Source organism: Onychomys torridus, chromosome 11 (assembly GCF_903995425.1).
Source record: "Onychomys torridus chromosome 11, mOncTor1.1, whole genome shotgun sequence".
NCBI classification, from domain to species: domain Eukaryota; kingdom Metazoa; phylum Chordata; class Mammalia; order Rodentia; family Cricetidae; genus Onychomys; species Onychomys torridus.
In genome coordinates, this window is record NC_050453.1 from 14,690,869 (window position 1) to 14,832,992 (window position 142,124).

Consider the following 142,124-nt stretch of genomic DNA (forward strand, 5'->3'; position numbering starts at 1 on the left):
ATGTAATATAATATAACAATATTCTCTCTGTCTCTGTCTCTCTCTCTCCTGTGTCATGTTTTACAGGCTGGGTTCAAACTCACTGTATAGCCAAGGATGACTTCGAACTTCTCACCTTCCTGCTTCTGCCCTCCAAACACGCATGTTTTATGAGGTGGTGGGGATGGGACTCGGGGCCTCAGGCATGCTTAGGCAAGTGCTCTACCAGCTAAGCTCCTTCCCAGTCCCTTGCCAATGACATGCCTCCTGCATGCTAGGTGAGGTCCGTCCTTTCTATTGCTGGTTCAATAGCTCTTATCTCCAGATTACTGCTAAGTAATGATAGTGGATATCACTGTCTTGCTCCTGATTTTGATAGGACTCCTTTACTGTTTCCCCCACTAAGTATCAACTTTACAGCTGAGATAAATGCATTCTCGGGTTAAGGAAATAGCCATAGTAGTTTTTAAAGTGATGTGTGTGTGTGTGTGTGTGTGTGTCTGTGTGTGTGTGTGTATGTGTCTGTGTCTCTCTGTGTGTGTGTTGTTTTGTTATTTATTAGTTTGGGTTTGGGGGACCGAACCAAGACCCCAATTGGGTATGCTAAGAATGTGCTCTATCACTGAGATACAGTGTCAGCTCAATAAGAATTTGTGGAAGGAAAAAAAAAAGAGTCAAGAATGGATACTGAATTGTAGCAATTTCCTGAATACTTGGACCTATGAGAACTCTTATGTTGTAGAAAAGTCGAAACTGCAGAGAATACCTGGGCAGTTCATTCTACAGCAGAAGAAACTACATTATTCTAAGATCCAGCAGTTGCACTCAGTCTGATATAATCATATTAATTATACATAATTAATACTCATGGTGATTATTAGACTGGTGTTGTACATGAGTCTAAACAGGTTGGCCGTGGCTCAGCAGGCTTTCCAGGCACGCAAGAGAGCCTGGGTTCCGTTCAAACACCAAAAACCCCACAAACTGAATAAACTGAAGCAACCACCAGAAATACCTTGCAGCAGTGTAAAGGAAAAATAAAATGCAGTAAGGTCTTTGCATGGAATATTCTGTGACAGGGAAGACAAACCAGAGCTGTGCAGTGTAGGCTGCTGCAAGAGCAGAACAGAGACCAGAACCCGGATACAAACAGCATGGAGTTCAAAACCAGGCACAATGAGGCTACACCGTTTAGAGACGCATTCCTCTGCAGGAGGTCAGGGAATCAATTGCTAATAACCATTTTCTCCTTTTTCTGATATTTATGCTCTTGAGGTTTCTTTTTCTACATTTACTCACTTTGGGGATTTGCAATCATTGAGCACAATTTTTTAGGCAATAAATTCAGGCTTTAGCATGACTAAGGTGGAAATTACAAAGTCACCAATGTCACTCATAATCAAGATCCACCAGGGTCCCAAGAAGGCTGCATTCTATGCCTGCCCTGCCCTGCCCTGCCCTACACACTGCTCTCCGAGTCCAAAGCCTTGTCCTTATCACCATATACTTCCTGCCTAAGGATATTCCAGCCCTGTCCAGGGCTGCTGATAACCGAGCACATGGCTCTAGAGAACCCGGCTTCTTTTATTTGAGGGAGGGGGGGGAAGGGCAGCATGTTTCAAGACAGGGTTTCTCTCTGTACCTCTGGCTGTCCTGGAACTTGCTTTACAAACCAGGCTGGCCTTGAACTCACAGAGATCCACCTGCCTCTGCCTCCCAAGTGCTGGGATTAAAGGTGTACACCACCACCACCACCACCACCACCACCACCACCACCACCACCCGGCTGCACCAACTTCTTAAACTGTAGCTTGCAACCCCACACGGGACTGAATGATTTAATGTGGGGCACAGGCCTGGGGAAACTTTGGCAACCATTAAAAAACAGAAGTGGTGATGGCGGACAAAAGCGCGGCATGTGAGGATGAACAGGCTCTGAAACTGTAGATAATAGAGCCTTCTTTCTCTACTTGGATGTTTGGGGTGGATTCTGCAGGTAGTTTATAGAACTATTGGTGTTTCTAAAAAAAAAAAAAAAATCAGAATTAACATCTAGATCTTGACTTTGAGAAAAGAGAAGTCAGAAATAAGTCAGCTAGGAGGTCTTATGGTAGTTGAGGATTCCATACTGACAGTGGGAAAGGAAAGTTAACAGGGTTGTTGTCTGAAGACATGTGCACCAGCTGAGAAAGAGACCAGTAGACTCTTCATCTTACAACAACCGAATCCATAATGAAATTCAGGAAGACAACGAGAAATGCATCTGAAGAGATGCATTGAAGAGAGAAACGGGGCTAGCAACTGCAGGTTAAAGGTCGGTGGCATCACCAGCATCCAGTGATCCAAATCAAAGATTTTTCACCTCCACTTCTGTATCCAATCAACTCTAGTCTTATTACCTACGTGTGTTTTAAGTTCATCCTCTTTGTCGCCATCGACCCTCACCTGGCTCGGGCTCCTGGGGTCGTGTTTGTATTGTAAAGGAGTTTGCATCCTCCAAGTCCCGCTCTACCCAGCTAATGACTGATCGCTAAAAGACACATTTGCCTGTGTTTCGGACTATCGACTCTCCTCCAGTAGCAGGGTCTGATGAGTTCCTCGACTCCTCTTCTCCTTCATGTCTGCAGCTGCAGAGTGAGACACCAGGATGTGGTTTTTGCCTTTAAAAGCCCCTTGGCTATGCACACCCAATCCCACCCCACCCCACCCCCCACCCACCCCCCGCCCACCCCTGCCCCGAAGCACCCTATGGATCCGTTGGTACTCAGGGTTGTAAAGAACAAAGCCAGGAGCCCCCTTCCACTTCATTTTTCTAACGAACTCTTACAAAGTCTTTAAAGATCACATTTAATAAACATATCCCATATACCAAAAAAAAAGGTTTCTGGGTGTCCTATGAACAAAAATTAATTTAAAACTAAGTGCATAATGAATCTAAGGTCTTTACTCTGTCTTGTGTTATATGCCTCCTCTGCAGGCGTGGGTTCTGTACAAGGAGCGTGCACCCTACCCATGCTGTCTGTCACATCACGTGGTTCCAACACCTGCTGGAAACACCTCTGGTCTGGTTCAAGACTGTTATGAACCCCAAGTGTGTGTAACAGGAACTGAATTCATGTCCTCAGGACAGCAGGAAGCATTCTTAACCACTGAGTCGTTTCTCCAGCCAGACATTCCCAATAGTTTCTGAAATGGCCCTAAAACACTTCTGCCATTTTGTACTACATATTTCTGTGACATTGCACGCTCAGTGCTGATGATTATAAAATCAAAATATCCATCTACTCTGGAGACTGAAGATGCTCTCTGTCCTGCAGTATCAAATACCCAGGAGCTGTTCGTTTTGAGGGTGCAACGGTTTTACTTTCGCTCTGCTTTGCTCTTCTTCCTTCAAACCATTACAAAGTCAGGGAGCAGCCTGTCCCCAGACAAGGGACAGGAGTCTGGGACTCTTCTCCGGAGCCTGCTTGCAACAAGTGTGAACAGCATATGACAGTTCACTCATCTAACACACATTACATGTGTGTACCAATGAAGTGAATTAAAATAAGCACCTTAAGCCGGGCAGTGGTGGTGCTTGCTTTTAATCCCAGCACTCGGAAGGCAGAGCCAGGCGGATCTCTGTGAGTTCGAGGCCAGCCTGGTCTACAGGGCAAGCTCCTGGACAGGCAGCAAAGCTACACAAAGAAACCCTGTCTTGAAAAACCAAACAACAAAAAAGCATCTGTCTTTATGATTACTATCAACAAATGTTCAATTTGTGCACCTAATTTATATCCCGATATGCCTGGGGTCACATAAAAATGTCTTAGGCCCAAGGGGTCACAGGTAGAAAATGTCTAGGAAGCCCTGCCCTAGCAGAGCAGAGGGGTACTCTTGGCTTCTCAAACCCCTGGATTCATGCCCTCAAGTGTTGGGGAGCTTCCCCATGAGTGTGCTGAGATCTCCAGTGCCAGGGTCCCCGACCCAAGCACACAGAGGTATGGAGATCCGCATCAGATTATGTGAAAACACTCATGAACAAAGGACACATAGGTGCAGTGAGCAGCCACCACACGGGTTCCAGGGCCCCATGCCCTCCATTAAGGCCACACAGGCTGAGGAGCAGCAGGAGGCAGGTGGCTGTGCCATAGAAGGACACCCAGGTTGGGGCACCAGGAGCTCCTTCATAGCTTGGGTTTTCCCAGTTCACTGTGTGGTCATGCCATGATTTTGCTGTTTCATTTTCCCCCATTTGATTGGTTGATGTTTTGTTTTTTTATTTTTGTTTGCTTGGTTTGGGGGGTTTGGTTCATTTGTTTTGTTTTGTTATGTTGGAGACAGGGTCTGACTCTAAAGTTCACATAAGCCTGGAAATCACTGTGTCTCACTGTGTAGCCCAGGCTGGCCTCCAACCTAAACTGATTTTCTGGCTCAGTTTCTCAAGTGCTGAGATTACAGGAATGCACTGCCATGCCTGACTTTTTCTGTTTTAAAGGTATACTTTAAGAGGGTTTTCTTTTTCACTTCTTTCTTTCCTCCGTTACTTTCCTCCTTCTTCTAAGGCTGGTCTGGTACTTGCTATGTAGCTAAAGTAGCCTTGAACTCAATGCAATCCTCTTGACCCAACCTTCCAAGTGCTGAAGTGCTGCCAACATGAACATGCACCACCATGCCTGGCCCTGCTCTTGGCTTTTCATTGTGATAGACTTCACTGGGGAAGCTCTGTTAAACACATGCAAAAGTAACCCAAACATATTATTTTAGATCTTTAAAAAGAAATCTAGATGAGCAGGGCGGTGGTGGTGCACGCCTTTAATCCCAGCACTTGGGAGGCAGAGGCAGGCGGATCTCTGTGAGTTCGAAGCCATCCTGGTCTACAGAGCAAGATCCAGGACAGCCAAGGCTACACAGAGAAACCCTGTCTCAAAAAAAAAAACAAAAACAAAAAAAACAAAAAAACCTAGATGAAAAGGAGACATTGCCCACCTCCTCAACCCCCACCATATTACATATGCAAAAAGATGAAATTTCAGGGCTTAGAAGAGACTGCAGCAAAATGAAATAAATACAGCTCAATACCAACATCATCCTTGGGCAACAAGGATACTGTTGGGAAACCATCGAAATGAGGCTTGAGCTATGGCCCAGTTGGTAGAGTGCTTCAGAGAAACCCTGGGTTCAGTCCCCCAGATGGCATAAACTGGGTATGGTAATCCCAGCACTCTGGATCCACTATAAAGCAAGTTCAAAGCCAGCCTGAACTACAGGAAACCCCTGCACAGGTTGTTGAGAAGTCATTTTATTTTACATATTTACCAAACACACCGGGGGAGCTAAAGCCAGGAATCATGCACACACCCTGGTTTCATTGTGATTGTTTGCTCTCTCTATGGGGTTTCAGTCACACCTCAGATGCACCTGCAGGCAAACCACTTCCCATTAGAGGAAACCCTCAGGGGAGGGGGGGGGGCGGGGCGCAGAGGCGTGCGGGAGCATGCTACACTGCTCGAAGCTGTATCACAGCCACCAAAGTCTGTGCAGGAGTCAAAATGACTCATAGAGAGGCAGACCCCTTCCTCCTTCAACACTGCAAGCTACAGACTCCATCTTCTCTGGGGTCCACACAGAGTGGGGGGGGCGCGGCGCGGGGTTGTTCTCAGATGTCCAAATTCCACCTGTTTTCACAGAGGACTGGTGGGGCGGCAAGTAAGGATATTACAGGGGTTGGGATGTAGCTTTGTGGTGAAGAGCACTTGCCTAGAATGCCCAAGGTGCTGGTTCCATCCCCTGTACACTCGTTATTATTATTATCATTATTATTATTATTATTATCATCATCATCATCATCATCATCTTTTTATCTTCCTAACCTACCCCACACAACTAAAAGGTATTAAGGGAGGAAAAGACCACTGAAGGTGGTTTCTTTCTCTGCAGAAAAACCTGGAAGCCTTGGTCTTCACAAACTTCTCTTCCTGCTCCCCTTTCTTTTTAATCAATTAAGCAAACATTTCTTAATGATTGTGAACTTTTTGAAGCAACTGGCACCACAGGGATCCAGGTGCCTGGGTTGATGAGGTGACCGCGGCAGTGACCTTACCTCCAATCTCCTTTACTCTCTCCTCACCCCAATGACATTTCACTGAGGGCCAGTTCTACCTAGGGGACCACAGCAGCCTGTGCCTCAGTTTCCTTCTCTGTGAGACAGGGGCCTTCATGGCATCTCTGAGCTTCCTTCTGGTCCTTTCTGCAGAACCCTAACTCTCTTTGCCTAACCTGACAAAGAGGAGAGAGGTCCCAAGGCTCCTCCCAGGTCACACACATCTAGGACTAAATCCAGGATTCACACCTATCAGAAAGAGGAAGGGGCCACATGGCCTGAAACATGTCCCCCATTCCTACCTAGTCACCTCCCTCCTTGGCCCAATGAGACTCAAATAAGCTGAGCTGCTCTGGGAAAGCAGTGAGCCCACCCAAGGTGGATCTGGAGACCCCACAAGGCTCTGGGCTAGGGTTAAGAGTTCCATGGTATGAAGCTAGGGCTGGAACTTTCCAAAGCGCTTGGGCTGGCCTTAGTGTATTTGTCCAAAAGGGACGAAGGGTCTGACCCTGCCCAGGAAGGGAGCCCCATTTGCTGGGCTCTAACCTAGAAGGAGTGCACTCCTGAACCTTAGTTTGCCTGGCCTCAGAACCCCCTTTGGATCTGAGTCTTGTCTTGTTGACCCCTACCCCCGAAGGAGCCCCAGTGAACTCTGACCCCATATTGTGCCCTGACACTCATTTGGCAGCCTAACCTATTATTGGGGTCCAAGCTCTCACCCCCTCAAGCCCAGGCCCAGGGCTGGGCCCTCAGCCAGCACTACTCAGTGCCCTCTCACACCCCATTCTCATGCTCTGCTCTGCAGGGTGGTAAATTTGGCTTCAGAATAACCTTCTCTCGTCCAGTCTGACCCCAAGACCACCAGACGTCCACCCACCCCATCCCCGGGAGCAGCAGGCCTAGCTCCTTCTACATGACAAAGGGCCATCTCCCTCCCACCTGACACCTAATCAGCCATTGTGGATAACCCCCAATCCACATTCACTTCCTTCTGGCTGATTGGCCAATTACTGTATTTCCCCAAGGACTATCGAGAATCCACATTCAGGAAAGAGATCTGTTTGCACAGGGATATTTGTCCTGTCTGCTGGCCTCACCTTCTTTAACGACGTGTCTCACCACCTTCCCAGCCCCTGGCCACACAACCTGAACTGCGATTGCCAACAGCTGGTGGTCACAGGAAGAGCCGGGGCTGAGTGAGGCTCTTCTCTACGCTGAATTTGGCTTCTCCTCTGGGCCCAGAAGCATATGCTCAAATGTTCTCTGCCCTACCCCCTTGTTTCCAACTTCAACACTCAGCTGGGCCTCCAGACCTAGAGTCTTTTTTAGGGTTCTTCCTGCCTCATATCCCCAAGTCCCTTTGGTCTCACGTCTCTCCATTTGAGACCTTCCCTCACTTACTGGGGCAACTGCCCACCTACTCCCATTCCCACCCAATATAGTTTTTTTAAAAAAAACTTCAATTATAAAATGAGCCGCACAGAAGGAAGAATGTTAAGAACATTGTCCAAAGTGAAATAATATAGCCACAAAGGGCAAGCATTATATGAAGTACCCACAGCAGGAAAATTCAGAGTCAGAAGGTAGAAGTTACTAGGGACTGAAGAAATGGGGAGTAACAGTTTAATGAGTATCATTTCTGTTCAGGATGATGGACATGTTCAGAAATGGACAAAGTTGGAGAGTATTAGGAATACACTCAATGCCACTGAATTGTACTGATATACATAAAAAAAAAGGTCGGGGCCCACAGCAACCCTGTGTGGTCAGATTGACAGTGGAGGGAAGACATGACCACCAAGGAGTAGAGGACCGGTGCCTTCACTTCCAGCTGGGAGAACCAGCCTGGTTTTCCCATGGTATGCCTCTCCATGGAGTAGTGAGCTGAATGTTAATGGGTCTATAAACTGCTGCAAGATTAAAGCCCACAGAAACTTTTGTAAAAATAAATAAATAAATAAAATGAGCCGCATTAATCAAAACTCTCCAAAAATAAACTCAAAGTGAATTGTAGAAAGCAGGGCATTGTGATACATGTTTGTAATCCCAGCACTGGGAAGGTGGACACAGGAAGACCAGGAGTTCAAGGCCATCCTTAGCTACATAGTGAATTCGAGGCCAGCCTGAGCTGGATACAATGAGACCCTGTTTCAAAAATTCAAAACAAAAGCTGGACGTGATGGTGCATGTCTTTAGTCCCAGCAGAGGCAAGCAGATCTCTGAGTTTGAGGCCAACCTGGTCTACAAAGTGAGTTCCAGGAAAGCCAAGGCTACATAGAAAAACCCTGTCTCAAAAAACCAAAAACAAACAAACAACAACAAAAAAAAATTTTCAAAACAAAGATGAGCATAGTAGCACATAGCCTTTAATTCCAGTACTCAGGAGACAAATTTTTGTGAGTCTGAAACTAGCCTGGTCTACATAAAGACTTCCAAACCAGCCAGGACTACACAGTAAGATCTTATCGTTAAAAACAAACAAACAAACAAAGACCTAAATGTATACATGTGTACCACTTATGTGCCTGGCGACTGTGGTCAGAAGAGAGTTGGATCCCCTGGAAGTGAAGTTAAGGGTGGTTGTGAGCTGCCATGGAGGTGTTGGGAACTGCACCCAGGTTCTCTGCAAGAGCAGTAAGTGCTCTCAACCACTGAGCCCTCTCTCTAGAGAAATGGCTCGGAAGTTAAGAAAGAGCACTGGCTGTTCTTCCAGAGGTCCTGAGTTCAATTCCCAGCAACCACATGGTGGCTCACAACCATCTGTAATGAGACCTGGTGCCCTCTTCTAGCATGCAGGCATACATGCAGGCAGAACACTGTATACACGATAAATAAATAATTCTTTAAAAATAATAATAATCAGGTGTAGTTGCACACTCCTTCAATCCCAGCACTTGAGAGGCAGAGGTGGGCAGTCCTGTCTACATAGTGAGTTCTAGGCCAGTCAGAGCTACATAGTAAAACTCTGTCTCATAACAAGAAAAAGAAAAGAAAGTAGAAGATATGTAAAAGGAAACACAGAAGAAAATCTACACAATTTGGGGTCTGGGGATGACTTTTCATATACAACTCCCAAATCAGGAGCAACTACAGTGTGGCAGAGCAAAGAGACAGAATGGCTGTCATGGAGAAGCCAGGGAGACACCCCTAATTTAAGCTGATCCCCTGGCCCGAGTCGGAGCTAGGAGGCTCAGGATCCGGGGCACTGGCCAGGAAAGATTGGGTACCACCCACAGAAGCAGGGATAAGGATGTACAGGAAGGTGATAGAAATGAGATGAGCCTTGGGGGCGTGTCCAGAAGACCACACCCTGGGACCTGGGGAGGTCAGCTGGGGGAGGGGCTTTGGCTACATCAGTAGCAGAGCAGGAGGGGACCCAGCGGAGCCGATGATCAGGACAGAGAACCTTCTGGAAAACAAAGCAAAACAAAACTAGTAGCTAGATCCTTGAGGGAGAAAAAACCAAAGGCTGAAGGGACAAGCAGCCAGGAGAAGAGGGAAAAGACACACCATTTTAGACAGCTGCAGGCCGGCTAGAATCAGGGCCAGGAAGGCTGGGAGGGTAGTTTATCTTTATAGTAGAAGATGAAAGTGAGCGCAGAGAAGCAGCCAGACTGTGCCTTGGGGAGTGAAGAGCTGCTCAGGCCTGGTGGTGTCAGTGCTGGAAAGGACCCGACGGCAGGCCTTAGTCCACAGTCTTGTGTCACAGCTGGGGAGATGAGGCCTACAAAGGTCATGCCACCGTTGACAGCAGACCTGGGCAGGAGGCAAGCATGGAGGTCCCACGATCTACCTCTGTCTCCCAAACCCATGCTTTTTCCAGGGCAGCGCTGGCTCCTTGCCTATGAAGTTTTCCTTCAGAAGATCAAAGAGCTAATTACAACCTAACTTATAGTAGCATATGTCTGTCATCCTAGCTCTGGGAGGCAGAGGCAGGAGGATCAGAAGTTCAGGGTCTGACTAGCCAGAGGGCTTAGCGGGTAAAGGTCCTCACCCCACATTTGATGATCCGCTTTCTGTCCTGAGATCCACACAGTGGAGGGAGAACGGATTCCTGAAAAGTGTCCTCTGCCTTCCACTCGTACTTAATGGCTCACACACCCACCTACCCATGTGTCTCAGCCTGGGAGGGTCCTCTCCCCTTGTCCTAATTAACAATGAAATAACATGTCTGGTCACAGGGGACTTGGTCCAGGGCCCACCATGGAGCCAGCATCTGAGCTTTGCTTTGTACGTTGGTCTTCAGCTTCCTATCCAGGAATCCTTCAGTGAACTACAGTCACAGGGGCTTCCATCGTGGAGCAAAGCCCCAGGCCTCATGCCAAAGAATGACCGTGCTGAGAGCCTGTTTGTGGAGGCCCGGGCTGCCTGGTGAGTTGTCCATAACCGTCCAAGGAGCTGGGCACAGCACAGGGCATCAAGATGTTTGTGTGACCCTGGGCAGCCATGGAGCCTCTCTAGCCTGTAAAGGATTTTGCTTTGCACCAGGTCTGCATCCCTCCAGTATCCCTGGCTCTGAACCAAAGCTATCTCTGTGTTAACAACCATTCCAATGGGCCTCTGCTGTTTCCACTCCCCGTTTTTACCACTGGCGTTATCCATGGAAAGACCTTACATATTTGAATCGCTCAACAATGGCAGCAGAATAAAACAGAAGCATCCTCAGGGTGGGTTACATGCATGAGTGTGAACCTGTGAGTGTGTGCACCAGCTACTGTGTGTGCATAAGTCCTGTATGTGGATGAGTTTGTATGTGCATACTTGAGAGTGTGGATCTGTTTTTGCACGTGTGTGAGGGTGACTCTGAGTATATATACATATGAGCGTGTACACATGTGAGTGTGTGTTAGTGTGTGCACAGGTTAGTGTGTGTGCATGAGTTTTGTGTTTAAGCATGTGCGAGCCTGAGTGTGCAATCCTGTAGATGTATGTTACTATGAATGTACATGTGCATGTGAGTGAGGTAGGTGTATGTGTAACTGAGTGATGTGAATTTGTGAGATGTATGGGTGGTATGTGTGCATGTGTGAGTCTGAGTGTGTCTGACTAAGGGCAGCAGGGAAGGAGAGGCTCTGGGACTGTGCATGTTCACACAGCAGGCTCACGGTCCGAGAGAATGTGGTTTTTGCTAATGTCAACAAAAGGTAATGGTCCCTCCACTTGTTAGATCCTCTTCCCTCATAGCCTGGGACTTTCGGCACCCAGACCTTTGGCATCTCACAGTCCGGGACACTGCAACAACCAGATAGGAGCAGCCAAAGGCAGATTCTGCAGGGTGGCGTGGAGAAAGAAAATATCAAGACCAGATGAGCAGAGTTGGCAGTGAGCCCCATTGGGCAGGCTGAAGCCCTGGGTCATTTGTTGGTGCTCACAACTTCCTTTGTCCCATAGGTATGTAGCCTGGTCCCAGCAGGACCCAATGCACTGAGAGGACACTGAAGGGAAGGACTCAAGTGGACGAAGGTGACTGCCTCCAGCCTGCATTTCCAGCAGGCAGGCCCACAAAGAGGTGGTTGGTACAGCAGCGCCCTCTGCAGCTCAGGAGGAGCCTTCACACCCACTGACCGTCTGAGCCACAGTTGTGGCCGCTGGGCGGACCACAGCCTCCTGAGCGACCGACCTCCGGTTTCTCTAAGTTCCAGAACCTATGCCTTTCCCCCAGTCACTTGCAGGGTCAAGCCCTGGCCTCAGCTAACCTCAGAGCCTGTGTGCCGCTCCCATCCTGACAGCTCCCCTCTGCGTTCCCAGCCTCCTTCTTCGAATCTTCATGATCATGCTTTGTCTGGCTGACTCTGGTCCACCTGAAATAGATATGTTGAAGCAATACCCCAGTACCTCAGGATGCATCTGTTTGGAGAAAAAGGCATTTAAAGAGGCAGCTACACTTAGCGAGACATTGAAGATGGCCCCTCGCCCAAGGTGGCTGGGGTCACTTTAAAAAGAAGCCAGGAGAGACATACAGAGAGGAACCCTGAGAGAAAGGGTCTCTGCAAGCTCAGGAACTACAGTCGCACTGACACTTGAATGTCAGGCTTCCAGAATGCAGGAGTGAGAAAATATGAGTCTGCTATGCAGGCTACCCAGCTGAGGTACAATATGCAGGAATAAAGCCCTAAGAAGCCGCCTTGCACAAATATTAACTGGGCACCAATTCTACTAGTCCTGGCCGATGCTCATTCTGAGACTGTCTCCATCTCCACCTGACCCAAGTAGAATCCATTCCTAAAAGTGATGATCAAAACATCCACTTGGCAGGCAAAGGACTCAGCCCTGATGCTGTTATTTTTCTCAAAGGTCTCTGTGTTCCACAGGTTAGTGTATAGTGTCACAGAGGGTCTGGGGATGTGGCTCAGTGGTAAATATTCTTAGTGTTCTCTCATAGGTGTATACACACACACACACACACACACACACACACACACACACACACACACGATGGGGGCAGAAGGAGGAGGAGGAGAAAAGAAAAAGGAGAAGGAAGGAAAGAAAAGAAAAAAGAGGAAAGGAAGACTAGGTGATCTAGGACGGAGCTAGGTTCCACAGGCCTTCACACCCACTTCCCCCCGCACCTTGCCCATCTCATGGCTCAAAATCCCCCTTTAGCACCTGCTAAGTGCCAGGCATTGTGCTCTGGCTGAGCACACAATAGGGACCTGCCGACATGGGGTGGGGTGTTACATGGTCTCTGTCTGCGGTCTTTGCATCACTTGATTAGCTTTTAAACAATCAATCGCTGTGAGCACTGCTGGGGACGCCAAGGACGCTTGGGTTTTGTTAATTACTCTTCTCCTGGCCCCATCCTTTATCGCCCAGATGGCGGCAGGGCCCCAGTTACAGGTTCTCAACAGAGTTTTCTCCACCATCCCCCCATTTAAAGTTTTATTTATTTATTTGTTTGTTTGTTTATATTTTATTGGTTTTTGAGATAGGGTCACACTATGTAGCTCTGGCTGGCCTTGAACTCACAGCAATCCATCTGCCTCTGCCTCCCACATGCTGGGATTAAAGGTGTGCACCACCATGCCCTGCACTAAAAAATTTAATTTTTACAAAGCATACAAAGCAATGGGTTTCATGATGGCATTTTCATGCATATATATCATTATATTTTGTTTGTCTTTCTTTCTCGTGTGTTTATGTGTCTGCACATGCTTATGTGAGTGCAGTGCACGTGTGCGCCTGTGCCTGTGTGCACATGCTTGTGTGGATACATGTGCATGTGTGTGCCTGTGTGAACATGTTTGTGTGGATACATGTGCATGTGTGTGCCTGTGTGCACATGCTTGTGTGGATTCATGTGCATGTGTGTGCCTGCCTGTGCCTGTGTGCACATGCTTGTGTGGGTGCACATGTGTGGCTGTGCGTGTGAAGACCCAATGTCAAAGTCAGTCAGTCTTCTTCAGTTGTTCACCACTTCAATTTTTCCTTTTTAAAGTCATATTTATTTACGTGTGTGTGTGTGTGTGTGTGTGTGTGTGTGTGTGTGTGTGTGTGTGATTGTGTGATGTGTGTTCATGTGCATGTGTGTGGGTACATTTGTGGAGGTCAGGAGATAACGTTGGCTGTTAGTCCTTGCCTCCACCTTGACTGAGGCAGGTTCTCTGTGTGCTGTTGCATACCATGCTAGCGGGCCCACAGACTGCTGGGATTCCCGTCTTGGTCTCCCATCTCACCACAGGATATGACCACGGCCTCTGGGGGTCAAACACAGTCCTCACATTTGTGTAGCTTTACCCACTGAACTCTCTCTCCAGCCCCCACTTTATGTTTTGAGACGGGGTCTCTGGATTCACTGGAGCTCACTGATCCAGCTAGACATGCCGGCCATGAAGTCCAGAGACCCTCCTGTCTCCACCTGCCTCCCCAGCAGTGAGATGGAGGGCACACACTGCCAGGCCCAGTTCTTTCACATGGGCTCTAGGCCTGGAGCTCGGCTCCTCCCCACTAGCGCCATCCTGAGCCACTCGGTTTTCTTTTTTTGGCAAAGATGAATGGTGCTTCCTCCCTGTTCAATCTGCCTGTGAATGCGCCTGTCTTCCAGGGGCGGCCTCCTCGCTCCTGGTCACCCCACACCCAGCACACATACTCTCTTCATGTCACTCCTGGTCACCCCACACCCAGCACACATACAGACTTCACGACTCTCACCTGGTCACCCCCACACCCAGCACACATACACTCTTCATGTCTCTCTCCTGGTCACCCCACACCCAGCACACATACTCTCTTCATGTCACTCCTGGTCACCCCACACCCAGCACACATACACTCTTCACGCCTCTGTCCTGGTCACCCCACACCCAGCACACATACACTCTTCACGCCTCTGTCCTGGTCACCCCACACCCAGCACACATACACCCTTCATGCCTTGCTCCCCTACTTTACCCACATTGGGTCCCACAGGTAGGTCACATTCTGGGACCATGCCTTAGCCACCCTGACCTGTACCACCTTTTGTCTAGCTAAAAACGCCTCTTATCTCTGCTTGCCTGCATCTGACCACAGCCCCCACCACGCTGGCCTGTCTCTCTTCCTGGCTTGTTACACACATGTCCACTGTGCTCACTGAGCACTGAGCTGACAGCGGTTTTTCTGGATCTCCGGTTTTTTTTCCTCTCACAGATCCGGGTCTGCATTAGAGGAAGCCATCTGGTCTGGGTGTGTTTGTGAGGTCAGGCTTGGGGTACAGCAAGTATTCGGTGTTCGGAATGAACAAGTGCATGCTAGCTGGGTTACATTTTATCTTTATCCTTGCATGTAATCTTCCCAACTGGGAAGAAGGCCAGAATTACAGGAAGAAGGCCCACTTTGTCTCTGCCCCTCCCCCAGCCATCTTCCTTACCCTGAGAGAGTTGGATCTCTCATTACTCACCACTATTTCCTTTAGCTGCTCTCGAATGTCTCAGGATGTTGACATCAGAAAACCGGGGTAGGGGAGCGGGCTTGGCACATAAGTAATTTTTACATTTTTACTTTATGTATCTATAACAAGATCTGAATAGACATATACACATTGCTTATTTTGTAGGGATTTCTCCTTGGCCTTGGCCAGCTTTCTGAGAACTCTGGCTGCCAGCCCCAGTCAGCTCATTCAAGTTAATGAGGGCTTGTCAGGTTCCGAGAACAGTGTCCAGCAGTGGCTTCCACACCTGCCTGAGGATTCGACATTCCTACAGGGCTCTCGGGGACTCTGAATCCGAGTTTAGTGGGGAGTCTGCTGCACTACAGAGGCAGAGAATAGGAAGGGGAAGCCTGGTGATTGACAGCTGAGCACATTCAGGGAGCACTGTGTTGGGAGCCCTGTGTTGGGGAGCATTATGGATAGTGGACAGTAATATGGTTGGAGACAGAAGTAAGTGCTTCCTCCATGCCCTTTCATCTCTCATCATCAAAAAGGGAGGTGGGTGGCACAGGCCTATAATTCCAGCTACTCCAGAGGCAGAGGAAAAAAACTGGGGGAGTTCAAGGCTTGCCTGGGAAGCTCATTGAAACCCTGTCTCCAAAATGTGAAAACCCCATGCCTAATGAATGAGGTCCTGGGTTCCAACTCAAACCCTGCAAAAATTAAATAAAAAGGCAGAGGCCACAGCAGGGAACAGGGCCATGGGCCCAGGCAGCCCGAAGCCATGGCCCAGGTTCTGTTGCCCACTTGCCAGACTTTCTGAGCTTCGGTCTTCAAGCAGATCATAACAAAACAGCACTTTCAAGTTCTGAGGGCTCACGCCTGCCACACATCAGCTCTTTGTCTCTTTTAAACTCCAGCACCAGCGGGGAGAGCCCGTGCTCACCCTCAGGTGAGGGCATGCAGATTCAGGAACTTGGCAAGGTGACCTGGTAGGGTGTGATCTGACTCTCTGGGCCTGTCCATGCAGGACTGGTGGATATCCCTTCAGATGACCTGGAGAGGCTGGGTACAGCGAGCAATTGATAATGGCAGGATGCTCTGCCCGGGAGCCCAGAGGGGATGCTAGTTTGTGGGTCTACAGGAGAGCAGCCACCCAGCTCTACATCCCTGGCGACTGCATTGGCAGAGACTAGAAGGAAGCAGAGTAGAGACTTGGGTTTTCCTCTCCGCAGAACATTGAACTTCATAGTGGAAACAGGAAGCCACCAGCTGCTCTCCTGCCTTCCCCCTGTCCCCCAACACCCACCCCAGCCCAGGTTTGGCTCCCAGAGCTCCACAGTAGGCATCCTCTGGTGGTCAGCCCTCTTCTCTGCACCACACTAAGGGCACCTCGGATGGAGTTTCTTCTGTGACTGGGGACATCTACAGGAGTCATCAGTGCTGTCCTCCAGAGCTCTGACAGCTTGACCTTGAGTTAAGTGTGAAAATTGGGGAAAGGACTCAGATCTGCAAGATGGAATGTTGCTGCCAGCAACCCAGCTGCCCCAGATGGGGATACCCAGCCTTGGCCTGGGGATCTTACCGGAGACGAGAGGTAACAGCACCCTTGTTAATTCAAAAGTGTTGCTAAAGAGCAAAGTGTTGATTTCAAGAAAATAACAGTCCAAGATACCAAGTACCAACAAGTGACATGGGCCAGGGGGCGGAGCTGCGGTGCAAAACTGTAAGCCAGCCCAGTTAAGTGCTTTCCCTCAGAAGAGTTGTCTGGATCATGGTGTCTCTCCTCCATTCTGAATTCTGAGATAAGGAAAACCAAATTGTAATGTCTTATGTAGTATCTCTTCAGTCGATCGATGGCAGAGTGTTTTCTTCTCACCTGGTGAATTAGTAAACTGCGAGAAGAGCAAAAGCCTGGGTTCTAATCCTCACCGGCCAGGAGGCCTTGGGCAAGTCACATCTCTATTTCAGTTTCTGGTTAGGTCATAAAAATGGAAAATAAAGCAAAGTGTGGTGCTTCATTCTGTAATTCCAGCACTCGATGGGCCAAGGTGGGAAGACCAAGTTATCACAAATTTAAAGCCAGCCTGCGTTATATTTGTGGTGGTTTGAATTAGGAGGCTTACATAGGTGTGGCCCTGCGGGAAGAAGTGTGTTGGGGGAGGGGGGCTTTGAAGTTTCTCTGTTTCTCCCTCCCCTATCCTCCCTCTGCTTACAGATCAAAAACATAGCTCCCAGCTAGCTCCTTCTCCAGCACCATGCCTGAGTGCCGCCATGCTCCCTGGCACCGTGACAATGGACAGCCTCTGAAAGTGTAAGCCAGCCCAATTAAATGTTTTCTCTTAGAAGAGTTGCCTTGGTCATGGTGTCTAACAGAACAGTGACTAAGACAAAGTTCTAGGCCAGCCTGGACTACAGAACATCTTATCTCAAACATCTTTCATTTAATGAAAAAGAAAATTGGGGCATGACTCTTCCTGCTTAGTATGCAGGAAGCCCTGGGTTCCCAGCACCACACACACACATTATTACCTGGTCTTCCATGGGGCCTTTGTATACCTGAGTCACTAAGCAGCTTGTAGGAACTTAATCAGGCAACTGTGTGGCTTGGACTGACCCCTCCCTTCTATAACCACACACACAAGTTCCCTTCTCTCTTATGAAGCCCAGCCTGGGTCTGGTCAAGGAACTTTTTTTTCCCCTCTGAAAGGGTTTTTCTATGTAACAGTTCTGGCTGTCTGGGAACTCACTTTGTAGACCTGGCTGGCCTCGAACTCAGAGATCCCCCTGAGTGTTGGGATTAAAGGTGTGCACCACCACTGCCTGGTGGAAGGTACTCTTATCTGACTCTATATAGACTCCCTTAATAAATGCTCTCCTGTCAGGGACAGTACCACACATGACCTCCTTTTGGTTATGTCGGTACTAGTAAGGGAATTGAGGGCTTTTCTCCTCCTAACCACTCACTCTACCGCTGAGCCACACCCCCAGCTCTCGTTTTAATAATGATGCAGTTCCCATTTTACTGAAGCTTGGAGAAGAGAACACAGCCCTTGAGGGGAGAAGCTTGCATACAAATCTAAGTATGTATAAAATCAGATCTCTGATCTAATCAAGGGAGCCCTCCTGTGGCCCCTCTAGGAGGCAGGTTGAGGAGACTCTCCCAATATTGAAATATCTCTGTCTGCCATCCAAAAACTCTCAGGGTGTTCCAGTCCCAATGTCCATTCCCAGTCATTTTTATTTTCAAGGATGGAGCACTTATCCATGTGCCCTTTCTGGAGCTGAAAGCTGGAGAGATGGCTCAGCAGTGAAGAGCACTGGCTGCTCTTCTAGAGGACCCAGGTTCAATTCCCAGCACCTATATGGCAGCTCACAACTGTCGGTAACTCCAGTTTCAGGGGATCTGAAACTTGCACACAGACATACATGCAGGCAAAACACCAATGCACATTAAATAAATCTTTTTTAAAAAAATGGGCAGAGTAGGATTTCACACACTGAAAAGGCCAGGGTAGCACCACCCTGAAGATATGTTTGATAACACTCACTGCTTTGCCCTCGTGGTACATGCTTGTAATCCCAGCCCTTGAGAGGCTGAAGCCAGAAGGTTCCAAGTTTAAGGGCAGCCTTGGTTTAACGAAGTTCAAAGCTGGCTTGGGTCAGTATAGCAAGAAACAAAAACCTAAACAAAACAAACAAAAAACCAGCCGGGCGGTGGTGGCGGCGCACGCCTGTAATCCCAGCACTCGGGAGGCAGAGGCAGGTGGATCTCTGTGAGTTCTAGGCCAGTGTGGTCTACAGAGCTAGTCCAGGACAGGCTCCAAAGCTACAGAGAAACCCTGTCTTGAAAAACCAAAAACCAAAAAACCAAAACAAACAAACAAACCCACTCCTCACTAGCAGGTTCAAGGTCAGGCTAAAGGCTGTGAGCTAGCTATTCAGCCATAAAGCACACACTTAGCATGCTCAAGGTCCTGGGTTAGAGTGTCAGCATAGGGGGCAGAAAGGGGGCTAGAAAAAAATGCAAAGTTATCTAGTAGACCAGAGGTTTCCTTAAGCACATCAGCAAGCTGTTGGGCCTGACATTCAGAAGAGCTGCTAAGCCAGGCAGCAGGCAGTGGTGGCACACGTCTTTAATCCCATCACTCAGGAGGCAGAGACAGGCGGATCTGAGTTCAAGGCTGGCCTGGTCTACAGATTGAGTTCCAGAACAGCCAGGGGTATACAGAGAAACCTTGTCTCATAAAAAAACAAAACAAAACAAAGCAGTGTGCACTATTAGGTACCATGTTCTAGTCTAGGGCTAGGAAGATGGTCAACAGCTAACCACCTTTCCTACATATAGCTCCCAGGCCATGGGAGAGGAAGGGACATGGAAAAATGAATGGGAGTAACAGTTATCACTTGAGACATGTCATTGTCAATAGGAGCCCACGGAGCTAACTGCACAGGTGGGCTTCTTTGAGAAGAGATGGGCCCAGAGGACTTGTCTACTCACCTGTGCCAAAGATGGCATTTTCATGCCAAGAGCGCTCCTGGACACAGCTCAGACCAAAGCAGAGCAGACAGGGTATGCTCCACCTTAACCACCCAGGACTCACAAGTCCTGCAGTCCCGGCACCTGGCAGCATCCTCAGGGACTCCAAATGTACTAGGTGACTCGGATACAACTCCAGAGAAATTTTTATCTACTTAGCAACACCTAAGGTTTATGCAATGTACTTATAGCTTATAATCCCAGCATTAAAGATGCTAAGTAAGGACTGCAGTGAGTTCAAGACCAGCCTGGTCTACAGGAGGATACTGTGTCTCAAATCAAAAGCTGCCTGCTCCTGCCCCACCCCCACCTAGGTCCACCTCCTACTGGTGGGTGTACCCTTCTCACTTCCTTCCTTTTATATCACATATGATGTGTATATGCTAGGGGATGGATATGTACCCATGTGTCACATAGCACACGTGGCATCCGCTCTCTCCTTCCGCCTTTATGTGGATGCCAGGGACCAAAACTCAAGACAACAAGCTCTTTGGCACCGCTGATTGCAGCAGGGCCTTATGCACACTAAACACACTCTCCCACTCAGCCACACCCCTAACCCCACCAAACCCACTCCGATGCTCCGTCTGCTTTCCTAGTGAAAGCTTAGCACACAGCAGGCTGTAACGTGTTTGCAGACACACACAGAAGGGCCTTGCATGCCGAGGCAAAGCCAGTCCAGCCAGGCCCTTGGGCACCAGTAACTCCCCAGTGTCTCTGGAGTATTGCTTAGCAACAGTCATGTAGGGCTGCAGGGGACAGGAGAGAGTGTGTTTGTATTTCTGCACTCCATAAAAAGGAGCAGTGGGGTAGAAAAATCGAACCTGTTAAATCTTTTCCTTTTCTCCCTCATTGCTGGGGATAAAGCCAGGCTTCTGCATGCCAGGTAAGTGTTCTACCTCCAGCCCCAAAGTGTTCAGTCTTTTAACTTCCAAAATCATGCCCGCTAACTGCAAGCAACCAAGCAGAATAAAGGCAGTGAGAAGGTAAGTCAACTGCAGCCAGCTGCCCCAGAGGATCCACTGTTGGTGGCCAGGCACAGCTGCTTGCCCCGTGTCAGAAAAGCAAAACAGTGCCAGGCGTGGTGGTGGCGGCGGCGCACGCCTTGAATCCCAGCACTCGGGAGGCAGAGGCAGGCAGATCTCTGTGAGTCCGAGGCCAGCCTGGGCTACAGAGTGAGTTCCAGGAAAGGCGCAAAGCTACACAGAGAAACTCTGTCTCAGGCTGGAGAGATGGCTCAGAGGTTAAGAGCACTGACTGCTCTTCCAGAGGTCCCGAGTTCAATTCCCAGCAACTACATGGTGGCTCATAACCACCTGTAATGAGATCTGGTGCCCTCTTCTGGCCTGCAGGAATACATGCTGATACATAATAAATAAATAAATCTTAAAAAAAAAAAAAAAAAAGAAAAGAAAAGAAACTCTGTCTCGAAAAACCAAAGGGAAAAAAAAAAAAAAAAAAAAGGCAAAACAGCCGCGTAAATAGCCCTCAGAAGAGTTCACCATGTGAAGTTGGGGTCAAAGGCTACCTCAGGTCCTGTGAGGACAAGGGAGAGAGCTAGGAACAGGGTCACTTACAGTCTATGTGGACAGATGGCCTTGGCATCCTACAGTGAGGAAAAAGACATCCTTCCAACTTCAAAACCTGCCCCCACACTGACACACTTTCACCAACCAAGGCCATACTCACTCCAATGAAGGCCACCTCTTAATAGTGCCACTCCCCATTGAGATAATGGGGCCAATTACTTTTAAACTACTATATATCTGTTAAAATAGCAATAAATCAAAATGCCTGGCAATAAATGTTGGCAATGATAGAGAGGAACTGGAACTTTCATGTACTGCTGGTAAGAAAGTAAAGTGGTCCTCTCTCTCAAATAAATAAATGTAAATAATAAAGTCACAATATGACCTAGAAAAAAAAGATACCTCCTTCCACCCACAATGAGGAGGACCCCTGGGCCTGCTGTCACTGGGGCTTCTCTGCCACCAGACTTCGGCTCATCCAAGGGCATGCCTAACCCTAGGGCAGGTTACTCACTTCAGCTTTCAGGGCCTGGCTCATTACCCTTCATCCCTCCTTCCAAGCCTCGGACAATGCTGCCTTCCAGGGAGGCCCAGAACATGACAGAGGTGATGTGAATGAGATTTCCCCCACAAGTCTTGGGAATTGGATACTAGGTCCCCAGCTGGCAACTGTATGGGAAGTTGCTGGAGGAAGTCTGGCCACAGGGGTGGGTTCTGAGGCTTCGGTTAACCCTCTCTGCCTGCTGACTGTGGCTCAACACACGAGCTCTCGGCTGTTTGTCTGTTTGTGCGGCCATGCCTCTGCTCTGCCGTCATGGACTCTAGATTCCCGGAACCACATGCACAATATAAACCCTGCCTCCTCTGAGCTGCCTTGGTCATGAAGAAGTGACTAAGATAATGACTTAGAAGTAAGAAAAAGCCCAAGGTGGTGGCGCACACCTTTAGTCCCAGCACTCGGGAGGCAGAGGCAGGCAGATCTCTGTGAGTTCCAGGCTAGCCTGGTCTACAGAGTGAATTCCAGGACAGCCAGGACTATACAGAGAAACCGTCTCAAGAAGAAGAAAAAAAAAAAGGCAGAGACAAGAGGATTACCACAAGTCAGGGTCAGCCTGGGCTACACAGTGGGACTCTATCAAAAATAAATAAAATCTTTATTAAAGCAGCTAGACCTAGCAGTGAATATATCCTTGTATTGGGACATCTGTGAACCCAGAGTCAAGCAAATGCCTCGTGGAATTCCCCACACTTCCAACGGCAACAGTAAGTCACTTGCTTCTTCTACATGTTTTTAATTCAGAGGATTGGCCTTCCCTGTCGTCTCCTCTCCTCTCACCTTGAGGTCAAAGTGAACCACTCCTGGGATCTAACTAAAGTTCACAGATCTGCTGAGGGGGGTGCTAACTCAGGCCTCCCACCTCTCTCAGAGAGGCGTGAAGGACTACCTGGCGTGGGCATCAGCTGTCTCTTCAGAGCACCTTCTGCTGTGGGACAAGAGAAGGACTCAGTGCCACCAAGTAAACAGATCCACGCAGCCTTCAGCCCAGGCCTAAGCCTGCCCCTCCCTGCACTGCAGGGGACAGGGACAACCCACGGAGTACTCCTCAGTCCTTTTTGCTTCCCTGGGCGGGGCTTCTCGTGAGGAGCTTCCCTGGACTGGGCGGGGCCAGCGTGGACACTGTGGGTGACTCCAGCTTCACTCTGTCCAGGAGGGTCTTCTTAAGGGCAGCAGGGGAGACCTTTTCTTGGTCAGCCATGGACTGCAGCTCTCTGTAGACAAAGCCCCACAGGGAAGGTGGCAAACTTTGGAACCAGAGCTTTGAGCCTTCTAGTCATACAGCCCCAGACCCTCAACCTGATCCCACCCAGACTCAGAATCCCAAACCCCAGAGGCTCCAGGCTTCTCAAGAGCCATCTTTAACCAAGCAGGGGATATCACAGTCGTTCCATGTAATCCAAGCTAGACAGCATCCAGTGATATCTGGGACCACACAGGAAAGGGAGTATGGGAAGTTACAGGGTTTGAGCGCAAAGTTACAGCCAGGCAGGAGTTGAATCCCGCCTCCATCATTTGCTATCTGTTTGTCCTTAAACTTCCCCATCTACAAATCAAAGTTAATTGTAACGATCAGAACTGTGGCAAGAGCTGGGTGAAGTGAGGCCACCAATCCTTTAGCTCAAGAAAGCCAAGTGAGCTGTGATCACCAACAGAGCACAGACTCCGACATCACTCATGAGACCCAAGAGAGTGGAACCCGCCCACCACAGGGCAGGCTGGGAATGGGAGAACTCAGGCAGGGGAGAGCAGGGCATACCCACCTTGTTCGGATACAGGAGGCCTCAACCGCATTGATGAGCAGAGAGCGGAAGCCCCCGCTCTCAAGGAAGTGCAGGGCATGGATAGTGGCCCCCCCAGGGGAGCAGACGTTGTCCTTGAGCTGGCCTGGGTGGTCCTCTGAATCCAGCAGCATCTTAGCTGCTCCCTGAGGCACAAAGGGCCATGAGAATCAAAACTATACCCAAAGCCCAGTACCCCACCCCCGACTAAAACACAACCCTCGGGGCAAACATGCAAAGACACTGACCAGCAATGCCTGAGCTCCCAGTCGGACAGCCAGGCGCCGTGGCACGCCCATCTTCACCCCACCATCTGCCAGGGCGTCCAGAGCCATAAATGCCTGTGGAGATACTCTCTGAACCCAGGAAACAAGCAGCACAGACCCACTCCCCAGAGGCTGCTTTCTCTGATGACTGGAACTAACCCTCAGGATCAGCTCCTTCCACCAGGCGGCCACGCCTAAGAGACAAGCCCTCTCCTCCGCCAGCCCCTCCTGTCGCCTAGGATTCCCACAAGCCAGTGGGCAAGAGAGGACCACTCACATAGGCAGGTCCACTGCCGCTGAGCCCTGTGATGGCGTCAATGAGGTCCTCCTCCACCTCTGTGCAGAAGCCCACACTGCTCATCAGCTGCTCCAGTAGCTTCCCGTCTTCCACCAGAGCATGCGTGCCTGTGGCATACACCGTGGCCCCCTCTCGCACCACCACAGGTGTGTTGGTCATGCAGCGGATCACTTTGGGGGCTGGCTGGAATGCCATCAGCTTCTAGGGCAGGAGAGCAGGCCAACTGAGTGCCTAGGGCACAGCCCCCCAGGTCCGACCCATCAGCAGCCACCCACAGGCCACCCTCCTCTCACACAAAGGGCACTGGGGCATCAGCACCTTCTCCACAGAACTGATGGTGACACCGGCTGCACAGGAGACCACGATGTGCCTCTCCTGCACGTCGGCCCCAATCTCATCCAGGATGAAGGGGATGATGTGCGGCTTCACAGCCAGGAACAGAACGTCACTGTGCCGTACGGTGTCTTTATTGCTTCGGGTCAGATTCACACCCATCCTCTGCAGAAGAGAACCCAGTCAATAGTGCTAGGTAATCCGGAGGAGCCCATGCCTCCCTCGGAAGGGCCAACTCCCTCTGCCAGCTGCAGCCAAAACTCTTTATTCTGTCCCTTCAGGGCTCCATGATGACTCCCAAATGACAATTGTCCATTTCTGCCACTGGGCAAGAAGGTACAGACATTATGCAGGACAAGCTTCTCCGCAGTGGCCAGAAAAGAGGCTGTTCCCTCAACCCCAGCAATCTTCTGACAGCCCTTTGCCAGGTGAGAACCCCCATGGTGGGAAGAGCGTATAGAGGGGTGAAATGTCAGCACAAAGCCCACTCCCAACCTAGGAGCCAGAGTACCCAGTGTACCAGAGTACCAAGCAACCCCCGCCTCTCCCAGGACTCCCTATGAGTATCAGGGCCATACAGTGTTAGCCACATAAGCCCATACTAGGCACAAACACTGCCTCACTGGCTGCCCTGCGCCACACTGGCCAGATTTTATAAGACTTTAGGATCCTGAGCTTTATTGAAAGAAACTAATTCACCAGGTCCTTTTCCAACACAGTCATTTACTTTATAGCAAAGGGCTATAAAGAATGAGGAAACAGCCTCAGAGTTGGTTTTTGGAGACAGGGTTTCTCTGTGTAGCTTTGTGCCTTTCCTGGAACTCACTTGGTAGCCCAGGCTGGCCTCGAACTCACAGAGATTCGCCTGGCTCTGTCTCCTGAGTGCTGGGATTAAAGGTGTGCGCCAAGAAAAAATACATTTCTGGCTCACTTGGTGACTCATGTCTGTGATTCCCAACGCTTGGAAAGCTGAAGTAGCAGAACTTTCCAGACTTATATGGACTATGTAGTGAGTTCAAAGCAAAGTAGACTAGCCTACCTAAAAAGTCATTTCTATATATACCTATACTTTCCCCCCAGTATCTGGATCCGACCCAAACTTTGCCTGGGGGCTCCCACCACACAAGACTGCCCCAAAGACGGCTTGTCATGATGGCAAGCCAGCCAGACGCAGGTCCCTTCAGGTCACGCTTTTCCTGGGCCTCTACCTCTCTCCCACTCCCCTCCATCCCTCCTACCCTGAGCGCGGACACGGTGGGCAGGTCCATTTCCGGGGAGCTGGCTATTATCTTGTGAGCCGATAGGACGCCTGCAGAGAACAAGGTTTTTCAACAGGGGATCGTGGCCCAATCATGCAATCAATCCATCCAAGGAAGCCCACGGCAGCTCTAGCAGTGCCGGCCTCCGACGCTATGGCATCCAAGCAGATGGATGCAAACCTCCCATTCACTCACACTCACTCATGCACTCACTCACTCACCACTCCTCACTCACTCTGGCGAGCCGGAGGGCGGACCACGCGCTCACCTGCGGCCGTGAAGCCCCGCGCCAGCGCACAGGCCAGCTGGCCCGCGCCGATGAAACCTACACTCATGGCTGGGAATCCCCGGTTCAGGGTCCGCGCGTGGAAAAAGCCGGATCCGATGAGCTGGGTGCAGCTTCCAAGCCGGTATGCACTGCTAGCAGGCCCTGGCAAGCCTGGAGCGTCCACCGCCAACTACACAAGGCCTCGGGTAGGCCACGTGTCCCAGGCAACCAATCCGAGGCTGGGGGCTCGGGGCGGACCAATCGGTGGCGTTGCTCGGTCGTGTGCCCGCCTCCTGCTCGCTCAGAGGGTGGAACCTGTGGCTGTGCCGGAGCCCGCCAGCTGTCCCCGCGAGGGGGCCTCCCCGGGGCGCTGGGAGGTCCTGGTCCTTCGGGCGGCTGGGTTCTGACTCTGGTCCGGGAATGCAATCTCCAAAGCGCCTGCTAGAGATGAACGCCACGTGGAGACCAGGAGATGCCAGGACTCCACCTGCAATTCCCTAGTGTCAGGGGAAGCCGGCTTCGGCATGCTCCTTCGGAAGCAGAATTAGGTAGAAAAGACCAATTACTGGATGACGGTTTGTTCATTTATTTAGTAGTTCACTTAAAGCACGGCTTCTTCTGCCTAGTTGCCAAGCATGATTCCACTTGCTACCTGGAACAGGATGACCTGGAGAAGTAGCTAAAACAGTAGGTCCTTGTCTTTAACGACCTGCTGCCTGCCACGTATGCTTCCGTAAAACCTTACTTGCTTGCCCACACCGCTTGTGGTTTTAGAGTATAAAATGAGAATACACACTGGACCCAGCACTGATGCCTTTCAGGAGTGACCTCTCTGTCTTCCACGCTCATTAGTACCATAGTGCTTATTCCAGAAAGATGCCCATTACATGTCCAGACCCACAGGAGGACCCCCAAGCAGCCTTGTGTTGGGTTTGGTGTTTGGAGAGTGTCTCCTCGCCTATATAGCTCAGGCTGGCCTCAAGCTTGTGACCTCCCTGAGTGATGGAATTATGGGCACGCAGAATATGAAATTCTCTCTCTCTCTCTCTCTCTCTCTCCATCTCTCTCTCTCTCTCTCTCTCTGTGTGTGTGTGTGTGTGTGTGTGTGTGTGTAGATAAATATAGATACAGATAACTTGTTTTCATGTTCCTTGGTGTCTTGCCTGCATATATGAATGTCAGAAGCCCTGGAACTAGAGTTACAGACAGGACTGAGCTGCCATGTGGGTGCTGGGGATTGAACCTGGCCCCTATGGAGGAGCAGTCAGTGCTCCCAACTGCTGAGCCATCTCTCTAGTCCCCAAACATAAATTTCTATAGTATACAAATCATAAGCAATTTACAATGCCACCAAAAAGTTATCTTAGATAAGATTTTAAAGTGTACTTACTCCATCCATGGATGTCCCCTGCCGTTGTAACCGTTTTCCCAAAGCTGATAATGTTCATTCACTCAATAGACATCAGTAGAGCCAGGTTCTGGGGACACAGTTGTGGACGAATGTTAAGTGGAACAATTACTTTGTTAAGTGTGTGCATATGTGAAAGAACAAGAGCCGCGATGCTCCTGTGGAGGTCAGAGGACAACCCCCAGGAGACCGTTCCACCTTCTTGAACAGAGTCTCCAGTTTCTGCGTTTGTGATGCTATGTAGTTCAGGCGCGTTTCCAGATGGTTCCCTGTGGACCCCTCCAGCTTCCAGTAGGATTATAGATGTCACTACATCCAAGTTTCTACCTTGATTCTGAGGATTAAATTTATGTTCTCAGGCTTGCTAGGGCAAGTATCACATTAATTTAGGAAATCTTTATATTACTGTGATGAAATCCCAGTGTGGATCCCTAAAAGTGAGATTTCTAGGATTCCAGTTTGTCGTTTCCCCCCCCACACACACACACCCAGAGTCTTGCCTTTTTGCCCAGGCTGGTCTTAAGCTCCTACACTCAGTGGACCTTCCTGCCAGTTTTCTAAGAAGCAGAAACCACTTGTAGTCTGCTGAAGTGATGTAGATGAGGCGTCCCTACCATCCCACCCAGCCATTTGGGACACACCCTCCAGGAGGGCCCCAGCCTGAGCATGCCATCCTGCCATGGGATTGCTTCCTCCCTGGCATCTCTCTCAAGGGTGCTGCCCCCTTCCCTCCCTGTCCTCCCAGCCAGCCATCAGCTCAGCCTCCTCCATCCTGTGCTCTCCTCCCCCGCTCCCCCCAGCAGTCTGAAGGTGGACGCTTCATTTTTATCAGGGCCTCAGGGCCTTCCTCCTTCTTATCCTCCAGCAACAGGCCTGCCCCTTTCTGATAACTGGGGTGATCCAGGCTGAGCTGCCCCCACCTGGGTAGGTGGCAAGTCTCCAGCACCCAGCCCTCCCTCACCTTATTTGATTACATGGTTGTCCATGTTTATAACACAAAAATTAGAAATTAGGTTCAGTAGAAAAGCTGTCCTTCCCCCCCCCCCCCGTTTCAGTATGGGGGATGGAACTCAGGCCTTGCACAGAGCAGGCAGTGAGTGGCTCACCACTGACCTGCACCCCAGCACATCCATGTCACCACCTAAGGAGAACCAATATGACATTGTTGGAGAATAGCCCTATATTTCCATTTCCTACAAAGTGAGGCACGTCTTAAAATAGATTTTTCTAATCTTGATGTTTTTGTAAGGACAATTCAGCGAGAAGCCAGAACCGGTTGTACAGATCTTGTAACTCTCGGGTGGGTGGCCAAGGCAGGAAGATGGAGAGTTCAGGCCGGTCTGGGATATATGATGAAAGAAATCCTATCTCAAAAAATGAATTAAAATTCCAATTTACTGTTGGAGGGCTGGCGATATAGCTCAGTTGGTAGCGTGCCCAAAGGACTGGGCAGTCTCTCTCACACTGAGTAAACAAATGAGGTAGTGCAGTCTGAGCAACTCCGGCACTTGGGAGGTGGGAGCTGTAAGATCAGAAGTTCAAGGTCATCCTCGGCTTACAAACAAACAAATGTATTAGACAACACATTTCATACATAGAACAGACGAAACTAAACAACAGTTTTACAGACAAAACGGATAAGACTTTTTATCTCTGGATTTTGTTTGTTTGAGACAGGGTTTCTTTCTCTGTGGGGGACCATGCCACCCCCACTTTTCCCCAAGGTACTCTTGAGCAAGGAGCAGCAGGAAATATCACATAGAGCTAGAGAGAGACAAACAGAATACACAGGATAGCCTCAGAAAGGCCTGGATCCCAATCCATCAGCCCAGAACTTTATTCCAAAAGGCTTTTTATAACAATGCCAAGGGGAAGGGCAAAGACCTCCCTCTTGCTAGTTACAGCCAAGTGTAGACCCTTCCAAACACCTGGTATGGGGGTGGGGATTTAGCTCAGTGGTAGAGCTCTTGCCTAGCAAGCGCAAGGCCCTGCGGTTGGTCGGTCCTCAGCTCTGAAAAAAAAAAAAAGAAGAAGAAGGAGAAGACAAAATAACCAAACACCTGGTACTCAGGCCCATGGCCCAGTTGATCATCCTCTTATGCAGTCCTGCTGGGTAAAGCCACTAGGAAACCTAATGGGCTCCAATATTTCGGTAGCCTTGTCTGTCCTGGAACTACCTGTATGGACAAGAATGGTCTGGAATTCAGTATCCCTGGATTTTTTAACCATCTCATCAATTGTCTCAAACCCTGGGACAAATGACTGAGGTGCCTATTTAACATATCAAAGCAGACCTGGACACCAGGTTCTCCCTCAGTCCCTACCTGTTACAGGGTGTGGCTGGCACACCCCCTCACTCTCCCGACCTCCTATCCCCACTCCACCCCTACCCAGAACTCTCCAGCCCAGGGACTGGGCTGCCCTTCTCCCTGAGGCCCTTCTCTATATAATTAGGTCATTTTGGTTACTAGCCTCTTCTTTCACCCTTTGCCCTCTTGACTCCTGCACTTGCTTCCCTCTTCTCCTCCCCGCCCCTGCCTCCCTTCCCCTTCCCTTCTCCTCCTGTGGCTCAGGATCCTGCCCACTGAGTCTCCCAGATGTTCTGCCTCTGCCTGTGTTCTCTTTCATCTACAATACCTAGGAGCAGTCATGTCTTTTCTTTTTTATTTTTTTTTTCATTCACTATGTACAATATGGCTGAGTATATATATTAAAAAAATTACTAGGGTGAGCCGGGCGGTGGCACAGGCCTCTAGTCCCAGCACTTGGGAGGCAGAGGCAGGTGGATTTCTGAATTCAAGGCCAGCCTGGGCTACAGAGCTAGTTCCAGGACAGTCATGGCTACACAGAGAGAGAAACTCTGTCTCCAAAAATAAAAAAGTAGACTGACCTCTAACAATATGTTAAAAAAATATAATGTGCTTCTCCTTGTCCATGACCAAGTTTAGACCATGCAGGGTGCAGGTAGGGAGTTCACACGGCCCTCCCTAACTCTGCTTCCCTCCTTCCTGCTCCCACTCTTTTCTTTCTTCTAAGAGACTTTGTTTATTTGTTGTGTGAGAGCACTCCTGTGCAGAGGTCACAGGACAGCTTCAGCTTCCAGAGCTCATTCTCTCCTCCCACAACGTGTTCCAGGGATCCAACTCAGGGCCTTAGGCTTGATGGAAGCGCCTTTACCCAGTGAGCCATCGCACTGGCTGGCTTGATTTATTTTTATTTTTCTCTCATTATTATACCACCATGCCCAGCTGTTAGTTTATTGTTTGTTTACATTGTCTAGGGTTGAAACCTGGGACTTTGTGTATGCTGGACAAGTGAGCTGCCACTGAGCTACAATCCCTAGCTCAAGGTCATTTAATTCTTGCAAGTGGAAAAAACTGTAGAATCATAATGTCCAATTTCCAGCTAAGTGTGATGCCCATGCACACTTGTAATCGCAACCTCCAGGCTGAGGCAAAAGAAAAAGTCTGAGGCAGGAAGATCGAATGTTCAAGGTCAGCCTAGGCTATATAACATAGGACCCTGCCTCAAAAAAACTATACAAACAAATACAAAATTGAAAAATAAGAGTCCCACTTCTAATGGGATTTGGCTTACAGCCTGTATTTGTTTTCCTCTCTCAAGAAATAGAGTTTTGCCGGGCAGTGGTGGCGCATGCCTTGAATCCCAGCATTCAGGAGGCAGAGGCAGGCAGATCCCTGTAAGTTCGAGGCCAGCCTGGTTACAGAGCGAGATCCAGGACAAGCTCCAAAGCTACACAGAGAAACCCTGTCTTGAAAAAAAAAAAAAAAAAAAAAAAAAAAGGAAGGAAGAAAAGAAAAAGAAAGAAATAGTTTTGTGATGTTCCCTATTGAGATGTAAAAGAAATATCTGTTCATACCAAATAAGGAAATGCAGACAGATCAAAGATTCTGACAAGTTTGGCTTCACAGAAAGGGCTCAATCCTCTGCCCCCAAGACAATAGCAGAGTTCATTTGCAAACTCGAGATCAGAGCGCCACCTAGTGTTAAAGCTGTGGAGATGATTGTAGACTCCAGCCACAAAGGCAGAACAGAAGCAGATGGGAAAAGGAGATTTAATCTATAGCCTGGCCTTGCTCTTACTAAGGATTATGCTGTTCTCACTGTCCAACCGTGGGAAGAATGGCCTTATAAAAATGGCTTAACTAATGTGTATGGGTAATTTGTATGCATGTATATCTGTGTACCACATGCATGCCAAGTACCCACAGAGGCTGGAAGATGGTGACGGGTCCTGTAGAAATGTAGTTACAGTTAGTTGTGAGCTGCCGTCTGGGTGTTGGGAATCGAACCTGGATCCTCTGGAAGATCCCCAAGGATAATTTTTTCCCCTACAGTCTATCTAGTACATAAACAATAGTGTCTTAGTTACTCTAACCAGAACTCAAAGGACTAGTCTCTGTGCATTAGTTACAAGATTTTTTTTTTTTTTTTTTTTTTTTTTTGGTTTTTTGGTTTTTCGAGACAAGGTTTCTCTGGGATCTTTTTAATTTTTTTAAAAAGATTTTTTGAGACAAAAGAGGAAGTTTATATAATTGTTCAAAATAATATTTTTGAATGGGAGTTGTATGGGGAATTTAAACTTAGTACAGTCTTCAGGCTTCCAAAACCGGGAGTCTTTGATTATCCCCTTATCTTCTAACCATGTTGTTATCATCCTCCACCCTCTTCTAGTGAAGAACACTAAAAATGACACAAAGACACAGACTGAAACATCACTTTAATTTTGTCTCTTCAGATAATCTATGTTCAATTGGTTTTTGCTAAATACAAAAAAAAAAAAAACAAAGCCTCATGTTAACACACACATTGTCTCATGGTAGTTCTCTAAGATAGAGGGGAAATGCTAAACACACCCAGGTCACTGACACTACAAAAGCACACCGGCTAGGGGCTATCTGCTCCCAGGGCAGTGAAGCCACAGAGCTGCAGCCCACCACGGTTTCTAACTCATGGGCTTCTGCTTTGCCTTGAGACCCTGCTGTGGTTGGCTAAGTATTTGATTTCCTGACCAGTGTCCCAACCCATAGCTCTTCATCGCCCTCCTTAGTGATATTAGGACAAAGACTACAGTGTAGATTTTGTCGTTGTTTTGATTTTGCTGTTGTTGTTTTTGGATTTTTTGTTTTGTTGTTTGATTTGTTTTGTTGTGTGGTTTTTGGAGACAGGGTTTCTCTGTGTAGTCCTGGCTGTCCTGGAACTCTGTAGACCATGCTGGCCTCGAACTCAGAGATCTGCCTTCCCCTGCCAGGATTAAAGCTGTGCACACCACCACCGCCTGGCCACAGTGCCTTCATTTCAGCACTTGGAGGGCAGAGAGAGGTGTAGTTTTGAGTCTGAGGCCACCCTGGCTATATATTGAGACCCTGTCCCAAAAGAAGTGAAGAAAGTCTAGAGTGTACTAGTGTTGAAGAGGCTCTTTTCCAGATGTTCTCCTGTCTAGGGCTCGCTGGGGTTTCTGTTTGCTTTGTTTTGTTTGAATGAACATATAACAGAGTAAATGAGCCGATTCTCCTGTTCTCACCATAGGGTTTGATGCACAATTAGCTGAGAATTGGCCCGAAAACAGATTCAGCTGGCAATGTCCCCTGCTTAGCCATGTCCTCTGCCAAGTGCACCAGGGTGTCCTGGTGGAGTGACATTATTTACTCACATAAGTGCTTAGACTGGGTGATGGACAAGGAAGCCAAGACACGGATGACTGTGGGGCAAAGGTGAAAGGTGGCCACTGAGTCAGGACAAGGCAACTTACTAACTGTAAAACTGTGGCTACACACTACAGATCTATCCCCCTGGGTATGAGAGCCCCATCTGAGGCGCAGCTACACGTCTGCACCCTCATGTTGGGCAGGCTGACCACCTGAGGTCTGGTCCTGCCTCCCACCTTCATGCTGACCATCACTGGCAGGGAAGTCATCTCTGAGGCAATACACTGCCGTGGCCCCAGAAATGGCCACTTGATGGTCAGGGACTCCGGTGGCTGCAGGCAGCTGCCTACACATTCATAGATCAGGAATCCAGGGGGTTCCAAAACCCAGTTCTCCGCCCACTTCATCCCCTGCAGGTCAAGGTACATCTCTTGGCGACAGCATCTGGTGCCTTTGGTCACTCGGGCCTCAGGGTTACAATTGCCTTGAGCTCTGTGGAGAGGAGACATCAAAAGTCACCTGACAGATAGGGACAAGGTCAGGAACCTCTGAGAAGGAGACTTACCATCCATGTCTTAAGGCATTCAAAGAGAACCCCTGAAGGCTAAAGAGCAAAGAAACATGTCTAGAACATCAAGTCAGCTACTGCCTGCTAAGGGCTGCTCTGTGTATTATCAGCCCTGGCTGTCCTGGAATTCACTCTGTGGACCAGTGGAAATAGATTGTTAAAATAATGTGTATAATTCAATATTTGACTAATACTATTTCTAAATGCACCACTAGAAACTACTATGGGTCATCTTCTAGGGCAGCCTAGAAGCCCTTACACAGCGCACCCCTAAGCCGGCCCAAGAAACGGGGGAAGGATGACTGGGGAGTCTATTGTATCCCCAGCTGTCTAACCTCCAGCCTACCCGTAGTCCTTGAGGTCCAGCGTGTGCAGCTCCAGCTGAGGCTCACCCCGTCCCTCGCTGCTCGGCGCCCCTTGCGCAGCAAACCGGACCAACTTGTGTGCGCTCCAGGTCCCCGGGCCCAGGTGCTCCCTCTGCACCGACACCTGCAGCAGCAGAGGCTGCCTCGGCCGGCTCAGCTGCTGCCAGAAGTTCACGGCCTCGGTCACGTCGAAGGCCTTCCAGCCGCTCTCGTAGACGGACACGAGCCTGAGATACAGCTGCGAGTCAGGAGGAGTCTCCGGGTCCCGTCCTGTCCCCACCCCTCCCATCGTCTGCTGCTCCCCTCCCCCAGCAGGGCCAATCCGAGCTCCCCCACCCCCAACACACACACACACACACACACACACACACACACACACACACACACACACACATACACAGCTACAACCAATACCTAGAGTCGATGAGGGCAGTTCGGTTGGAGCCATCCTCACGGACTCTCAGCCACTCAATGGTGACCCGAGCCCGGGCACTGTGAGGGGACAGCCTTTCATGCCTCCGGAGAGCAGGTCTGGGGACTGGCTCCTGGAACAGCCGCAGCACGGCCTGCACCAGCTCGCTGTTAGGCGGCAGCCGCTGCTCCATGCCAAACACTAGCAAGTGTGTGGAGGTCTCGGACACCAGGAACCTGCCTGCCACCTCTGTGAACATGGACAGAGTCAGCCAGGCCTCTACTGGCAGCATGAGACCTCTAGGATGGCAGGACCACCGTGCTAGGAGTTAGTTAGCTGGGACAGAGCCTTCCCCATTCTGTGCCAGAGCCACTTACTTAAAAATCTCCAGGGGAAACATTGACTAGACCTCCCCACCCAAGTACATGGAGCTCTGGGACCCAGAATTCAAGGAGCTTCAAAGAGAATTCAAAGAGAATCAGGTCCTCACAGGTGCCTGGCCTTGGCTCTGGCTGTGTCTTGAGGACTGGCCCCAGCCCTTGGGGAGAGGCTATCATCTAGGTCCCTGCATCTCAGTCTCTGGCTACCTCTGTTCTCAGGATGCTCGTTTGTTTGTTTTTAATCCAAAACAGCTTCAACCAGTCACCCATTTAAGCATTCATAGTCTCTGTTTCAGATGGTCCTAAGTGGTGACCCCAGGATGTCATACTACTGCTTCCAGAAAATTGAGTCCTTGCTATCTTACCCATACCCCTAAGATTCTGCTTATCCATGCTTTCCTTCTTTTCTCTGGGTCTGGGCCTGGCCAGTTACTGCAGCCTGCTCTACCTCCTCCTGCCTCAGAGTCAGAGCCTGGAGCCTAGACCCATCCACCCTCCAAGGCCATGTTTACATCTCACTGCTCCTCAGACTGAGGCAACCCCCAAATGCACACACAGAAAGGTCTGCTGACATTACCAGAGACCAGGGGCAGCAAGAAGAGCTCACCTCTGAAGTTCTGGCTGAACCTCTTGCCTCGGGCTCGGTCACCATGGCTTCGCTGCAGCAGGGCCACATACTGGGCCCTCACATGGGCAGGGATGGCCATACCCTCCACATCCATCCTGTCCAGGATGGGAGCCTGGCTGAGCTGCAGCTGCTGGAGTAGTCTGACCAGGACCTGCTCCTCGGTCACAGCCGCCCCATGGCCAGCCAGGGGGAGCACCCAGAGTACCCAGCAGAGCCACCACCGGGACTGCATGGCGCTGCCCAGGAGGAGCTGTGGATATGTGCGTCCCGAAAGTGCCCCGAAAAGCTCTTGGGGCCTAGATGGTCTGCTGAGGACTGGTGCTGGCTTTCTTTATAGCTGGCCCTGGGGTGGGGGGCAGGGAGGAAGGACAAGAAAGGTCACACCCCTGGGACCTCCTGGGAGCTCAACACCAGACAAGCCCCTGAGCCCTGAGGAGGGGCTGTCTAGAAAGGGTATGAAGAGCTGTCTGGAAGACACATAGGCTAGGGTTTCCAGCTATGGGGCCCCTGCCTCTAACAATACTGTTCACACCCATTGGAGTTATCTAACAGTATCACAGTCCTGGAAAAAGAAGAGTTGCTTTCACCAGCTACTGAAGTCTCCTGATTTTCAATAAATGTATATATACTATGTCACTTATGTAGCCCTGGCTGGGCTGAAACTTTTGGAAACAAGCCTAGGTCAAGCTGGCCCCAAACTTAGTGACAATCCTCCTGCCTTTACCCACGCCACCCCCTCAAGACTTCAGGAGTGCATCACCATGCCCAACCTGTTTAAGTCTCTTGAAGGCTTCTCCTTGAGGTCTGTCTAGGCCTAGGTTTGTCTGTGGAGAAGGAAAGAGGGAGAAGAGTCCTGAATTCCTGCCGGATCTGGTCACTTTCACAGATATCTCAGATTCAAAGGTCACCTCATGGGTCCCCCCGGGTTTATCAGGGTCCTCTAGCCACCTCCCCCCACAACAGAGACAGACAGGTGCTGCTAACTAGAGATTTGGTAGTATAGTCTCAGGAAACGTGAAGCCTGCCCCAGGTCTTGCCCTCAGAGTACCACAGAACATGCCCCTTCAGACTGCAGTTCCTTCTGGGAGGGGTCCATCCACTAGGCTCATCCCATGAGTACTTTGGCTTTTGTCTTGCTCATGGTCACAGAATTAGGGATAGAAACCTTCAAAACAGAGGCTAAATCTGCCCAGAGGCATGCCCAGTCCTCCGCCACCATCCCAGGCAGACAGCTGCCTCCACTTCTTCCAGCTGCCAGGTTAGAACAGTTTCTTGGTGCTTTGTTTTTCTCATTTAAAGAAGCAGGTGACAGCCAGGTGGTGGTGACGCACACCTTTAATCCCAGCACTCTGGAGGCAGAAGCAGGCGGATCTCTGTGAGTTCGAGTCCAGCTTGGTCTATAGAGTGAGTTCCAAGACAGCCTCCAAAGCTACACAAAGAAACCCTGTCTCGGAAAGAAGGAGGAGGAGGAGGAGGAGGAGGAGGAGGAGGAGGAGGAGGAGGAGGAGGAGGAGAAGGTCACAGTGACAATCTATTTCACAGGTCTGGCATGAAGAATAAATGAATGGACACAGAGTCCGGAGCTTATGAAATACTAGAGAAGGGTATGCTTTTATCACCATCCCCTTGAATGGTGCATTCTCAGCACTGTGGCTTTTTGTAAGAACATCAGTAAGAACAACAAGGAGCCTGGGGATATAGCTCAATAGAGCGTTTACCTAATGCATGTGAAGCCCTAGGCTCAATACCCAGCATTGCATTTGGGAGATGGAGGCAGGAGGATCAGAAGCTCCAGGTATTCCTCAGCTACATAGCGAGTGTGAGGCCAGCCTGAGACAGACAAGACCCCGTCTCAAAGTAAATACATAATATAGATACATGCATGCATACATACACACAGCAGCAGCAGACATTGCTTGAGTGCTCACAAGTACCAGGCCCTGTTCCAAGCTGGGAGTATGGATCCACACAGCCCTTAGGAGGCAGATTTCAGCCTCAAGTGCATCTTTCAGATTCTGGTCAGATCACTACAAAGTCACCTGTCCCAGTGCTCAGTTCGTGGAGACCTTAGGACACAAATGTAGGCATCTGTCTCTCAAAGCCTTTTCTTGTTCAGAAATCTAAGTGTGTGCAAAGGGAAACCCTTCCTGTGCCCTCGATTCTCACGGGAGGTGAGCAATGACCATGGAGGAGTTAAGGGCCAAAGGACCTGGTAGGCAGGGATCCTCTCTGCCTTCCCAGTGGGGACATTGGCCCCTGGGTATGTATGCCCTGTGTCCTATTACAACTATTTCTGTCTTCCTCAGATATCCCCATTAGAAGATAAACCCTCTCAGGCTCAAGGGCAGAGCTAACTCTGAAAACAGCCCAAACTGCCACCACACACACACACACACACACACACAGCAATTCTGATAGGGCCAAGGGTATAGGTCTGTAGTAAAGCATTTGCCTAGAATTTACAAGTCCTCAGGTTTGAGCTCCACTACTTTGGAAAAAAAAGAAAAAAGAAGAAGAGAAAAAATCTGCTAATAACCATAATAGCTAATAGGGCTTATAGACCGTGTACACAGGATATACATTTGCTTCATTTTATTTTGACACGGTCTCACTAAGTAGCCCAGGCTAGCCCTGAACCCAAAGTCTTCCCTACCTCAACTTCCCTGGTGCTGAGATTATAGGCACACACTATCGTGGCTGGCATTGTTAATTCTTCATCCTGACAATAACCTGGGGGTGGGCAGGGATGCTGTCATTATAATTTCCACTTTATAGACAAGACACTGAGGCACAAAAGTGTTACTTGGCTTGCCCAACTGTGGACAATGAGTGACATGGGTTATTTCAAGGGGATGCCATGGAGTTTGGGTCACGTGATAGGCAGACTGAGATGAGAGGAAATATAAAAATCCTGACAGCTGGCCCCAGAGAGGGAGGTCTCAGAGTCACAGAACAATGACCTCAGCTGCTCCCCTGTCTCACTTCCCTCTTCTCTCCCACCTGTTTCCAAGGAAACCAGTTAATGCCCCAGAAGGAATTCAAATCTGGGGATAGCTCAGTGGTTGAGTGCTTGCCTAGCATGTGCAAGGTCCTGGGTTCCATCTCTGGCACCAGCAAAACAAAAACCCAAAACTAATGCCATCCCAGAGCTCACATCTCCTAATGAGGGTCCCCTGAAATATAAGACTCCCACCCTGCATCCGGCCCACAGGAGCCCTCAGCCCTCAGTGACTGACAAACAAGGCTGCCTTCAAAAGGAACTGGGGCTGCCTTCCTTTGCAAGTGATTAACAGGAAAGGGACGCCGGGGATGCGAACATTTGGGGCTTTAGTCAGACCAAACGGCACAGAGGTGTCACATTGATAGGCGACCAGAACCCGTGGTCCCTTCGTCCCTTGAAAGCTCTTCTGGGCTGGTGTCCCATAAATATGCAAGAGTCCACCACCCTTGCCACTGGGTGACAGGAAACCCTGTGGCTTATCGTAGCAGGGTTGGTGTCCAAGATGTAACACCTGAAGCCCTGCTGAGACCTTCTGACCCAGAGCCAAAGGACAGGCATCTGCTGCTTCCTGACTTGCAGATGCTCCCAAGGGCACTCTCCTGCCACCTTATACACACCTTAGGTCTGAGGACCTCTGGGGCAAGTGATAAGGGTACCTCCTTCTATCCTTCAGCAACAGAACAACTAAGCCAGGGAAAGGTCCATTCCCAGAGAAGACAGTAGAAGCGGGGACGCTTCTCTACTACATTCCAGCTTCCTCAGAAGTCCTTGGGTGCTTCTGCACTGGGACAAGTTGGCAACTGGGCCCTGTGTGGGGCAGGAGCTGCCCAGCCCTTGTCTCGCCTCTTTGAGAACCTGGAGTAGGGATTTTCAGCTTTCGGAGCCCTCCTCTGCCCTTGCAGAGAGTCTTTTTCTCGGTGTGTCCGCTGTATGTGTGTGTGTGTGTGTCCTCACCCCTGTAAACACCTTCTTCAACCTAAAAAGAAAAGGACCCTGAATATCTGGGAGCCTCTTTAGGGACTTAGGATTCCTGGGGTCTGGTGCTGTAAGGTCCTGGGAAGGGTGACCACTAGGAGTATACATGCATATGTGGTCCACATTGGAAACTGAGCCCCCTTCCCAATTTAGGAGAGCTTTCCTGAAATGGAGGGGCTAGGGATGTTCAGAACCAATGAAAGATTGGTCCAGACAAGGCCATCCTCTTTCCCCGGCTGATATATAGTTCCAGACATCTCAGAGCAGAAACTGACCGCCCAGACCATGCAGACATTGCAGAGAAAAAAGACTCCAAGAGGCCAGCCACATCTTCCCAGAGTCACACAGGATCTATACACAGTCAGATGCTCCAACTCAAAGGCCACAGTTCTTCCCACACCTCAAACTGTCTCTGGTGCTGGCTTCATTGGCAGAAGCCATTCATCAGCTGCTGGCCACTTGGGAACCCAGACAACTCAGAGTCGGGTCCTGATGGGGGCAGGGCAGTGTGAGAAGCAGACAGAAAACAGAGGGTCAATCTTCCAGACTCCCGAGGCTTCCCAAGACCCAGGCCAGGGCTCCTGGATGTGGATTCCCTGCAGCCCCTAAGAGTTCTGTTGGGGAAATAGAGTAATTGGGCAATTAGCCAACAGCTCAAAGAAGGATGTGGATGTGGATTCGGAAACTTTTACAACGGGCAGATTGCTCATGTCAAGGAAGGCAGCCGCTTTTGTCATGTAAAGGCCAGGCCTCCCCTCATATTGTGGATCTGAATGGGACAGAGTGTCTGGGGTGGGGTCAGGTCCGGCCGAAAAGCAGAAAGCCTGTCAAATAGCGCCTCAGGGTCCTGGAGAACAGGGAACACTGCTTTACAAAGCTCTATCCACCAAACCTCTCTCCCAAAGATGTCTAAGGTGGGGACAGTCCAGACTGTTTATGAACCTTAATTCTTTGGGATGTTGAAGATGCACCCCGCCCCCCCCCCCCCCCGCAGCCCCGCCCTTTGGAGCTTCTAAGGATGTGGATGTTCTGAGTGATGTACAAGTGCTGTGTAAAAATACAAATTCTGCACAACTCTACCTGGGGGCCTGCTCCATAGGACTGAGACACAAGCACCAATTTCTCCCGGCCCAGTTTGCTCCATTCTCTGGGCCCACAGTCCAGGCCAAGCCAAGCTCAGTGGGGCATCATGGAGCCTCCATGCAAGCTACCCCTGGGCTTCAGGGATGGCCCTGTGCCTTCCCTTTCCTCTGATCCAGACACCATTTCTGTAGCTTACAGTTGTGTCACCTGTCACTTTCCACTGGGCAGGTGTGTTGCAGGAAGAGTCACCTGAGTCTTGTGTGTGGGCTCCTGCGCCCCAGCCTGGCCCTCTGCCTGGATTTCGCCAGAGACAGGGTCCAGGAAAGGTAGAGATTCTTCTGTTGGAGAAATAGGGCAGACGGGACACTGGTGTGTCAAAGCAGGCCAGCGAGGCAAATGTCTAAGTCAGATAGAGGGTTGGTACCATTCTGCTATACATAACCCAGACCTCCCGGAGCATTGTCCCTCAGCTTCCTGTCTACCTCCTATTGATGTGAAGAAAGAAAATGATTGGGGCAGGGAGGTACCAGGCACAAAGCAACAACATTGACCTGAGATCTCTTCTAGGCTTTCTCTGAGCCACATCCTGAGTCCTGTCTGGAAATGGTAGAGAAGAACAGGCAAACAAATGGTTTTCACTCGCTTACAATTCCGAACAGCATCATATTATATGCCAAAAAAAAAAAAAAAAAAAAAAGTGCCGTAATATTCAATGGTCCAAAGTTAACAGAGACCCACCTATTGAGTTGGAATTCTCTAGGGACTGGGGTACAGCTCAATGATAGAGTGCTTGTAAAGCCCTGGGTTCAATCCCTAGAACAGAAAGAGAGGGAGGGAAGGCAAGGAGGGAGAGAGGGAGGGAGGGAACAGGGTTGGATACGTGTGAGAGCAGCCCTGATTCAAACCAGCCTTCCCCAGAAGTTAATCGACAGCACTCCTTCTCAGTGCCAGGGATGGAACCAGAGGCCACAGAGACACTACAGCAAGTGCTCTGCCCAGGAGCTGCAGCCAGCCTCACACCATGTTAAAGTTGAAGAACAGAAAACAAAACGGTAAGAAGAGCCCCTCCTACGCAGACAGCCAAGTCCTGGCCCGGAGCCCTGTTTGGCCCGCCCTTCCGTACAGTCTAACTGTGCAAGGCCAGGTGGGCGGGCAGCTTAGATACAATAACCAGGACCAGCTCTGGTTTCCCTTGGCAATAAATACTGGGCCGATTCCCTTCCTCCTTTGGGGATCTCTTTCCCCTGCCCTCACATGAGCTCTTGGCCTTTCTTCTTCTCTCTCTGTTTTGTTTTGTTAGTTTTTTGAGACAGGGTTTCTGTGTGTAGCCCTGGCTGTCTTGGAACTTGCTTTGTAAACTAAGCTGACCTCGGACTTAAGAGATCTGCCTGCCTCTACCTCTGCCTCTCTGCCTCTCTGCCTCTGCCTCTACCTCTCAAGTGCTGGGACTAAAGACATGTGCCACCGCCAACCAGCATTCTACCTGGTTCTAAATGTTTATCTATCTATCTATCTATCTATCTATCTATCAATCTATCTATCTATCGAGACAGGGTCTCACTTTATAGCTCTGACTGGCCTAAAACCCCCTATGTAGACTAAGCTGGCTTTAAACTTACAGAGATCTACCTCCCTCTGCCTCACAAGTGCTGAGATAAAAGGTGTGTGCCACCTTGCCCAGCCTGATTCTAAAATTTTAAATAACTGTCTGTATCTGTGGGGTAGCATACAAAGTTTTGATGCATATTTATGTCCTTGTATAATAAAGTCTGGTCACCTCAAACATGACTAATGCTTTGCAGTAAGAACATTCAAAATCCTTTCTAAAAATAGGCATGGTGGGTGGTTCATGTCTGTAATCTCAGAACCTGGGGAGCCTGAGACAGGAGGGTTGACATGAGTCTGAGGTTAGCCTGGGCTACGCAGGAAGACCTTGTCTTAGAAAAAAAAAAAAAAATCTTACCTCCAGCTGTTTTTGTACCACACAGTACTACCTATTGAACTCAGGGCCTCCCATTCACTAAGCAGGAATCTACCACTGAGTTCCAGCCCCTGAGACACAACGTGACCAACTATAACCCCACGTCTACATAGCAACACATCGTCTACAAAGTAACACATCAGAACCTAGTCCTCCCGTGGGGCTGGCTAGGACTTCATATCCCTTAGCAACCCTTGTCCCGTCCCACCATCTGCTCTGCTACTTCCCCGGGCTCTAGAAGCCTCTGCTGCCTCTACTTCTGAGAGATAAACTTTTTAGTTTCCACGTATGAGTCACAGTATTTGGAAGTGGAAAATTTTCTTGTTTCCCTGTTTCTCTTCCCCTCCCTTCTTTTTAAACAGACATGGCTGGCCTCTGGGGCCTGGCCTGATCTTCCAGTTGTTGGGACTATAGGTTCGTGCCGTATCAGCCTGGCTAGAGAAGAGGGCTCTCTCAGGCTTTTTAGTTATGGGTACCGAGTCTATCCGTGTACAGGATGAAGGCTGGGGAGAGGTTAGTGGAGGCTGTGGCATTGACGGAAAGGCCATTGCCCCATACTCTGTAATTCCCGGGGCTGGGGATAACACCAAGAGGGGAGATTTATATTCCTGACAACTAGAGGTAAGGTGTGCTGGGCAAACAGATCCATGACAATGAATGTGGAGTCCGCTGGGAATCACTAGGCTAAGCCGTCCTTTGGGAACAGATTCCCTCACCAGAAATGTCAGTTCACTATCGGCAGATCAGCTGCAGCTGGCGTGGGAAGGAAACAAGAGTTTGGAGAAGCCCTATCGGCTTACCGCTTCCTGTGGGCTCACTAGGGAAGGTGACATCCCAGCCACCAAGCACGTTTGCTTCCTCTGAGCTACCCTGCCAGCATTTGGCCTCCTGGAGAATGGAGAGACCCTGGTGGGAACCGTTTGGGGACGCGCCACACACAATCAAAAGCGTAGAAAAGTGTCTGCCTCCACCCTCTCCACTCTTCAAAGACGTTTCTGGTGGATTAACCCCCAAATCATAATTAGATTTTTTTTTCAGCAATGGTTTCCCGACATTCTTTGCTGTGAAAAACCAGCATTGACTTCTTTCCCTCACTCTGCACCCGTCTTTCTCCTGATTCATTTTCTTGTTGATTGAGTGACTGATTTCAGGGCTTGAACCCAGGCCTCTGCACATGCGAAGCAAGGAGTCTACCACCAAGCCACCCACTAACTGACACCATTTGAAGACAACCCCAACCCCCTGTTCCAGAGCACTCAACTCATCTCCGCTGCTCCCTGCAGTGGTAACTAACCTCTGCTAGCTCCCTGCAATGGTAACTAACCTCTGCTAGCTCCCTGCAGTGGTAACTAACCTCTGCTAGCTCCCTGCAGTGGTAACTAACCTCTGCTAGCTCCCTGCAGTGGTAACTAACCTCTGCTAGCTCCCTGCACGTTCTCCCAAGGTAACTAACCTCTGCTAGCATTTTTGTGTTATTCTTCAGACATTTTCCCCATAAATTAGCTTTTTTTTTTTTCTTTTCAGTGTTTTGAAATGGGTAGAAGTCACTATGTAACCCAGGTTGGCCACAAACTCCCAATAATCTTCTCGCCTCAGCTTTTTGGAATGCTGATAATCAGAGGCGAACACAAACATACGTATATAACATATACATATAGGGGGAGAAGAGAGTCTCTTTTCTTCATGTGCCTGACCATAGGGCTTGGCTGTGCTGCCATTTCCACGGTGCCCCACCCCCAGCCCCCAGAACTATTGCATTCTTGGGCGGTGAGGGGCAGATTCTATGTAACCCAGGCTGACCTCAAACTCAAAGTCCTCCTGCCTCCGCCTCTGGAGTACCAGGACGTTTGGTTATCACATTCTTTTTATGGCTGAGTCATGTTCTGAAGCAAGGAAGCATTCCTCGGATGAACTTGTAGGTTTTTCTCCACGCTACAAACAACAGTACAAGAAAACTCTGTGCACCTGTGCAAGGGCATTTCTGGAGGATAGGTACTGGACACTGAGTAGAAGGGCATTCAGATTTTATGGCTTGGCCAGCTTCTTGCTGATTACCCTCGTTAAAGACCCATCTAAATGCTGGTTGAGAGAGTCTTGTTCAAAGCACCTACATTCAGGGCCCTTTAGTGTGGGGTAGAATGGAGAGGAATCGACTAGCCTTGCCTTTGATTATCTATTATTACTCTGATTATCAGTGAGATCAAATAACTGTCCAATGTTCCTGACACTTAGGTCGCCCCTCCCCCTTCTCTTTCTTTCTTGACAGGATCTCGCTATGTGGCCCAGATTGGTTTTATACCTGCAATCCTGCCCAGCACGGTGTCTCAAGCCTTAGTCCCAGAATTTAGAAGGTTGAGGTACAGAGTGAGTTTTAGATCAGGCTGGGCTGGACTGCTAATTAAAAAAATAGAACAACCAGCGGCCCTCTGCCTCAATGTGGGGATTACAGATGTGCACAACTCCCAGCTCTGCTTTTCTTTTTCTGTTTTCTTTTTAAAAACAGCTTTATTTAAATGTAACCAATATACCATCCAATTGGTCCATTGACAGTGTTGTTTTATGGCTTTTCGCAAGCTCACAGATTTTTGAAACTACCCACACAATTGATTCTTTTCAAACATTTAGTCACCCTCTAAACTGTCACGCCCACCCCAGCCTCGGCAATCATCAACCTTTTCTCTATGAATTGGCTTCTTTTGGATTTCTCGGAAGAATGAACTCATAATAGAATAACTCTCTTCGACGGCCTCTTTTTTCCCTTGTGTGGAGTTTCATTTCTTCCCACTCCCACTGCGAACGGAACCAGGATCATTTACGTCATAACACATATCAGTATCATATTCCATATCTTGTTTTTAAAATAAATTTTTTTGAGGCAGAGTCGCATGTATCTCAGGCTGGTCTCAAAGTCCCCATGTAGCCAAGGATGACCCTGAATTTCTGGTCCTCTTGCTACTTTTCCCCTTTGCTGGGATTACAGGCGTGTGCCCAGCTTGTGTCCAGCTCTGCCTTTCTATCCCAAGTGTTCATTTAAGAACATTTTCAGGCTGGACTGTGGTGGTGCACGCCTTTAATCCCAGCACTTGGGAGGCAGAGCCAGATGGATCTCTGTGAGTTTGAGGCCAGCCTGGGCTACCAAGTGAGTTCCAGGAAAGGACCAAAGCTACACAGGGAAACCTTGTCTCGAAAAACAAAAACAAAAAAACAACAACAAAAAAGAACATTTTCAGCCAGGTATTGGTGGCATGTGCCTTTAATCCCAGCACTTGGGAGGCAGAGGCAGGCAGAACTCCAACTTCAAGGCCAGCCTGGTCTACAGAGTAAGTTCCAGGACAGCCAGGGCTACACGGTGAAACTCTGTCTCAAAAATTAGAATAAAATAAAAATTCAAAGACTTGTTTTCTTAATTATGTGTTTGCTTGTGTGGTTTGGGGGATGTATGTGCACATGAGTGACTGGGGGTCAAAAGAGGCCTTCAGATCCCCTGCAGCTGTGGCTCTGAATCCAGCTCCTCCAGAGGAGTGTGTGTGTGTGTGTGTGTGTGTGTGGTTGTGTGCGTGTGTGTGTGTGTGTGTGTGTATGTGTGTGTGCATGTGTATGTGTGTGTGTATGTGTGTGTATATGTGTGTATGTGTATGTGTGTGTGTATGTGTGTGTATGTGTGTGTGTGTGTGTGCGTGCGCGCGCGCGCGCGCGTGTGCGCTCCTAATCACTGAGCCTTGCCTTTCAACCATGTCTTTTACCTGTTGTTCTGCAGCTCTTTATAGACTCTGGACACAGATCCTTTCCTGATTATATGCATGGCAACTATATTCCTCCACGTCACAGCTGGAATCTTTTCTTTTATAATTACTTCTTTCCAGGTTTATAGTGTCTTTATACTTTGTCAAAGTTGAATTTATTAACCCTCTGCTTTTTGCAAAAATTCTTCAATAATTTGCAAGACAGGGCTTCTCTGTGTAGCCTTGGCTGTTCCAGAACTAGCTCTGTAGACCAGGCTGGCCTTGAACCCACAGAGATCTGCCTGGCTCTGCCTCCCAAGTGCTGGAATCGAAGGTGTGTGCCACCACCGCCAGCCCAAAGAATGCTTTCTTAACCAGATATGGTGGTGCATGTCTAAAACTTCAGCATTTGTGAAGGCTGAGACAGGACTACCAATCTAGCCTGGGTTGCACAGTAACACTTTATCTCAAAATAAAACAAATAAAGCAAAGAATAAGAATGCTTTCTTTAAAAAAATAAGGGGTGGGGTTGGGGATTTAGCTCAGTGGTAGCGCGTTTGCCTAGCAAGCACAAGGCCCTGGGTTTGATCCTCAGCTCAAAATAATAATTAATTAATTAATTGAATAATTAATTAATTAAAAAAGATGTGCGGGGGCAGTGGTGGCACACACCTTTAATCCCAGCAGAGCCAGGCAGATCTCTGTGCGTTCGAGGCCAGCCTAGTCTACAGAGCTAGATTCAGAACAGGCACCAAAACTACCCAGAGAAACCCTGTTTCAAACAAACAAAGAGGATGTTTTATTTATTTATTTTTATGTATATGTGTTTATATGTGTGTATTTATGCATATACATGTGTGTAGATTTTGTCTACATGTACTTGCATAGACTGTGTGTACGACTAGTGTCTGAGGAGGTTGGAAGAAGGTGCCAGATCTGGAACTGGAATTACAGATGGTTAACTGTGGAGCCATTCCTGCAGCCCCCAAATTGTCTCCTTTATGCCAACATCATAAACCTTCTTATCTGAAATTCAGGGTTTGTTTTTTTGTTCCTTGGTTGTTTGGTTTGGTTTTATGGGTTGGTTGGTGGATTTTTTTTTTTTTTTTTTTTTTGAGACTGTCTGACTATGTAGCCGATGCTGGCCTAAAACCTGTGAGATAACCCAGGCTGTGCTCAAACTTGAGATCCGAGCCAGGTGTGGTAATGCAAGCCTATAAACCTAACATTGTTAGAGGTAGGAGCATCAGGAGTTCAAGGTCATTCTGTGTTAGTAAGGTCCAGCCTGGGCAGCTGTCTCTGTTTCATCACTGGGCTATCCTCTACTCTGCCCCAGATGAAGAACCTCGACAGCCTGCTGCCTGAGGCTCCAGAGTGCCCCTGGTTACAGGCAAGCCCTGCTCTGAGCGTCTTAATGGTTCCTTTTTTCTTTCTTTTACTAACATCTTGTCTTGTCAGAAGTCTCTTCCCTCACCATGGTGCACGTTCTATCTAGAACTGCTGAAAACTCTGTTTCACCTTCCCTTCATCATTTCCGAGACAGTGGTTAGTATATCCTAGGCTGACGATGGCACTGAGTCCTCTCCCATTGGCTCTGTCACATGGGCCTGAAGAGTACCAGGACTGTGCATCACCACGGGCTTGTGTACATCACACAGGTCCGTGCTCAAGGGACAGCTTCTGTGCTCCCTAGGTACTGACTACAGCATGGTATGGTCCCTTCACTCTCCCTGAAGGAAGTCCCCCAGCACACAGAGCTCTGTCCGGGAGCCTATGGAAACCTCTGGGGTGTACAAATCAGCCGCCGGGACGTCTTGGATGTAGAAGCCCACATGTTACCAAAAGACTATAGGAACTTTCAAAAAGAAAAGAGTCATTGAGGTGAGGGAAGCTGCCCCCACGGGATAGTTTAGATGCTAACTGGACGCCACAAGGATTTCACTGGGGCAAGTTACTTCTTCCTTAGCGTACACACAGCATCCCAGGCCAGTCTCTCTTGTCTTCCTCATTTGAGGACCACACAGCATGGGTCCAAGGCTGGTCTCTGTGAGGAGGGACAGTGGGTTTGGGTTAGTTCAGTTGTCCTTGAATGAGGAGCCATTAGCCAGCTGAGCTCCAGTCTCCTCAGGCTAGTTGATAAGCATCAGTGCAGGATGGCAGGGAGGACCTGTGAGTTCAGTGACCAGAGAAGCTGTGACTACAGGTGCTCACCGCCCTTTCCAGCTTAAAATTTAGATCTAGTGCTCTCCGTGGATTTTGTTTGGCATTCATTTTGTTTTTATTTTATTTTTTACATTTTTCTAGTCTATTGAAGAGGGGGTGGTGGCCACATGTGAGCAATGGCCCAAATATGGAGGTCAAAGGATAGCTTGTGGAAGTTGGTGCTCTCCTTCCACCACGTGGGTCCCGGGGCATCAGTCTTGGCAGCAAGCCCCTTTACCCACTGGGCCATCTCACCTGCCCTCATTCTGAATTTTTGCTTGTTTGTTTCAAGACAGGGTTCCTCTGTGTTGTCCTGGCTGTCCTGGAACTCACTCCTTAGATAAGGCTGGCCTTGAACCCAGACCTCCTGCCGTGGACACCCTCCTGAAGCCTTAATCTCTCAGGGTCAACAATCACACAATTCCAGCACAAGGGTTGCTCTGGGCAGCTGGCTAAGCTCATAGTTCATTCATTCAGTCAACAGCTACCTAACAGCTGTGGGTCATCAAGACACCTCGGAGTTGGGGGAAATAAAGACATGGTTCTGCCCTTGAAGGGGCGTGTTTGGTAAACACTATTGTCCAACAGAACTCAGACCACAGATACAGTGGCTGGGCTGGGCCACCTGACCCTAAGGTGGAGAAATGTGGGTTCACATTGGCCTCTTCTAAGCGGCTGTTTGCTACTTTTTAAAAAAAATATATATTTATTAATTTTTTTTCATTTTACATATCAACCACAGTTCCCTGTCCCTCCCCTGTTTGCTACCTTTGAGGCGAGAGCCTTCTGTGTTGACTGGACCAGACTCACAGGCATAATCCTTTGACCTGGCGCCAAAGCAAGTGTCACCCTGGCCATCCCACAGGACAGTAAGTAGCCAGATTGCTGTTAAGCCCCAGTGGATATGACCAAGCTCACAGGGGTGTCAATGGTTCTGTACTCAGAACAAGAGATACAGGGCCTAAGTCAGGCTCTGAACCACAGTTTTGTTGTTGTTAATGTGAATTTGTGTTTTTTCCTGCATGTATGTCTGTGTGGGGGTGTCAGATTCCCTGGAACTGAGTTGCAGACAGCTGTGAGATGCAAATGGTCAGGACAGTGTGTGTGTGTGTGTGTGTGTGTGTGTGTGTGTGTGTGTGTGTGTGTCAAAGAGAAGAGTAATGGTGTTGTGGACCATGGCCATAAATGCTTTATTCATGACCCATAGAAAGAGAGCAAGTGACGTCAGAGAATTCAAGAGTTAGAGAGGTTGGGAACACAGCTCATAGGTGGGGTAACAGCTTAGTTAAGGATCTAAGTTCAATTCCCAGCACCTCAAAGTCAGAGCAAACAGCCCTGTCACCTTCAGGCCAGTTTCCCTAACCACCTGCTGCCATGGTGGGTAGTAGGGTTGACTGCCACCAGCTTTTAGGGAATCCAGTGCCCTGCCAATAGCTGTCCCATACCACTGTCCTCAGGCTCCACTGATCCTCACTTCTGGGTGTCGTGTCCCCCCACCCCCTTACCCCCGCCACCGCTTTGCTTGCAACTTAGTACACAGTGCCCTCTAGTGGCCACAGGAAGTCTTCTTACTCGACAGGTTTTCCTGTTTTTTAGTGTTTTGTCTCTATGCAGCCCTGGCTGTAAATCACTCTGTAAATCAGGCTGGCCTGGAATTCAGAGATCTGCTGGTCTCTGTGTCCTGGGTGCTGGGACTATAGGTGTGCGCCATCACACTCATCTTTGTTTAGTGTATTTGAGACAGGCCTTGTCTGGCCTCAAATTCTCAGTATCTCTGCCTAACTTCCCCCCTCCCATGCTGGGATTACAGGTGCATGCCACGCATGCCACCATGCCTGGAAGCAGTAGGGGGCATTTTCCAAGGCTAGGGGTGAGCATCTCCCTTCCTGTAGATTTGCCACGAATGCTCTGTCCTTCAGTTGGGCTGTATTTGGTAAAATGGTTCAATATCCTTCAAAGGCACACGTGCCTACGGGAGGTTTCCAAGCGAGGGTTCTGAGGGGAAGTGCTCATCTGCCCTGAAGAACATATTCAGAATTCTGTTTGTTGTTTTATAGAACACAGCACTGGAATATCACAGTACAGTAATCCAGTCAACAAATATGGTCCAGCACCTTTTATGCACAGATACTGATAAACTAGAACTCTGTACTCACGGAGCAGTCTCCATATGGAGAGAGGCCCATTTTCCTTACATAAAATAAAGATATGCATGTGGGGGGGCCCAAAACAGCTTGACTACACCGCTGCCATGACAGGCTTAGACATAGCTTCTGGCTGGCAACACCTGGACCCAGGAAAAGCCATAAGCTGACCCCACCCAGGGAGGGCCTACACTAAGAGGAAGTACCTGACATTCCTAACATTCTAACCATTAGATGAGGATAAGATGGCCAGATGGCCCTGAATCTAGCACACACCTATTTCTGTTTTACAGATACCCCTATGCAAATGTCAGCCAATTAGGGTCCTAAACCCTGGAAATGCTCTCACCCCAACCTCTGCTATGATAAAAACCCCACCCCATCTGAGCTCAGGGCTCTCTGCTCTACCAGTGTGCAGACAGACAGAGAGACCAAGCTTGGAGTTTGAAAATAAAGGCTCTTTCGGTCTCCGTGGTGGTCTTTTGGGGGTTCCCTCGAGCTGGGCATACCACAAATCAAAGAGGTAACAGTGACATCTCTGTGAACATCTGAGGAACAATGTCTGTCTCAGGCGGGACCAGTCAGAGCTGAGCTATGACAGGGGAGCATCTGGTTTGTTCAAAGAACAGCCCAGAAGTTACTGTGGCAGAGGTCAACTCTCCCGTCAGAGGCTTGAGGCCACAGCAAGTGTGGGCTGCATCCAGAGGAAGGCAGGGACAATGGCAGGGAGTATTCTGAGGAATGACACTATCTGGATGCACATTATCGAGCGTTTTTGCTGATAGTTTAGGGAGCACGGGTCCACAGAGCGAACTCCACCATAAAGCCTTTGCCAACCTTGATCCACGGCTGGAAACAGTATGGGAGCTGTCCTGAAAGATGTACTGAACTTCAAGGGCAAAGATATGACATTGCTCCTCAGACTAACCGCATTCCTATGCCGAGCCAACCGAGTGGCCAAGTGAGGCACTTGGCAAGCGTAGAAGTTTCTAGCAGAGCAATAGCCAGGATTACACTCCAGAGGAGCATCTGTCTGCACCTCTAATTACTTCGGATTTCTTCATTTCAAGCTTCATCCCTTGTTCCCCTTTCTAGGGAAATGAAACTCAAGGCCTCATACATTACATCCCTAGACACTATCACTGAGCTACAGTCCCAGCTTTTACTTCTTATTATTTGAGGCTTATTGGGTATGAGACAGGGTTTCTTTTTATAGCCCAGGCTGATTTCAAGTTTCCCATCTTCCTGCCTTGGCCTCCAAATGCTAGGACTACAGTGTGTACCACCATGCCCAAACCCTGTGAGATGTGTTAGATTTAAGTGGCCTGTAAATCATGTCAAGTTTCTGCTATCCACTGACACTCCCATTCACAAAGGGAAACTGCCGTCATGGACAGTTTTCTAAGTGAGGTCACCCAGGCCTTCTCTGGCAAGGCCAAGATCGTATCTCACAGGCTTGTACTTCTTTCTGCCCTTTTAACATAGCCTCTGTTACATCTCTGGTCTCTGGGAGAGAATCTTCCACCTTGCAGGCAGCACCTGACTGCTGCAAGACACACACCATTTAACCTCCAGAGCCTCCCTGTGGAGAGTGACAACACCCTGAGAGCCCTCTGTGGGGATCACACCCTGAGAGTCCCAGTGCTCTCAAGCTGCTTTGGCTTCTACATCTAAAAGGAACTTAGTATTAGTTCTTTGAAATTTAAGGTGGCTATACCCAATCCAAGGTGAATGGACCCACAGCAGAGGCCTATTTATACCCGACATGTACAGGGACAAGGGGCGGGAGTGTGACAGAGCTGTACAGAAGGGGCCCGCAAGCAAACCAAGCCTTCTTCCATACTGCAGGGACAATCAGGATGATGACCTCTTTACATCACCGGTAAAAGGCCCATTTGCCTGGGAGGAGCTGACCACAGGCTGCTCACACTCCCAAACTAACTAAACTCTGGCACCCTGAAGGAACAAGCAAGCCATTAGGAAAGGTCACTAGTCTGGTAACCTACTGTGACCACAGAAATTCTTCAGGTAATGCTGCCCAAGTGACCTGCTGGAGCTCGAAGAACTTTTAATCTCACAAAGCAGATTCTATAAACTCTAAAGGTCTGCACTGCTGTGGGATAGCTGGTCGCACTGTGACACCCAAGACTGTGTTAACAAAATTAACCTTGGATCGGGGGTGGAGCCAGGGACTCCACTCAATGACCAAAACTAGCCATAGAGAAGCCAGGAATGGGATAGAGAAGACACACAGGAAGGAGGAGGGCGGGACTTAGAGCTTTCACTGTCTCTTCTGTCTGAAGTGTGGAGAGAAGGTCAGCTGGTTGCTCCTCCGCCGCTTCTTTGAACTGTCAGGTTTTCACACCATGTTTGACTTCTGGTTCTATTGGTAATAGAACAACTCAGACAAACCATCACTGCACCCACAATTTCTTTGGGGGGTGTTGTCTTGACATAGGGTCTTGCTATGTTGCCAAGGTTGGCCTCCAACTTGTGGGATCAAGCAATCCTACCTCGGCTCTTCAGTATCTGGTATGACAAAGTGCAAGCTACTGTCCCTGGACCTTTCAAATGTCCTTTCAAGGTTTGAACAGCCCCATGGTGCGGAGGCAGGGTTCAGCTACCCACACCAGAAAAAATGACCCCCCTAAACAACAGAAGCACAGCTCATGGGTTCCTGCTGTGGAGCACAACTGAGTGTCTAGGCGGCTCCTCGAGAGCCACACTCTGAAGACTACATGTATGCAGAGCGGGATCCTGAGGCTCCCAGACCCTCTACCAGGCAATGTGGGAGTGGGGATTTGAGAACACTTGGTAACTTAGGGAGGCAGTCACATGGTGGCTAGCATAGCCATATAATTCCCAGAAGGAAAGGAGAGAAAATGTCAGGAGGGGAATGTGAAGAAACAGTTGCTTAATTTTTTTTCTAAATTTAATCAATGGCATAAATTTACAAAGTTCCAACTCCAAGGTAAAAAATGAGTAGACAACATCTGGGCCCATCTGAGAACAGCCCCCAGAGAACATGTTATGATGGAAGAACTGTGTGACTCACCACAGACCTGTCATCAGAGACAGGGACCAGACGATGACAAGACAGAACAGATACATCGAGAGACGATACACAGTGTGGGCAGGAACCCAGTGTAGACAGAAAGAGTGGGAGAAAATAAATGCACAGAAAACCCAGGCTGTGGAAGGAGACCAAGGCTGGAGGGCTGTACTTGAGATAAATACATGTCGAACAGGAAACTATTAGCAGAGATGAAGGGAACTGCATGACACACTGTTCAGTGTACACCAGAAGAGTGAGACCCAGTAATAGTTTTTAAATATGCAATAAAAACAGAAGAATTAAAGAAGTAGGAATGGGGTGGGCATGATCAAGATACACTGTATACATGTGGAAAATTGTCAAAGATGAAATAAAAAAAATCCAAACCCAACTAGAGCAAGACAATTTAAGGCAATGCAGAAACTTATATGCATGTAAGATCACTGAGTTAATTTATAATCAACTCAACAAATGCTAATAAAGTTATTATCATCTCAAAAAAGGCAATTTCAACCATAATTGAGATTTTAATATTCTCTCTTAGTTCCTTGTGAAAACAAACCAGCAAAGACGGGTCATCGGAATAATCCTACCAGCCACTCACATAATGGGTATTCCAGAACACACTGCCCTGACGGCTGAGTGTGAGTGCAGCCCTGGCTGTCCTGGAACTCCATCTGTAGACCAGGCTGAGAAAAACGCACAAAGAACGATTGAAAACCAAACAAAATAGGCCCCCACTGGAATAAAAATGCCCAGTGTGAGAGGCCTGGGAGAGCCAGGTCCCATCCCTGCTAGCACACACGCACACACTCAGTATTGGGAAGAGAGAAGTTTTCACCAGAAGTTATGAATAACTGTGTCTACAAATAAATTTCCTGAAAACACCACCAAAATGGCACAATATAAAGCCAAAGAACTTTATAAACCTCTGACAAAATAGGTGCAGTGGCTTATACCTGAGGCAGGAGGATCCTTGCAAGTTTGAAACCAAGCTAAACTACAAAGTTCTTGTCATAACAGAGCGAGTCTCTCCCAACTTTTATTTAGTTGTTGTTGGTGTTGTTTTTCTCTGTAGCCTTGGCTGTCCTGGACTAGCTCTGTAGCCCAGGCTGGCCTCAAACTCACAGAGATCCACCTGGCTCTGCCTCCCAAATGCTGGAATTAAAAGCGTGTGCCATCACTCTCCAGCTGTGAATCTCAAAAACATCAAAAAGAAAGGAAAATACCCTACAAAGTTTTCTTCCTCCAGTGAAAACCTGAAGTACCAACGAAGAGAGACCAGTTAGAACCGAGATATTAAAAAACTGGCTTTTAGTATCAACAGGAGCACTGGCCACAAGTCCACATCAAGCCAGAGTAAGTGTCAAAAGCATGAAAGCACTGAGGAAATTCATTTCTTCTTCCCTTTGGAAGGCTTGGCAAAGAGAGCTGGGTCAATGTGCTCCTTTGCCAGGCCCCTGACAGAGAAGAGTCTGGCTGCACGTTCCTGCAGGGTGCCGCCACACTTCAGTCCAAGGGCCATCAGTTCCCACTTGAGCCGTTCCAAACCCAGGGACTCCAACTCCAACGCAGAGCTGAATGACAGCAGATCCACAGCTTCCCGACCGAGAGCCTGATGGGAAAAGCAAAGAATTAAAGCCAGCCCCCTCCTCTGAATGAGGACTCTAATTACCAACTGCACGCTATTTCCAATGAACTGCTACTGACTATACTTCATCCTGCTATTGACCTGTCTGTCATCTAGACGCTATTCCACAGGAAGTTCTGATACACACAGGAAGCAAATTCTTATCTATGTATCTAGAAACAAACATTCAAGACAGCAACATGCACAGAATCCCCTCATAGATCCTCCCCTTACCGTCCCCCAAGATGGGGTCTCATACAGAAGTCAAAGCTAACACTGAACTTGCTTATGTGGCTGAAGCTGACTTTGAACTCCCGATTCTCCCATCTCTGCCTCTCAAGGGCTAGGATTACCAGCATGTACCACCATACTTGGCATCTGTTTTTGACAGCATCTTGCTATATAGCCCTGGCCTCAAACGTTCAATAATATTCCTGCTCTGCCTCCCAAATGCTGGGATAGTACAGTTGTGCATCACCGCCTCCCAGCTTGCAACATGTTCTTTTTCTCTTATTTTTTCTTTTTCTTGTTTTCTCTGTGTAATCTTGGCTATTCTAGAACTCACTCTGTAGCCCAGGCTGGCCTCAAACTCATAAAGATCCGCCTGCCTCTGCCTCCACCTCCCAAGTGCTGGGATTAAAGGCGTGCATCACCACTCTCAGCTTGGAACACTTTTTTTAATATTTAAAAATGATTTTTTTCATATGTATTGGTGTTTTGCCTGCATGTATGTCTGTGTGAGGGTGTCAGATCGTGGAGATATAGACAGTTGTGAGCTGCCATGTGGGTGCTGGGAACTGAACCTGGGTCCTCTGGAAGAGCAGTTAGTACTCTTAACGGAGCCATCTCCCCATCTCCCTAAAAATGTAATTTTATTACCGTGTGTGCCTATGTGTGGGGGCATGTGTGCCACGACATGCACATAGAGGTCAGAGGACATAGAGGTCAGAGGACATAGAGGTCAGAGGACATAGAGGTCAGCGGACAACTCTGGAGTCAGTTCTCTCCTTTGACCTTTACAGGGCTCTAGGACAGCCCTTGCTATGTAAGGGCTGAAGAAATGGTTCAGTTCTTAAGACAATCAGGGTCCCAACCAAAAGGACAGAACAGAATGTGAGATTTAGATTTAATGATAAACTTGAAAGGATGGGTTTTTTCTCTTCTACAGGAAAGACCTTCATATCCAGCTGACAATTATTCAATTTTGTCTGACATAAGAAAGAAAAAAAATCTAAGTTGCAATTTAGTAGTAGAAAATACAGCACATTTCCTCAACTCAAAAGTATCAATTCAGCCTTGCTACTATGTATAGAGAAGTAAACCGTGGGCTGGAGAGAAAGCTCAATGTTTACCAACATTTGCTGCTCTATCATGAGGACTGGAGTTTGGATATTAGCACCCATATCAGGTTATTCACAAACACCTCTTACTCCAAGGGATCGCTTCTGGCCTCTGTGAGCACTACAGATACTCATAAATATACACACAAACAGACATATACAATCACACACAGACACACAATAAATCTAAGCTAGGTATGGTGGTATACACCTTTAGTCTCAGCACTTGGGAGGCAGAGGCAGGCAGATCTCTTTGAGTTTGAGAACAGCCTGGCCTACACAGAGAAACCCTGTCTCGAAAAAGCCAACAAAAAAAGGTGAGGGCTTTTGCTTTCTCCCCCAGTTTCTTTCCTATATAAACTGCTATTCTGGACACACTTTCTTGGTTCTCTTGGTCCACTGGCCCTTCTCCTATCCTGTTCAGTCTGTACTCCTACAGATGCCTCTGGCTGTACTTCCTCATATCTACAATAAAATCCTTCTCCTCAAACATCAAACAAAGCACTAAAAATAAATATCTAAGCCAGGCATGGTAATGCACACATTTGCTATCAGTGCCTGGGAAGTAGGTGGGTCTCTGTGAGTTTAAGGCCAGCTTGGTCCACACAGACAGTTCCAGGCCTGCAAGGGTTATACTGTGAACCCTGGTCTTTTTTGTTGTTTTGTTTTTCAAGACAGGGTTTCTGTGTAGCTTTGAGCCTTTCCTAGATCTCGCTCTGTAGCCCAGGCTGGCCTCGAACTCACAGAGATCCACCTGGCTCTGCCTCCCGAGTGCTGGGATTAAAGACGTGTGCCACCACCGGCCGGCATTTTTTTTGGGGTAGGGATGAGTGAACCCTGGTCTTACACAACAAAGAAAGGTACTAAAAGTGAAGCCTTAGAACTGATGAAACACGGCATCAAGGGCGCCACCTAGTGGCAAAAGGTGTAATTCCAGTGCTTACAGGGGAACAAGCCTGTCTGCACTGTTCTGATTAGTTCTCACTCACAGTGGATTACTTTGTGACCAGATTTCAAAGGCTGAGACAGACTGCTGAGTTCAAGGCCGCCTGAACTACAGAGTGAGTCCAAGCCAATCACCGAAGTAATACCCTATCTCAGAAAACAAAACTAAACTAAAAAGGGGCTGGAGAGATGGATGGCTCAGTGGTTAAGGGCCCTGGTTGTTCTTCCAGAGGACCTGGCTTTGATTTCTAGTGCCTATAAAGTAGCTCACAACCATCTGCGACTCTAGTTTCAGTGGAACCAATGCCTTCTTTTGGCCTCCATGGGTACCAAACATGCACTTTTTTTTTTTTTTTTTGAGCTGAGGACAAACATGCACTTTTAGTGCAGATATACATGCAGGCAGACCATCCACACACATAAAACAATACAAATTTAAAAAGAAATGGAAAGGGCTGGGTTGGTGACACATGCCTGTAATCCCAGCATTGGAGAGGTACAGGCAGGAAGATCATCTTCAGTTTGGGGCCAGCCTGGTCTACATAGCAAATTCAGGTCACCAAGAGCTATATATTCTTTATTTATATATACATATATATTCTTTATATATATATATAATATATAATATATATTTTTAATCTTAAAAAAATTTTTTTTGTTTGTTTGTTTTTTTGAGACAGGGTTTCTCTGTATAGTTTTGGAGCCTGTCCTGGAACTCGCTCTGTAGCTCAGACTGGCCTCAGAACAGAGATCCACCTGCCTCTGTCACCGCCCTTTTTTTGTTTGTTTGTTTGTTTGTTTGTTTGTTTGTTTTAAAGAGGGAAAACCAAACCAAACCAAACCCCAACATACTGTGTCTCCTGAGTGGCTTCCCTCCAGGTCAGCAGCAGGGACGCTTTTCCTATCTTCTCCAGACTCCGTCATGGCAGCTCTGTCCCTACCAGTCACTCCTGTCTCTTGGTCCTCTTGTGTGGGTTTGGGACTCTCTGTCTCCTTCTTTGCTGGGGTCTCTTCTGTTTCTGTGACCATCTGCCGTTCGCTGTGCTCCCTGGAAGATGTCTCTCCCAGCTCAGTTTGTGTGTTCTCCAAAATGCCCTGCCCAGGGTCGGTCACGGTTTTCTGAAGCTCTTCTGGCGACTCGGAGTCTGCGCTCAATCCTGAGCTCTGAGGACTGCAAGGACCGTCGGCTGCCACCTCCACACCATCACTACCATTTCCTGGAGCACAGCAGCTCCGCTCTGGAGTACCAGGGGCTTCCTCACTGTCATCATCCGAGCTTCCAGCGCTGGACCCCTCGGCAGCCTCCAGTCCCTCCATGCCCAACCTGTGGGAGCAGCAGAAAGGTGTGACACCCTTTCCAACCTGCCCTCTCCCTGGTGCTGGACTCTGTCCGGTAGAGTAAGAGCACGGGCTGTCAAGATGGCAAGTAGGTAGATTTCAGAAAGCGCTCTCACTCCACAGTCATAAAGAAGGGACTGCAGTCAACCCTGTAAAACCCAGCAGGAGTGCTCACCCTCAGAACACATGCTCTTCCTTCTATGTTCTTAGGTCTTTTTTAAAATTGTGATTCTTTTAAAATTACACTTGAAACTTTCCCTTTCTATATTAATTTCAACTGTGGACAATTAGACACAGTAAAAAGCCATAAAGAAACTCTTCAGGTCTGAGGGCGAAGCGCAGGGGTAGAATGCTTGTTCAGTATGTGTGAGGCCCTAGGTTCTATTTCTAGTATCATCAAGAAAGAGGGAGAACACCCTATGCTTTATTCATAATTGCTGTGCTGGATAGTGTTACATCAACTTGATACAACTGGAGTCATCTGAAAGGAGGAGACCTTAGTTGAGAAAAGGCCTCCATAAGATCAGGCTGCAGGCAAGCCTGTAGGTATTTTCTTAATTAGTGATTGATGGGAGAGGGCTCAGCCCATTGTGGGTGGTGCCATCCCTGGCCTGGTGGACCTGGGCTCTACAAGACAGCAGGTTGAGCAAGCCATAAAGAGCAAGCCAGTAAGCAGCACCCCTCCACAGCCTCTGCTTCAGCTCCTGCCTCCAGGTTTCTACCCAGCTTGAGTTCCCATCCTGACTTCCTGCAGTGAACAGTGATGGGGGAAACATAAGCCTAGAAACTCCTTTCCTCCCCAAGCTGCGTAGGTCATGGTGTTTCACTGAAGCAGTGATAACGCTAAGTAGACAACAGCCCTAACTACAAAGTCTCCAAGGCATCTAACAAGTGGAGACTGGATAAAGAACTGAGAATCTCAGGCAACTTTACAATAAAAAGCAGGAAGAGCTTGGCATGGTAGTGCATGCTTGGAATCCCAGCACCCAGAATGGGAAGGCAAGAGGATTAGGAATTCTTTGCTCTTGGCTACACAGCAAGACCCGAGTCAAGAAACCAAAACAACTAGACATGATGAACCTTAAGAAACATACATTAGGGGCTGGGGATTTAGCTCAGTGGTAGAGTGCTTGCCTAGCAAGCGCAAGGCCCTGGGTTCGGTCCTCAGCTCTGGAAAAATAAATAAATAGATAGATAGATGATAGATAGATAGATAGATAGATAGATAAATAAATAAATGGAAACATACATTAAACAAAAGAAGGCAGAGGTGACCTGACACTCTAGAAAAAGCTAAAAGAACACCAACAAACATTGAGCTGGTGGTAATTGGTTGCCAGAGTACCTTGACTAAAGGATGTATGAGGGCACATAAGGACTACTGCCCATATGAAAATTTTCAGTCTTGACTGTACTTCAGGCAGAATATCCATACACATAAAATAAAAACTTGGGAAAAAAATGAAAAAGCCTATTTTTTATGTGATGTTTCACTATGAAGGGAGAAGAATTGTCCTTCAGGGGCTGGGGAAACAGCTCAGGTGGTGAGGTGCATGACATATACACGAGGACCTGGGTTCAGAACCCACCATCCCGATAAGCCAGGTGAAGAGGGAGCTTCTGAGATCCCAGCACGGGGCAGGAAATACGAGACTGGAGGGTCCTGGCACTCACTGGTTAGCAAAAGTAACCAACGGATAGATCCAAGTTTAGTGAGGGGCCATGTCAAAACGAGATGGCAAACCATCAATGCTGACCTCTGGCCTCCACACACATGCACAAACAGGTGTACCTGCAAACTTATCAACACTGCTGACATGCACAGGGTGCCAATCAACAAAATCTGAAGACTGAAACACTCTGGAAATGAGCTCCCATAAATGCTATTTAAAAATGTGCTTGTTCAAGCCCTGGGTGTGGTGGCCCATGTTGGTGATCTGAGATCAAGGAGAATCCAAGGTTGAAGGGTAGCCTGGCAGACAGAGCAATGCTCTATCACACACATAAAAGAAAGAAAAGAAAATCAAAGAGTAGAGGAGGGGAGGGGAAGGAGAAAAGGCACTGTGCAAACAGACAAGATGGAAACATCAATCAGGTCCTCAAGGACCAATCAGCAGGAAGCTGGGGAGACTGACCAAAAGCATTTCCTTTTCTTTGCACCAGCTCCCTGGTCTGTCTTTGACTTGATAGGCCGTTTCCGAGTTTCACTGATTTCTGCTGACACCATCTTGCTGGAGGCAGCCTGCATACCTGAGTGGAAAATTTAATCAGTTTTTTTGTAAGGATATAATCTGGGTTGTAAAAAGTGCTATAATCTCTTAATTTTTTTTTTTTGAGACAGGGTTTCTCTGTGTATCCTTGGCTGACTTGGAACTTGCTCTGTAGACCAGGCTGGCCTCGAATTCAGAGATCTGCCTACCTCTGCCTCTTGAGTGCTGGGATTAAAGGTGTGCCTCACCACCGCCCCAATCTTGTTTACTTTTAAGGGACAGGGTTTCTCTGTATGGCCTGGTTAGCCTGGAATTTACTGTGTAGACTATGAACTCACTGAAATCCATCTGCCTCTGCCTCACACTCAGCCCCTAGAATAGTATTTTCTGAACTATCCATCCATCCATCCATCCATCCATCCATCCATCCATCCATCCATCAGTTTTTGGGGGAACAGGGTCTCTCTATTATACAGTTCTGTCATTCCTGGAATTTGCTTTGCAGACCAGGCTGGCCTAGAACTCACAGAGCTCCCTCTGCCTCCTGAGTACTGCAATTAAAGGCATGTACCACCACATCCAGCTTAGAACAGTTTGTGTGTGTGTGTGTGTGTGTGTGTGTGTGTGTTGTTTTTTGGTTTTTCCTTCAGGGTTTCTCTCTATATAACAGTCCTGGCTGTCCTGGAACTCATAAGAGATCTGCCTGCCTCTGCATCCCAATTGCTGGGATTAAAGAAATGTGCCGCCACCACTTGGCTTTAGAACTGTATTTTTAAAACACCAATATGCAATTTGTAACTGAGGCTGAAGGTTCATACCTAACAGTTATTTACAGACATTTGTCTTTCCTGTCCAAGCACAGACTTTTAATGAAAAGGACCCTTTAAATCAACTACATTCACGACAGGCCCAGGACACTGCACTGGATGCTTAAAAGAATATGCTGAGGTATATGCCAACTCCTGAAGGCTTTCCTTAGCCCCGCACTGCCCAAAGACAGAAAAGATGCTCTTCCCTGGGGCCCAAGAGCCTAAGAAATTCGGAGGTTACACGTGCCAAACGCTGCATCTGTGCTGTGCTGGGTGTGGTGTGGCCTTAGCATGTGACAGAAGGGAGGGCTGTGTTGATTTTGAAGAGAGGTTCCAAGGCTTCTGCCATCCTCTTCCAGAATGCTCAAGGGCCACTCCTCCCAGTGGAGTGGTCTGAAGGCTCACAGCTCCAGGGGCCTGCGGGCACACAGGACTCCTCGCTCTCACCTTTGAGGACAGAATCCTCCAGGCGCTCAGCCATCTCGTGGCACTGCCTCTGGTAGTCGGGGCTGCTGAAGCAGTGCTTGGGCTCCGCCAGCTTTCGCTGCAGCCTCTCCAGGCGCTTCTGCTCCTTCTCAGCCTCGCGCTCGGCTTGCTGTTTCACCCACTCGGCCATCCTGGGGAGGGTGGAGATGGAACTGAACGGACGCATCATTCGCGAGCTTACAGTCCCGTGTCACAACAGCGTTTAGATCAGTGGCAGACCACACACACAAGGTGGTCCCATTCGACTCTAGTTGAAACACTTACTGCTTACTGTAGTCATTAACATTTACTCACCTGTTCATGCCGACGTGTTATTAAAACATACCAAATAAAACAACCCCCAGCTCTGAGTAGCATAAAAGTACAGAACAGGGCTGGCGAGATGGCTCAGAGGTTAAGAGCACTGGCTGCTCTTCCAGAGGACCTGAGTTCAATGCCCAGCACCTACATGGCGGCTCACAACCATCTGTAATGAGATCTGGTGCTCTCTTCTGGTGTGTAGGCATATATGCAGGCAGAACAGTGAATACATAATAAATAAATCTTAAAAAAAGTACAGAACAGTCATGCACATGACATAATGCTTGCTGATAACTGCCGCTGATTTAGACAGCTGCTGTACTATTTACTGGGGGTGGGGGTGAGTGATCACAGGGATCAAAGCCAGGACCCTGAGCAAGTGCTCCACCACCAACTCACTGTTCTTCTGCAACTGTTGCACTCCTGCTCCTACTTATCAAAGGCCCAGTGGTGCTCACCTTTAACCCCAGCACTGGGAGGGAGGCAGAGGCAGGCGGAGCTCTGTGAGTTCGAGGCCGGCCTGGGCTACAGAGTGAGTTCCAGGACAGCGAGGGCTACAGGGAGAAACCCTGCCTCAAAAAGCAAAAACCTAACAGACAGACAGACAAAAGTCAAGTTTACTGTGAAACTCTGTCATGTCTCCTAAGCGACACCTCAGCCACATTAGTCCACAATCTCTTCACTGCATCAGGTGACTGGTTATAACGTCTGGGCTTACTAACACTCCCTCTGTGATGCTTGCATGAGGGATTCTGGTAACGAGATTTCTCAGAACTCACCAAGCATTTTGACTACATAAAAAATGCTCCCTAGACAATGAATGGACTCCTAGTCATACTATGACACTTCTCCTGAAAGACGTGTCATGCCTAATGTTACCATACTGTAAACTTAACTACAAAGTGGGTATCTTACGCTTTCTCATGATTGACATCTCGTAATCTCCTCCCACTGAGGTCTCGGCAGGCTTCTCGATTGGTTGTCTTCTCTATCTGAGCACCAAGAGCTCGAAGCATAGACCCAAAACCTGAAACCAACATATAAGATAGATTAAGTGGTTAAGGATGCCAAGGACAGACACAAGCCAAATTAATGAGAATAACCTATATCACAAGACTAAAAATAAACCCCACACTCTTTCTTTTCTTTTCTTTTTTTTTTTTTAAAGGAGATGAACATCAAGGTTTCTACCCAGGAAACAAAGGTATTTATTGGTCAATTTGATTAGCTTTGTGTTTTCTGCCTTCCACCTTGTATTTCTGAAATGCTGTACTGTACAGGTGGGATCAATGAAAAGCTGTAGTTAATGCCAGAGACTCCAATCCCTAGATGGAGAACTATGTAATGGGACTTCAGAGGCAGCTCAGTCAGTTAAGTGCATGCTGTATAAGCCTAAGGAACTGAGTTCTGGATCCTCAAATCCATGCAGAAGCTGGACACAAAACATGTGCTTATAACCTCAGCAATGCGACTAGAGGATCTCTTGGAGTTCATTAGCCAAACTGGTAAGCTTCAGGGTCAGTGAGAAATCCTGTCTCTACAAATAAAATGAAGAGTATCTGAGGAAGACAGCCCATTTCAATCCACAGCCTCCACATACATGTGTTAACTCACACATATGGACTCCTACACACATGCACAGGAACACATACACCAGACATACAGAACTAGAATTACGTGTTGACAGGAGATCACTTCCTAAATATAACATGAGCAGCACAGACACTGAGCAATTAATAAATGGGACCTCTTGAAACTGAGAAGCTTTTGTAGGGCAAAAGACATGGTCAATAGGTCAATAGAATTAGGTGTTGATTTATAAGGTGGCTCGTTGTAGGAAATCCTGTGCCTTTCCCCTTGAAGTACAAATTTGCTGTAAGAAGCACATCAGATTGGTTGTTTGTTTGTTTGTGTCAGGGTTTCTCTGTGTATCCCTGGCTGTCCTAGAACTCACTCTGTAGACCAGGCTGGCCTCAAACTCAGAGATCTGTCAGCCTCTGTCTCCTGGATGCTGAGACTAAAGGCGTGTACCACCACTGCCCGGCTACATCACACTGTATTTAAAAACCAACTAGAGAGGAAGCAGAGGCAGAAGCATGTCTGTGAGTCTGAGGACAGCCTGGTCTACACAGGTAATGGTGGCTCATGTACTCTGGGAAGGACAAGAAGGAAAACTGAAGTGAATTTGAGGCCAGCCTGGGCTACATTCTGAGTTCCACATCAGACTAGCTACAAATTGACAAAGAAACAAACAAAAACTTCAAAATTATTAAGTGAGCCTGGCAATGATACTACCTACCCATAACCCAGCATTTGGGAAACTGAGGCAGGAGGATTGGCACAAATTCAAGGTCAGTTTGACTTAGTTATCCAGACCTTGTCTTAAAAGACAAATAATAGTTGTAATAATGTGGTGTTCTTTCCCCCACACTTTGGTTTTTGAGAAAAAGCTTCTCTGTGTAGTCCTCCTTGGCTGTCCTGGAACTCCTCTGTAGACCAGGCTCACCTGGAATTCAAAGATCCCCTGACTCTGCCTCCTGAGTGCTGGCGTTAGAGGTGTATGCCACCACGTCAGGCATTTCTTCTTCTTAAGTTTGGGGGTGGGGCAACTCTAAGCTGCTGACATCTTTTTTTTTTTTTTTTTTTTTGGAGCTGAGGATAGAACCCCGGGCCTTGTGCTTGCTAGGCAAGCGCTCTACCACTGAGCTAAATCCCCAACCCTACATGTTGCTTTCTTATGGACACATTTCAACAGGCAGGACAATTAGTCTGAGATGTCTGTCCTCTGAAAGCAAACCACATCAGACTCTGAGAAAACTTGAGAATATGCTTGTGCATCAGAAGAAACAACCACAGCTGTTCATGTTGTTCTCATTCTTCTGGTTTCTTTGCTTTTGTTGGGCATGATACCTCATGCCTTTAATTCCAGCTGGGAAGGCAGAAGAAGACACGTCTCTGTGAGTTCAAGGTCAGCCTGGTCTACAAAGTGAGTTCCAGGACAGTCAAGGTTCTGTTACACAGAGAAACCCTATTTTGAAAGAAACAAACAAAAACTTTATTTTATGTGCACTGGTGTTTTGCCTGCGTGAAGGTGTCAGATCTTGGAGCTACAGACAGTTGTGAGCTGCCATGTAGGTGCTGGGAATTGAGCCTAGGTCCTCCACAGAAGCAGACAGTGCTTTTAACCACTGAGTCATCTCTCCAGCCTTTTACCTTCCTCTTTATTTTCTTGGTTTTCCGAGACAGGGCTTCTCTGCGTAACAGCTCTGGCTGTCCTAGAACTCACTCTGTAGACCAGGCTGTGAGTTTGAGGCCAGCCTGGTCTACAGAGCTAGTCCAGGACAGGCTCCAAAGCTACAGAGAGACCCTGTCTCAAAAAACAAAAACAAACAAACAAAAAAGGTGTGCACCACCACTGCCTTATCCACCTGGCCTGGCAAGAGTTGTTTCCTAAGGTGACTTTGGGTCACCTTTACAAGTACAGCAGGAGACAAAATCTTGATAGCAACAGGTCTGACTGTTTTAAAGCTTGCCCTTCAGCAAACTGGAAGGAACAATAGCCGCCTTTCATCGCTAACCCTCCCTAAAGAATTGCACCCAAACTCTCAAAGAGCAGCCTGGCTGGAGAAGCAGGGCTTTGCCCGGGTTCTTTTTTTTTTCTCAAAAAGAATAAACCCAAAAGTTACCCAAAACTGAGTAAAAATGGTTCCACAAGGCAAAACAAGGCTGGTATACCAGAGACCAACAAGTTTGTTAATTTCAAACACACTAAGAACCACAGACTAAGAAGCCAACAACATCATGTCCTACCTCCTTTCCCCCCACAAAGCCTGGGCTCCAAACTGTACACAGCTCCATGCTGCACCGTGTCACTGGCGGCAACGAGGACTCCATTGCATTTCACAAAGAAGCAGTCTGCAGGAATTCCCTAGAGACAAGAAGAATTTTTTTTAATGCCTTCATGACGTGACACCAGAGGAGACCTAACTTCTTATTCTTTTATTAATCTTGTTAACAAACAGATAAAGGTTCGGTTGCTATTTGTTAAGCTGAAAACAATGACTAAACCAGTTCTTCTCTATGTTTGGGTGCAGTTTCCACTACGACCTGAGCATCTCCCTCCTGTCTGTCACAGGTTACCTGAACCACGGTAGCAGGCTACACAGGGCTCAGAAGTCTCACTTGTTTCTCCTGACTGGTTAAAAAACAACAACAACAACAACAAAACCAAAAACTGATCCAAAGCTTAAACCTGCCAGCCATCCAGACATATGTAAGTAGGGAGAAGAAGGGAGAAGGCAGAGGCAGGGGTACACTTGGGGAGTTTTGTTTTGTTTTGGGGGAGGTATCACATCACTAGGTAGCCTAGATTCTGGACTCAAACTGCAATCTTCCTCCCTCAGTCTTCAAGGGCTGAGATATCAGGGCATGCACCAATGAGGATTTTAGTTTTCACTCTAAATAAAACTACTGGCCTGGCAAGGTGACCACACCTTTCATCCCAGCAGATGGGAGGCAGAGGCAGACAGATGTCTGTGAGTTCCAGGACAGCAACATTACATAAGAGAGAGAGGGAGACCTTGTCTCAAAAACCAAACCAAACCAAACTCCCCCCCCAACACACACACACACACACACACACACACACACACACACACACACAGCGCTGTCAAGTTATCAGGAGAAAGATCAGAAGGTAAACCCCAGTGACTCCAAAGTTAAGAGTCTGGGGGAGGAGGCAGCAGTGGAGGACTAGAAGGGAGACCAGAGGGAGGAAAAGGGGAGATGGTCACAGATGGATGCGTGGGACAGCCATGGTCAACTGTCACACAATAAACTCAATATGTAATGAAAACTCAAAACTGATTGTTCTGTTGTGCTGAACACCATGACTAAAAGCAACTAGGGAGGAAAGGACTGATGTCAGCTTACACCCCCAGGTCACAGCCTGGCAGGAGCTGAAGCAGAAACCATGGGGAAACGCTGCTCACTGGCCTGCTCTCTCTAGTTGTTCAGCTAGCTTTCCTATGCACCCCAGGCCCACCTGTCTGGGGTGGCACCACCCACAGTAACCTTGGCCTTCCTAATCAATTAGCAACCAAGAAAATGATTCCCAGACAATTCCACAGGCCAGTTGGGTAGAGACAACCCCCAACTGAGAATCCCGTGGACGACTCTTAGCTATGTCAAATTGACAGCAGAACCTAGCTGTGCAAAGGTGATCGGTCACTTGTAGAATGACAGTTCATCCACAGCGAGAGAGGGCTGCGAGGCAGAATCTCAGTGTGAAGACAACACCACCACCAAAAACAAAAAGGAAGAAGAGCCTGGGAGCTGAGGCCATCCCCAGCAAAAGGACTGGTATGAAGTGCTACTCTTGTGTGTGCATGAAACTGTCTACCTTAAGTTGTAAAGACTCACCTCAGATTAATGTTATAACTAAAACCCACTTTGACATCTTTATATGTAATAGATACGGTCTTTACAAATTTTTTGCTTTGTTTTTTGAGATAGGGTTTCTCTCTGTAGCCCTGGATGTCCTCAAACTCACCAGCCTCTAACTCCCAGTGTGGGATTAAAGGCTTGTACCACCACTGATTGGCTACAAAACTTTGAAAGATATTAATGTGAAGGCAGAAACTATTATTTCCAAACAAAATTGCTTGTGTGTGTGTGTGTGTGTGAGTGTGTGTGAGTGTGTGTGTTTCTTTGAGATAGGGTTTATCTGTTTAACAGTCCTGGCTGTCCTGGAACTTGCTTTGTAGATCAGGCTGACCTCGAACTCATTGAGAACCACCTGCCTCTGCCTCCAAAGTGCTGGGATTAACGATGTGCACCACCACTGCCTGGCTGTTTAAAAAACAAAAAACAACTAATCAAAGCTGTGTTTTATTTTCTTTTTTTACAAAAAGATTTCCTTTTTATTATTTTTTAATTATGTGTAGGTATATTATGTCTGTCTGAATGTAGAATCAGCACAGATGTCCTCAGAGGCCAGAGGCACCTAATCTCCTCGAGCCAGAGTTACAGATGGTTGTGAGCTACTTGACATGGGTGCTGAAAGCCAAATTCAAGTCCTCTGGAAGAACAGCAAGTGCTCTTAGCCACAGAGCATTCACTCTCGTTCCCTGCATTTTCTATTTAAGATTCTTGGGATTGGGGATTTAGCTCAGTGGTAGAGTGCTTGCCTAGCAAGCGCTAGGCCCTGGGTTTGGTCCTCAGCTCAAAAAAAAAAAAAAAAAAAAAAAAAAAGAAAGGAAAAAAAAAAAAAAGATTTTTGTCAAGCAAGTCTCTAGTAGAAAATAGAATAAGAAGATAAACTTCACAAATGTGTGGAAAAGTGATTCCAGCACAGGTATTTACTCATCCCGCTTGTCTGGTCAGCCTGAGTGTCAGGACAAACCATGGGTAAATGTACTGCCCCACTGCAGAGGAGGACCAGCAACCAGAGAAATCATGGGCTATCTCCCCAGCCCTAACAGAAGGCAAGCATTGTTACAGGATGGAGTTTGGGGAAATTTAAATAAAGCAGTATTCCGACAGGCTTACAACAGAGCAGGTGTGTAAGGGCCAATATCAGGTCCGGACTGTTGAGTATGCCCTCTCCCTTGGAACTGCACATTTTAAATATAGAACTATTCAGAAGCCCCTAATTGGAAGTTGCACACCTGGGCTAGAAATTAAGTGTCCCAGCCGGAGAGTGGTAGTGAACACCTTGAATCCCAGGCAAAGGAAGGCGGATCACTAAGTTTGAGGCTGGCCTGGTCTACACTGTGAGATCCAGGACAGCCAAGGCTACAGAGAAACCCTGTTTTGAGGGGAAAATAAATAAATAAATTAATTAATTAATTAAATGAAATGAAATGAAGTGGTGTTCTTCCCTGCACCACCATTGCCCGGGCAGGTCTGCATTTTTTACTGGACTTCAGTATAGAAAAGAGAACAAAAGGCCAGATATGGTGGTATACACAAATAATCCCACAGCCCCGGTATGTTGAGCCCATACTGGGCTGGGATACAAGACAAGACCATACAGGGTTTGTTTGTTTTTTCCCCTCCTCTTTTTAAAGAAGAAGCAAAGAAATCAGAAAATCACATCATGACAGCGGTGGTGGTGCACACCTTTAATCCCAGCACTTGGGAGGCAGAGGCAGGTGGATCTCTGTGAGTTCCAAGCCAACCTGATCTGCAGAGCTAGTTCTAGGAACAGCCAGGGCTACACAGAGAAACTGTCTTGAAAAACAAAACAAAATGAAAATCACATTATTTACAAGCACACACTGCTTCTTCATGGAACTAGATTTAGTACTTTAACATGTGTTAAGCTTATACATAACAAGCAGAGAAAACAGACTCCAGCAACACAAAAAAAGGTGTGGTCATAAACAAAAAAAAAACGTTCTAGACCAAATGTCCAGATTAAAATTAGATTCAGGGAGCCCAGCAAGTTCTTTAGATAATCAAAGAGGTTTAGAATTTCATAGTCAGTAAAAGATTGTTTATTTGGGAATTAAAGCGCACAACTTTAGAAGCCCTTGACCAGGGTTTCATAAATTCACACAGACAAAAGGGGACAGGCAGAGTCTAAAGAGGACCAAGAGCCTGTGGTGTCAACGGAATCTGTGAGTGACGGGCCGTGACCAGTGATCAGACGAATCCGTGTCCTTCTCTAAACGTCCTTTGGCCTGGGTCTGGCTATGGCCTGTTCTCTAGGTTGGAACTAACAGGGTTTCCAGATGGGTGGATTAAAAAAGCATATTCCTGTCCATAATATGCATGTTAGAAGTCTTAATGGCATCATTTAGGGATAAAGAAACAGAACCAAAGAGTTTCCAATCAAGGCTGGGTAGGAGCCGTAACTGGATTGTTTCCTCTTACGATGTGGGGGCAAAACAACCACCGCCATAGAACACCAGAGGAAGGCCCCAATACTGATGGGAAGCACCTGAAGCTGGAGAATTCTCAGCCTCAAAAACTGAAAAGTCCAGAGGACAGAGGCACCCACGACAAACCCAGCCTGGCCGGGTGAGCCTCCTTCCCCCACCTTCCGGGAACCGCGATCCTCACCCGTTCCTGGCAGTGTTGGTAGATAACGTCGCGCACGGAGCACCTAGCCGAGGCACACGGCAGCGCCTTGCACCCGGTTCCGGGGCCGCGAACCCACGCCAGCACCGCAGCCTCCGCCATTTCGCCGGGTGACGGAACCTCCGGGCGGTGACAAACACGAAGCGACACAACCACCTGGTCGCACCTTGATGACGAAAGGCCTCCGCTTCCAGCGCCCCGCCCCGCATGTTTCCACTCACCCCGCCTTTCCGGAGGGCGGTCACGTGGCCCGGCGTCGGGAGGCTGGTGTGGGGGAGGGGGACAGGAAAGGCCTGCGGGAGGCCGATAAGACAGACCACGGAGCGCTAAGGCGAGGCGTTGCTAGGGGCGGTTGCTAGGGCGGGGCTCGAGGGACCGGCTATAAAGGGCCAGCTCTGGGTGCGGCCCGAGCGCTGGGGCTGTGAGCGACAAGGCTGCCGCTAGCTCCGCCCAGCGCGGCGGGCCCGCGCTCCACTGGCGTTGGTGTGGCTATTTTTGGGTCCGGGAGGACTGGGGCCCGGCAGGCCCTGCTCCCCGGTGCTGCGGGGAGAAAGCGGGCTCGATGGCGCCTTCCTCCACCCGCGAGGCCTCCCAGCTCCTGGGGAACGGCCCCCCGTGGTCCCCGCACCGCAGCCCCTGCCCGCGTTGGTCCCTCTAGGTTTACGTTGGTTTCCTGAAGCCGTCACTCCCTTCCTCGTCCATCACGTTCGGCTCGTTTTTTTTTTTATTTTTGCATGTTGGTGCTCTGCGCTGTCCCCGCTTCAGCTGTGTTTTCAAAATATTTCACAGCAAATGGGCCCTTGTGAACGGCAGGGGCGGGAATGACGTTTATAGCCATGCTGCTTCCCAAAGACCTCGCTGCAACGTTCGTTCTGCACCATGGAAACACTCGCGCAGATTTTTACAGAGAATAACTTTTAAGGTTCGGGCACTGAAGGAGGTCCTTAATATTTAATATGCGGGGATGATGGTGTTTCTAAAATACTGAACGCTTTAAAGCTGCTAATGTGAGGCTAGGAGGATTATCGGGAGATAACTCTGTCTCCTGAACACAGATGCCCTGGCCCACAGACCGTGTTCTCTGCTGTTAAGATGCAGGCAGATGGAACTAATCGCTGAGGGGGGGGAGGCACAAAATCTGAAATCCTTTAACTGTGAGAATGAACAAAATAGGATTCTAGGTCCTGTGAAGTTATAGATCTGTTGTTATTACACCCAGGCGAGAAACAGGGCCTCCATGAGGATTCCAGGATAGGAAAAAAAATCACACAAAGTATTTTCTACCGGTGGGCGTCTCATCAATATGTAAGCGGGACAAACCCGGGAGCACATGACCTTCAATCTTTTCCCATTCCATCCTTTAGCGTGTAGCTCTAACTGCTTATTTATTATTTTCACCTTTCGGTAATCAGAAATGACCATTTCAACAGTCTGGCAGCTTCTGCCTCCACAAGTAAAATAACCAGATAATGGTCAGTTGGGGTTATGTAACATTTCCTTGTCAGGATGGAAGGTTCCAGAAGGCTTTTCTTCTAACAAGGAAAGTCCACATCATTTATTACTAACATTCAGTTTACTGCTCCCCAGACCTACTGTCAGAATGAGTTCACTTTTTATCCCTTGGTTGTACTTAAATTCCTGTTACGAAGAAGTCCCAAGTAATAAGCAAGCATTTGTCATTTAAAATACAAACTAATCATTAACTTTTCAGGGATACAAACCTCCTGAGCAAACTGTTAAACCTTCACAGCGAGCTCCATACACTGTGAAATACACAAAGTAGATGTTACATAAATATTGGTTGGTTATTTGATGAATTACTATCTAACACTTAATTATTCCCAGTGTGCATGTGAAGAAACATACTCCCCACTAACATGGAACATTCTATGCTGAGAATACAGAAATCAACTTGAATTGGTCTCTATAAATGCACTTAAGGAATGGGGGAGAGTGAGGCATCAGAAGTTAAAGGTGTGGCCAAGAACACGATGCATATTAATTGAGGAAAGAGCTGGAAAGACAACTGGTTAACTTGGCTGCTGGAGCTATGTTGTCGTATCCAAGGCCGGCGCTATGGGGTGAGGCCAGTCAGTGATTGTGTAAAAGGAGAGTTACTGCTGCAACCTTCCCAATCTCACGGTGTCGGATGAAGAAATGACAGGAAGGCACGTGTGTGGCTATGACAGGTTAATGGTGGGGGGTGAGGGGGGGCAGTTCCTCAGTTGTCGGAATCCTGCAACTGTGCCCCTAGTCTGCACAGTTGGTGCTCTTCCAGATACGCCACACTGGCTTTGTTCCTGCCTGTGTTCCCAAAAGAATGACTCCAGCTGTACATCTGCTTTTTGAGGACTGGTTCGGCTGCCACAAGGAGGACATGATGAGAGAGAGCATCCTGAGGCGATGGGGAGTGATTGTTCACTGCCAGGAAATGACAGCACAAGACAGGCAATGTTTGTGTGGCAACCCATGACGGGAGCTTGATTGAGCCAAATGTCACGCTGTTCTGTGAGGGCAGGAAGCAGAGCCGGGTACTGGCACTTTCCACAAACAACAGCAAGGCTCCTAAACCAGTGGCTTTCCAGGTTGTGTCCATGTGTGACATGCCAGGCACTCTTCGGTGTTTTCAGCCATGTTCAGGCTCAGCGGAAAGGAAAGGCTATTAATACCGTTTTCGTGACAAAGGACAATGGGGCAAGCTGGCTCAAACGTAGTGCCACAAATGCAAAACCACCATCAATTCCCAAATTGGCAAGTGTTGTCTTATAGGATGGCTTCAGCCCTAGGAACAATGAGGTCGGCTCCTGGGATGGAAACACAGCATCTGGGGAGAGCCTAGGAGTCCACACTGGCGGTGGACGTGTGGGAGGCGGAGCCTGGGGCAAGCCCCAAGATGTTTGGCTGCCAGGGCAAGCAAAACTCCACTCTCCTTCTCTTATTGGATAGGAAATCACGGGAAGCATCCAGGGTGAGATGGAAACAGAGGTGGAGAAGGCTGTGTTCAAGCACTGGTGCCGGGAAAGAGGGCAGGGAAAAGAGCAGCAATGTAAACTGGACCCACAGCCGATGCTGAATGCAGAAAGCAGCCCAAGCCCGCCTCTTTGTACTACCAACAAGCGCTTCCTTCACAGTGGATGCCATAGATAAATCCTGTCAGAACAGAGACACTAGCTTACACAGCCATTCTACCATTGTTCTCACCAACACCAGCAAGTGATTTGTTTCATTGAGAAATCTGAAGGCAGGTTAGGGAAACCGCTCGGTGTGGAAAGGTGTTTGCACCCAAGTTCCAGCCCCTGGACTCCCAGGGTGGAGAGAGACCTGACTACTTCAAATTGTCCTCTGACCTCCACACACGCACACCATGCCCAAGTGCGCACATAGACACATACAAATAAATGTAAATTTTTTCTTAATAAGTTTGAGGGTTGAGGAGATGGCTCAGTGACTCAAAGGCTTGCCACACTGGCACTGAAATGTGGATCCTCAGAACCTATATGGGTACGGTAGCACGGCTGTAATTCCAGCACTCTGAAAGCAAAGACCAGGGACTCCCCAGAGCAAGCTAGACAGCCAGATTAGCATTATTAGTGAGTTCTAGTTTCAAGCGAGGCACCACACCTTAATAAACAAGCAAGGTGCCAAGGGATACGGGAAGATTCCTGAGACCAATATTAGTTTTCCACACACAAACAGATGAGGAACATAAAAGAAATCTGAGCAAAGTGCCTGGGATACAGCTTGGTTGGCACAGTGTTTGCCTAGCAATTCATGAAGCCTGGGTTTGATTTCAAGTGCTCCATAAATGTAGCATGGCAGCATAATCCCAGCACTCCAGAGGTGAAGGCAGGAAAATCAGAACTTCAAGGTTATCCTGGGCTGCACAGAGCTTGGCACCAGCTGGAATACATGAGACCTTGACTCAAACTAATCAGTCAATATTTTTTTAAAAAGAAGAAATCAGAGCCAGTCAGGCATCATAGTAGGTAGTTATCTATGCCTGAATTCATAGCATGGAGTAGTGGGAACCAGAGGATCAGTGTTTAGCTGAAGATGATCTTGGACATCCTCTGGCATGTGTGAGCACTCGGGGATGGACACACACACCTGTTCACATGCATGGCCTTGAAGAGGATGAGGATTGTGGGCCCTGACTTCTTTTTGTCCCCTGGCCATGATGTGGGCATACATTTCCATCATTACCACCCTGTACCCTGACTAGAGGCCCACAAACAACATTTGGAGGTTCTAAAACCACGAGCCAAAAGAAGCCTGTTTGTTTGTTTGTTGAGACAGGGTTTCTCTATGTAGCCCTGGCCAGCCTGGATCTTGCTCTGTAGACCAGGCTGGCCTCAAACTCAGAGTTCTGCCTGCCTCTGCCACCACTGCCCCACTGAACCTGTTCCTTTTTATCAGTTGATTATCTCACATCTCTAATGCAGAGATGATCTGCACATGTACAAGCATGTAGAAGTTTTTTCCACACACACCATCCACATTCTATCTCTTAGTTACCAGGACCAGCTGGTGAGTGGAGTCTTACTCTGTCTTAGTTAGGGTTTCTCTTGCTGTGAAGAGACACCCTGACAATGGAAACTCTTACAAAAGAAAACATTTAATTGGGGCTTGGCTTGCTTACAGTTTCAGAGGTTAGTCAAAGGCAGACATTGTACTACAGAGGTAGTTGAGAGTTCTACATCCAGATCAATAGGCAGCAAGAAAAGAAAGAAAATCACAGCAGGCGGATCTCTGTGAGTTCGAGGCCAGCCTGGGCTACAGAGTGAGTTACAGGATAGCCAGGGCTACACAGAGAAGCCCTGTCTCAAAAAAACAAAAAAAGAAAAGAAGAAAAAGAAAGAAAGAAAGAAAGAAAGTCACTGGGCCTGTCTTGAGCTTCTGAAACTTCACTGCCAACCCCCAGTGACACACTTCCTCCAACAAGGCCACATGTCCTCTCAAATAACGCCATTCCCTATGAGCCTAGGGGGGTTTCATTCAAACCACCACATGCTCCCTTCTACCACTTGAGGACTAAGGTAACAGCTCAACATAACACCATGATCCTCTAATGCTCATGCGCAGAGTCAATAATCACAAAGGAACATACAGTATCAGGATGGAACTGTGAATGGTCACAGCACACCATGAAGATTCAGTCAGTGCCCAGACCCATCACACCTCCCTCCTCCAGGCTGATGCAGTGCTTTAGGTGTCCTGGCCTCTGGCCTGAGGGTACTCCCTCCGCTGTCTTTGAACCTGAGAGCGAGGGGAAAGTTCAAGCCCCTCGCCTGTGTCTAGATCTTCACTGGGCTCCTTCACCACTCTACTTCAACCACACCGACTACAGAGCTGCTCTCTGGTCCCCATTCACACTTCTGAGCCATTGCTTTCCCAACACTCCTCCCATACTTGCCTTCCCCAACTGTCCCTGCCCCCCTGCAGGCTCCAGGAATACTCTTTGCCACGTCCTTGTCTTCCTGGGAGACACTGTACCCCCTTTTTTTCTTCTTTTAAGACAGGGTGTCACTGTGTAATTCTGGTTGGCCTGGAATTCTCTGTGTAGACCAGGCTGGCCTCTAACTGGGATTAAAGATGTGTTCCAGCACACATGACACTCAGAGGTTTTGTTTTTGTCTTTGATATTTAAGGACTTAATCCATTTGGTACTGAGTTCATTTATCATCAGAGGTGAAGATTTCACTTTTATCCTTTTTCATAGAATGATTTCTTCTCCAACTCCATCTATGGTGTTTTCTTCCTTTCTTCACTGGTCTCAGATGCCATCGCTGATGGAAATGCCATCACAGGTCCCTTCTACTACATTCTGTTCCACTGTTCAGTGCATGTGGCTAGGGGGATACTTCCTTGGTTTTTGTTTGTTTGTTTGAGTTTTTTGTCCTACCCCCCACCCCCTAGACAGGGTTTCTCTGTGTAATAGTTTTGGCTGCCCTGGAACTCGATTTGCAAACCAGGCTGGCCTTGAACTCAAAGATCTACCTGCTTCTGCCTCCCAAGTCATGGGATTAAAGGTTTTTGGTTTTGTTTTTTGTTTGTTTGTTTTTTGAGACAGGGTTTCTCTGTATAACAGCTCTGGATGTCCTGGAACTTGCTTTGTAGACCAGGTTGGCCTCGAACTCATAGAGATATGCCTGCCTCTGCCTCCTGAGTGCTGGGATTAAAGGTATGTGCTACCATCCTAGGCTCTCAGTTGAATTTTTAGAAGGCAGAAAAGCAAATAATAAAATGTCACTGTCTCTGTACATCTTTGAGCTGCTGTAATGAAACACCTGACATTGTATACACAAAAGGAAGTTCTAATTTGGCTCACAGCTCTAATCCAAGGTCATGGATTAGAGGTCTATTCAAGGTCATGAGAGCCTACAGCTAGAGACCGCCTGCTTGCTGGCAGAATCCTACAACAGAGCAGGTGTTAGATGGCCAGAGATGGCAGACCCAAGAGCTCCAACCACACTGGTGTTTAGAGCTGACCCACTCTTGGGATGGCTCATTAATCCATTAATTCCGAGGGCAGGTTAATCCACTCATTTCTGAAGAATCCTAATCAGCTCTGAAAGGTCCCACCTCCTAATGTCTCATAGCGCAGATTACAGTTTAACGTGTTCTTCAGGGGCATGAGCCATTTCCAAACCTTCATGCTCTGCCTTTCTCTGCCATGCTCTGCCTAGAGCCCTTTCTGCACACCCTCACCAACTCTGCCAAGGTTAAAGAGGCTGTGTGTCCACTTCCAGGCTCTGGTCCTCAGGTCTCCTATGTGAACTGACCTACCAGGTGTTTCCTGAGCCACCAAGCTCCCCTGGCTGGATCAGGTAGGATTGCTGAGCCCAGGGAAAGATTTCCTCCCAGTCAGGTGGCCAGGCAGTCACATCCCTCATGTCAGCTGGCCCAAGCTGCTGCAAACAGTGAAGCAAGCTCCTTGCCTTGTGACCATCATGGCCGAAAGGCCAGGGGCTGGCAAGAGCACTCATATCAGAGAGGAATTTTGGCTCCAGCAAGAGATGAAATATAGGTAGAAAACTGCAGTATTACCATCTGGCTCTTGGGGAAGAGAGAAAAATGAAAGAATTTCTCACTTTCAAATACAAAATCTGGGATGCAAAGACAAGACAGAAGACAAAAGCAGCTTTAAAAAAAAAAAGGTTCCACTCAAGCCCATGGTGGCCCTGACCTCACTAAAAGTAGTCCAGGTTGATGTCAAACTCCCAGTAATTCTCCTGCTTCAGCCTCTGAAGTATTAGGATTACAAGTGCATGCCACCATTCCCAGCTAAGAATAGCAATTTACACTAATATTAAAGCACACTCATAACAGATGGAAGCATGCTTCTGATTTCCCCCACTTGGTCCCCTTGAACCAATGGTTGTCAAGTTTTAACACCATACAGGGGTTAAAATAGACACGAGACCAGACCCCCATCGAGTTCCTGACTCTGTTCTTCTAAGATGAGTGTGCATTTCCGACATGTTCCCTGGTGACGCTGCTGCTTGCCCGTGTTCAGGGATTCCGAAGGGATGTTCAAGACCAGGAGCAAGAACGGTGAGAGGCCCTTGAAGCTCATTCTGGTGATTTCTGAAGAAAAACTATAGAAACCCAGGAGCTAGAAAGAAGGTTCAGTCAGTAAAAGTGCCTGCTTTGCAAGCATGGGGACTTCAGTTCATACCCCTAGAAGCCACCCAAAGACAGGCAGATTCCAGGCCTCACTGGTGGCAGATCTAACCAATCAATGTGTACTGGGTCCAAGGAGATATTGGTGAAATTATTAAGGCCTCAATGGGGGTTGGAACTTCCAGGCCAAGGCTGGAATGGCCACCCACTACAGTGAGAGACCCTGCCTTATCAATAGATAAGGTGGAAAGCAATTGATCTCCATTTACACCAGCATGTACACTCTATTGCGCGTGCACACACACACACACACACACACACACACACACACGCACACACGAGCAGCAGGGACCAATGTCAGCTATGAGCCTCTGAAAACAAAGCATTTTGGTCAATTGATAGATTCCATTTCAAAACCTACTCTGTCTGCCATTCCTGCACCTTGGTGCTGTTCATGGCACTGGCCACCATCTTTTCTGGCATCGCAGCTACACTCAGACCTCCCCTAAATCTCAAGATCATCAAAATTCCAACCAAGAAGTATATTGGCATCAGTCAGACTCAGGAGTCAAAATGAAGGATGCTGTGGGACTCCAGGGCACCAGCAGCACCCTGCAGAGAAGATCCAAGGGCCAGGGTCTGATGCCCAATGCAGTTATGTGAGCAAGGAGAAGGCAAAGCACACTCTTCACAGTGGCTTCTATGAGTTCTTGGTCCACAGCATCAAGGAGCTGGAAGTTCTGCTGATGGGTAACAAAGCATTGTGTCAAGACTGCTCACAGGGCTTTCTCTCAGAACTATGTGGACAATGGAAAGATCAGTTGCTGCTGATCCTGATCCACCAACCCCAACACCAGACTATACAGCAAAATGTGAAAAAATCTCTCTCTCTCTCTCTCTCTCTCTCTCTCTCTCTCTCTCTCTCTCTCTCTCTCTGTCTGTGTGTGTGTGTGTGTGTGTGTGTGTGTGTGTGTGTGTGTGTATCTTTATTTTCAAGACAGGGTTTCTCTTTGTGTGGCCCTGACTGTCCTGGAACTCACCCTGAAGGCCAGACTGGTCTCAAACTCATAGATATCCTCCTGACTCTGCCTCCAGAGTGCTGAGATTGAAGGTGTGTGCCACTACCATCCTTGGTGACATAAGTTTGAGACCAGCCTGGTTTATATGAGACCCCATCTCAAATGCAAACAGATAAAAATCAACTTATACCTTCTAGGTTAGGGTCATGGATGGAATCTTTAGTGAATTTGATATTGTTCTTTTTATTAAATCACAGGCTTTCTGGGTATGCAAGCCACCACAGCACCCTAATCTCGCACAGCACTCTAACCAAAGTTGTCCCTCAAAAAACAGGAAATGACTGGCCCTATCTACTGAGGGATGAGCATTTGGTGTGAACATTGTCTTGGCTCATTGTCTATTTTTTTCCCCCCAAAGCTGAGGACCAAGCCCAGGGCCTTGCACTTGTTAATCAAGCACTCTACCACTGAAGTAATCCCCAACTCCATCTATTAAATTTTTTTGTTTGTTTGTTTGTTTGTTTTCAAGACAGGGTTTCTCTGTGTAGTTTTGGTGCCTGTCCTGGATCTCACTCTGTAGACCAGGCTGGCCTTGAACTCACAGAGATACGCCTGGCTCTGCCTCCCGAGTGTTGGGATTAAAGGCATATGCCACCACCGTCCAGCTTGTCTATTAAAGTTTTTATTCCTCAAAAATGCAAAACAAGGCAGAAGCAGGCCAGAGTTGTTCCAGAGAAATCCTGTCTCAAAAAACAAAACAAAAACAAAAGAGTAGCATTATGATCACACGAGGCATAAGGCCTGTCTGGTTAAGCCCTTCTTGCCTACTTTCCTTCCTTCCTCTCTCCCTCCTTCCTTCTTTCCCTCCCTTCTAGCTCACAAGTGAGGACATTTGATCTTTTTCCAACCCATCTGAGACACACCCTAACAGCATTTTAGGATTTATTGCTTCGTTATAACTGTGTCTGCCTGGGCCTACAGAAGTGTTGGAATTCTTTTCTTTCCATGTAACACGGGCAGTCACAGCTTTTGGACACAGAGATGTTGGTTATGGTTAGTGAACTGTTGCTGAGGTGGTACCAATCCAAGTCTCCCAAAGCAAGGATGCAGGAATAGAGCAAAGATACAAGGAGAGCGGGAGTTTATCTCCAAGTAACATGGAAGGAAAACCTAAGCTTAAAGGCTGAAGCAACAGTCTCTAGTGTGAGTCACAACAGAATGTCAACTGATAATCAGAAAAAGTGCTTGCCACCAAGCCTGAAGGGCAGAGTTCAATCCCTGGACTCACACTGTGAATGGAAAGAACTGACGCACACAAGTTGTTCTCTGCTCTCCACACATATCACACACATGCTGTGATACACACTCTCTCTCTCTCTCTCTCTCTCACACACACACACACACACACACACACACACACACACACAGAGAGAGAGAGAGAGAGAGAGAGAGAGAGAGAGAGAGAGAGAGAGAGACAGTGTTTTTCTGTGTAGCCTTGGCTGTCCTGGAACTAGCTTTGTAGACCAGGCTGGCATGGAACTCACAGAGATTCACCTGCCTCTGCCTCCTGAATGCTGGGATTAAAGGTGTGTGCCACCACTGCCCAGCAATAAAAAATTTTTAAGAGATCAATTGTATTATCCAGAAGGGGAGGGTACGAGAGTTGGAGAGGAGGGAGAGGTAGGGACAAGGAGAAAGAGGAGACTGGTGTCCATTCAGCTTTGTAAGGATCATGATTCTCAAGTCTGCATCCTTAAACCAAAAAACACTTTTTTTTTTGGGGGGGGGGGGCGGTCCAAGACAGGGTTTCTCTGTGTAGCTTTGCTCCTTTCCTGGAACTCACTCTGTAGCCCAGGCTGACCTCGAAATCACAGAGATCCGTCGGGCTCTGCCTCCCGAGTGCTGGGATTAAAGGCGTGCGCCACCACTGCCCAGCCAAAAACCACTTTGATCTGTGATGACTGAGTCCAGGTAAACTCAGCCTGACTCTCACATCAGTGGCTGAGGCCCACACAGGATGAAGACAAAGGGTTAGGAGCAAGGTAACATCCCCAGAGGCCAACAACTCCCGACCTAAGAAGGCCTCATGGCATCTCCAGTTCACTTTTGCTCAGGAAGCCGAGGGTTTGTTTGGCTTGGATCCTCATTATCTCCAGCTTTATTTTCAAATTTGCTTTCCCTGAACAGCACACCGTCAGAGGAGGCGCCTTGGCTTCTTCCCAGCCTGCAAACCCTGGATGTGTATGAACTGTGTCCTGAGGCTTGGAGTCATGGCAATCTTGTGATAATTCTAGACTCTCGGAATCCTTTCATCTGAAGATCTCAAAGACATGGGCGAACATGAATTATTCTCACAGCACTGCTTAGAAGTAAATAGATATTAGCACTCTAGCTGCTCCTCCCAGAGAATTCTTTGCCTGTATCTATGCACTTCAGGTTCCATTCCATCATTTACTCTACTGACGTATCGTGGTACTAGGGATGGTGTCCAGGACTGTGTGCATGCTAAACAGGTGCTCTTCCACTGGCCTTTACCCCCAGCCTCACATTACTTACTTTAAAAATAAACCTCTTTCCAATTAGCAGGGGAAATGAAATTGCCTAAGTACACAGCTATGGGTGGGAGCCTGGACGGTAGAGTTCTGTGTTCAGCACAGCCTCTGCCCTCCAGGACTTTACAGTCTAGACTGAGTATGTGCCATGTGCCTGTAATCTTTTTTTTTTTCCTCCCGGAGCTGAGTACCGAACCCAGGGCCTTGCACTTGCTAGGCAAGCGCTCTACCACTGAGCTAAATCCCCAACCCCAACCTGTAATCTTGTAATCCCAGAATTTGGGAGGTAGAGGCAAGAGGATCAGGAGTTTCAGTCTAACCTCTGCTGCATAAGGAGTTCAAGGCCAGTCATGTGGGGCGATGCAAGATCCTGTCTTTAAAAAAAAAAAAAAAAAAGAGCCCTGTGGTGGTGGTGGCGGCGGCGGCGGTGGCGCAGGCGCAGCACACCTTTAATTCCAGCACTCAGGAGGCAGAGGCAGGTGGATCTCTATAAGTTCAAGGCCAGCCTGGTCTACAGAGTTAGTCCAGGACAGGCTCCAAAGCTACAGAGAAACCCTGTCTCAAAAAAAAAAAAAAAAAAAGTCCAGGCATGGTGGCACACACCTTTAATCCCAGCACTTGAGGCAGGGGGATCTCTGAATCTGAGGCCAGCCTGATGTGTAGAGTTAAACAAACAAACAACAACAACAACAACAACAACAAAAAAACCTGTCTCAAAAAGCCAGAAACAGGGCTGGAAAGCTGGCTTAGTAAAGAGCACTGGCTATTCTTCTAGAAGACCCGGGTTGAATTCCCAGTACCCACACGGCAGCTCACAGCTGTCTGTAACTCCAGTTCCAGGGGATCCAATACCTTCTTCTGACCTCCTTAGGCACCATGAACACATGTAGTGCAAATACTTACATGCCAGCAAAACATCCACACACACAGAGTAAAAATAAATTTTTTAAAAGCCAAAAACAAAAAAACAAACAAGCAAAACAAAACACCAAGCCCCGGAGCGGTGGCTCAGCAGCTGAGAGCACTGCTGTTCTTGCAGAGAACCCAGGGTTGGTTCTCAGCACCACACAGTCGCTCACAATCAGTCTCATAACCCAGCACTCCAATTCTTTTTTGTTGGTTTTTGTTTGTTTGTTTGAGACAGGGTTTCTCTGTGTAACAGTCCTGGCTGTGCTGGATCTTGCTCTGTAGACCAGGCTGGCCTCGAACTCACAGAGATCCGCCTGCCTCTGCCTCCCGAGTGCTGGGGTTAAAAGGGCAAGTCACCACCACCAGAACTCTACTTCTAATCTGATGCCCACTTCTGGTTTCCAAGGGCACCAGGCACACATAAGGTACACATGCATACACAGTGCAAGCCAACACTAATACACATAAAACAAAAACATATTAAAATAATTTTCCAAAAAAAAATGAACAAGAGAGACCAAAAAAGCTGTTCAGAATCTATCAAAGCGCTAAAAGCAAGTGCATGACAAATAACAATATACAAATTTTCATACATGACAGAGTATGACTAATGTAAACCGAAAGAACCGTTATGGGTGCTGGTATCTGTCCTTCAGGTCAGTCACACATACTGCTCCCTCAGCATCTTGGTGCTGTCCTTCCCTTCTGCTGGGGAATAGTATTTTAAGGTGTGCTACTTTTGCTTATGTTGCATTTAACTCTGTGAAGCCGTGTAACTGTGCCTGTCTAAAACACCTGATGGGCTAATAAAGAACTGAATGGCCAATGGTGAGGCAGGAGAAAGGGTAGGTGGGGTTGGCAGGCAGAGAGAAGAAATGAAGAAATCTGGGAGGAGAGGAGGAAGTAGCCAGAGAAGGAGGACCACCCCAGGGGCCAGCCACCCCAGCTACCCAGCAAGCCACGGAATAAGAGTAAGATTTATAGTAAGAGAATGAGAAAAGCCCCAAAGTCAAAGATAGATGGACTGATTTAGAATTAAGTCAAGCTGGCTAGCAACAAGCCAAGCTAAGGCCAGGCATTCATACTTAAGAATAAGCCTCCGTGTGTGATTTGTGAGCTGGGTGGCAGTTCCCCCCAAGAGCAAGAACAACCAAAAACAGCTTCTGGAGTGCCTTTGTGCATGCACACAGACACACTCAGTTCATGGAGGAGGATGGGTTTATAATGGACTTTGGATTTTTTTTAAATTTCTGTTTCTATGTGCACTGGTTTTTGACCTGCATGTGCGTGTGAGGGAATCAGATCCCCTGGAACTGGAGTCACAGACAGTTGTGAGCTGCCATGTGGGTGCTGGGAATTGAACCTTGGGTCCTCTGAAAGAGCAGCCAATACTCTTAACCACTGAGCCATCTCTCCAGCTCCCTAAAATAGACTTTAGTACAAATTGTGTAACTCTTCTTTCCTTCCTTTCCTTTTTCCTTTGCTTCTTTCTATGCCCTCTTCTCCATTTCTCTGTCAGATGCTGCCATAAGCCTCAGTCCTTGGGGCTTGCTCTTTCTCCAAATTCCGCTCCCCTTCCACCAAGCAGTGGCCTGCCCCCTCCCTGCTGACTTTGCCATCATTTTGGGACCCTGACTCTGGAAGGCATGACTTCCCTTCTTCCTCTTCCCCATCTCCTTCCTCTCGTTATTGGCTGAGGTCTCTAACTTGCTTGCCATGTTGTTTTTCTCGTAAACTTTCATAAAATGGTCCTTGGGCTTCCACAAAGTGCAGATTGTTAAGACCCTTTGCAGACCTAGGGAATGAAAAAACGGGAAGGACCCTTGTGATCAGCCTCTTTTTAATCCCCCCCCCTTTTTTTTTTCTTTTTGGTTTTTCAAGACAGGGTTTCTCTGTGCAGCCCTGGCTGTCCAGGAACTCACTCTGTGGATCAGGCTGGCCTCGAACTCAGAGATCTGCCTGCCTCTGTCTCCCCAGTGCTGGGATTAAAGGTGTGCGCCATCACTGCCTGGCTGCCTGCTCAGGTTTAAGGATGAGTCTTTGAAGCAGGTTAGCCCAAACACAGTAAAGCTTTCTTCTCTCCATTCAGTTTGGGCTCTACATGTTCAAACAAACAAACAAAACACACCAATTGTTAGAATTCAGTTTTAAGTTTTTGTCATGTAAAAAAATTTAAATATATATACAAGCAGGCAAAACAGAACAATAAACCGTCATTTTGAGATTAACACAAGACTTTACAACCCTCTTTCTTGCTACGATTCCAGCCAGCAATTTTACCACACCCGGCTCTTGAATTGTTCCTATAGCATTATAAATTATTCTAATTCACTCCTACACACTTCATTTTGTAGCTTTTTTTTCTTTTCTTCCATGTAACTCTGACTGACCTGGAAGTTACTATGTAGACCAGGCTGTCCTGAAATTCAGAAATCTGCCTTCTTCTGACTCCAGGGAGCTAGGATTAAAGGCATGTGTCATGCACAACACCCAACTAACCATCAAGGAGCCCCTTAAACATGTGTTTTGTTTGTTTTTTCTCTTTTCTGGGACAGGGTCTCATGTAGCTCAGGCAGGCACGGGAGGGTAAAGTTTAACTTCTTCCCGTCTTGCCTCTACCTCCTGAGTGCTGGCACCACAGGCATGTACACTGTGCCTGATTTTATGTAGTATTAGGGACTGAACCCAGAGCTCCGTGCATGCTAGGCACTCTACCAGCTGGACTATACATATCCCCAGACTCTCCTCATCTTCCTCCTCCTCCTTCTAAAGTCTATGTACATACGTGTTTGCCTACATGTCTGTGTACTGCCCTCGCACAGTGCCCACAGAAGCCAAAGAGGAGCTGGAGTTATAGGTGTTATGAGCTGCCATGTGGGTGCTGGGAACTGAACCCAGATCCTCTGGAAGAGCAGTTACTCCTCCCAATCACGGAGTCACCTATCCAGCCCCCTCCTCACCTCCTCTTCTGCCTCCTCTTCTTCTTCGACTGAGTCTATGTAGCAAATATAGGCCTCAAACTCTTTTTTAAAAGGATTTCATTATTTGTAATCATGCACGAGTCTCTGTGTGGTCAGGTGTAAGCCAGCTACCCAGGAGGTCAGAGGAGTTGGGTCCTCTAGGCTGCCTGATGTGGGTACTAGGAACTGAACTCAGGTCCTGTGCATGAGCTGTTCAGATGGCACTTAGCCGTCTATCTCTCCACCCCCCTCAAACTCTTTTTTTTTTTTTTTTGGTTTTTCAAGACAGGGTTTCTCTGTGTAGCTTTGCGCCTTTCCTGGATCTCGCTCTGTAGACCAGGCTGGCCTCGAACTCACAGAGATCTTCCTGCCTCTGCCTCCCGAGTGCTGGGATTAAAGGCGTGCGCCACCACTGCCCGGCATCCCCCTCAAACTCTTAATCTTCCTGCCTCAGTCTCCCGAATTCTGGGGTTGATTACAGGTATGGACCACAAATTCTGGCTTTTTTTCTCTGAATATTTTCAATCCACAATTGATAAGATCTGTAGATGCAGAATCCATCAATATGGAGGGTCAATCTGTATGTAATCCAGAAAAAGGCACTGAAAGAATTAACTTAAAAACTCACTTTCCCTGCTGGGCACACTTTTAAATCCCAGCAATCGGGAGGTAGAGGCAGGTGGATCTCTGAGTTCAAGGCCTGCCTGGTCTACCAAGTGAGTTCCAGGAAAGGCGCAAAGCTACACAGAGAAACCCTGTCTTGAAAAAAACAAAACAAAACAAAACTTTCCAGTATATTTGAATAACTATCTTAAGATTTCAAAAATGTAGGGCTGGTGAGATGGCTCACTGACACCACAAATGGCTGCTGTTCGTTCTTCAGTGTTTTGGGGACCCACTACCCAGCTCCCAAATTAATTCACACACACAGGCTTACTTATATTACTTATGAATGCCCAGCCTTGGCTTGGCTTAGTTTCCAGCCAGCTTTCTTTCTTTATCTTAAATTATTTTGTCTACTTTTTGCCTCTGGGCTTTTCCTGTTCTGGTTGTGTAGCTGGGTGGCTGGCCCCGATGTCCTCCCTTTCTTCTTGATCTCTCCCTCTCCAGAGTTCTCCCTCTCTATCTTCTCCCTGCCTGCCAGCCCCGCCCATCCTTCCTCCTGCCTTGTCATTGGCCAGTTCTTTATTAAGCCATCAGGTGTTTTAGACAGGCACAGTAACACAGCTTCACAGAGTTAAGCAAATGCAACATGAACAAAAGTGACAGACCTTCAAATAATATTCTACTACAGCTGACCACCTGAGTTTGATCACCAGGACTCACCCCCTAGAAGAGGTCATCCTCTGACCTCCACATATGCCCTGTCCTCCTCCGTCTCCAAAAACAATGAAAAAATTTCAAAAAGTCAATATCCTAGGACATCTGGTCAATTATCTTCTTTTTAAAAAAGATTCATTATTATTACTAATTTTAAATATGGAAAGCTTCACAAATTTTTGTATCATCCTTGCGAAGAGGCCATGCTAACTGTCTCTATGTCATCCCAATTTTTAGTATACATGCTGCCAAAGCAAGCATTATTATTTTTATTTATGTGTATCTGTATGTGGGTATGTGCCCATGAGTGCAAATGTCATAGGAGACCCCCTGGAGCTGGAGTTATAGATAGATGTGAACTGCCTGATGTGAACGCCATTGCTCCAGCACTGCTGACCATTCTCTAAGATTCCCTTTGTCTCCGGGTGGTGATGGGACATGCCATCCCAGCACTCAGAGGCTCTCTGAGTTCGAGGCCAGTGTGGTCTACAGAGAAGTTCTAGGACAGCCAGGGCTGCACAGAGAAATCCTGTGTGTTGGGGGGAGGGGATTTCATTTGTCCTTTTCCATCCTGCAGCTCTGGTTTGACATTATTTAAGCACATTCTTTTTCCTTCTTTCCATTTGTTTTGTTTTTAAATGCAATCTCACTTTGTAGCCCAGGCAGCTTCGAAAGCTTCAAACGCATTGTGATCCTCCTCCTGTTGCCTCCCAAGTGCTGGGATTAAAGGTGTGCGACACCACTGCCTGGCAGGGAAGTGAGTTTTTAACTGAATTCTTTCATTGTTTTTTTTTTTGGTCTGGATTGTATACATGATTGACTCTCCATAGATTCATACCACATGTATAACTAGTATACATTTTTCTTATCATTAGTCTCCAAAAAAATACATACCAACCAACATCTGCATTATATTTACATTGTATTTGATATTCACATTAATCTAGAGATGATTCAAGTACATGGAAGATATGAGTAGGTTATATGAAAATATCACACTATTTTGCATAAGGGGCGGGCTGGAGAGATGGCTCAGCGTTAAACGCCAGGCTCACAACCAAAATATAAGGGGCTTGCTTGGTCATGTACAGATTCTAGTATTCCAAGGGATCCCACAAAAAATCCCTCATGGACATTGAAGGATGACTATGTATGTGTGTATATACACATACAAAGACATGCATATATACCTACATACACATACATGTATGTTCCCACACATACACACATATGTACATGTGTTATATAGACATACATACATGTACATACACAATTAGTCCATTGCATTTGACTTGTCATGTGTAAAATAATAGCATCTTTTTGATACATATAATAAATTTCATTAGTGTACACACATGTTGGTGTATATCCTACTCATAATAATCATGGTTGTTGGTAGACATAACAAAATGAAAAGTAAACTTAAGGCAAATTAAAATGCACTGTCTCTCAACTTGTGATCCAAAGCCTGTGGATTTTAATTCTCTCATCTTTTCCCTTAATCATTTTGCGGGAGAAAAGCTCTTTTTCTCTTGTTCTCAGCCCCGTCTGTGTTTCTTCCCTGTTTTCTGCAAGCCGTTTCTCAAACGTGTCAATTTATGGTATTTTATTTAGGTTGATGAACTGTAAGTAGTAGATTACATTGAAGATAAGACCAATTCCAAAAATAGTTGTCTGCCTCTCTGTTTTTTGTTCTCCCAGTAACAAAGCTCCCTGACTTTAATTATAGCTTGAGATGGTGTGTTGAAATATTTATTCTGAGTAATGACTGGATGTTCATTTCCTAATTGGCATATGTATTTAGTACCTCTGCCAATACCCAAATCTGAGAATGAGAAGATCTGGGCTCTATGTAGAACACTTCTGATACCTGTCCCCTAAACTCCAGGGCAGCAATGTTACAATAAGCAAGGGAAGGACACATACTATATATTTAAATTCCACATATTTCATGCTTCACCAACAGTGTTAGGGCTTACAATTAAACCATAAATCCTGTGTGATCTGCAGCACATAGTGAAGTATAATTGTGGCCCCAAAGAAGCCTTCAGTCTGGGAACATGCCTTACGTATTCTGAAATGGAATGTCAGGTCCTTGGGAGCAGTTCCCACGAGATAATGCTCCACCCACATGAGTGACTTCTGTGAGGCTGGCCTGCAAGGACTGGGAGAGTAGGTTAGATGGAGAGATTGCCAGCCTGAACACCATCTGCCAAGATGTATTTGTGTTTTCCTAAGTGAGGAATCCACAGAAGTATTATTTGGGCTCCCCACCCCCCACCCCCACTTATCATTAGCTTCATGTTTTTGAAACAAGACACCACCTTTCATTTGCAACACACCTCTTTTGGAAACCCAAGAAACACACTGTGGGTGTGAGGCCCTATGAGTGCATTCCCTAGATAATGCTCATTCCCTCTGGTCCCTTTGGTAGTGTTTATCTAGCCTGGCATTGGAAGTAGAGCAAGAGGCAGATTTACAGAGCCCAGCTGGTGCACAAGAGGCTACATCACAGATGCTGACAGGCTGTGTAGGTGACCGAACAGAATCACTCCTTCGGATGTGGAGAGAGAGGGGAGCCAATGTGGGAAACGGGTTCTCTTTATATCTAACAGCAGTGTCTTGGGCTTCAGCAGGAATTCAGGACGCAATCAATCAAGTGATAGACGCACTGGGTCTCCATTCACCCAGAGACCGCGGCATCCATCCCTAGTCTTCCGAAAGGGAAGCTGCACCCTTTCTCACATAGGAGAAACACTGCACAGCTCTGTGATTGGAGCCCTTCGAGGTGAGGCAGCGACTGAAGCAGGCCACACCCAAACACGGGAGCACACATGGCTTACTCATGGGGATCCAAACAAGGCCAGTTCTCCCGGCCTGGGCTCATCAGCCCCAGAGGACTGCGGAGGCTGGGGTCTGTGTTGACTAGTGTGGGCTGCCCAGAGCGATTCTGGTCTTAGTCATTCCCAGGCACAAGCTAGAGCTAGAACTTGTACCACATCCAATTCTGATGAAGAAGAGGATGCAACCAGGCGCCTCACACACCACTGAGCTTCCTCCCACAGCTCCTAGCAGTTGGAAAGGGGTTTTGTTCCCTCTTAGGCCCATCGTGTCTCCAGATGCAACTACCATGAGATTTATTCAGCCATGTCCTCTAACAACGGAGGGGCAAGGGAGAAGGCCTCACCGGTTCCACACCATTATTACCTTCAGTGCTGACAGCTTGGAGGCACTCTGAGCCTCTAAACCCAAAGCTTCATTTATTCCTGTGACAGCCCTGGGTGTGGCTCAAGGAGACCGGAAGTGTGGGCTGGAAGTGAAGGCAGGAAACATAGACAGGAAGTAGACTATAAGTCTCCAGAACCAGGTGGGTGTGGGAGGCTGAAGCCCCGCTCAGCTCACCTGCTCCTTTGTTTACCTCTAGCCCTGGGTGGGATGTTTCTGGTGCATTGTGGGCCTGCTGGCCTGATCTCCTCCGGTCCTTGGAGGGATGATGGAAGAAGATGACAAGCTATTTTCTTTTCAGTTAGACAAAATGAAACTCCCTTTGCATCCCTCCTGAATCTACCCCACCCCAAAGGAACAAGATATTTTTGCTTAAATGAAATCTAAGTATCTTGCCTGGCAGTGGTGGCCCACACCTTTAAGACAAATCTCAGTTCGAGGCCAGACTGGTCTACAGAATGAGTTCTAGGACAGCCAAGGCTACATAGTGGGACCCTGTCTCAAGAAACCAAAAAGAAAAGACAAGGAAAGAGGAAGAAAGAAAAAAGGGAAAGAAAAAGGAAGAAGAAATCTAAGTATCTTAACTGCAAACACCTGACAGCTGATTTGGGGACCTGTAGGGTAGAAACACCACCTTCAGGGTAAAAGGTAGCTGCTAGTCTCCCCACCGAGGACATGTCGAGCACCTGCTACTGGCAAGCATCCTGGCAACTGCTGATTCCAGAACCAGAAAACACTCTGTTCTAGCTTGTTTTTCTGTGGCTATAATAAAACATTCTGTCTGACAAAAAGCAACATGGGGAAGAAAGTTCACTTAGCTTACATTTCTAGGTCACAATCTATCATTAAGGTAAGTCAGGGCAGGAACTCAGGGTAAAAACCTGGAGGCAGAAACCACAGAGGAATGCTGCTCGATGGCCTTTGTGTAGCTTAGCTTTCTTATATGACGAAGGCCCTATAGAACCTGCCTCAGGATGGCGCTGCTCACAATAGGCTGGGCCCTTCCACACCAATCATCAACCAAGACCATCTCTTACAGCCACAGGCCAGTCCGATCTGGGAAATCCCTCAGCTGTCTTAAGATGATGCTAAGACTGTGTCCACCTGACAGTCAATGCTAACTAGGACACTCTGGTTCTGTCCCTGCATGGTACTAACAGACAAGTAGAGAGAAGCATCCATCCAACGAGTTTTCAATTATAATTTATGAAGGAAGGTCAATTTATAAAACTTAAAAACAAGGGACACATTAGTTTTTTTTTGGTTTTGTTTTTCTACTGGTGGTGTTGGGTGCCAGAAGTTGATACACATGCTAGATAAGTGCTCTACCACTGAACTACAGACATAGCCCTATAACCAGGCCGCCTGTGCATCAAATTGAAACCCTGCCTCAGTAAATTTACAAAATACAAATATGCACAGTGTTGAATAATAACCATTCTCACCATCTCCTCCATAACCCTTTTCATAAGATTGAAACTATACCACTTAGAACACCTCCGTATTTCCCTCCCCTTTAACCCAGCTTTTAACTTTGTTTTGAGACAGGGTCTTGCTATGCAGCCTGGGCTGGCCTTGAACTCAGAAACCCATCGGCTTCTTCTGTCTTCAGAGCGCAGGATCACAGGCATCACTATCACACAGGCTCTCAATTAGTTTCTAAGTGGGTGATCATAGGGGAACTAGAACGGGAGAGAGTCAGGGAGGGAAACAGGCCGAAGGAACAGCATGAAGCTGCAATTGGGGATGATGTCCCTCTGGGGTCTCTGAGTGTCCCTATCCAAAAGAAGGAAGTTAAGAGGCCTCCAGTCCTCACTCATCATGAGCCAAAGCCTACTCACAGGGCTTTAGTTCCCCAGCACATCTATCAAGGGAGGAATCGCTGGTGTTTGCAGGACAGCTACTGGGACGCACTGGAAAGTTGAAGTAGTGGATACGGTTCCTATAGGAATTTTTAGTCCTTTGTAGGCATCAGCCTATGTGGTTTCTATAGTTCCTACCGCCTTGTCACCAAACTCCTCTTTAGTGTGAGTAGACCTTGTGACTGCCCTAACCAACATAACAGGGCGAAGTCAGTGGGGGCCGATCTGTGGTGAGGTCATGCTATGAAAGATTCTTTTTCTATTGTTTTTGGTTTTTGGAGGCAGGATCTCACTCTGAAATCCACACTCCTTGAACCCATGGCAACCATCTTATCTCAACCTCCCAAGCACCAGGATTATAGTCCACAAACACCACGCCTGGCTTCAGATTCTGTCTAGTTAGCTCTTTTCCCCTTTTTTGCTTTTATTAACTGCTGCCATTTATTCAAGGGGCAAGGAACTGTGAGCATCCTTAGAGTTAAACGCAGTGTTCTTCCAACGGTTAGCAAGTAGCCAGGCCCCTGGTGTAACAGCAGCAGAACCGGGTTCTGCCATCAGTGTGAGTCTGGAGGCCGAGCCCTTCCTAGGCAGACTTTGGGGTGATGTGAGCTCTGACAGCAGAGTGACAGCTTGTGATGTCAGGTCTACACCATGGTTAGATCTCTGACTCAGTGGCTTCAAGGCTGTAAATAGATGCTGCTTTAACCCCTGCACCTGGGAAAATTTGTTACACAGCATAGAAAAAAACCACGCCGAACCTCTTGTCCTATAAGCTTCCAGCCTGAGCAAAGTAGCCTCAGCACCTCATCTTTTCTTCTTGCCACTTGAATGCTGCTGCAGTGTTTATACATTGATGTATTGCTTTTCTTATTACAAAGGTAGCGTGGCTAATCTTGATTATCAACTTGATTGGATTGAAAAGCACCTAGGCAATTAGGAGAGTGCACACAGGCTGTGCTGGTGAGGGCATCCCCAGAGACAGATCCTTAGGGCTCCAACCTGATGAATTAATCCCTCAGTGGGTCCCTCATAAAATAATATTAAGAAGTGGTGAAATGCCATCACCTGCACAGCTTGGGGACTGACCTAACTGGAGTGACAGGGAATGAAGAAACATACCCATAGAAAAGCTGGGATCAGGTGGGCTGTGTTCTCTGATGGAGACGCACCAGGAGCCCTGACACTCGGTGCATTTATTTTATACATCTGAACAAGGAGGCAGGTTTATTGTATACAACTGAGCAAGAAGATGGGCTAATTCTCACAGTAGGAATTCTCTATAGGGGAGCAGTCTCAGGCTGTAAACTCCACCCTGAAGAGGAAGCTGTGGTTTGTAGTTTCTGCATACACTGGTTTTAACTAAAGGCCAACTGTTTGTAACATCTATGCACGGACCAGAGAGGCGGCTTTGCCAACCCATGGGCCTGAGGCACTGTAGTCCTTGACATGGCCGTGTTCATGTCAACATGCATTCAAGACTTCGCCTGCTTCACACACACTCAGGGCTTCCTCCTCGTGCTACACCGACGTTAAGAGGTAGGCTTAGCTGGAGGAAGTAGGTCACTAGGGATGTGTCCTTGGGACTGGATCTTACCCTGGCTCCCTCCAGGATGGCTCTTTTCTCTGCTTCCTGGATATCAGAACGGATGTAAACTGACCTTCTCTACTATGCCTTCTCCATCAGGATGGCCTGAGCCCTCTGAAACTGTGAGCTAAATCAACCCCTTTCGTTGTCCGGGATTTTGTTGTACCAGTGGGAAAACTAACAAAGACAGAAGACATAAGCACTTGCTTAGCATGAGCAAGGCCTAGGTTTCATACCCAGCACTATAAAAATGAATGAATGAATACCTAAAAAACTAAAGCTGACTCGCTCCTATTTCCTATGTTATTTCATGACATGCGAGAGGCTCCTGACACTGATACCATCCACCATGATCCTCACCAGGACCAACCAGATGTGCCACATAACCTAAGACCTCTAAAACTGTGCTTAAAAAGACAAAAAAGCTGGGTGGTGGTGGTGCACGCCTTTAATTCCAGCACTTGGGAGGCAGAGGCAGGTGGATCTTTGTGAGTTCGAGGCCAGCCTGGTCTACAAAGTGAGTTCCAGGAAAGGCGCAAAACTACACAGAGAAACCCTGTCTCGGGGAAAAAACAAAACAAAACCCAAACTCTCTTTTGGAGGGGGTATTTCAAAACAGGATTACTTTTTTTTCATTTTTATTTATTTTTCTATTATCAGCTTGATACAGTACAAATTCTTATCCTAATAGTGAAATGTTTCAGGTTGGGGATTTAGCTCAGTGGTAGAGCCCTTGCCTAGCAAGCACAAAGTCCTGGGTTCGGTCCTCAGCTCTGGCAAAAAAAAAAAAAAAAATGGAAATGTTTCACCAAAGCTTGCCTAGTAATTGAGTAAAACCAAAACTTACTAAAAGCCACAGTCATCCTAAGGTCCCCCTGCTATATAGCCTCCCTGGTTCTGTAGGTTGCAGTCTGATTGTTCTTTGCTTTATATCTAGTATCCACTTATGAGTGAGTACATATCATGTTTGTCCTTCTGGGTTTGGGTTACCTCACTCAGTATGATATTTTCTAGTTCCACCCATTTGCCTGCAAATTTCATGCTGTAATTGTTTTTCTCTGCTGAGTAGTACTCCATTGTGTATATGTACCACATTTTCAGTTGGTTTTTGTTTTGTTTTGTTTTTCGAAACAGCATTTCTCTGTGTAGTTTTGCACCTTTCCTGGAACTCACTCTGTAGTCCAGGCTGGCCTCTACCTCACAGAGATCCGCCTGCCTCTGCCTCCCAAGTACTGGGATTAAAGGCGTGTGCCACCACTGCCCAGCCAGTACCACATTTTCTTAATCCATTCTAAAGTTGACGGGCATCTAGGTTGTTTCCAGGTTCTGGCTATTACAAATAGTGTTGCTATGAACATAGTTGAGCACATGTCCTTGTGGTATGATTGAGCATGCCTTGGGTACATGCCCAAGAGTGGTATGGCTGAATCTTGAGGTAGATCGATTCCCAATTTTCTGAGAAACTGCCATACTGATTTCCACAGCGGTTCAAGACAAGGTTTCTCTGTGTAGCTCTGGCTGCCCTGACACTTGCTCTATAGACCAGGTCGGCCTTGAACTCAGGGATCCATCCACCTGCTTCTGCCTCCCGAGTGCGGGGATTAAAGGCGTGCATGCCACCACCCAGCAAACCTCTTTTATTTGGTTATAGCAACTGATACTAAAACAGATAGCTATCATCCAAAATAATCAAGAGGGGGCCAGATCAAGGGCCAGTGTGAGGTGACACTCAGCTCTAAGAGACTGAAGCAAGCAGGGACCGGTTCTTGGAGACATCCGGGTGTGAGAGATGTTGGTAGAAGTCACACCTGATTCCCTCCATGTTCTCAGTGAACAGGGAGGTGGTGATCTGAGCTAGGCTCTAGAATTATGTCTACAATTGTTCCTCCAGAAAGATGGCCTTGTCCTTTTCTGAAGGATAGAGTTTTCTCTGCTCTCTTATGCAGGCTGCTATGCATTGCTGGGTTTTATTATCATAAAAATAATGAGAGGTTCAAAACGCCAAGTCTGGAGCCAGCCTGACTAGTCTGAATCCTTATTATCATTCTTCTGTGACCTTGGACAAGTAACTTTGTCTCGGCCTCAGTTTCTCACCTGCAAAGTGGGAGTGATAATCACAGGATGTTTCATACTGTCGGGAGGATTAAAGAAGACAGGCCCTCGAGGACTCCAACTGAAGAAGTTCTCTTGCAGTGTCTCATCTTCACTATTGCTTTGCCTTTTTAAAGCGATATTTTACATTTATTTATTTATGGGGGGTATGTAGGTAGGCACACACTCACCATAGACAACTTTCAGGATTGATTCTCTCCTTCCATCGTGGAGTCTCAGGGATGGGACTAAGGTTCTCAGACTTGGCAGCAAATGCCCTTCCGGGCCCCACTTCACAGGTTTGCCACCTGACAGAAGGAGAGGCTGCTGAGGAGAGAGGCAGCAGCAGTGACCTGAGCAAGTGCCAGAGCAAAGCCAGGTAGGAAACGAGGCGAGTGTCAGCAGTCAACACTTGCTTAGAGAAGGTGGAGAGCGCTGCGCAACGTTTCCTTTCAGACACTAAGTGTTTGTGTCAGGAATTACAGGGGGTAAGAACAAAGCCAAGGATCCACTTCAGTCTGAGTAGACTGTGCAGTGTGGGTAGGTACCGGGCAAAGGTAGTCTTTCCTGCTTTCCTCGGGCGCCCCAGAAGCCAGCCCAGATGAAGGAGAGGCGCTAGCAGGGGGTGTTTTGGGGACACAGCTGGCCATCTCGGGTTATTAAATTCAAAGAACAGGAAACAGAGCCAACTGATGGAGCCCCAAGGGACCGGGTGGGACAGGAAGAAAGGTTCCTTTCAGCTTTCTGAGCTTCGGGGTCCTGCAGCCTCACCTCTCCACTCATCGCTAATGACTCAGTGGCTTCTGCTGGTTTGGGTTTTTTACTTCTGTGGTACTGCAGATGGAGCTCAGGACTCTGTGTATGCTCAATAAGGGCTCTGCCATGGAGCTGCATCTCCACGGATGGTGCACAGTTCAGCTAATAAGAGTGCCTGCCTCTGTCACTCATCAACAACCAAAGCTGACAGTGTTTGGGGAGAAGTCACATGTTAGTGTCAACACCCCAGTTCTCATTGGGTAATATACAGGAAAACAGATGTGGATTTGAGGCTGATGAATTAAGAAGGGGTAATGTTTAAATTGCTGAGGATCTTGTGTCTTCTGTGGTGTGGTGATGGTGATGATGATGATGGTGATGATGATGATGGTGATGATGATGATGGTGATGATGGTGATGATGATGATGATGATGATGATGGTGATGATGATGATGATGATGGTGATGATGATGATGATGATGATGATGGTGATGATGATGATGGTGATGATGATGATGGTGATGATGATGATGATGATGGTGATGATGATGATGATGATGGTGATGATGATGATGGAGAACAACCACCACAACTGCCATGATTCTTCCAGCTGGTGCTAGCCCTCTGGTCTCATTTGGTAGCTCTGAAAACCATGTGCAGAGGAAGCGGAGTGACTGAGCTCTAGGACCCTGTGGCTGGGTCCCCCACCGGAGTCAGTCTGTCCATGCACACCTCTGGTGCCTGTGGACTAGTAGCCCCTACGTGTCAAGAAGGAAAGAAGTCAGGAATGTTTACCGAGTACCAATACTTTGGACCCATGGAAAGTGTGTTGTTATTCATTCTCTTTATAGGATGGTTCATCTGTCTAGGTACTATCCCTTTTTAAAATCACTGCAAGCAAGCAAACACAGTTATGGCAGCTTTTATTCCCCTAATGTGAGGGAGTGAACCCAGGGCACACACTCTACCACTGAACTATTCTCTTAACCCAACAGCTTTAAATTCTGTGCACCATCATTTATATTCTTTAGCATATGGGTTGAAGAGCTGGGGAGATGGTTCAGTCTGTAACATACCACACAAGCATGAGGACCTCAGTTTGGATCCCCAGCACCCATGCACAAAGCTGTGTAATCCAATCTCCAGGGTTTGCTGGCCATATACTCTAGCCAATCAGCAAGCTCTAGCTTCAGGCAATGACCCTGTCTCAAAAAATAAGGCGGAGAGCAATTGTAACTCTAGTTAGCCATGTAGACCAGGCTGGCCTCCAACTCTCAGAGATCTGCCTGCCTCTGTCTCCTGAGTACTAAGATTAAAGGTGTGTGCCACCATGCCCAGGCTGTGAAGTTCTTTACTATGCCATTATACATACATACACACATACATGTATATATAGTACAGTCTCTTTTCAATCTGGCCCACTGCCTCCCTTCTCCCCATTTCTTCTCTTACTGGCCCCTTCCTCCCCTGAAATAACCCCCTTCTGCTTCATGATATAAATATCCTATAACCCTCTCTAGTTCCTCCTCCTCCTCCATTCAGACCCCTTCCTCTCTTCTTACAGTTCCCTTTTTACTTATACCTATACATTTCCCTGCCTCTTCATATGAGCAGCCTAAGATGACCTGTGAAAATGCCTCCCTACTCTCTTGACCTAGAAAACCCTATAAAATGATGCAAATCAAGAAATTCAAATTATGCCAGGCAGTGGTGGCACACACCTTTAATCCCAGCACTTGGGAGGCAGAGATAGGTAGATCTCTGTGAGTTCAAGGCCAACCTAGTCTACAGAGCCAGTTCCAGGACAGTCAGGTTTCAAATCTATGGATTCACCTTAAGGATATCAGAGAGCTTTGTGTTTGTGGTTCATAATGTGAGCTCTTTGTTTCTTGCTCCAGCCACTCACAGGCCACCTGCTGGCGCCACCCTGCCATGATGGACTTTAACTCTTGAGCCAAAATAAACTTTCTTCTACCAAAAAAAAAAAACAAACAAAAAACCAAAAAACCCAAACTAACAAACAAAAAAACAAAACAATATCAGAGAAACTGCTGAGGCCAACAAGGGTATGCATATCTGAGGAGCTAAAGTACCTGAAAGATGTCACTCTGAGGACATAATATGTGCCATTTTAGCAGTGTATGGCCAAATTTCCAAGCATGCAAGACAAAGAGTGGGGCTGGACACAGGTTGGTGATCCCAGAATGCTCAACTTTTTCCACATGCTTGAAAGAGCAGGCGGTCAAAGGACAGCCTCTGGGAATTGGTTCTCTCGTGGGGATAAAACCCAGGTCCTTGTGTGAGGCAACAAGTGCCTTACCCACTGAACCATCTCACCAGCCTCCAAACCAGCTTTAATTGGCATCTCACTGATGACTAGAGGAGCTGAGCATTGTTTCAAATATTTACAGATTCTTATTAGGTAAAAAATATTGAATGTGGTCATTTTTAAGATAACTTTGATCAACCTTAATCAATTAAGAGCTTGTAAAAAGCCAGTTGTGGTGGCACATGCCTCTCATACTAGCATTTTAGAGCCTGAGGCAGGAAGATCTTGAGTTCTAATCCAGCCTGAGCAACATAGCAAGACTGTCAGGAAGAAAGGGAGGAAGGGAGGGAGGGAAGGCTTCTTAATACCATGGATAGATAATGTGCGTTAACACATGCGGTTTTAGGTAGTCTCTCATGTGCATGATAAACATGTGCATCTGTGCACAGGGGTGAGTGTAGAGGGCAGAGCCATCGCTTCAGAAAATAAATAAGACTTTGTTTTTTCTTTTCCTTTTCTTTTCTTTTTTTTTGGTTTTTCGAGACAGGTTTTCTCTGTGTAGCTTTACGCCTTTCCTAGAACTCACTTGGTAGCCCAGGCTGGCCTCGAACTCACAGAGATCCGCCTGCCTCTGCCTCCCGAGTGCTGGGATTCAAGGCATGCGCCACCACCACCCGGTCAAGACTTTATTTTCTTAATCTATTGTATTAGAGAGTGTGTGTGTGTGTGTGTGTGTGTGTGTGTGTACCACTGTTTGCAGGGGGCTTACAGAGGTAGAGGAAGGAACTAGATCCCCCCCAGAGCTGGAATGGCAAACAGGTGAGAACCTCCTGATAGGGTGCTGGGGCCTGAACTTGGGTCCTTTGGAGAAGCAGCAAAAGCTCCTAGCCAAGCCATCTTTCCAGTCTTCATTTTCTGTTGTGATACTAGAAAAATGAGGACACAATTGCTTAGACTATTGAAGAAGCCAATGCCAGGGGCTTTTGAGGTACCAGGTAACCTAAGTTCTTGTTTCTGTGGCTGCTGGTCTCTGGTTTCATTCTCAAGTCTACCAGAGAAACTCGACTCCTCCTTTCTGTACAAGAAAAGTCAGCACTTACTGGCCCTGCTCTATTGTGCTCTCCCCCCTCCCTCCCTTCTCTTTCTCAGCAGTGCTGGGATAGACTCCAGGGACTCCTGCATTCTACCTACGTCTTCTCCCACTGAGTTACACCCCTGCTCTTTTTGAATTTGGACAATTTGTCTGATTCTTGGATAAGAAGAAATACTTGAGCCAGGAGGTGGTGGCACAGGCCTTAAACCCTAGCACTCAGGAGGCAGAGGCAGGTGAATCTCTGAGTTTCAGGACAGGGCTACACAGAGAAACCCTGTCTCAAAAAAAACAATACCAAACAAACAAACAAAAACATTTTGTCTGTTTTTAAATTTTTTATTTACGTGCTTTGTCTGTGTAAATATTTATGTATCACATATGTACCTGGTACCCTTGGAAGCCAGAATATTGGATCCCTTGGGACAGACCATTGTGATCTGACATGTGGTCGCTGAGAATTGAAAATAGGTCCTCTGAAAGAACAGCCAGTGCTTTTAACTGCTGAACTATCTCTCCATCCCTAACTATGTAGCCCAGGCTGACCGAAAACCCATTTTCCAGCTTCCTGCTTCCCTAGTGCTAAGATTATAGGTGTGTCATCAAGCCAAGATCAAGAGAATACTTTTTAAGAGGGCAATGGAATGCCCATGGCAAAGACAGAAGGGAGCACCACTGGAGAAAGGAAATGAATGGAGGAGGGAGACAGGGGGATGGGAGGACAGTAGGGAGGAAGATGATTAGAACAAAGTGTAATGATACATACATATGAAAATGCCACAATTAAAGCCATTACTTTCTATACTAAATTTTTTAAAAGAGGAATACTTGTTTATTTCAAGGTCTCATGTACTGGGGGATGCCTCTACCCATGAGTGCTGGGATTACAGGCAGGTGCCACCACACTCAGTTTAGAGAATGCTTCTTTTTTTAAGATAGTCTCTCTACATAGCCATGTCTGTCTTGGAACTTACTATATAAACCAGACTGGCCCTGAACTCACAGAGATCTGCCTGTGTCTGCCTCCTCTGCTGGTATTAGAGGTGTGTGTCACCAAACCCTGCTTAGGGAATACTTTTTAAAAATATTTAATTTCTCACGATACTTTTTCCCTGGTAGAGTTTTCCTTGCTTCTTTTTAACTTGGAGGTTAGAAAACAAAGTGGTAAGTTTATCTGCTTCTCTATTTTAACCGTTGTCAAGTTCCATGGTAGAGCGCCTGTCTAGTGTGTGTGAAGCCTTGGGTGAGGGAAGAGGGGCTTCACTGTAGCCCTGTATGTGTTTGGATTCACTACGGTCAAGGTGGGCACACCTACAATCTCAGCACTTGTCCAGTTTTTGTAAAATTTTTACCACTCATTCCTCAAGACAGCTCCACACTTACCCAGTTTATCAAGATGTAAGCTGGGCCAGGACAACTGCCATGTCTTCATTTAGAGATTCCTGGAGGGTATCTCCAGCCCACCCAGTGGTCAGGTACTACCAAGGGTGTTTGAACTGGGAAGAATGGCAAGAGCGGAAGCCATCGGTCACTTCATGAGTACAGAGATAATGGAGCATAAATGGTGATGGTAGACCTGTACAATGGTCTCATACCATTTCATTTGCTAATGAAACACACCAGACACAAGCCAGGTATGGTGACACACACCTTTAATCCTAGCACTCAGGAGGTAGAGGCAAGCGAATCTCTGTGAATTTGAGACTAGCCTGGTCTACAGAGCAAGTTCCAGGGCAGCCAGGGATACACAGAAAAACCCTGTCTCGAAAAACAAAAATAAAAAAAAAGGAAAAATAAATACAGACTCTGAGGGGCTCCGTTTTTCCTGTTTGGATATCCTGGGGGAGAAGAGGCACACATTACAGCTGACTCCATACCCAGGGATGGCATAAGTTGACAGAGAAAGAACAGGGTTTAAACCTTAGGAACCCCTGTTAAGTTCACAATCCAGAGAGATCACAGTCCAGCTCACACACACACACACCAACTGTTACATTTCTGTGAAGGAAGACAGCATGCAAGTCGACAGAGCATAACATAGGAGAAGGGTGAGGAAGGAAAGGGTGCAGAACTGAGGAACGCAAGAAACCCGTCACAGCAGCCCAGAGGACTTCACTAGGGACACAGGCGCCAGGAGAAGGGACCCCCTCCTTCTTGGACCAGTGTCCCTGGTTGGGAGCAGCCCTATATGGGGCTCACTGGAGCTCAGCCTGAACAGAAGTGGCATCCTCTGTGTCCCTTGGTCCTCACTGTGCTGAACCCAAATGAAGACTGAGCAGCTCCACGAAGGATCCCTGTCCTACTTCATCACGACCCACCAGGCCAGGGAGTCTGAGGGCTACCTCCAGTGTTGGGGGAGGGCCCTAAATGAAACCAGTCAGGGCTGGTTCAGACCCACATTTCTGACCTCCTACCAGGTATGTCTCTCAATTCGTATGGGCCCGCCCACTTCCAGGCTATCCGAAGAAGCTGCAGGAACTTCTTAACAGTCTGCAATATGACCTACATCACTATTTAAAAATATTCTTGGGGGGGGGATCTATGGTTGGTATGTAAAGTGAATTGAAAATTTCTTAATAAAAAAGAAAAAAAAATCCTAGAGGGGGCATAGAGAGATGGCTCAGTAGTTAAGAGTACTAGCTGTTCTTCTAGAGGACCCAGGTTCGATTTCCAGTATAACCATCTGTAGACTCTAGTTCCTGGGGGATTTGATGTCCTCTTCCAGCCTCTGAGGACACTGCATACACAGTGTACTGACACACAAGCAGGCAAAACATCAGTACACATAAAATAAAAATAAAGGAAAAAAGTTGAATACCCTTTAAGAAGTTTAGCTGGTAGTTGAGGGTGTAGGTCAGTTGGTAGAGTGCCTGACGGACATGCAAGAAACTCCAGGTTTGAGCCCCACAATCACATAAAACTAGGCGTGGTGGGTACACATTTGTAATCCTAGTTCTTAGGAGATGGAATCAGGAGGATCAGGATTTAAGACAAACCACCTGGTGGCGAACACCTTTAATTCCAGCACTCAGGAGGCAGAGGCAGGTAGATCTATGAGTTCAAGGCCAGCCTGGTCTACAGAGAGAGTTCCAGGACAGCCAGAGCTACACAGAGAAACCCTGTCTCCAAATAATAGACAAGAAAACAAAAAGACAAACCAATCTTAGCTCTATACAAGTTTCAGGCCAGCCTAGGCTACACAAAACTCTGTCTCAAAAACCAGTTTAACTGTATTTAGTGTACACTTAGAAAACGTTTTGTGGGGAATCAAACTCAGGGTCTTGGCATTAAATCCCATCCCACCCCAAGATTGCATTTGCTAAGAAAAGAAAGGGAAGACAGAGCAGAGGATGCAGCTCAGTTGGTAGAGTGCTTTCTTAGCACAAAGGGCTGATCCCTGGCACCAAACAAAACCAGGTAGGTGTGTCAGCACGCTTCCCAGCAGCTGGGAGGTGGAGGCAGGGGGATCAGTGACACTGCTGGGCCAGCTGTCTCAAAGTTCAAAGGAAAGCAGAGGACCACCTAGGAAGTGGTCTCCACTGTTTGGGCCAAGCACTCACACAGATGACTACTGTTTTCCCAGCAAGACAAAAGGAGTTTTGGAGAAAGGTGAGGATCTGAGGCCACAGGACAAAAGATCCATGTTTTTCAACAAAGTGTGAGCACAGGAGAATCTATAGGTTATGATATCCAAAAGGTTCACTGGAGCTGGGTGTGGTGGTACATGCCAGAAAGACTGAGGCAGAGGGTCACGAGTTCAAGACCAGACTGAGCTATATAGTGAGAACCTGTCAAAACAAAAACAGTGCAGATGGAACACAAGGTAAGTCATGAGTCAATGTAATGGGCACACAGGAGTAAATTATACTATTTCATCTACTTCTGTATATGACAACTTCCATGGGAGTGGGTGAGATTTCCTAACAGTTCCAACCCGCAGAAAAGGGGCTGCAAACCAATGTTAGTGTGTACACGGTGGGGTAATGCGTCATCAGAAGACACAGACAAAACTACTTCTATTCTAGAGCTTATATTCTTTCTAGCAGGAAACAGACAATAAGCAAATACACAAATGATAGATTGAAACCAACACAACAAAGAAGTGTGTGGTAAGTGTTCAGAAACATCCTCCAACAGGCAGTATTCTTTGTGCTTGGTGAACAGCAGACAAAGGAGAATGAATAGTGACTAACGTTTGTTTTTTTCTATTTTTGATAGTCTCCCTATGTAGTCCTGGCTGATTTGGAACTCCTTATGTAGACCAGGCTAGCCTTAAAATCCCAGCCATCCTTCTGCATCTAATTCTGGACTTCTGGGATTACAGGCATGTACCATTACACCTAGCTTTGGCAATTCATCCTAGCCTTTCATTTACAAGCAACTATTAACTAGTGGTCATAATTATTCTATTCTAGGGAAAATATTTTTTAACTCAAAGCTTTTGCTCCCTCCTTCCCGTTATTATAAACTCCAAATGTTGAGGCCATGAACTGATCTCTAGAAGTGGATTCTGGTAGCTGGGTGTGGTGGCATGTAGCTTTAATTGCTGCACTTAAGAGGCAGACAGATCTCTGTGAGGAGGGGGCCTGTGTGCTGGCCTACTCGTGAGTTCCAGGCTAAGCCAAGAGCTATCCAGGGAAAGCCTCTAAAGGAACAGTAGAGATTAGTGCCCTTTAAGAATCCTTCTTGAAAAGCAAAGGGCTTTTTTTTTTTTTGCAGTAGCAGGTCTTCTGCCCTCCATTAATTGGAAACGATGTCTCCATTTCCCTTAGCCACAGTCTTTTGCCACTCTTGGGACTCCAAGGCATCCTAATCCCTGGCTAAGGCAAAGCTTCCAAGAGAGAGACTCAACCAGGGCAGGACTGCTACTGGTGCTGCTCACTCAACATTCCCAGCCCTCCAAAACCACACTGACCAGAACTGGGATGCCATACATACAGGGCAAATTTGGAAAACTTCCTGAGGTTACTAAGGATAACCAGTCATACTCCCAGAGAGAGCCTGTGGACTACCTTCACACAAATAAATATTACTACTTCCATGTTACAGATGGACACCTTCAGAGAACCCACCATCTCCATGAAGTAGCTCACCTGACACAGTCCTTCGATCCCTTAGAACTGTTTAAAGTCAGGAAGAAAGCAGGGGAAGACCTAGCAAGCAAACGTGAGTACTATCCTTGACACATGATCATTTCTTGAAGATATGATTGATTCAATTGATATGTAACAGCCTTCTTGGATAAATCCAGCCACAAATATTTTAGTTTCCTGAAAACAAAACAAAAACAAGCAAAAGGAAAAAAAATTCGTCTTGGCTCAAATTATAGGAATTCTTCACTGGCAGCTCAGTGTGGGCTTTTTTTTTTTTTTTTTTTTGCATATGTGCTTTTAGGATAGTATTGCAGATTGCATGTGTTCATCACATCAACACTTAACACTCATTAAATAATGAAACAGGAGGCCTGGATTTTTTTTTTTTTTTTTCTGTGTTTGTTTGTTTCTCCAGGGTTTGCTCCTCACTTAACCGACCTTGGACAAATCCATTTCTTCTCTCATATCTGATTTCCACGTATCTGTTTCAGGATAATGTTTATGACAAGACAGCTTTGAGAGGTCATCCATGAAATCTATCTCCTTCACTACCCTATGGGAGCTTCTCGTGACCCTTCTACCGAAAAGCCTTCACACCTAGTTGTAGAGCTGGTCAATACCGTCTGGGGATGATGGTTCAGATGTCTGTGGGCCAGTTAATGTGAACTTGAGCTAGGCAGTGTTGCCCAAGCTACTGAGCAGCGGGAAAGCGGGAAACAAGCTGCTCTCAGCAGCAGCAGCAGCAGCAGCTTTTCCGTAGACCTGCCGCTTCCAGCCTGGTACAGCTGACATTAAACTACCACGTCACACGCTTCCTTTCTCCAGCAATTCTCCTACGGTGAAGCGGTTGAGAGGCCCACTCCGGCAGGTCGGGCAGCTGAGCCCTAGCAGCTCCAGCTGTGTTGCACATTGTTTCAGAGGCTTACAAAACACACAGCCATCTTGCATCAAGAACCCAGCGCGGCCCAGGGAGAGAGAGGAGAGGGCGAGCCGGGTCCCTCGGCCCCGGGGCCGCCACCGGGCGAAGCTGGCAAGTCTCCGCCCGGCAGGCTGCACCTGGCTGCCCCGCCTCTCCCGGGCTAGAGTCCGCGACCAACTTGTCCTCGGGCGACTTGGCCCGACCCTCCGGACGTGCCCGCGCTTGGCGGGGTGGAGGGGGGAGCGAAAGCGGGAAAGAGAACGGCGGGCCCCCCTGCCCTGCGGCGCGGAGCGGCGCGGCCCGGGCGAGAGTGGGCGCGGGGACTCGGGGCTTCTCCCACTTGCCAGCTTCCTGCTTGGGCGCGTTTTCCACTGGGGCGCGGCGACCGCCCGCGCGGGGCCGCGGCCTCCTCCCCGCCCCCACGCGGGCCGGGCGCCTCGGGGGCGCGCGCGGGCGGGGGTGGCGCCCCTCCCCCCCGCGGGCCGGGCGCTGGTCCGCGGCCTGCGCCGCCCTCCCCTCTCTCCTCCCTCCCGCTCCACCCCACCCCCGACTCGCCCCTGGGCACCCCGAAGCCGGGCTGCGGGGGCTCGCGGTGGCGCTCGCCCTCGGCGGGGTTGGGAGTGCGGGCCGGGGACCGATCCGGGGCGGACGGCATCTCCGCGGGGGTCCCGCTGCCCCGCGGCCCCTCGGCGTGTCTTTTGTGTTTGTACACACCGCGAGAGGCGGCGGGAGGCATGGGCGGGCGGCGCGCGGGGGCTGGGGGGGGGGAGGAAGGGGGAGGAGCGAGCGCGCGCCAGCGAACGGGCGCGCGGGGGGCGGGGCGGGGCGGGGCGCGGCGCGCGGGGTGGCCCCCCCGGGGGGCGGGGCCGAGCCTTCCCTCCATTGTGTGTGATTGGCTGGCGCGCGGCGCGGGGCGGGGCGGCGCGTGTCGGGGGCTAGCCTCGGTGTCAGCCATCTTTCAATTGTGTTCGCAGCCGTCGCCGCCGCCGCCGCCGCTCCCTAACGCCAGCGCCGCCTCTCGCTTGCAGAGCTCCAGCCGAAGGAGAAGGGGGGTAAGTTTCCCCGTCTGCCCGCTCTCCCGCAGCCGGGCCCCGTTCGCCGCTGGCCTCGTAGCGGGCCACGGAGGGCACCCACAGTCCCTCGGGCTCGACCCGCAAACTTTTTGGCGCAGAAATGGAGACGGGGAGCGAGTTCCCCTCTCCCTCGGGCGGCGGCGGCGGCGGCGGCGGCGGCGGCTCCCCCGGCTCTCCGCCTCAGCCCAGCAGCGGCACCGCCGCGGTGCCGAGCCTGGCCGCCCTCCCGCGCCGCGGGCTCCTCTTTCTTCGGTGAAATCCCGCCCGCCGCCCCTTCCCGGGACCCCAGACCTTCACCATGTCCCGCGCGAGCCCCTCAACTGCCGTCTGCGGGTCCCGGGCCGCAGTTTTTCGGGCGCGAAATGGGTAAAAATCGCCGCCGCTTCCCACCCCGGGCTAACTCGCTTTTTTGCTGCCTCCCCACAGTTGTGGCTGAGCTTCACCATCTTGTCTCTCTTCTCTGGTCACCGACCATATTTTTCCCCCCCGTTTCTCTCTTCCCCATTTTTAAAATGGAAGGGAGAAACATGGTAAGAACGCTTTTTTTTTTTTTGCCCTTTTTGGAGAAAAAGAAACTTGATGCATATAAAATTCAAATTAACGAAAAAAGAACTTTGGTATTTTTATTTTGGAGAGCGGCACGTGGCAGGGGATATGGGGTATTTTCGAACGATTTGCTGCTGGTCTCTTTGGAAGGGAATCGGATCCGTTTGCAATTGTTTCCATTTTGTGCTGGTCTTGGGGAGCCGAGTGGCTTGCGGGGCGCGGGGGCCGCGACGGGCAGGTCGGGTACGGTACCCGGGGACCCGGGGGAGGCAGAACCAAAAGTTTATGTGGTGCTGGGGTGGGCCGGGCGGCCGGTGTCGGGCGCTAATTAAGCCGGGGTGCGGGGCAGTCGGCCTCCACGGCCAAGCCCCGGAGGACGGGCTTTGTGGAATGCTCCCTGGCAATAGCTGTTGTTCTTGTCTTTCGAGACGCCTTTTTGTCAACATAACCGTAAAGACGCAAACCCCAGGAATGTTTTCAGATATTTACAGCAATCCAACTGCCAAGCGCGAGGGGGGCCGCGGACGGGGGGGGCGGGGGGGCGCTGAAACCTTTTTTTCCTTTTTTCTTCTTTTTCTTTTGGGGGGGGGCTGTAATTTGACTCGACCTTTCTGTGGTTTGTGGCTTCGTTCATTTGACTTGTTTGTGATCGAATGTTTGCAGACGTTTCTAATTTTTACTTTAATTAAAGAAATTGAATCAAAACCTATTGGGTGGTCTCACTGGTTTTGACCGTTTGTCGCGCTTGGAATTGGCATTATGAGTATTAGTGCTGACAATTTTCTGATTCGTTTTAAGTCGTATTTGGGTAGTAGACCTAATCCGCGCCCTTTCAAATTAATTATATAACAGCTTTTTTTCTCCTCTGTACTGATTAGTTTCCAGGTTCGGGGGGAGGGGATTCTGACAGGGAAAATGTGTATGTTTTAGTTGAATATGATGGGTTTTTTTGTTTTTTTTGTTTTTTGTTTTTGTTTTTTTAATACTGGTAGGTAAGTAAGGAGGTGCCCATACCATGGCTCGTACAAAGCAGACTGCTCGCAAATCCACCGGTGGTAAAGCACCCAGGAAACAACTGGCTACTAAAGCCGCTCGCAAGAGTGCGCCCTCTACTGGAGGGGTGAAGAAACCTCATCGTTACAGGTATTATAAAAGGGGGAGGATAGGACAGTGTCTAAACAGTATGTCCATGTAATTTAACAGGAAGATGGGTAACCGTCGCACTTTTTGCTTTGGGGAAAAGATGTTTCTCACCTTTGAATATCCACTACTGCTTGAATATATGCATATGTTCGTTTATGAATACATGTAACTTGATAATCAGGTTTTATCGGTAACATTTTGAAGCTGTAATCTAAAGTCTAAAGGGATTCAGTACTTATTTGGTAATAGGACACACTAGCATTTTTAACTAGCCATTATTAAATTTTTTACTAGTAAATAGTTATATATACGTGCATATATTGTATGTGTAAATGATTTTGTGTATATGTATATATAATTTGTGTGTTGTATATACACACACTTTTTTTAAAGTTGCCTCTCCTCACTTGTAGTAAAGTAATAACTTACTCTAGGGAGACCGGTAAAGTCCCCATTGAACATATTTTTTCCCTCCTTTATTACCTCATTTTATTTTAATGTCAGCACTGTTATTAAGGACATCTGCCATTAGAGGGCACAAGTTGCCCAAATTTGCATAGACAGATGTTACAGTGAAGAGCTCATAGAGCAGAAGAAATAAGTCAGATTTAGGGTTTAAGAATTTTGTAGACAATGGCTTAATTTTAGAAAATTTTCTTCCATGTGGAAGAAACAATATGAAGTCAGGTTTTCAAATTTAATTACTCTTGACTGATGATAGAATACTGGGAGATCAGATACAACTGTTTTAAGTAAAGCATAGCAAAAACGTTGGTCAGTCATTTAGGGCTTTAAAATCTAAGGCACAGGTGGAGCAAAGGAAAGTGATGCTTAAACGCAGGAAAGCCTAAGCCATCTTTATTACCAGCCTAACAGCAACTCCTAAGTCTTGTTTTTTAAAGGCAGAGCTCACTCTAACGTGCGTGCGTGCGTATACACAAATAAAAATGTAGGCTTTGATAAATTGCCATTTCATGTTTATTGATTTTAAAAGTGATCTTTCTCTTAACAGAATTGAATATTCAGGTCATAAAACTGATCTGTGAAATTCGGGGCTGAGGAATAGTTGAGTGGTTCATTTTTTGAAAAATTACTGCATTTCTTTAAAGCTGACTACTTTTCGTGTTGTATGTGGATTTAGTAACAACCTTAATGTTAACTTTTGAAGGCCTGGTACTGTGGCACTCCGTGAAATCAGACGTTATCAGAAGTCCACTGAACTTCTGATTCGCAAGCTCCCCTTCCAGCGTCTGGTGCGAGAAATTGCTCAGGACTTCAAAACAGACCTGCGCTTCCAGAGTGCAGCTATCGGTGCTTTGCAGGTAAGGTGATGGGGTGGGAAAGACCATTGATTTTTTTTTTTTTTTATCCATGGTGTGTACCAAGAGCAATTACACATCTTTTTTTGTTTTCATGTAACTTTATCGTTATAAGCCTAAGAGGTAGTGATTCATTCTTGATGAAATTTAAAGGTTAAATGATTCAAGGTAATGGTGGCCTTTAATCTCAGCCCTTGAGGGGCAGAGGCAGACAAATTTTTGAGTTTGAGGCCAGCCTGGTCTACATAGTGAGTTCCAGGACAGCCAGGGTTACACATAGAAAACCTGTTTTTGAAAAAAATAAATGGTTCAAAATTATACACATAAAAATTAAAATCCTAATTTGATTCTAAAGCCTAATGCAGTTAGTTATACCATTAAAAAAATTTTTTTAGGCCGGGTGGTGGTGGCGGCACACGCCTTTAATCCCAGCACTAGGGAGGCAGAGGCAGGTGGATCTCTTGAGTTCAAGGCCAGCCTGGTCTCCAAAGTGAGTTCCAGGAAAGGCTCAAAACTACACAGAGAAACCCTGTCTTAAAAACCAAAATATACGTGTGTGTGTGTGTGTGTGTGTGTGTGTGTGTGTGTGTGTGTATACACACATACATACATACATACACACACACATACATACACACACACATACATACATACATACATCTATACATATATTAGCATTGCATTAAAGCCCATGCTTTAAAAACTGGTTTGGTTTATAGGTGCTACAGGACATTAGATAGAGAACTAGAATTCCCTTTGTTGTCACTTTCAATCAATAGTGACGAATAAATGTCTTCCTGCGTGTAAAGAAGCAAAGTAGGTTGTAGTTTAGTGTCTAAATAGAAGAGGTAGTATTCAAGAAGTGCTCTTACAGATTGATCTGTGAAGGAACACGGACTTGAACAGTTGCAGTTTGAAAGGGAACTATAGAGTTCAAATTCAATAGGAAGCATAGTGTGGATTCAATCTTGGGTCTGGAGACACTTGTATATAAAATACTAATAACTTGTGGCAAGATTAAAATGTGAAATACAAAAATACTTGACAAATGGCATAGGTATAATTAGCCTTGTATCTTAAAATATGGTAAAACTAACAGCACAGTTAGAAAGCACAGGGTAGGTAAAATGCAGATTGTTGTGCGCTACTGCATATCACCATTGGAGGATTTTCAAGGTTGCTTGCTGTTGCTGTCCTAGCTTTTGTGCTTTATATATGAGAAAATTGTGATAGGTGGATTCCACTCTGACATATAATTGGTCGAACTGTTTCTATGGTTAGGCTAAGCTTCATTTGATTGGTGGATTCCAGGAATAGGCACCGATTGAATTGACAGTGGATTGAAATGACTAAAATTTCAACTACCAAAATCTTCCCATATTGTTCCTCAGAATTTTATTTTTATTTTTTTGTTTTAATAGCTGCTTATTAATTCCTGTAAATAAATCATAACTAGTAAGAATACCGAAAGGAGATATTATTGTTTTCTAATTACTGTTAGTAGACTGTGCTTAGCACATCACTGTGGAAGTCCAGCTTTTTTTAATAGCTTAAATGCAAATAATAAAGCTTTGTCAATTGAAATTATTAAACATTTTGGTGGGAGAACTCTTTGTCTTTTTAAAGTCATTCATGTGTAAATGTTCATCATTACATGGTTACCAGTAAGTGTCATTTTGAGCAAAATGCACATCTTTTTTTAGTGTCCTCTGATTTTTGAGTGAATGAATTTTATTTAGGTTAATTCTGAAATATCTAGCCAGCTGTGTAGTTGAGGATGACCTTGAACGCCTGGTTTTCTGGTATCTACTTGAATACCAGAATTACAGGCATGCTCCACCATGCCCGCTTTATATGGTACTTGGGATGAAATCCAGAGCCGTGTACATACTAGGCAAGCTTACACTTCCATACTCACACACAGGGTTTCTCTGAGTAGTCCTGACTGTCCTAGAACTCATTCTGCAGACCAGTTGGCCTCAAACTCAGATCTACATGCCACTGCCAATCGAGACAAGCTCTCTTAACCAGTCTCAAGCCCAGCTCTGAAAGAGGGATCTTGCTGGGGGTGCTGGCCTTTTTCACCCAGCACTCAGGGAGGTAGAGAGACAGTTGGGTCTCCTGAGTTCTAGGCCTGCCAAGGCTCTATACAGTGAGGGTCTAAACCACAGTGATCTTCCTTGTAAGTTTTTTTTGTGGGCATGTGTTCCTATGTATGTGTGTGAATACAGATTAGTTGTAAGATTATAGCTCTGTGAGCATTAGAGATAATTGTCTAGTAGTCCTGCATGTGCTAGGCCCTAGGTTTCGGTCCTAGTACCACAAGACACAAAAGATAGACATTTCCTGGTAGAAGTAGGATATACAAGCAGATGAAGGATTCCAAACAGCACTTTATAATCTGTCATGATGACTCACGACCTTTATAATTCCAGCACATGAGAGCCCGAGGCAAGGGTGTTGATACAAATTCAAGGCCAACCTGGTCTACACAGTGAGACCTAGTCTCTTAAAAACAAGTTCCTTTGTTTATGGCTTTAGAATTACACGATTTAAGTTGGGCATGATGGGGCTTGCTGGTCTATAATGCCAACAGTCATAAATAGTGGCAGGGAGTGTTGTTTAGTCATCATCAGAGTGGACTACATAGCTAGTTCAAGACAAACCTGAAATAATACATGTTGTGATCCTGTCTTTTTTTACTTGTTGTGTTTTTGTTTTTTGAGACAGGTTTTCTCAGTGTAACAGCCCTGGCTGCCCTGGAACTAAATCTGTAGACTAGGCTGGCCTCGAACTCACAGAGATCTATCTGGCTCTGCCTCCTGAGTGCTGGGATTAAAGGCCCTCTTTTTTTTGAGCTGAGGATGGAACCCAGGGCCTTGCGCTTGCTAGGCGAGTGCTCTACCACTGAGCTAAATTCCCAACCTCTTTTTAAAAGGCCCTCTTTTTAAAAGATCACATTAATCCTAGCACTGGGGAGGCAGAGGTAGGTAGATCTCTGAGTTCAAGGCCAGCCTGGTCTACAGAGTGAGCTCTAGGACAGGCACCAAAACTACACAGAAACCCTGTCTCTGGTTGGGGGAAAGGACAGAACCAGGCGTGGTAGCACACGCCTTTAATCCCAGAACTCAAGAGGCTAAGGCTGGTGGATCGCAACAGCCAGGGTTACACAGAGAAACCTTTCTCAGAACAAAAGATTGTAAGCACTGGAGAGATGCCTCAGTGGCGGAAAAGCACTACTGTTTTTCCTTTGTTTCCCATGTGCATCAGGCCACCTTAACTCCAGTTTCAGGGTATCTAATACCCTCGTCGGCTACCCCTCTGGGGGTACTGGCATGAATGCATGGATGTACAAGCAGGCTTCCCCACACAAGCACACATAATAAATTAAAAATAACTTCTGTCACCACTCCCCAGCATTCTAAGATACCTAAACATGGAAGATTTCAAATCCTACATATTACTTAGATGTTGTGGGGTTTTGTACGTTAAACAGTAATTTGTAACTTAAACACATAATAACATCGTAACAGCAAAGGAGGTAGGACAGTTAGAACAGTGTGCTTTTGTAGTCCTGAATGGAGCTTGAGGAAACTACACTGAACTATTCCCCAGCCTTTTTTTTTTTTTTTTTTTTAATGTAGGGGGTTGGTTTTGTTTTGGTTTTGGGGTTTGTTTTTTGGGGGGGGTCGACAGTTTTTCTATGTACTTCTGGTGTTCTTGAACTTAAATAGTAGACCAGGCTGTCCTTGACCACAGATCCGCCTGCCTCTGGAGCACAGGGATGAGAGGCCTGCATCACCATGTCTGGCCAACTCTTTTTAATTTTATTATGTGTACTGTGTTCTGCCTGCATGTATCCCTGCAGGCCAGAAGAGGGCACCAGATCTCATTACAGATGGTTGTGAGCCACCATGTAGTTGCTGGGAATTGAACTCAGGACCTTTGGAAGAGCAGTCAGTGCTCTTAACCACTGAGCCATCTCCAGCCCCCTGGCCAACTCTTATTTGTGAGGCAGGGTCTCATGTAGTTGTCCATGCAGACCTTGTTTTGAACGTGCAGTTTTCTTTCCTCTAGCTTCCTGAGTAGCCAGCTCGGATTGCTGACTTGTGCCAACAGTTCTGGCACAGTGTATTAATAAAAGTTTAAATTTATGAAAAGTGTGTCAGGTGTGGCTGGTGGCTGTATTCTAGGACTGCAGAGGCTGTGGTAGAAGATCCTCATGAGTTCACTATGCATTTAGGACCAGCATATGCTGGAGTGAAACCTACCCTCAAAAAAAACAACTAAAATGTTTGCCCCCAGCTTTTCCATTTAATATGTTTGGATCATGCTCATCAGTAAAGGAAGGTAGGTCAAGAGTTGTGGAGATTATGCCACTAAAGGAAAAGGAATATAAGTGTAATTCAAAGAGGTGGAGAATTGAGGATTAGGATTGGCTAATGTAATGCTTAGCTTTAACCCAAGTGTCAGTGAGCTTGAACTAAAATGTTTTTATATTAAGGATGGACAGTTTGGAAACAGAAGAGTCGAGCCATAAATGTTCAATCTTATAAATTAGTTGATGTGGTGGCACATAACTTTAATCCCAGCATCTCAGCAGGCAGAGGCAGGTGGACCTCTGAGTTCGAGGCTGGCCTGGTCTGCAGAGTGAGTTCCCAGAGAGCCAAGTCTACACAGAGAAACCCTGTCTCGAAACACAACGAAAAATGTTATGGATTAATGTCTAATCATAACATACTTTTTCTTCTACCATTCCTCAAAATTGCATTCCTTGAGTTATAATTTTGGGGGGAGGTTTTGTTGTTGTTGTTGTTGTTTGTTTGTTTGTTTTTGAGACAGCATTTCTCTGTATAGCTTTGTGCCTTTCCTGGAACTCACACTGTAGCCCAGGCTGGCCTCGAACTCACAAAGATCTGCCTGCCTCTGCCTCCTGAGTGCTGGGTGGGATTAAAGGCATGCGCCTCCACCTTGAGTTATAAATTAATGTGACAGTATTTATTTTCATACAGGGTCTTACTATTTAGACCCCGAGCCAGGAATTTAGATTCCCTGCCTCTGGGATGTAACAGTCCTGGCTGTCCTGGAACTTGAGATCCGCCTGCCTCTGCCTCCCAAGTGCTAGGATTAAAGGTGTGCACCACCGCCTCCTGACAGCACACAGCTCTTAGAAGCAAATGGTCTCAGAAACATGACACCTGTTTACTTCCTAGAAGCTTGTGCTACATTTCACAGACGCATTCTAATCTAGGTTTGCATGATTCTGATGCTGAATTAAACAAAATAAAACTTTCTACATTGTAAACCCCTAAGAGTAGGCCCCAATATATTGTACTTAACTTTTTTATTATTTTTACAATTTGTTTGTGTGTGCATGTACACATGAAAGTCAGAGGACAAGTTGGAGGACTTGATGTGGGTTTCCAAGAGTCAAATTCAGGTTGTCAGGTTTAACAAGAAGCAACTACCCTCTGAGCCATCCCACCAGCTTTCCAGAGTTTTTAACCCATTTGTAGAATAGCCCAAGAATGAGTCTCGGAATAGTAAGATTTTACATATTCCAAATATGTAAATATTTTACATATTTTTCCAAAAGGAACATGTAAGATCTGAGTGAAAAGAGTTGTGGGGATTTGGGGTTTTGCAGTGCTGGGAATCTTGCTTATTCCCAGAACAGGTATTTGTTAGTATTTCTGAGGCAGGGTCTTGCTGACTTGTACAGGCTAGCCTTGAACACATACATGATCTCCTGCCTCAGCCACCAGAGTAGGGAGAGTCCTGAACTAGTAGGTCCAGCTGGAGATTTAATTAGGGATAGGTATAAAAAGCAAACAATAGGCTCTCCTTCAACTTGGTATGCCAGACTTTGTTGACTACCATGGGAGGCCTTACCCACTCTGAGGAGTGGATGGGGGTAGAGTGGGAGGTAGGTGAGGAGGCAGGAGAAAGGGAGGGGAGGGGGAACTGGGGTGATGTGTAAAATGAAAAAAATTTTAACAAATATATATTTAAATACAAAAAAAGCAAACAACATCTGCATGTGAACAAAGCATTACATGGAATGAGATCTCTTACCAAATTAACTGAAGGATATTAAAAGGTGACTGACTGATACACATAGTAGGACCAGTGTGGATGCCAAGGGCTGGGGTGTGACTTCACTATCAAGAACATATTCCTTCGGGGAATAGTTTTGAACTAGAACTTAGAGAGGGGTAAGACTCCTAAGTGTTAAAGACATACAGGAATAGTACATTTTGCACGAGGCAGATTTTTACAGAAGTGAGGTACTAAGGATTTCTTAAAGGATGAAGCTAGGGGCTGGAAGGATGGATTGGTTAAGTGCTTGTCTTGGAAACATGAAGGCCTGAGTTCAATCCCTAACACCTGTGTAAAAAGGTATTGGGTGCTTGTAAATACTGAGCCTAGAATAGGTCAACCTCCCTGGCCTGCTTAGCTAGTCCCAGGTTTCTGTGACAGACCCTGTCTCAAAAAACAAGGTTGTCGGAAAGCAGAGCCAGGCAGATCTCTGTGAGTTTGAGGCCCGCCTGGGCTACCAAGTAAGAAGAAAACTCTGTCTCAAAAAATAATGTGGTAAGAACTGTCAAAGCAGCCAGTGTCCATCTCTGCCTCATGTGCACACACAGGTGGCTCCCGAGGGAGCTCTCTGGCTTCTGTGTGTACACATGATGCCTTCCCACTCAAATCCATACATACACAAAGGACAGAGGCGTGAATGTTGAATATGAATGAAAGGCAGCAGGTATACACCTCCAGAAATAGAGCACTTGCTTAGCGTGCACAAAGCCCTCTTCACAGTCTTTGAAGACTTTCCCTATGTGTATATTTTAAGTTGAGCCATACTCCTCTTCACTTCCTTTGTTGTTGGTATTTAGAAAGCAGAACCTTAGTTTTATTGGTGAAAGGCGATGCCACTGGGCTACATTGTATTACCAATTCCTGCTCTAGGAACGTTTTAAAATGAAGCCGTTTGTGTGTTATGCTATGCACACATGTACAGTGACATGTCTGAAGGTCAAAGGACAACCTTTAGGAGTTGGCTGTCTTGCTTCCATCATGTGACTCCCAGGGAACAAATAATGCCCGCATTTGTGAGTTGTAGGCAGGAGTCCCAAGCTTTGGTTCCCTCTTTCCTCGTCACATTACATGACAAGTGTCAATGGCTGGTTCGTATAGCTAGCAAGTTGTAGGTGGTAGGCTGAAGACAATGTCCCGGGGGAGAGGCTTGGGGTCAGCATTCTAGCGGGCATTAAGGATTTGGAAGAAAGTACTTTGGAGATGGTCACACAGTCAAAGTAAAACCCCATCTATGGTGTATTTCTAGACCCCTTAAGTACTCTTACAGAGCTGAGAAAAGGAGAAGGTCCTGAGTTCAATCCTTGGCACTCCAAAGTATGAACAAGACAGTAGAGAGGAGCCTATGTGAGGGGGACCTGTTCTCCATATTGCAGCTGCCATGGTGTCAGCTATTGAAGAGATGCTGGGCTGGATACAGTTCCCTTTGTAAGGATGGGAAATAATAGAATTGGTTGGTTTCTTTGAAGTGTCTTAGTGCTTTGTGTGATTTTACAAAAACTTATTAACTTACAAAGTTTGACAGTGGTGGTGTGGTGCATGCCTTTTATCCATGCACTCCTGGGGAAACAGAGGCAGGCAGATCTCTGAGCTTTGAGGACAGCCACATACAGAAAAAACAAAGGAAAAAAAGTTACGTTATGAACTTTTAAGCATTTTGATGAGTTTTTTAGTGTAAACATTTGATAAATGGTTTAATAAAAGTAAGTCATTTTTAAAGGGTTTTAATATTATGTAAGTGTTGAAAACAGTAATAGTAATTTTTCTTTTTTTTTATTGCAGGAGGCAAGTGAGGCCTATCTGGTTGGCCTTTTTGAAGATACCAACCTGTGTGCTATCCATGCCAAACGTGTAACAATTATGCCAAAAGATATCCAGCTAGCACGCCGCATACGCGGAGAACGTGCTTAAGAGTCCACTATGAGGGGAAACATTTCATTCTCAAAAATTTTTTCCCTCTTCTTCCTGTTATCAGTAGTTCTGAATGTTAGATATTTTTTCCATGGGGTCAAAAGGTACCTAAGTATATGATTGCAAGTGGAAAAATAGGGGACAGAAATCAGGTATTGGCAGTTTTTCCATTTTCATTTGTGTGTGAATTTTTAATATAAATGCAAGATGTAAAGCATTAATGCAAGCAAAATGTTTCAGTGAACACATTTCAACAGTTCAACTTTATAACAATTATAAATAAACCTGTTAAAATTTTCTGGACAATGCCAGCATTTGGATTTTTTTAAAATAAGTAAATTTCTTATTGACAGCAACTAAATGGTGTTTGTAGCATTTTTATCATACAGTAGATTCCATCCATTCACTATACTTTTCTAAGTGAGTTGTCCTACATGCAAGTACATGTTTTTAATGCTGTCTATCTTCTGTGCTGTTCCTGTAAGTTTGCTATTAAAATACATTAAACTATATCTGCTTTTGGTCTTTATTATTAAACTTATAGATACAAGTTTAATAATCCAGTGATTTGATTTATCACTTTATGTCTGAGACAAAACTCTTTGAGAGGCCAGGCAGTGGTGGCACACACCTTTAATCCCAGCACTGGGGAGGTAGAAGCAGGTGAATCTGAGTTCAAGGCCAGCCTGGTCTACAGAGTGAGTTCCAGGATAGCCAGGACTGTTACATAGAGAAACCCTATCTTGAAAAACAAAACACAAAACCTTGAAAGACATAGAAAAACAAAGTAATCAACTGGAGTGCTTGGAAATACCCTGTCTTGGGCTGGGCGGTGGTGGCGGCGCACGCCTTTAGTCCCAGCAGAGGCAGGCAGATCTCTGTGAGTTCGAGGACAGCCTGGTCTCCGAGTTTCAAGAAAGGCACAAAGCTACACAGAGAAACCTTGTCTTGAGGGAAAATAAAAAAGAACCCTGTCTCAGAAAACAAAAACAAAACCAGAGTACAATCATAGACATATAACTATACTATTAAACATAATGGTAATGAAAATGTGTAAATCTAAAGGTCTTGCTTTTTGGGGGGAGTTCAAAGCCAACACAGTTTGAGACCAGGCTTAGCCAAGTCTCAAACAGGATCTCACAATGTACCTCTGGCTGTCCTGGAACTTGATATGTAAACAAGGCTGGCCTCAAACTCACAGATACATCTGCTTCTGCTTCCCAAGTGCTGGGATTAAAGGCGTGCGCCACTAGGCCCGGCTCAACTGATTTATAATTTGTCCCCTGACCTCAGTGTGCATGCTGTGGTGTCGCTTAACCCCCCCCCAATAAAATTTCAAAAATAATAAAAGTACCTCTCTACCGTGTAGCCTTTTTTTTTTTTTTTTTTTTGGAGACAGAAAAATCAGGGCTGGAACTGATTGATATGTTGGCTGCTGTAGAGAGTTTTCCTTCCTGGCCCAGTCAGGACAAATCTCTCATACCCGCCAGTCCCTCAGTCGCTCAGACCCAAACAAGTAAACACATAGAAACTTATATTGCTTACAAACTATATGGCTGTGGCAGGCTTCTTGTTGTCTACTTCTATCTTAAATTAACCCATTTCTGTTAGTCTATACTTTGCCACATGGCTTGTGGCTTACCAGTGTCTTAACATGTTTTTCATGGCGGCAGTTGGTGGTGTCTCTCCTCCCCCAGCCTTCCACTTCCCAGAATTCTCTTTTCTCTTGTCCCGCCTATACTTCCTGCCTGGCCACTGGCCAATCAGCATTTTATTTATACAGAGTGATATCCACAGCAGGCCGCCATACTCAGCAAGAATAAGGGAGCTTAAGGAAGTGTGACTAGTTAAGTTCCTAATATTAACAGAGAAGATTATGAAAAAATCTAGAAAATTGTTGGAGTAAATGTTTAAGGGGCTGGAAAGGTGGCTCAGCAGTTAAGAGCTGGCTGTTCTTCCTGAGAACCTGGTTTCAATTCCCAGCACCCACATGACAATTCAGCAATCTGACTCCAAGTCTAGGGATGCAAAACCCTCTTCTGGCACCACGCACAAATGTGGCGCACAGACCTATGTGCAGACAAGCATATAACCTTTTAAAGAAAATGTTTACTATTACTGCAAAAACTTTTAGAAAGTAATTTGGAAACTTAAGTGGAAGAATTTCATTGCACTGTTACTCTGTGAGGAAATAAATTCAAAATCACAAGTACCTTGAAGGCCTGACAGATGCTGAGGATGTGTGTGAAGGCATATGAATATGTAATTCTTAATGGCTGCATGGAGTGGAGGTGCTCATACGGTGAAGAAATTGGCCCAGGATCACATTGCAGAGGGAGTCTGGGCTTCACTACCAAGAAGATTGGAATCTAGGATCATGTCTGATAGAGTGCCTACCCAGTTTTGCCAGAAGTAGAAACCCAGGAAAAAGAATGAGGGGAGCAGATTTGGGGGCAAAGCCTGTGTGCAGTCACCCTGGTGCTGAGGAGATCCATGACTCAGCATCAGGACTGGGTTTCCTGTCCCCACAAACCAAGTAAGTGCCAGGTGTTTGTGAGGAGGAGTTGCCTGTAATTACAGTGTGGAGAAGGCAGGAACGGATTCCCCAAGAAAAAGCTGATGAGTCTGACTGTTTCGGCCACTCGAGCATCAACTTAGATCCTGCCTCTGAAGAAGGTGAAGAGCAACCAGCACACTCCTGTCTTCAGCTGGGCCCCCACAGACAGCAGAAATAAACACACTCTGCCTGCTTAGCCACTTTCTCCCCGACCTCCCCCACTTTTCCACTAATTTCATTCAGCTCTTATTCCCAAAGTGCTTCTAAGCGGGGCATAGCGGCACACACTATAGTCCCTGTACTGGAAAGGCAGAGGACAGCCAGGGCTGCATAAAGAGACCCTGTCTCCAAAAAGAAAACAAAACCCCACCTAAACTGTCTAGAATATATAAATGTTTTGCTGGCATGTATGTATATGTAACGTTTTTGTGACAGGTGTCCAGAGAAGTCAGAAAAAGGCATTGGATCCCCTAGAACCGGAGTTAGACTTTGTTGTGAGTCATCGTGTGGGTGCTGGGACTCAAAACTCCAGTCCTCTGCAAGACCAACACGTGCCTCTAAACGCTGAGCCCGGGTTTTCTTTTTGTTTTTGAGACAGGGTCTCTATGTAGACCAGGCTGGCCTCAAACCTGCCTCTGCCTCCCAAGTGCTGGTGTGCATTACCATGCCCTGACCCTACTATTCTGTTTGTTTTATTTCTTTTTTTTCATTGTGTTTAGGACTGAAAATTGAACCCATGGCCCAGATACATTCTATACTGTGTTATACCCTTGCCTTCGAGTCTTTAAGCATCTATAACCCTAATATGTAGCAAATTTGTCAATGCAAGAGTTAAATGAAAAGATACACAAATACAAGAGGTGATACGAAATACCCAATAAACACATTAAAAACTAGAATTCTGAATAAACAGCATGTAGACATTCCTTGCAGAGTTATAAAGAAACAGTGAAATACCTGGCTTCGAACTTGCAATTTTTCCACGTGGGAGACCAGCTAGCTGTGCGTGTTATGCTAGTGAGCTCTGGCCTCACCAGGACAGTAAATGTATAGAATTAGAATATAAACACTGATACCCTAGTAGGAATTCTGGCAGATGGGTGTATATAACACCCTCACACAATACACGCACGTAAACACCAATGCACATAAAATAAGAATTTTTTAAATTCCAGCTCTGGGCCAACTCAACTGCTAGTTCCTAGTTAGCAGCTCCTCACCCTACCCACCTTTGCCTCACTCATCTAGTATTTATGGAGCTGCTCCTGTGTACCAAGTGATGCTACAGAACTGAAAACCAGAGACGCCCATATCCACGGGGCTGCATTCTAGTGAGAGAAATGATACATCCAAATGGATTATTACACGAATTCATCGGCATATGCTAGTGAGAAAACAAATGGAGATAAATACATTGTAAAGGAATTGGGGGTGGTGTCACACGTTGCCATCAGTAAGATGTCTTTCAAGTAAAGTCCTGAAGAAACAGACAGCAAGCAGCATGGTGGAAGAGAAAAGTATGTCAGGGGCTGTTGGTCCCAATCATTGCAGACAGCCTGGTGTGCTCCAGGAACCAGAAGAAGGTATGGATGTGGCTGCAGCAGAAAGAAACCAGAACAGATGGGGGGCCAGAGCACACGGGCCGTTATAAGACCTGCAAGAACACTGGATGAGGTGGAAGTCTCCAGGGAGGTAAGCCAAAGAAGATGATGCAAAGTGCTTGGATGAGGTCACCCCAGCTGCTGTGTCAATACTCTAGGAACAGGAAGGAACTCCATCAGGAAACCATTTGGTGAGCTAACTGTACCACAATAGAGTGGCTTGGACTTGGTGGATGTGGGTGTGACTGAGAAAAGGCATTATTTCTCTCAGGAATTCAAGGGCATGGTTGCTTCTCTTCTACATATCAAGTTTGAGACTACCTGAACTTCATGAAACTACTGCCTCCCATCCAGTAGAGCTAATGAGAAAGCACTTGCCACCAAGCCTGAAGACCTGAGTTGCATCCCTGGGACCCACATGTTGATAAGAGACCAATAAAACCAATAAAGGAGAAACTGGGAGTGATAACTTGGTGCTATAAAGGATCTACTAAGCTTGTTTAGGAAATATTGTTGCACAAAGTAGAGCTCAGCTGAAGCTGAGCTCAAGGTGAGTAGCTGTCTGCTAGCCATTGTGTTAGAAACCATAGGAAGGGAAATTTTGGACTTCTGGCATAAAGTTGCTGAGAATGTTTCTGTTAAGATTTGTTCCCTACTGGGCATGGAAGCTCCGAGCCTTTAATCCCATGTCTTAAACAAATTTGTTGACTAAGATTCCCACCAATTAGACCCTATTCCCATAATAAAAGAAGACGGGGGGGGGGGGGGGGGGGGGGGCTCACAGCCAGCCATTAGGCCAATCCCGTATCAAAGAGGTACCTCTGCAGGGCAGATCAGGGAGGACAGCACTGGGTCAAGGCACCCTTAAATCCTGGTCCTTCGGTAAGTTCAGATTCTCTCCTGGGCAGGCAGGCTGACTTGGTTAACACCTGCCTAGAGAAAGCAGCCCTATTCTGACCTGGGATAACAAGGACAATACTTTTACATTGTAAATCTTCCCATTTGTCCAAACAACCAAACCTTGGAATATCTGTTTCTAAAGCATGCTAATTGTTCAACATGTAACTTGGGGCTATGAACCTGTACAAACTGCCAGGGGTTATGTTCAGGGCTGGTTCCCCTTTATGCCTTGGCAAGAGTCAGTTCTGGACTGTTGTCCATTTCTTTTGATGATCTCTAGGTTCTGGGGTGATTTATCATTGGGAAGGTATATTCATCCTATAAACATCTCCCAAAAGTTGTCCTCGGACACCACATATCCACAAAATGAATGAGTGAATGGATAAATAAATGTAACTTTTGCCCAGCAGTGATGGGCACTTGGGAGGCAGAGGCAGGTGGATCTCTGAGTTCGAGGCCAACCTGGTCTACAAAGTGAGTTCCAGGACAACCAGGGCTACACAGAGAAACCCTGTCTCAGAAAACCACACACACACACACACACACACACACACACACACACACACACACGGAAAATAGAAAAGAACAGCCCTCCTGTGACTGACTGACTGACTCCCTTCTGAGGGCAACACTCCCAATTGTTTCCTCAAGGCCATATCTCAGTGATAGGAAACCTACAACAAATCCATCACGGGAGACAGACCACAGCAGGGCTTATAAAAACATAAAATTGTATCGTTCAAGCCACACATACATTCATTTATTTTATTATGTTACTATTCTACATGTTGTAGACGGAGTTTTCTCTGGTCCTGCCTTGCCCAGCAGTCCAGAAGAATCTCTCACCCTCAGTCCCGCAGCCGCTTATAAAATAATCACTCAGAGGCTTATATTTGCACATATCCCTGTAGGCCAGAAGAGGGCGCCAGATCTCATGACAGATGGTTGTGAGCCACCATGTGGTTGCTGGGAATTGAATCAGGACCTTTGGAAAAGCAAGCAGTGCTGGTAATCTCTGAGCCATCTCTCCAGCCTAGAGGCTTATATTAATTACAAACTGTACGGTCTATGGCTTCAGCTCCTTGCTAACTAGCTCTTTCATCTTAAATTAACCCATTCCTATAAATCTATATGTTGTCACGTGGCCATGGCAGTCCTGGTCTTGCTGACATCTTGTTCCTTTGGCAGTGTGCTGGCATCTTCCCTGACTCCACCCTTCTTTGTCTTGTCTTCAGTTTGAATGTACCACCTAACCTTATCCTGCCCTGCCATAGGTCAATGCAGCTTTATTTATTATCCAATGGGAACCACACATATTCACAACATACAGAAAGGCATCCCACAGCAACATGTAACAGCATATATATATTGGTTTTTTGAGACAGGATTTTTCTGTGCAGCTTTGGAGCCCATCCTGGAACTCACTCTGTAGCCTAGGCTGGCCTCGAACCCACAGAGATCCACCTGCCTCTGCCTCCCAAGTGCTGGGATTAAAGGCCTGCACCACCACGCCCAGCCAGCTTTTATATTCTAAATAAATTCTTACATATTCAACTTGAAATAATTTAATATTAGAAATCACAGTGGAGCCTGCTTCCATCCATCTCTCAGTTCAGACCAAGCACACAAATAAACATGCCTCTTCTGTTCTGCCCACCCACGTTCTGCAGGTCACCCAGAGTGGGATTGCAGGGCTTCAGCTGTCCACTTTCGGTTGGCGCCAGCATATCCTGCAGAGCCATCTGTAAATCAGGCCTGAGTCCATTCCTTCTCTGCCAACTGATCACAAGGAACATTCTTTGAGGTCCTAGGAACAGAGTCAGTGAAAGCAAGAGCCACTGTGAAAGGCATCTGAGCCACCTGCTCACACAGCCTACCTGTGCCTTCCGTACCCGCTGGTGCCCAGTCTCTTGTGTGCCATCCCCACAGGGTGACAGGCTGCTGCCGGGTAAGCCCAGCACATGGCTCAGTGAGTGAGAGGGCATGTGGTACATGCTGGCTACTTGATGATGACCCACGGCCAGGAGTCGATGGCCATCTGCAAATATACCACACTCTTGTCTCCTAATTCTGGAGGAGTGAGCTACATTTCTCTTGGTAGAGCTTGCCTAAGCTGCATCCACGGTCTCTCTCCTGGCCAAAGCCACTTTAAACATTATTGGAGCTGCTGGATCACAGAGCCAAATGAAATGGGAAGGAGTGCCACACTCCCATAATCCCAGCACACAAGAGGTTAAAGCAGGGGGCCTGCCCGAGTTCAAAACCAGCCTGAGCTACTTAGCAAGTTCAAACCCAGCAAAGCCTTTGCAGAACAAGCATGAGGACCTGAGTTCAGATCCTGGGCACACAGTAGAGTGTGCCTGCAATCCAGTGCTGGGGACCTTGGCTTGCTGGCCAGCCAGCCTAGCCAATCGGCGAGGGACCTCACTCAAAAATTAAAGTGGAGAAGCAATAAGGATGTCAGTCTCTGGCCTACACACATACACACCCACACGGAGGCACTCACCCACCCCCTGTATACCCAGACATACAAACAATATATGCACACACATAAAATACTAAACATCCAGGCACTGCTGCCTGGATTGCAGCAGAGAATTTTCTTGCTCTTTTTTTTTTTTCATTCAATAATTATATGGTATTCATTAATTACATTAATTGTATTGATTTGTTACATTAATGATGTGTCCTGATAGTACTGTCCATTTGTGGGGCTTTTCCATCACACAAAACAGAGATTCTGTACTTAGGAAATCATTGCTCTATATTCCTTTCTTCTTTGTCTTGAGATAATGTCTGACCTTTCTGTCTCTATTAATTTGTATATTCTATATATTTCATGTAATACAATCCTATAGTCTTTGTCCTTTTTTGAATGTAAAAGCATTTTATGTACAACTGCAGGAGAAATAATACACAGATAGCCTGCACATAAAAACAGGTTATAATTCAAAAGTCCAGGGTTATTTGAAACAGTAAAATATTTTCTCTGTAGAAAATAGTAAAAATGATAACATTTCCCAATAAGCCCTTATAAGCCAAATGATAGCTGAATCATACATATATTGATTAGATTCTGGGATACAGAAGAAACCTATCTTCATCTGTTCAGAGAGCTATGTTTTACTTAAGTTGTGTAAGTGAGATTCCTGTTCATCTTCCCCTTCACTGATTTTTTTTTTTTGTCCCTAATTATTTGCTTGATACTTTTTTTTTTTTTTCCAAGACAGGGTTTCTCTGTGTAGTTTTGGTGCCTGTCCTGGAACTCACTCTGTAGCCCAGGCTGGCCTTGAACTCACAGAGATCTGCCTGCCTCTGCCTCCCGAGTGCTGGGATTAAAGGTGTGTGCCACCACTGCCCAGCCTTGATACTTTCTTGAACACGTCTTTTTTTTTTTTTTGAGCTGAGAATCGAACCCGGGGCCTTGCACTTGCTAGGCGAGCGCTCTACGCTGAGCTAAATCCCTAACCAATCCCAGCACTTTTGAGAAGGAAGCAGGAAGATCAGGAGTTCAAGGCCACCCTGGGCTGCACAAGACTGAATCAGTCTAAATGAGAAACAGAGCCAGGTGGTGGTGTCTCACGCCTTTAATCTCAGTACTAGGGAGGTAGAGGCAGGAATATAAGGTGGGTGGAGACAGGATCTCAGCTCCCATTCAGTCTGAGGATTCATAGAGGTAAGAAGTTTCTGGTGGCTGGCTGCTCTGCTTCTCTGATCTTTTGCTTTCACCCTCAATATCTGACTCCGGGTTTTTATCATTAAGACTAATTAGAGCCCAGCTTCACTAAACAGTGGTGTCTGTGGTAAACTGATTATTTATTAAGTAAAATAAGTACTTAAGATTTAAAATAAAAAGTCAGGCATCAGGGTGTGGTGGTGCACACATTTAATCCCAGCACTCGGGAGGCAGAGGCAGGCAGATCGCTGGGAGTTCAAGGCCAGCCTGGGCTACAGAGTGAGTTCCAGGTCAGCCAGCACCACACATAGAGAAATCCAATCTTGGGGGAAAATATATATGTGTGTGTGTGTGTGTGTGTGTGTGTGTGTGTGTGTGTGTGTATTTATGGGGGGCAGACACTTGCCATTACTCATATATGGAGATCAGAGGACAGCTTAAAAAAGATCTTTTTCTTCTTTCTCTATTTCTTTCTATTTCTTTCTTTCTCTGTGTAGCCCTGGCTGTCCTGGAACTCACTATGTTGATCAGGCTGGCTTTGAACTCACAGATATCTACCTGCCTCTTCCTCCCACCCAGCTTTCTAGCCAGTCTTCTAAAAATGTATTATTATTACTAGTGTGGGGTGGAGGGGAGGAGGGAGGTACAGTGTTCATAGAGTGGATGTCTGAGGACGGCTTTCTGGAGTTGATCCTCTTCTTCCACTTGTACATGGATTCTAGGGCTTGAGCTGAGGCCGTCAGGCTGACACAGCATGCTCTTGTGCTTGAGGAACCATCTCAAGCACATGTTACTTTAGCTAGAGACCACCTTTCCCAGCACTCCTTGCTGCTGCATGCATCCACATAATGTAGTTCCGGACGGGGGTCTATATAACTGGAGTGATGCCTCCCGTTTTCAAGCCTTGGCTCTAGACATGTGCTTTCTTTCCCTTGTTCATGGGCTGGAACCATGTGAGAAATAACTGTAGCATGGAGATGAGAACAGTGCTGTTGGTAGGAGAGAGAGCAGAGGACCCCTTGGTCCCCGGACGGTCTGATACATTAGCTCTCCTCACTAGCCGACAGCTGAGATAAAGCTACCTAACTTTAGAGGTAGAGGGCTGTTTCGGCCCCAGTGTCAGGGGTTTGGGTCTTTGGTAAGGTGGCCACGGCCTTTTGGGCTTTGGTGAAACAGCTCCACAACAGATCATGGCAGAAGCATATGGTGGCACCTCGAGATGGCCCAAGACAAGGAACGAGGAGACCAGTATCTCAGTTGCTTCTTCAAGGGCACATCACCAATGACCCCACTCTTTCCTCGTAGGGCCCACCTCTTAAAGTTTCCACCACCTTCCAATACTGCCACACTGGGAACCATGCCTTCAACACACAGGCCTATAGGGGACATTCCAGATCCAAACTATGCACATGTGGAGTGGCTGTGGTCACCACTACCTCCCTTTACAGAAGAGAGATCCCCACTCTTGGCTCACCTACAGTCTTAAAAAGCAGACATAGCTGGGCATGGTGGCTCACACCTTTAACCCCAGCACTTGGGAGCAGAGGCAGGTGGATCTCTGAGTTCAAAGGCCAGCCTGGTCTACAGAGCGAGATCCAGGAAAGGCGCAAAACTACACAGAGATACCCTGTCTCGGGAAAAAACAAATGAAAAGAGGAGGAGGAGGAGTTATCAAGAATTTGGGGCTAGTTGACTCAGAGGGTTCCATGCCCTCTTTTGGCCTCCCTGGGCACCATGGTGTACAGACACAAGGCAGCACACCCACACACATAAAATGAAAAAACAAAACAAAAGAAACAGAAGTTCCCTGGAGCTGGCATTAGAGACAACTGTAAACTGCCCAGTGTGGAGACTGAGAACAAACCAGGTCTCTGCAAGAGAATCAAGATTGCTCCTAACCACGGAGCCATCTTTCCAGCCCTAATAATAATGAAAAATTTAAAAATTAGCTGGGTGGTGATGGTGCATGACTTTGACCCCAGCACTCGGGAAGGCAGAGCAGGTGGATCTCTGTGAGTTCGAGGCCAGCCTGGGTTACAGAGTGAGACCCAGGACAGCCAGGATTATTTCACAGGGAAATCTTGTCTTGGAAAAAAAAGTTTTTTTAAACTAGTGTGGCAGCTGGATAGAAAACTGTTCCTGTATGTAGATTACACCAACTGCAGTTGAAAAAGCAGATATCTATACTCTAGTGGTTCTAGACATAATGATTTTCAAATAACTAAGTCAGTAAATTTTTTCAAGTTAAATTAATTAAAATAAAAAAAAATAGTTCAGGCTGGTATCCAAGCACTGGGGACAGATGTGTGTAGCAAGAATCTTAAAAGTTCTTATTAGTAAAACCAAACCTGGAGCCAGGTATTAGGATGAATGCTGGAACATCAGAGAAGCAGAACAAGCCACAGCTACCTCACCTCACCAGTTCCTCAGCTGATCCTGTTTCCTCAGACTGGAAACCTCTGAGTCTTATCCAAATGAATCTCAGCTGAACTGCTGCTCAAAAGCCTAAAAGCTTAACCAGCTCTAGTTCCTGGTCCTCACGCCTTATAGATATACCTTTCTGCCCTCACTCCCTGGGATTAAAGGCTCACTTTCTGGGATTAAAGGCATGTGTCACTATGCCTGGCTGTTTCCAATGTGGTCTTGAACTCACAGAGATCCAGAGGAATTTCTGCCTCTGGAATGCTAGGACTAAAGGTGCCACCATTTTCTAGCCTCTGTATCTGGTGGCTGTGCCCTGACCCCAGATAAGTTTATTAGGGTGCACAGTATTTTGGGGAACACAATACCACCACAGGGGTGAATGAAAAAAAGAGATAAGGAGACGTTTGAAACCTAACAAGAGGAGGCTGATCTTTGCATTTGAGGCCAGCCTGATCTACAGATAGAGTTCCAGGCCAGCTAGGGCTACACAGTGAGGCCCTATCCTTAACATAATTTCTGTAATGTCACGTGCTTCATAAGCGCAGTGGCTGGCTGGTGGTTCCTTCGGTGGCCGGCTGGGAACTGGCAGGTGTGTGCTTGTTCGCACCTGTCTCCCAGGTGTCCGCCCCCCCCCCCCCCACCTCCGGCCTGGAGACCTGTCCGACCAGCACTTGCTCAGCCCTAGCCTTGGATGAACAGAGTGTATCAAATCCAGCGTGCCCAAAACTGCCCGTCTGAATCCCACGCCTCTGGCGGAACCTGCAAGGCCTGTTTTCATCTTAGTTAATGGGCCTGCGAGGTTGGCTTGCTCTTCCCCAAGCACCCTCTCCCAATCCCAGCCTTAAACACGGCTACAAACACAGCTCCGACTTCTTCCAGTTTTCATCGCCTCTGCCCTTATAATAAAAAAGCGGAAGTGAAACAATATTTTGTTTTTCGAGACAGGGTTTCTCCGTGTAGCCCTGGCTGTCCTGGAACTCGCTCTGTAGACCAGGCTGGCCTGCCTTTCCTCTCCAGTGCTGGTATTAAAGGCGTGCGCCACCACCGCCCCGGCCATTCTGCTGTCATTTTGTTTTGCTTTCACAAGAAAGGATTTTTGCTTGCTTTGTAGCAATAATCTGTATTTGTTTAGGTCAAGGGCTCACTACCTGGCTCACCTTAACTTTGGGCGATCCTCTTGCCTCTGCCTCCAGAGTGCGGGATTACAAGCTTGCCTCTACACCCGGCCATCAATAAATATTTTCAGAGAATGAGGACTTTCAGGTGGGCAGCACACTCTCACCTAATCCAGGACAGGTGCTCCTGTCCGAATCGGTGAAACCAGAGTTTGGGAACCCCAGCCTCTGTATGGGGAGGGAGCGTCCTGCGTGAACACTGGGACCTGAATCTCTGCAAGGTGAGGCCCGGGACTGACCGCGCAGCGTCCGAGGAACACGGCAGCGGCTGGTGGGGCGCTTCCTGATCCATCTGTCCTCTCTCCGCGGCCGGGAAGGAGGGAGGTGGCTTTCACCACAACTGCTGCTGAGCCAGAGAATCCTGGAGGAAGGAATGACGCGCACCTATGGGCTCCAGCAGCAGGGTTTTTGGATGCAGCAGGGTTTGGGGGATGCTGCTAAGTGACCAGAGCCTATCCTGGAGGAGGAGTCCAGGTCCTGCAGGAGGGCCGGGCGGCCCAGGGCGAGCGCGCTCCCGGGAAGGCGCGCTCAGGCGTCGGGACTGGAGCGCTGGGAACCTGGTTTACAAAGGCGAGCCCGGCCCTGCCCCGCGGTGTCTGCGGCCAGCCACCGAGTGGATCCTCCGACCAATGAAGTCGGGCTCTACTGAGCCCCGGCTCCGGGGGTTCCCAGTGTCCCGGGCTCCCGCGGGCCCCAGGCTCCCCGCCGCCCGTCCCGGGAGGCCTTTTCTTTCTTTCGGCCAACAAGGCGGGGTCATCTACCGCGAAGACGAAAATCTTTCCAGGAAGTTTGTACCTATTAATATTCCAGTTCCTGGCAGCCGCTCTTCGCGCCGGGGAGGGGGCAGGGCGGACCCTGCAGCTGCTCTTACAGCCCAGTGTCCACCGCTGGCCCCAGACAAGGGCCGGCCGGGCAGCTCCTAGGTCCCCACGCCGGCGGCGGGAGCAGGACCTGCTCCGATGCTCCAGGCGCCAGAGCCCGGAGGCTTGCCCGCGAGCAGCGCGCGGTGGGACCCGGAGGATCTCGAGGCCGGGACCAAACCAAGAGCTGGGACGCGGGAGGGGGATGGGGAAGGGACGAGAGGGATCCCTGCCTCGGAGAGGGCAGTGGGTCACCCAGAGGCCGGCGCTTAGGCTGCGCCGCTCCCCCAAAAGAAACCTGGTTCGGGAAGCAGGCGCCCCAGGCCCCCCGGAGAGGTTGGGACCCTGATTCTGACCTTGCTACAGCAACACAGCCGCAGGGCACTGCAGCAGAAATTTGAGATTTGAAAGCCCTGTGGGCTCCCTGCCACTACCTTGCGTGACTGCCATTATCTCCGATCGCAGACGCAGAAATTGGAGCCCAGAGTAGTTCAGTGACTAGCGCGCTGGAGGTCCTGGTGTTGACACCCACCGCAAGGTCGGTCTCGAGTGTCAGACAGGATCTCCTAGAAAGAAGTGCAGCTGCTTTCCTGCAGTGGCCAGCAGACTCCTCAGCCCAGGGAACCGCAGGACCCGCCGGGAGCTTGCTGGAGCAGTCGACCTAATGGAAGGGAAGGATAAACAGCTGGCAGAAAGGCCAGCTCAGTCTTTCTATCTGGTCACATGTGGAACATAAGTCACTTTGTGGACGAACCTGAGTTTGTAACACCGCTGGGGCTTTTGTAGATAAGCTGTGTCCTGGAGTGTAGGCTTCTGACCTGGGCACATCAAGTGCTAACTGACCCCGAGTATGAATTTAATGAAGTCCCTGTGTCACACTGTCTCTTCCTCAGCATTCTGGAGTCGTTTGCAAGGTACTATGGTAATCTTCCTGCCCAGGATGGTCAACCCTACCCACGCTGTGCAGGGACTCTATCCAGCTCTGCATGGAGAGCACTGCCACCACCACCAGTACTGAGACATGGAAGGGCAAAGTTAGTGTCTCAAAACCTCCTCCTTCCAACCTTCTCTTGGTCACCCGGGGCTCATGAATGCCTCCCAGATGACCAGTGGGCCTGAGAGGAGGCTGTGACAGAATTTGGTGTCTTAAGGTAGGGTTTGTCAACTAGAAAGTCTTTCCATAGCCCTCCTGGGAAAAATCCTCAAAGGCAAGTCCCAAATGGAGTGTGAGACCCACCAGTGGTGGCCTGTCTTCTGTCTCCTTGGGGTGACAGGTGTGGAGACTTCGCCTGGACATTTCAGCCTCTCCCTGGAAAGCGTCAGCAGGAGATACCTTCTGGAAGCCTAAGTCCGCCAAGACGACTGCCTCTTCAGCTCCCAGCCTTGTTTAAAGCCTTCCTTCTGTTCCTTTCACACGCAGAAGGTGCACCGAGAAGAAGGCCCTGTGAGACAGACGTCCTAGGTTCAGCTTGGGTGAGCCAGGAAGCCCACTGCCTTCCCTTTGGGCTGCAGAGGCCTGCTAGGTTGCCACGCACAGGTCCCTGGAACAATGATTGGGAGCATCAGCTATTTTAATGAAGAGCTAGGCACACAATCCTTGCTAAAAATAAATACAAAGGAAAACCCCAAAGTAGCTAAGCCTATTTTCATACCTTTTATTTTTTATTTTTTTTTTCTTGCTCGGGGCTCTTTTGTCTTCCTCTTGATACTCGGTGGCTGCTTTTTCTCCCAGGTCTACCCTGAGTGTGGTGGTGGCCGAGTTCCAGGTCCTGGACATGCAGCCATAGGCAGAAACAGAGGGGAGAAAGGGAACGAACTAAGGACCATTTCTTTGAGTGAGATTTACATTAAGTGGGATGATGGACCCCTTTCAGAGTCGTGGGGGAGCTCCGGGGTGAGGATCCCCTCCCACTATACAGCCCTTCTATGGGGGAAGGGATTTGTGAAGCACCCGATGAACACCTCAGCACATAGCAGAGGACAAATTGAGTTACTCTGGGTTCCTGGGACCATCACCTCAGCATTTTAGAAGGGAGAAATGTCTGAGGGTATCTAGGCTAGAACCAGCCACCCCTCTTTTTGCGGGGACCGATCTACTGAGGGGCAGTGGTGCAGATTTTCTCTGCCAGCCTCTCTCCACTTCCTGTGCCACTGGCAGGACGGGGACGCACCTCGATCGGAAGGATGCTTTGTGTCCGGGACCTGGGACCTGGCCAGGAGTCAGAACTTCTCTCCGCACTGGCTTGTTGGGGGCACTTGAGAGTTCCACTCCTGCTGAAACATGGCAGTCTCACTGTTCTTGTCTGTCTCATTACCGCTGAGCCCACAGTGCTTTGGTACTCACCCTGGAAAGACAGAAATGAGGTTCTTTTCCCGGTGGGGAGGGGACCCGGTAGCCGGTTAACGCTGGCAATACTCTAAGTGCCAGTTAACTGGGAGCAGAGGGCCCAGCCTGGGCAGGGAGCTGGTGGGCAGAACTGGTCTCTAAGGATGAGGGAGGCCCCAGCTTCCCTCTGTGTCCCCCAGCCCTTCTACAGTGGGTCCTTGGGACTGGCTCCCACAGAACACTGACCCATAATTACACTTGGTCCTCTCACTGTGATAGTTTCTCAAGGATTTGTGTGTTATTCTATTGTAATTTTCCAGTCCCTTTTTATATTCTTCAGTATTTATAAAGATTTGGGGGGCCTAGAGAGACGACTCAAGGGTTAAGAGCACTGTTCGAGCTTCTAAGGGACCTGGGTTCGATTTGCGGCACACATAAGACGGTCACAGTTTTATTCACCTCCTGCTCCAGGAGATCAGGTGCCCTCTGCTGGCCTCTTCGGGCACTGCATGTATGTAGTACACAGACACAAACACCCATACACATAAAATAAAACATTTTTTTTCTTTTTCTTTTTTCTTTTTGGTTTTTCAAGACAGAGTTTCTCTGTGTAGCCCTGGCTGTCTTGCAGCTTGTGCTGTAGACCAGGTTGACCTTGAACTCATCGAGATCCACCTGCCTCTGTCTCCCTGCTGTTGTTATTAAAGATGTGGGCCACCAACTGCCTGGCTCTTTTTCTTGCTGTTATCACCTTTTTGGTTTGTTTGTTTGTTTTTGGTTTTTTGAGACAGAGTTTCTCTGTGTAGTTTTACGCCTTTCCTGGATCTCGCTCTGTAGACCAAGCTGGCCTCGAACTCACAGAGATCCTCCTGCCTCTGCCTCCCGAGTGCTGGGATTAAAGGTGTACGCCACCACCACCTGGCTACTACCTTGTTTTTAAGACAAGGTCTCAAGTTGCCCAGATACTCATCACATAGCTGCCGATGCCCTTGGAGCTGCTGTCCTCTTGGCCCTGCCCCCAAGTGCTAGGATTACTGATGTGTACTGTACCGTCACACCTGGCTTTTATAATGACTTTGCCTGCATACCGGTTGGGTAAGTTACACAGTTGCATAGGTTGGAGTTCTTCCTTTGTGGAGCTTGGGGTGGAATACAGGTCCCCTGAATGCTAGGCAGTCAGTTTACCCTGGAGCTAGACCCGAGCCCAGCACTTGAAAATGTAAAAGGGCAGAAGAGCGTCAGCCAAGTGTGGCGGCGCATACTTTTGGTCCCCGCTACCCAGGAGGCAGAGGCTGGTCCTCAAGAGTTTGAGACCAGCACAGAGCAATGGCGCAAGACTCCAGCTTTTTGTTGGTGGTATCTTTGGCTCTCTTGTTTTATTTTGACTGTGTGTGGGTGCGCCCATGTACATGTATGTGTGGGTGCACCCATGCACATGTATGTGGAATCAAGAGGATGGCTTTCAGGCGTCAGTTCTGTCCTTCCATTCTGAGTCCCAGGGATCAAATTCAGGCTGTCAGACTTGATGTCTCATACTCTTACCCACTGAACCATCTTGCCAGTTCTGGTTATTTACATTGTTTTTGTTTGTTTGTTTGGTTGGTGTTTGTTTTGAGACTAGGGATCTTTTTGTTTGACCCAGACCTTGAACTTGTGGCAATCCTCCAGCCTCAGCTTCCCCAGTGCCATACCTCCTTTAAGGAAATCCAACAAGGTCCTGGTACATGCTAGGCAAGTGCCCCACCAATTCTAGATCCTGGCTCATAAATAAATCAGTCAAAGGGGCAAAGGGGCATTTGGGGACAGCCTGAACCACACCCTTGCACCTCCACCTCTAGCATCTGACTGGCTGGGTCTGGGGAAACAGGCTCTGTTCTGTGTTCCAGCTGAGAGGTTTTGGCTCCCAGATATGCAGAAAGTATTTCTATACCCATGAGACAAGTAAGCATCCACCTGGGACACCTCCAACCCCAGGACTGGAGGGGACTGCCTCAGGACACTGACCTGATGGCTCAGAGCAATGGCAGCCAAGACCAGAGGGAGAGAGGGTGGGATGGGGTCTGAGGGCCTAGGAGGAGAGGTGGCTAGGGCTAGCTGGTTTGTTTATTTTGCCTGTGTGGGGGTGCATCAGCCTTGATTCATCAGCTCCTGTCTGGAGAGCCACAGGTTCTCTTCTTGGGCTAACGGGATATTGTTTCTCTTCTTCCTGGGTCGTGCCAGCTCTCTTTGCCACCAGACCAACTTAAAACCTCGGCAGTTAGAAGATACTTACGGGAGCAAGATCCGGGAGCGAGGTCCAGGAAAGGCGCAAAGCTACACAGAGAAACCCTGTCTCGAAAACAAAAAACAAAAAAAACCCAAAAAATCATTTTAAAAAATGGGATTGGGGATTTAGCTCAGTGGTAGAGTGCTTGCCTAGCAATCGCAAGGCCCTGGGTTCGGTCCTCAGCTCTGGAGAAAAAAGAAAAAAAGATACTTGTTCTGGGCCTCACTGACTGTGTCTCCACCACCACAGAGTTCCGAGGGCCCAACCCTGTCTGTTGGGGCAGCGGCTCTCACCATTTGGCTTGGGGGAAATGCCTGTTGTTCTGTGGGTGACACAGGCTGGCTGTATTTGTGGGGAACCAGGTCTGAGCAGGGGCCTATCCTCTCTGGATGGGTGGCAGCTCTGATGCTAACAGGGGGGTGAGGTGTAAGGGGAAGGGACCAGACCTTCATCCTGAGTCAGGAGAACCTTTGTCCAGATTCAAGAGGGTGAAGCCACTGCCCTGGTCGTACTTTGTGGTGTCTGTCTCTCTGACCTCGAAATGCTGCCCACTAGTTTGAGGAAGGTGGGCAAGGATAAAGGTGGGTTTGGAAGAAAACGGATTTTACCTCAAGGGGAGGACCTGGAGGCCAGACCCTGGCTGGAGGGTGCCCTGTTGGAAGTAGATCGTGGTCTTCCTAGTGTAGATGGGCTTATACTGTGTCCTGGGAGGGTGGGTTTCTAGTTTTAAGCATGGGTAAAGAGGAACAAGCGTTCCTGGCTGTGGTGAGGCAGGACCAGGTCAGGGCCACCTTCAGGGGAGGTCTTTAGGGCCTGTGAGGTTATCAGACTGAGGTGATCTAGAGGGTTTTTTTTCTTCACCCAGATCTCAGTTCTCAATCAGCTGCCAGCCACACACTGAATGCCTTGTATGCCATACCTCCATTTATGCCCCCAGAGTGAGTGGTCCTTCCCTCAGGCCCCCAGGGTTTCCCTCCACCTTCCTGAGGGTGGTGGGACTGTCTTTTCTCCAGGAGACATCAAGTATGGCTGTGGAGGGTGAGCCGCCCCTGTGTGGAAGTGGAGTGGGCTATCCTCTGTCTTTGGCTTCTCCTTTCCTCATCTGACTTGGGGCGAGCTATATTTGTCCACGGTCTTTGAAGACTCGAAAATGTCACAAAGCCAGCAGGTGAGAGGGCTCAGCGGACACAGGCGTGTGACGTCAAGCCTGACAGCCTGGGCTTGATCCCTGGAACCCACATGGTGGAGGGAGGGAACTGCCTCCTGCAAGATGTCTTCTGACACACATTCATCACACACAATCACACATATGCACACAATAAAGTGTATAAAAATTTTAAAATATCTTATTTTTTTCCAGTGTGTATGTATGCATGTGTGCGCATGCATGTGAGTACAGAGGCATCAGATTCCCTGGAGCTGGAGTTACAAGCAGTTATGAACAGTTTGACATGAGTGGTAGGAAGGAAGCAAACCCAGGTCCTCTAGAAGAGCAGCAAGTGTTCTTAGCCACTGAGCCATCTCTCCAGTGTGTGTGTGTGTGTGTGTGTGTGTGTGTGTGTGTGTGTGTGTACACACAGTTCTCCACTACCACAAATGATGCAGTGCAACTTACCTGCATTTGGGGAAATCGAAGGCGTCAGCACACTCTGAGTACAACGTGTGAGCCTCACCCTGGGAAAACCACCCTCTCGATCATGGTATTGCTCCTGCTGGGTAACTACTGTAATGAATTAAAAAAGAAAAGACCATAGGGCTGATAGATGGTTCAGCAGTTAGAACACTCGCTCTAAGCCTGACAAGCTAATTTCAGTCCCCAGAATCCATGGTGGTAGGGAGATTGCTTTCGGAAGGTTGTCCTCTGCCTTCACATGGAGCACACTCATACCCAGGCACACACATGGACAAATACAGGCACACACACACACACACACACACACACACACACACACACACATGGGTACGTGCACACAATATTTTTGAAAAAGATGATTTTAAGCAAAAGGCACTAGGGTGCACATTCTAAGGTGAGTATGAATTTCTGAGGAAAGAGATCATGGTTTTGGTTTTGAGATAGGGTGTAATGTTGCCCAGGCTAGCCCAAAACTCACTAGATGGCACTTAACTTCTGATCCCTTGCTGAACCTCCCAAGAGCAGGGACGGTAGGTGTGCACCCCAGCTGAGGAAGCGTCTTTAAGTAATTTTCTACTTTCCTTTGGACAGCTGTGATAAAGGCAATCATGAGGGGACTTTAAGATAGGAAAGCATTTATCCAGCTTACAATTCCAGCTTACAGTCCATCCCTGTGGGAGAGTCAGCGCAAGAACTTGAAGCAGCTAGTCACATAAATAAGTCTTTTTAAAAGGAGATTATTTTTACATAGGTCACAAGGTTATCAAGGTTTTTTTCCATTTTATTTTATTTTATTTTTTTGTTACTCCAGACAGGGTTTCTCTGTGTAGTTTTGGTGCCTGTCCTGGAGCTCACTCTGTAGCCCAGGCTGGCCTCGAACTCACAGAGGTCTGCCTGGCTCTGCCTCGAGAGTGCTGGGATTAAAGGTGTGCATCACCACTGCCCAGCTTTTTTTCATTTTAAATTGTGTGTGTGAGTGTGTGTAAAGGTGCGTAAGGAGGCCAAAAGAGGGTGTCAGAACCCCTGGAGCTGGAGTGAGGGCCACCTAATGTAGGTCCTGGGAACCTAACTCAGGCCCTCTGTGAGAGCAGCAAGTGCTGGGACATCGCTCCAGCCCCTCCCCCAGTACTGAGGGTGGAACCTGGGGCCCCACACATGCTAGGCAAGTGTTCTACCACTGATCTTTACCCCAGCACCGGCTTCTTTTACTTTTTTTCCCCTTCACATTTACTTATGTGTACATGTGTGTATGCATGTGTCTGTCAGAGCATTCGTGAAGAGGTCAGAGGACAACTTGAGAGAGTTGGCTCTCTCCACCATGTCAGTTCTGAGGATTGCACTCAGGCTTGGTGACAAGGGCCTCTACAAGAGTCATCTTACCACCCAACGTGTTTGAGATAGGAGCACACCAAGTTGCCCAAACTGGCCTTGAACTCGACCTGGATAGCCCAGGTAGGCCTTGAACTTGAAATCTTCCCTTCCTGGGTCCCGGTGATATTTTCTCAAGAAAGGCCCTTTGCAGGCAATTTGGGTTCAACTAGCAAGACCAGATTCCTGGAGCCAAGGGCTTCTTTTGAGTCTCACTTTCCTTAGTTTTCCTATTCCTTTTTTAAGGCAGGGATCTTACCTAGTTCAGGTTGGCCCTGAATTCTCTATAATGCCAAAGACGGTCTTAAATTTTGGATACCCCCACCCCCTCCTTCCAAGTGCCAACTTTTCAAAGGATTTACAGGTGGTGAAAATGAACAACAGTGGTTTCTGCTGATGGGCAGGGAGGGTGGGAGGAGATGGTTGGGGCAGGCCTTCTCTCGGAGGCATGAAGCTGAGCTGCCATGTCCTCTATCTTCTAGGACCCAGAGAGGTGCCCCACGGGGCTGAGTGATGCTGTGAGCCAGTGTGGGTAGAGGGAGGGGAAGTAGGCCTCAAGCTGAGCAGGCAGTGATAGAAGCCTGAATCCCACATCTGGCTTGAGTTACAGTCTGGGAGGTTGAAGAACCATCATGACCCTCCCTGAGTGGTCAACTGCTGCTGAGCCACACAGATCAGCCACAGGAATCTATGTTAGCCAGGCGGCGGGAGGCAGAGCCAGGTGGATCTCTGTGAGTTCGAGGCCAGCCTGGTCTACAGAGTGAGCTCCAGGACAGGCTCCAAAGCTACGGAGAAACCCTGTCTTGAAAAACAAACAAAACAAAACAAAAATCTACCTTAGGAGTGGAGATGTAGGTGGGGAGCTCAAGGCAGGAAAGGGCCAAGCTGTAGGAGCCCCTGGCTAGGTGAGACAGAAACTTGACTCTGTGCTAGGGTGGATCAGAGGGAACAGGAGCTACCCAGGCCCAGGGCAGCCTTTGAAACACAGAGCGCTCTACCTGGTAGATGAGTTAGTTGCAGTGCCTAGCTAGCTTCCTGAGCTGGTCACCCCGTAAGAGAAAAGGTTCCCTTTGGCTCACAGCATCAGAGGTTTCTGTCCGTGGTCGGTTGACCCAGCTGCTTTAGCCTGTGGTGGTCCATTATGGCAATCATGCCCTAGGAAAGAGGGGGATGGGATCCCACGTCTCCATTCTCCAGATCACTGCCCCCCTCTTAATGGTGCCACCTCTCGGTGGCACCAGACTGGGACCAAGCCTTCTGTACTTGGGGCACACTAATTCCAACAGCTCTGTAGCACTTTTACCTGTGTGATTTTTGCATAAAATTAATATCCAAATCCCTAGGCTGATGGGAGAGTGTTTTGCCTGCACCTTATTCTCGGAGACATTTTATATTATTGTTATTTTTTACTATGCAGGTTTGCTAATGGGCAGGACAGAACTCTTACTGAAAAGAAGGGCGGGCTTCGGATTGTGGTTGTCATATGTAGGGGCAAGATCTCAGCCTGGAGGAGTGTGCTAGAGTCTGGAGGCTCCCCGCTCTCACCCTCTTTGATACACGAAAGGCAGGGAGCCTCCAAGGGTCTCCAGGCCACCTCTACTCTTCCTACTGGAGGGAGCCTCGGAATCGTACATTAGTGTTACCCAGGCGGTGCTGGCTGTCACAGGCCATAGACCCAGTTCAAGCAGGGCCAGCCCCTTGTGGAGTCACACAGTGACCGACAGAGTTCTCAGGCTGGTGGTCCCTGTTGGCTCGGGTCCTGGAGAGGGCCCTCATGACGGCTCCTCTACAGTGTCAGCATCACTTGGCCACCCTGTGCAGGGGCACCGTGTGACGGGGTCTGGGTCTGATCTTCTTGCAGCACCTGGGCCTGGGTCCCGTGCCCCGGGGCGGCATTCGTGCGCCCTCTGGTGTCCATCTGGCGAGCCTGGGGCGCAGACTCGCCAGACCGCAAAGGGAGGGGTGACCCAGATCCGCAGACCTGGTGCCTGTGTCTCCTCTCCTTGTTTGCAGAAAGCAAGCATGCTTCCGTTGACACTTAGTTCCTGGAAGCCAGTGGGGAACACCTGAACCACCAAAGGGGCGAGGAGCGCCCCCCCCCCCCCCAGGCCTGTGCCCCGGGAGGAGCGGGCGGGGACTGCGCACCCAGCGGAAGTGGTGGCTATTGTGCTGGTGTAGCGCCCTCCCACTCCGTGCTGCGGATGATGCCGCGCACCCTGGGTGGGAGGCCTGAGGCTGGCCGGCCACAGTGAAAGAGCCCCAGTCACTAGAGGGGACACGGATAGTGGCTGATCCGAACCCCACCTTTCAAATTCGCCCTTGTTTGCCGAATTTATCGGAGGCTCCAGATCAATACAGACTCGGTTCTTGGGTTTTTGCTTGGGAATGTGGCTCAGACATGGCTGTGCTGCCCTGGCAACCTGGGAGGGCCGCTCTACCCAGGCGCAACCCTGGGACCTTGCGCTGAGACCATTAACAAGGCCAGATCCAGGCAACTTCCCGTGTGCTGCAGAGCGGCTGGAGGGAGGGCGGGGATGGTGGGGGGCAGGAGAGAGGACTGGAGGCAGGGGTGGGGTGGGGTGGGGGTGGAATGGGCTGCAGGGAGGGTGGCCTTCGTCCTGGTCCTGCTGGGGACCACGGAGGGAGCTAGGTGGGGAAGGAGCCTCAAAGGAGGCCCCTCTAAAGTACTTGCTACCTGATGGAGTGAGTCCTTAGTCCAGAGCTGGGCGGGGAGGATGGATGTTTGGAGTCTGCAGGAACCTGGAGGCCCACGGAGCAAGGGGAGTCCCTGGGAGGAGCAGGCATTCCACCTTGTATGCCTGGAAAGAAGGTTGGTTAGGTGGGGAGGAATTTGAGGAGACAGGGTAATACATAAACAAACGAAATTTGTTTTCAGAGTTCTGGGGGCTGAGGGTCTAGGAGTGTAACTCCGTTGGTGAAGTGGGTGTCTAGCATGCAGAAAGGCCCTGAGTTTGATTCCCCAGGGTGGCATAAAATCAGGCATGATGGTGCACATCTGTAATCACAGTGCGTGGGGCCGGTGGAGTCAGGAGGATCAGAAGATGAAGATCATCCTTGGCAACAGAGTAAGTTCAGAGCCAGCCTGGGCTATGTGACCCTGTCCAAAACCAAACCAAACCATTGTTCTGGCAGTTGGGAAGGCCAAGATCAAGAGCTGGTGGGATTTGGTGGCTGGGGAGGCTCTGTATCTCCTCCTACGGTGCATCCTTGTTGCATCCTTCAGGGGAGACACTTGAGGACAAAGGCTGCTTCTTCCAACCTCTGGCTCTTCTACAAGGATGCCTCACACTGTTGAGCTGGGACAGCATCATTCAAAGTGTAGTGGTTTCGGGAGGAGGCAACCCCTCTGAGATGAGGCTGCCTGAACTGAGCCCCAGAGAGAGCCACCCACTTAAAGTGACAGTGGCGTCCAGTTAGCTTGTCCCCCTCACATGTCCGTGAGGAAATGGGCCGGGCATGCACTTCTTCCAGCTACCTCAGATG

General features: G+C 47.7%; 4 protein-coding genes and 2 non-coding genes across 6 annotated transcripts; 1 reads left to right on the forward strand and 5 right to left on the reverse strand.

Annotated features, from left to right (window-relative positions):
• Positions 1-22,110: 22,110 nt before the first annotated feature.
• Positions 22,111-25,921, reverse strand: Pycr2 (pyrroline-5-carboxylate reductase 2). Its single transcript, XM_036202383.1, has 7 exons — positions 25,737-25,921; positions 25,448-25,518; positions 24,195-24,374; positions 23,856-24,077; positions 23,561-23,653; positions 23,295-23,458; positions 22,111-22,745 (listed from the first exon to the last, which is right to left on the reverse strand). The coding sequence occupies exons 1-7, from the start codon at positions 25,801-25,803 to the stop codon at positions 22,580-22,582; spliced, it is 963 nt and encodes a 320-aa protein (XP_036058276.1). The 5' UTR covers positions 25,804-25,921; the 3' UTR covers positions 22,111-22,579.
• A 7,020-nt stretch (positions 25,922-32,941) lies between these two features.
• LOC118592785 (left-right determination factor 2-like) lies at positions 32,942-35,398 on the reverse strand. Its single transcript, XM_036201847.1, has 4 exons — positions 35,146-35,398; positions 34,161-34,407; positions 33,728-33,973; positions 32,942-33,305 (listed from the first exon to the last, which is right to left on the reverse strand). The coding sequence occupies exons 1-4, from the start codon at positions 35,396-35,398 to the stop codon at positions 32,942-32,944; spliced, it is 1,110 nt and encodes a 369-aa protein (XP_036057740.1).
• A 19,060-nt stretch (positions 35,399-54,458) lies between these two features.
• On the reverse strand, positions 54,459-70,709 carry Sde2 (SDE2 telomere maintenance homolog). The gene is made up of 7 exons (XM_036202917.1): positions 70,455-70,709; positions 66,198-66,315; positions 63,303-63,414; positions 62,049-62,218; positions 60,718-60,832; positions 58,097-58,568; positions 54,459-54,944 (listed from the first exon to the last, which is right to left on the reverse strand). Exons 1-7 carry the CDS (start codon positions 70,572-70,574, stop codon positions 54,723-54,725), a joined length of 1,329 nt encoding a protein of 442 aa, XP_036058810.1. The 5' UTR covers positions 70,575-70,709; the 3' UTR covers positions 54,459-54,722.
• Positions 70,710-87,008: 16,299 nt separating this feature from the next.
• LOC118593623 lies at positions 87,009-87,116 on the reverse strand. Its single transcript, XR_004946285.1, has one exon. It is a non-coding gene; the product is annotated as a U6 spliceosomal RNA (small nuclear RNA).
• Positions 87,117-106,666: 19,550 nt separating this feature from the next.
• Positions 106,667-118,344, forward strand: LOC118593184 (histone H3.3A). The gene is made up of 4 exons (XM_036202493.1): positions 106,667-106,798; positions 108,358-108,508; positions 109,677-109,830; positions 117,706-118,344. Exons 2-4 carry the CDS (start codon positions 108,381-108,383, stop codon positions 117,832-117,834), a joined length of 411 nt encoding a protein of 136 aa, XP_036058386.1. The 5' UTR covers positions 106,667-106,798; positions 108,358-108,380; the 3' UTR covers positions 117,835-118,344.
• Positions 118,345-137,178: 18,834 nt separating this feature from the next.
• LOC118593589 lies at positions 137,179-137,343 on the reverse strand. The gene has a single exon (XR_004946261.1). It is a non-coding gene; the product is annotated as a U1 spliceosomal RNA (small nuclear RNA).
• Between the last annotated feature and the right edge of the window lie 4,781 nt (positions 137,344-142,124).

What these genes read in the sequence shown, in the direction of transcription:
- Pycr2 (XM_036202383.1), bottom strand. Translation starts at nt 25,803, where the DNA reads ATGAGTGTAGGTTTCATCGGCGCGGGCCAGCTGGCCTGTGCGCTGGCG. An exon ending in CCATCAGTTCTGTGGAGAAG is followed by an intron (nt 24,078 to 24,194) that starts GTGCTGATGCCC and finishes CTCCTGCCCTAG; the next exon opens with AAGCTGATGGCATTCCAGCC. An exon ending in GCCTCCTGTATCCGAACAAG is followed by an intron (nt 22,746 to 23,294) that starts GTGGGTATGCCC and finishes CTTTGTCTACAG; the next exon opens with AGAGCTGCAGTCCATGGCTG.
- LOC118592785 (XM_036201847.1), bottom strand. Translation starts at nt 35,398, where the DNA reads ATGCAGTCCCGGTGGTGGCTCTGCTGGGTACTCTGGGTGCTCCCCCTG. An exon ending in GTTCAGCCAGAACTTCAGAG is followed by an intron (nt 34,408 to 35,145) that starts GTGAGCTCTTCT and finishes CCATGTTCACAG; the next exon opens with AGGTGGCAGGCAGGTTCCTG. An exon ending in CTGGACCTCAAGGACTACGG is followed by an intron (nt 33,306 to 33,727) that starts GTAGGCTGGAGG and finishes TCCTCTCCACAG; the next exon opens with AGCTCAAGGCAATTGTAACC.
- Sde2 (XM_036202917.1), bottom strand. Translation starts at nt 70,574, where the DNA reads ATGGCGGAGGCTGCGGTGCTGGCGTGGGTTCGCGGCCCCGGAACCGGG. An exon ending in ACCAACACTGCCAGGAACGG is followed by an intron (nt 66,316 to 70,454) that starts GTGAGGATCGCG and finishes TCTTGTCTCTAG; the next exon opens with GGAATTCCTGCAGACTGCTT. An exon ending in GCTTTGTGGGGGGAAAGGAG is followed by an intron (nt 63,415 to 66,197) that starts GTAGGACATGAT and finishes TGTTGGTTTCAG; the next exon opens with GTTTTGGGTCTATGCTTCGA.
- LOC118593184 (XM_036202493.1), top strand. Translation starts at nt 108,381, where the DNA reads ATGGCTCGTACAAAGCAGACTGCTCGCAAATCCACCGGTGGTAAAGCA. An exon ending in AAGAAACCTCATCGTTACAG is followed by an intron (nt 108,509 to 109,676) that starts GTATTATAAAAG and finishes TAACTTTTGAAG; the next exon opens with GCCTGGTACTGTGGCACTCC. An exon ending in CAGCTATCGGTGCTTTGCAG is followed by an intron (nt 109,831 to 117,705) that starts GTAAGGTGATGG and finishes TTTTTATTGCAG; the next exon opens with GAGGCAAGTGAGGCCTATCT.